Consider the following 102,566-nt stretch of genomic DNA (forward strand, 5'->3'; position numbering starts at 1 on the left):
CTGAACCAATTATAGAACAGTACATAAGGGTACTTTGGTATGGAGTATTAGAACACTGTTTAACTACGGCATTCTAAATATTTCATTTAAACCATATTTTAAATGATGGCCACTTTTTATCCCCCCTCCTGCACGCAGCTCAGCTCGCAGGCAAAACCTTTATAATATTTGCCATTTGACTAGTGTACGTCTGAAAATATTCTCCAAGTAAGCTTTATAAAGCCTTGCCAGTCTAGTTTCCGACCGTAATCCCGGTTCGTTTGCAATACTTTCCTTCAAGTTTTCCAACGTTGATATAAGGAAAATATTGAAAATATGAGATGTTGGATGCTAGGTATAAGGTTTGTATTTCCTTCGCTTACTGAATGTTAAAGCTTGTATTTAGATGTTTTTGCAGTAAGCGGTTTATTTGAAAATCTGATTGAGATTAGAATATCGATGCTCTTTATGGAAACTTTTAAGGAGCAAGCAAATAACATTGTATCCAGAATACCTTGACAAATTTAGTTTAATCCTTTTGACCAATTTAAAGAACGTATGTTGTAATAATCTAATCATGCCACATTACATCGTATCCTCCACATTTTGATTATCTACATACAACAAAACACGTAAAACAACAAGTAATATTTTCCAAACAATAGACTTTCCATAATTTACTTTTAATCATTCTATCAGACAGAAACACTAAAAGCAGATCACAAAAAACAACCAACACACTATCAGACAGCAGAAATCAAAACACTCATCTAACGGAGCGCAATGTTCAGCATGCAAGCAATTAACGAAATAATTGCAGACACAATTAAAACGTGGCTCTCGAGTACTCATACAATGGCTAGATTTCCCACACTGTGGCCGATAGTCGCCCCTTGTAGTCATAGAGACCGGTTAAGACTGGAAGCCTGGTTAGTTCTTAATTATGTCATATCTTGTTTGTATGTAGATAGGTATATCAGTATGTTTGTATGTAGATATGAACTAGATATACGTCATGTCTTGTTTGTGAGAGATGTGAAATATAATATTCTCTTTGGCTAGGGATGAAACTAGTGACCAGATTCCTATCTTCTGGAACCCTTTGTGTTCCTCATTTCTAAACAATCCTGTAGCCAAGGTATGTAATTTAAAGGCTGATATTACGTATTTTAACTGATACGAATTTTACAGTGCACTATAAAAGTTTTCACATCAGTTTGAGCTTACAAAGACTTTTTTATTGCTGTCATGTGAAAAGTGACTAAACTATAATTTTGAACATAAACTCAATTACAGAGGTAAAAATATTACAACTTTTGGTCTTCCTTCTTTATTTCTCTTATCATTGACAGATAAACTTCTTAGTCAAAACTAGAAGTAGCATAGGTACATCCACTTCAAACATTCCACAAAGTCTAGCAGTTTTAAGCTCTCGGTCTACAACTATTGTCTACTACCATCGTTATCTTGTATCGTGTCGGTGAACTTGCCACGAATTGCTGGGACGCTATCTGGGAAGAAAGTCGTAAAATAAAACATATTTTGAACGCTAGCAAATGTACGGAGTTTTCAAACAAAGTCGTTTTATGAGGGAAAGGCGAAATTGAAATTAATCACTTTGAAATAAGATTTTATACTACTAGTATTTTCTGCAGAGCTTTCTCCATGACTTTCATTATCTGTCTCGCCTTTTGATTTCAATTAGAAATTATTTTCAACGTTTATTTTCTTGAGATTTTTCTCGGGCCTTTAATAGCTTCAATAATTAGATATGCTGTAAGGCACAATTCTGTCTCACCCTTTAATTATAAAACATGTTAAAATTCAATTCAGTAGGTAATGATTAAGTTGACAAACGTTTAAAAAACTTTAAATATATTTTGTGTCATCCTTTATAGGCTTCATTTAAACTGTCTTTCAAAATTCAATAGAAATCTACTCTTTTACATATTTATGAATGAATCTTCAAATATAAATCTAGAACGACGACCTTGAACGTCACCCATCTTCGTGAATGAAGGGAGACCATTCGGAAGTATCGACCGCGACACTATTCGGGATGAACAATCGTGTCAGCGAAATGTCACATCACGCCTAGTAAAGGTCGATTCTATTCTTAATTCATTCCGTAGGTATGTTTGTTTCTAATATATAGTAGGTAAATATAAAGATAAAGTACTGTTATTTATTAAATAGGTCTTAGAATTATGTATCACTGTTATACTGAGCTGTACAGCTCACAGTAATCTGATTGAATGAAAATATTATTTTGGTCATTCCTGACTCTGTCGATTTCATACTATTGGTGGTCCAAATAGCAACTGAAACACTGGAGATTTTTTGTATTTGTACGTTTGTTTGAACGCGCTAAGCTCAATAACCACTGATTCAGGCTTTAGAATACGTGCTAATATCAAGAAATAAATATCAATATTAATTCAGGCTTTCGACTATCTGCCTATCTTTCATTTAAATTGGTTCAGTAGTTATCGCATACATAACAGTCTAAATAGCCCATGACCTGTACCTAAATCTTCATCTATTATCCTTTGGAAGTACACCACACTTTCGACTCCTCTTTCATCCCTACGGAGCTATCTGTCTTTAAGATTTAAACTTTCTTATGGGTTTGGGAATTAAAGCAGAGAGCACGGTGTATAAGTTGGTAAGTAAGGTGGGTAACTTAATATTATAGGAGTTTACATAGAAATGTAGGTACAGGTGTTGTATTTTGTGGGATCTGATAGGTATATGTTGGTTTCTTGAGTAGATAAAAAAGGTATTTTTTTTTACTAACAAGTAATCAATCAGAACAAGTAATAAAACACAAGAGTATGGAAGGAGAAACATGCTACGCTAACCCAAATAAAATTGCGGTAGGGCAGGAGGATGATGATGAAGAAGTAAACAGTAATCCTATAGGTGATTTCATGATTGACTGTGGTATTAAAAAATCTTTTTATTTATTTATTACTTAAAAGTATTCAGTACTCCTATTTCACGTAGATAATACAACAAGTCATTCATTTTTATTTTTCATACATTTAATAAAAGATACTGAATAAGATACATACTTAAATATAAAGTTACTGAAGATAACGTATGAATTTTAAACATTAGAGAGTAACTAACTGAAATGATCAGGCCGTGGGCCGGTCATCAATCTTCTGCAAAAAAGATGAATAACCTACGAAGGTTTGGACGTTGACTTTTTTGAAAACAAGCACGGGCTTATGTTAATATGTGTGGATAAAATTGAAATAATGAATATAAACAACAACCTTATTTGTAATTAAATACCTTGTTGTTTTAGTTAATAAAACTTTGAATAGATCAATATTTAGGAGCTTAGAGACGCACGGTATATATGTCGTTAGGTTATTGCGAGCTAAATTATTATAATTATAGGACCTGACAAACCTTATTAATAGGTACCTAGGTAGGCAATACCAAATTCATGAAGATTCTTCACGAGTATTTATTATTTATTCATTCAAATGTAAATCACATGAAAAACACATCACAAATCGTGTCAACGATAAAATAAAATAACATAAATAAAAAAAAAAAAAAATGTATCTCACGAACTTTATTAAATCAAAATGGAGTTTCAGTGTATTACGTTTGTAATATAATAATATCATACTTTTCACGGAGTTCTGGGAAACGATAATTCTGTTTTCAGACGACCTTCAATTCCATACAGTTGAGGATTACAGAGATATGAGCTTGAGGCGCCTGAAATCCGATCTTGGGATCGATTCCCGGAACTTTGTTTGTATTGTATTGTTAGACTTATGTACGAGAGAGAGATCGGAGCATCGGAGAGCACGTAAATGTCGGTCCTGCGCCTGATCTCTTTCCGGTCGTGTCGGATTGCCGTCCCATCGGGCGCAGAGAGTGAAGGAATAGGGAGTGCACCTGTGTCTGCGCAAATGCTTGTGCACTATAATATGTCCTGCGCAGTTGGCTAATCTCCTTACATGAGAACAGCCGCCGTAGCCGATAATCGGCTAGGAGGACATCGTGTATGAGAACATAGGTGTTTTAAGGAGCTTAATATTTAAAATGTATATGATGGTGAAATCATTATCTGCCTAGCCTATGTATCAACTATGTTGGGGTCAGCTTCCAGTGTAAAGAGATGCAGCTGAGCACCATTGTTTTTCTAGAGGCGACTGCCTATCTGAACTATTCTGCCCAGTTACTCAGACCCAATAACCATAGGTAAGACTAGTTGTCAGACTTACTGACTTCTGAATACCCGGAACTACTGGGAAAGATATTCAAATGGGATGGTGAAATGTAGGGAAATAAAGTCATCATTAAACTGTTTAGTACTACGGTTGCTCGTGGTTAATTCGTTATCTCACAGGAAAAAAAGAAATAACATGTACCTACAAACAAACAAACAAACAAAAAAAAATCCTCTTTAGTAATTAGTATAGATTACATGAAAGATATGTTAAAAACCTTGGAACCAAGATAAAACTTTTCCTTAAATTATTTTCCTTTACCATTACCTAGTGGTGTAATGAAAATAACTGAACTGTTCAACAAACTATTCTAAAATTTATTACTATTATTATATATATAACTTTTAACTATTGTTTTGTGGGTCGTCGTTTCCAGGAACTTATTTCCTATTCCTTTGAAAAAAAAATATGTTTTCATATTGAATATCATTTTGTGGGTACCAGCTAGCTTTTGTATATTTTTGCTGGTGTCACAAGTGGTTAGTTAGAATATGTAAGTACTTGAGAGACATTATGAACTTATCACTCAAAAAATAAGAAGCCAGCAACCAAGCTTGAATTTATTTCAAAAACTTTTAAAAAAGGCAACAAAAGAGTTCAGAAAACTATGCTAACTAACGAGAATGTTCTTCTACCTTTCCAAATTTTAATAAACTTCAGCGCTGACATACTTTTCGAATTCAAATTGAATAGAAACTACGTTCCAGCTAGAAACCAGAGACGATGAAAGTGCATTTATTTTCGCAAACGAATATTGGATGAAGTTTTTGAACGAATATTAGGTTCATAACTTTGGATTTTAGTTTCATGAAAATTATTTTGGAATGCTATTGTTTTACTGTTTATTGCTTGTAATATAGGTATTGATCTGACTAGCCTTTTCCAGATAATATTGGAGTCGGTTTTCACTCTGACTGATGCTGCTAGTGCCTATCTGATCTCCTAAACGTTTTTACCCGGGCCATTTGTTGGTTGGATTGATTGTCAGACTTTATGGCGTTAGACTACCCATGATGACTACCAAAGATATCCAAATGACAGCCAGGTCCCACCGATTTAAAGTGCCATCCAATGCAGGGAATATTTTTAGGTCACCGCTAAGTACCTACCACTGCCGCTTTGGGAATCCTAAAAGACTTCTTTTAAGTTTCAATATTTATTTGTCAAAATCAAAAATATCAGCCTCATAGGTAGGTACATATAGTTTTGGCCTCCATATGAACGTCATAACATTAGCATAATAATTAGTGAAATTAATTACAAAATCCATTAACGATATAGACACTTCGCAATCAGAACGTCGAGGCATCTTTAATAACTTAATGCGATGAAAAAAAAAAATAAATTAACTTTTTCATTCCATTAGAACGCGTTAATTTGTTGAATATCTAATTATGCGAAAGCTATTCAAAAGGTCAGTCTTTCGGATTAATTTATTCGAAATTTTTGGGCCTGAATTAATTGAAAATTGGATCAAATTGAGTTTGATGAGTTAATTAATTCAGTAGATAACAGATATAGCCACGGGTTGATCTAAAATGTATCTAGGATAAATGTTTAATTAATATTTGGTAGTATTTTTAGCCTAGTCTATAGCTAAGTTTGAAAATAAATAGAGCCTAACTGCCTGATTAACTATAAAAGTTATTTGCGCTGTGGTGGCGATATCTAAATCATCATCCTCCGAGCCTTTTCCCAATCATGTTGGGGTCGGCTTCTAAATATAGTACTTTATTATAATTCTTACTATCAATAAACATGTTTACTTTGGGCACGTAGATAAAATAAAGCTTATAACCATGTATAGGGCCCCTTTTACCCATAAAGTGGTTTCACTCCTGTCCCTTAGGAACTAATTCACGCATATAGATAAAACAAAGTCTAGGGCCTTCCTCGAAGGTTCTAACTCTAAAATCGGACCACCAATGTGCTGTCAAAAGAACTCTTCAGCTTTATAATATTGGTATATAATGTATCCTAAGCTTTCACTTACTGAGTCATTTATTCTAAGCAAAATATAGTAAAAATCAACTACAAAATATGTAAATAAAATTCACAACCTGTCATACTGGTTTCCTCTTTCATAAAGCTTGTTTTTATTGAAATAAGGCTCGATAATGAAACCGCCTGTAAACATTGGGTATGTAATAACGACTCACTGAACTGGCCTCACACCTCTGTTCCCATTCAGATGCACGACAGTGTAAATGGAAAGACATAATCAGTATGAATCGGCAAATATACGATACATTGATTTATGTTGTGGTACTTATACATGTGAAAAAGTGAATATTTTGGTGTAGCTTAATTAAGAACCTATGTAATTGGAGTGACATAAATGGAAAAGTTTGTAAGTACGCAACATGAACCCTTTAGGTTGTGCGACTGGGAAAAGCAGTCTGCTAAAATCTACTCAAAGTAAAGTTAGTTTAATTGTACCCCTTGTGCCGTTATGTCTGTTTTACTGTAATGTAAGTTCTTACTATTTTTTTTTTTATATATCTTATGTAATAAAAACTAACGGAAGAAAAATGCTATCTAAAATTTCCATTACTTATCCTCCATTAATCCCTTTGAAATGCTAATGAAAACGAACAGTGTCACACAATAGATAAAGTTTACACAAATAATGAGGTACAATTTAATTAATTAATTGGAAGAACAAACGCGAGTCGTAACAATAGATCGCAACAGTTTACAGCGAAAATATAGCCTGTAATCCCCGGCCTACGGGTTGACCATATGGCAGGGGAAAACAGTAAACCAACTGCGAATAACAAGTATTTCAAAACCATCATCAGCAATTCTACTATGGGATGTCCTCTAGACATAGACTTCCCGAGTTAATTTCCTAAAGACCTGTTGCAAGCGGTCTGCGTTTAGCATCTACTAGCTTTTATAGGAGCTTACAAAAGTAAGTACTAGTTTTGCGATCGCTTGAATAGTTTACATCTAAATGTACAAAATGGGGGCCTTTAACTTAAGAATGACTTTAACTTAACCTATATGACCACAAAATACCTAACTTTTCTTCGTAAAGTTGCATCTAATAGATACAATAATAATAGTGGCATCAGTGGTCGATTATCGGCCACAGCGCTTGTTCTCTCTTAGGAGATAAGCTAACAGCGCAGGACATATTACAGTATCTACACAAGTTCACTCACAGTTCACTCTCTATTACCTCACTCTCATACTTCCATGAAACTTCACGACCGATCCAACACGACCACTCTAGATCACTACAACCACCATCATAATAAGAGTAGTCCTTCTGTATCTCCCTGTTCTATGGTGCTCCCATAGTGGAAGCTTCAGTGGTTCGCTAACTCAGGGCCGCGGCGCGCGTGTTTCACTTGTTTCTGTCTATGTATGTGTCTGTGTTGTGTATCTTGGATTCAATTCAACCCTATATTAAAAAAGAGGTATGTATAAAATTCTTTTTTTTTATGTCGTAAAATATTTTTTTCTGAGGGATGGATGGTGTGAAGAAAATTGCAGATTTTATTTCGGAGGTAAATTGTACTTGATATTTCAATAGGGTAAAAAGTAGATACACAGATATTTATTACGATATATTTTTATCATGATGTTTAATGACAGTGATCAATGAAAAAAAAATTGACTGAAGAGTATTTGTATTTAGCCGTTCAATTGAAGAACATGAAATATTTTTTAAAATAAAATAGATCTAATATTGACTATTTTTTAAATATATGTATAATTAGAGTTAACATAGATTTTAATTATAGAACGGATACCCACGGTAAGAAGCTACATGATGACCCGTGAAATATTTGACCATTATTAGGACACTGCTCCTACTATTTCGACATACTTTTTTTCTACCAAAATTTTAATTTCATGTAGAAGTAAATAATAGATCAATTACTTAATTTACTTCTATGAATAAAACAAAACACTGTAGCTCAATTAAAAATAAAGTAAAAGAGACATTAAAAAACTGTCAAATATAGTAGACAGTTTTGATTATTTCCTACGATATATCAAAAATTTTATCAGAAAGACAATTAAGGTAGCTTTCATTAGAATCAGCGTTATTACAGCGATCAATAATATCAATTTGTCTAGGGAAACATGAAAATATTCCCTGCTGTGTCTCGGGAATTGGGGACACTCACAAAATCGCCTTTAGTTCGTTTTTATAGGCAAGGAGTATTGGGGCGTAGTCTGAAAGACTGGGAGTTTGAATTCAGTTGGTTGTATATATTTTTGACTTGCACTTCGCATTTTTAGTTGAATAATTACTAGGATATTATATTTTTGGAAGTCATGGGATTATTGTTATTTAAATGTCACTGGTTCTTAAGTTTACTAAAGACAAATTTTTAGTGGTACCAGGTTCTACTCTGGGCGTTACTGTTCCAATTTAAATAATTCTAAAGCAATTAGTGCTTGTTGAAATACGACTGGTGGTAGGACACTTACAAATATCAGTTACAAATCTATTCTTACTATATATTCTTACTTATAAATCTTCAACTGGTCTATGCACCTAAATCTAGATATTATTTTTTTATGACTGCACGCTTGATTTGATTTTTAGAAAAACACTTATCTTTATGAAAGAAGAAGAACGATGGCCCCACAGCGGTATTTAATGCCACAGAAAACTTTGTCAAATCTGGTAAATCACTTTCATAGCCGACTGTACCTACCTTGAATCTTCGAATTGAACATTTCAGCTACCTATTTTATTCGCCCGTGAGAAGATCTCTCAAGATGAAACTTCTAATTGATTAAACACAGATTGGCGTTTACATTAGCAGATAAGTCTAGTTCACAAGAGACCGTTTATTTTTACTAGACCATTCATTATATGGCATCCGATGGTATGACGTATGTTAACTAATGGGAGTTCACACGCACCAAGAAGGTCAGATTTACCATAATCATAGAGTAATTAAGATATAGTTTTATTATAGTTCAATGTTTTATATGGAGGTCTGTTTAGTAATATTGCTTTGTTTTTTCCTTAAAGGATAAAGCAGAGATTTAGCTATTGTATTGATATGTATCTAGGTATTGATTCAGATATAATTGGTAGGTACGTAATTATGTAGTTTGAACAGAATTGTTAAATAGAAATCTGCTTGTAGCAACCCGATATTGTTATAGCTGTGATTAGCCCTGGGATTCAGTATTAGGTTCTCATGTTAAATCGCGTTTTGTAAGATACCCGAAACTGTGTTTGACTAACTCATATATGATATCCGTGCATCGGAGAGCACGTAAATTTCGGTCCTGCGCCTGATCTCTCTCCGGTCGTGCCGGATTGCCGTCCCATCGGGGTATGAGAGTGAAGGAATAGGGAGTGCACCTATGTCTGCGCAAATGCTTGTGCACTATAATATGTATGTCCTGCGCAGTTGGCTAATCTCCTTACATGAGAACAGCCGCCGTAGTCGATAATCGGCTAGGAGGACATCATATGATATACGACATACAGCGATAATTTGGATAAAAAAATACAAAAACATTATTCGATTACCTAGGTATAATTTTAAGGTCGTGGAGGTAAAGATAAAAATGGATTAATAGTGACTGAGAATCATGGTTTTAAGATGTTAAATTAATAATTGGTCTTGAATAACACTAGGAATACCTTTCGGATTCAACCGGGAACCATTAATTCTCTGTTTCATTACTGTTGACGGTAACTTCCTCCACCACCCTGCAAGGAACGTGTGAGTGTCAACAACGATTTTTCCATGCTACAGTAATACATTTTTGAAAGCCTACATACCATATAGGTTCAATTTCCTTTACACCAAAGATACTTATATTTTCTTATCGATTCTAATCCCATTGCGGCTTGCGTGCACTTGAGTATAATATACCTGCTAGCTAGACTATTATGTACTGTTATATCTTTAGAGGATATACTGGTGCCAATCAAAGTCCCGAATGTTTCAAATATACATTTAATTAAAACACGAGATGTTACACGTACAATGTGTCAAGGGCAAGTGCCCGATGACATTTCATTTTGTATGAGAATAAACAAACGCCTACATAGAACATTGATGCTACGACCGAGCGCAACTAGCTGCTATTAACTTTCTTGAAGGCGTTCTGCGCCTGAACATACTCCCGGCCATTGAAAGCTTGCTTTCAATAACCCTTTAGTTCCTCCGCGGTGGGTAGCCTGCAGAGCCGTACTAGCGAGCGCCGCACGTTGCCCCTGTTGGTGAGAATGTCTGCTACTCGGGAAATTCCATCAGGGCCGGATATGAGTCGTGTAACTCGGCCGAGTCTCCAGGCAAGTGGCGATGCGTTGTCGTCAGCCAAGAGTACCATGTCTCCGATATCGAGCTTTGATGAGCTCGCCTTCCATTTAGTCCTCTGCTGCAATTCAGACAGATACTCCCGCTGCCATCTCTTCCAAAAATGACGGTGCGTCCTTTCCAGCCGTTCATAGCGTCGTAGCTGGCTTTCCTTGACATCCTCCAGTGTTGGTGTTGGCAGAGCAGTCAACGGTCTTCCAATAATGAAGTGCCCTGGCGAGAGAGGGAGGAGGTCATTAGGATTGGAAGAGAGAGGACACAAGGGGCGGCTGTTGAGAATAGCCTCCACTTGTGCAAACAAAGTTGAAATCTCTTCAAATGTGAAGTGACTGTCGCCTATAACGCGTCTTATAAAATACTTCGCCGATTTGACACCGGCTTCCCATATGCCACCGAAATGAGGAGTGTAAGCCGGGATGAATTTAAATTTAATTGACTGCTGACTTGCAAAATGATACAAAGGCTCCTGGATTTCCGCTAAGAATGATCCTATTTCTTTCGCGGCGGCCACAAAGTTGGCTCCGTTATCGCTGAATATTTCAGCTGGTTTGCCCCGACGACCAATAAACCGTCGAAGTGTCATTATGAATGCATCCTTTGACAAATCGCTGACAGCTTCCAGGTGAATACACTTGTACCGTAAACATACAAAAAGACACAAATAACATTTAATTACGCGACTACCGCGTCCCTTACGATTTACAATATAAAAAGGTCCAGCAAAGTCTAGGCCAACGGATAAAAAAGGATAATCAGGCGTGATGCGTTGAGATGGCAGATTACCCATCTTGGGTTGCAACGTTATGCCGCGTAGCCGCCTGCATCGTGCGCAATTGTTAACGGTGCGCCTTGCAAGGTTCCTACCATTAATAGGCCACACTGTTTCACGCACAACAGCCAACAATAACTGTGGTCCCGCATGCATGTGATTTAGGTGTTCCCTTTTAAAGTATAACTTAGTTAATCTATGAGATGCGTGAAGTAAAATGGGGTGCTTCTTTTCAAACGACTGCGCCGACGCATCGAGTCGACCACCAACCCGAATAAGTTTGCATTCATCTAAAAAAGGTGACAACGATAGTAACTTACTATTATTATTTAAAGGCTTGTCTTTCAATAACAAGTCGTACTCATTAGTAAATAACTGAACCTGAGCGATAACGCATAATGAATAGAATGACTCACGCAACTCTTTAACGGACAACACACCTAAGCGTTTCTTATCTTTATTTTTAAGATTAAATAAAAATCTACGTATATAAGCGAATACTCGCTGTAACTTTGTGAAACTTGAATATTTATCAAAATCAATTATTGATTCACTAATTATTGCCGAGTGTACCTTCAATTCCGGTAGAATGTCTGGCTCATTGGCGTTTAACTTAGGCCATTCGGACTCATTTAGGAATAGAAAGCTAGGCCCCGTCCACCACAGTGCCATTGATGTAAATGGTTTTGCGTCCACACCCCTTGAAATTAAGTCAGCCGGGTTAGACTGCGTTGGAACATATCGCCACGCTGAAGACGACGTTAACTCCCTTATTTCTGTGACGCGGTTAGCTACATACACCTTTAGCTTACTGGCGTCGCAGCGCATCCAGCACAATACCACAGATGAGTCACACCAGTGCACCAGTTTAGCGGGTTTACGCCGAAGTGAATCGAGTACTGCTCGTGTTAGTTTAGCGGCGAGTAAGGCTGCACAGAGTTCGAGGCGCGGTATTGTAGTGGGTTTTAATGGCGCCACTTTCGACTTTGCACACAGCAATCTGACGGTGACGTCACCGTTCATATTTATGCACCGCATATAAATGCATGCTCCGTACGCGAGTTTTGAAGCGTCGCTAAACGAATGTAGTTCAATACATTGTGGAGATTCACCCAAAACTAACCTAGGCACTTGTAAATTGGACAAATATTTTATGCTTTCGGAAAACTTATTCCAGTCGTTTTTTATCGCATCCGGGACCGGCTGATCCCAATCTAACTTTAGCTGCCAAAGTTTTTGCAGCATTATTTTAGGGTTTACTACGACCGGACTTAATATGCCTAATGGGTCAAATATTTTAAAAGCGTTTGACATGATTAGGCGTTTTGTTATAGTTTGACTATCATCACTTGAAAAACCCTTTATAGGAAAATGTAACACATCACTAGAAGGTGTCCAGCCCAACCCTAGGGTGCTTATGGATTCGCTAAAAAGTAACTTATCTTGTTCATTTACAATAACATTATTAAAGATAGAGGAATTATTTGTTTTAAATTTTCTTAAATGAAAACAAGCTGATTGTAAAGCTTGAGTTACAGACCTATGAATGTACACTAACTCCTGGGCGTCATCGGATCCAGTTATGAGGTCATCTACGTAGAAGTCCCGTTGGATGATGTCCTTTATACGCACATCGTCCTGCTGCTGACCAATCTGCCATAAACAGCGAGTACTCAAATAACTTGCACTGGCCGTTCCATAGGTTACGGTATTGAGCTCCAGAGTCTTGATGGGTTCAGATTCTGTTTCTCTCCATAAAATACGCTGCAGGTGTCTGTCATCCTCATGCAGCAGTACCTGGCGAAACATTTTTTCTACATCGCCCGTGAGTAGGTATTTATACTGTCTAGAACGTATCAGTATGGAAAATAGATTATCCTGCACGTTGGGACCTACCATCAATATGTCATTTAGTGAATAGCCGGAAGATGACGGTGCTGAACCATCGAATACCACCCGAAGCTTGGTGGTTTCGCTTTCTTGTTTCAGAACCGCGTGATGACAAAGATAATAACTCGAAGTTAATGCACAATTAACGTCTACCACTGATAAATGACCCAAATCCGCATATTCTTTTAAAAAATTAGCGTATTCTGATTTTAACGTGGGATTTCGTCCTAACCTCTTTTCCAAATTTAAAAAGCGTTTTTTAGCTAACTTGTATGTATCGCCCAAGCAGTCTGCGCTATCTTTAAGTGGCAACTTCACACAAAATCTGCCTGTATTAGTTCTCGTTGTGTGAGCGAGAAAATGTCTTTCACATTCGTTTTCATTTATTATTGGTTTGGCAGGTATTTCTTCCAGCTCCCAGAATTTTGTTAAAAGCTTGTCAACACTATCATTATCCTTATAAATTACACCATGATTACAGTGTACCCTTTTGTCAGGTGTCACTGCTTGAATGGGACCGGACACTATCCAACCTAATTGCGAACTTCTCAGCTTTGGATTATTGATTCCTAATGAGATTTGTTCGTTTCCTAAAATATCCCAAAATAAATCAGCACCTATCAATATATCTATACAGGCTGGCTTATAAAACATGGGGTCAGCTAACGAAATATTATCAGGTAGCTGCAATAAGCTGATGTCGATGGGAAACTTTGGTAATCGCCCCGTCAGCTCCTTTAGAACCAAACATGAACAAGAAATATTAAATGAACTATTGATTGACTGTAGTTTAATATTACAGCTTTCATTAACCTTGTTGTTTGGCGTGTTTCCTATGCCAATGACCTTTAGAGTGTCAATGGGAAAAGATTTTAATGCTAATCTGACCTTAAGGGATTCAGTAATAAATGATGATTGACTACCGCAGTCTAAAAGCGCACGAACCTTGATCTTTTGCCCATCAAGTGGATTCAATGCCTCGACTACGGCAGTTGATAATATAATTTGATTAGTATTTTTGTTACAATAAGCGGATACAACCTCCCCCTGCTCCTCGACGGAGACGAGCTGACCTACTAACGCTGGCGGCCGATGCAGCAAGCTGTTATGTTTCTCAGTGCAACCCGGTTCCTGGCAACTTCTTAAGCGACAGTCATTGACAGAGTGACCCTGTCTTAAACAATTCGTACATAGTTTGTACTTTAAGACATCGTTCATTCTTTCGTCAATACTTTTAGCCTTGAATGTTGGGCAGTCATAAATTCTATGACGCTGATCACAAATTATGCATGAAAATCCAGGCTGTGCCTTGTTTTTATTATGGCTAGTGGTTGCAAACGATTTAACTACGCTATTCGAATTATGTCTTTGATTATATTTTTGAAAATGATGAATTTGATTATTATTATTTTTAGTTGACCGCTGCGGATTGCTAGGCACTCTAGGAACACCAACGTTATCACTATGATTGTTATTACGACTTGTAGACTCAAGCACATTAGCACGGTCCGTAATAAATTTAAAAAACTGCTCTAAAGTCGGGGAGTCGTTCACCATAGTGCTACGATACTCCTCCCACTTGAGCAATGTTTGATTATCCAACTTACCCGAGACCATATATATAACTAAAACATCCCAATTATCAGTTGACTGTCCAAGACTGGCAAGAGCACGCAAATTTTTTGTAATATGATCAACCAAATATCTTAACGATTTTTCTGATTCACGTGGAAGCTGTTTTAAATGTACTAGTGAACTCAAATGGTGATTAATTAATATTCTATTGTTATTGTAGCGGCTACAGAGTAGTTTCCAAGCTTCACCATAATTTTTTGCCGAAACTTCAAAATTAGAAACGATTCTGGCTGCGTCACCTTGCAAATATGAATTTAGATAGTGAAATTTATTTATTTCAGGGATGCGCTCATTATTATGAATTAAACTTTCGAATGTATCTCTAAACTCTAACCAGCGGAAATATTCACCGTTAAATTTTGTGATTTGAATTTGAGGAAGCTTAAATTCTACATTGCGATGATGTTCGTCGTTACAACATGAAGCATTGTGAACGGAGCTACGCCTATTATCGCTTTCTTTTTTGCTCGAAAGTATGTCTAACAAGTTTTTAGCAGTGGCTATATTAATAACTATATCCTGCTCCATGCGATCACGTTCATCAATTTCCGCCGCAATATTCTCAGGATTTAAAACATCTATCTCACTCTGCAAGTCATCAACCCTAACAGACAAAGCCTCAAACTTGGCTAGCTTCAATCTTAATTCCGTTAATTGAATATCATTTAGTTCAGTTTCTTTGGAAATATTACTTAAATAATTTTTAAACTTTGTAATCTGTCCTTTGGCGGACGCTCGTTTAGTAACTAATTCTTTATAACGCTTGTTTTCAGACATTGTGAATCACCACTATGAAATTAACTTTAAACTTGGAAGTATTAAAACAATATAAATGAAAGAAAATGAATGGGCTCACGCTCCTCGTCTCGGTGTCACCTGCCGTACGGGAAGCCGGTCTGCGTCGCGCGCACAATCAGCTGATTGCTGCTCGCGCTGGTATGAACTCGCTCGACTAAGCCCCGAATGATCGGAGAATACTTGTCGCAAGCACGGCGTTATTTAACCTGAAATAGTCGGCAATACGCACTAAGACTGGGCTACAATACTATTGAATAGCTCCCACTAGGTGAAAAGAATAAAAACAAAACAAAACTACAACAAATGCACAAATAAATGAATAGATCTATCTTAGATAGATATTATCCGTAATATTGACCTTATTTGAATTGCTAATGAGCTAATAACTAATGTACAGTCTTTGTTCCAAGAAAAAAATAATTATTTTTTGTTGAGGGTGGATGAAAATAACTCAATTATATAGGTATACTATTTGAAACAATTACGGGAAAGTTCGGCAATATTATGCACGAAATAACTTTAATTTACACAAATGAAGCACTATTCTCAATGTTTAAATAGGTCTTTATGGAAATTTGGATAGTTGGATGGAATTTACGTTAAGGATAGGCACTTAACTTTTGGTTAACACGCTGACGCTCGCCTCGATGTGATGCTTTGGCTGCACCACTGCTCGAACCCTGGGCTCCTATGCTGTCCAGGAGGCAGTTCTTCTTACACGGGAACCCGTGGCTTTTGCTTGTCCACGTAGTTCTTCCGAAATTGTGAAGTCGTTGCCGCCGCGCGCCGTCGACTGTATAACGCCTTTGGAAACTTTTGTCGATTTTCCGTTCGCGATTATTATTTTAGTTCCCCTCATGGGCCACCATGTTATATCTTTAGAGGATATACTGGTGCCAATCAAAGTCCCGAATGTTTCAAATATACATTTAATTAAAACACGAGATGTTACACGTACAATGTGTCAAGGGCAAGTGCCCGATGACATTTCATTTTGTATGAGAATAAACAAACGCCTACATAGAACATTGATGCTACGACCGAGCGCAACTAGCTGCTATTAACTTTCTTGAAGGCGTTCTGCGCCTGAACATGTACTTTATAACTACGTTGGTACTAAAAGTCGTCTATATTGACCACTGGGGCTTAACAAGAACAGTTTTGCACTAGACCCTGGCAGAGAAAATTTCGATTAGACGGAGTAGTAAAGTGCCTTCTCTCCATATCCATTTGAACGTTCGTGACTTGATATCTTTACTAATATTATAAAGGCAAAATTAACTCTGTCTGACTGGATTTCACGACAAATCTACAGAAATGAACAGAAATCTAAACTAGTTTTAAAGGGCTAAAGAGCTTGTTTGTCTGCTCGTATGTATTATTGTTTATTTGCACGCACTAATGTCAGTAACTATTTTTGTGATATACCAACCCATGGCCATAGTGTGAGATACTCTTTATTCGAGTGCGTTTAGTAGCTTCCACTATAAAATAATGTACTAGTGCATTGCATGTAAGTACGTACGTAGGTATACATATATGGGAAAAAGCCATGTCATATACAACATGTAACATAATTAACGCACACCCTCAAACACCCTAATTAGAATATTATGTTATAATCATAATACATACACTGAATTTTTAATTTAACATGTATATGCATTGTTATTTACTAAATTAGCTATACCAATTCTTGGAGAACATTTTGGTCATACTACTACGCACGCAAATATCGCGCCGCGCGCCGCTCGACTCGACACAACATAACGAAACTACGGAAAAAGTCGACAATACACGAAGTCTTATTACTTTGAGTTACGGTCTATTTGAATTTGTTTTGACTGTACAGGGTTAATATGACAATAATTTCCGTAGTTTTAATTATTTTTGGGTAAAAAAATTACCTATATTAAAAATTATATAAATCGATTCAGTAAACGATTCTGAACAAACTAATTTATAAACAAAATAAGAACTATAAACTGAGAATGTTTACAGCTCCACAATAATTAGCCTAATGAATCAGTTAAACCGACTTTTCTTAACCACGCATACCGGCGCGCTATTTAATTAAATCTGGTTCAAAGTAATGGCTTTTCGGATAACATACGGTTCAATTTGCGTAGTTAATGTCGCACTGATGTGGTTTTATTATGGGTAAGAATGTTGATACGATCCTTGAGGTAAGAAAGACAGGATTTGAAACAGTCGATCTCTTAGAGAGATTCAGAACTTTTATGGAACTATCAAAAATGGTCTCTATGCAATTTGTATGAGAATGTTAAATACGACGTCACAGATTTTTCAAAACGATGAATAAAAGTGATTTTATTTTAATATGCTTTACCAAATGAATAAGGTAAATGATTTTATTTTCCGGTAAATTAGCTTTTTGAATACTTTGAATAAATAAATGTTTTTCAGTAAATCGGCTTAAAACTAAATTCCATATACATATATTAAATTCGAGAGGATTATTTCAACCGAAACAACATTCAAATTTATCAGAAGGTATTGAAATAAATAACGAAATATAAAAATGGCGGCTCCGATACCCGCCGTCCATTACCAGAAAATTGCTTTTTTCAATAAATATTCAATGTACGCAGCATAACTGCGTCGGATTGATTAAATTCTGTTTACTTGCAGAAACCTGGTCGTGGAGAGGAATAACAGGGCTTACAATGTATTTATTGTAACCATTTTTTTTCTCTATAAATATAGTACATAAGCATCTGCATGCGGTTTCATTCGCGTCCCTTAAGCAACTACTCTATTCATCTGTATGAAGTAACCTTTATCCTCTTTCAGGCCCTAGACTATGTGTGACCTAACATTCAGTTGTTTTAGCATGTAAGCCCGACAGACATACAGACATACAAAATTACTGATATAATAAATTAATTATATCAGTAAGGATACCTCAACCATAACAATTAACCTGCCCTGATTGGATTACCTACGTATTACCTATTTCAAATACACACATAATACCTATCATAGATGCTGTTTCCAAATATTCGTCGGTAAAATTAACACTAAAACGCCAATACAGACACTTGTTCTGGGGATCTGCAAATGGATTGGGATAAAGCCAGAACAATGACGACACGATGTAGCAATTTGTACAAAACCACGGGATATACGTACATAGCTAGAATTGCTATCGAATACATTGAATACATACGCTAATTTATTTCAAATAATTTTAGTATCATACTAGAAAACAGAAAGACTTTTAAATTAACTCTTAAATTATGATCATCATCATCATACCGTTTTCCAAAGTTCGGATCGTCTTCCAGTCTAACCCATCACAGCGATCGATGTGTTTGACATAGAATCTACCTACGGAACATCTATGGAACAGCCATTCTGACTTTCTCAACTTTACCCGGGCTGGATCTACTCCTTGGTAGGTCTTTTTTTCCTCCTCCCGCTGCTGTGGGTTAGAAGCTGTGAGGGAGTGTCAGACTTTTACTGATTAAAACCCATTGTGTTCCTTCGTAGGCCTTTTATGTACTAGAGCCGCGGTAACTCTTTTCAACAATCCCGCAGCCCCGGCAGTAAATACCTCACGTAAATGTCTAGACCGCATCTCTAGACTAAATTTTCCAACCTGCATACCATCTTCTGTTTTGTCTCAAGTTGATTTTCCTCAAAATGTTCTCGCTAACTGTAAACCTATCGACACAGCAATCAAGGAAACCTGGTATTCCATGTAATTCTGTATCGTAAACAATCGGTTGCGTATGTATTTTCCAATATACAGGGGGTATAAATAGCTTTACATACGGAATTAAGGCGGATAGTATGGTGAATTTCGCCTCATAGAAATGTGTGTAATCTAAACATAGGTGTGGTAATCAATTTTCGGAGTAATGTGTTGCTAAGTACTTGCGTAGTTTATTTTTGTTTTTTAAATAGTTTGATGGGGTGTTGAAAGTTCAAATATGTATGGCATATGGCATGTATATGCCTTACTATTTCTACTGTACAATTTATTTTCAATCACACAATTATTTCTACTTGATTTTCTTTTCAGAGCCTATCCCAAAATTCACTGTTTTTGCATGTTTCATAAACCACTGAGTTATTATTATATTATTTATGATTTACTAGGATAGTTTTTTTTGTGTCATAAATATCTATGTAAATAAAGAACTTTTTTAATAAACCAAACATATTTATTTGAATATAAAAATACTATGGACAAATAGATTAAAAGAAAATTGTCATCATCGCCAAAAAATATTATCCACTCCATTAATATTCATACATACTGTATGCAAAATATCATTGAATTAGTGTTTACTTATAGTTTAAAATAATACAAGGGTCTGTTTACTGTAGATCGCTGACATGTTTTACGAGGTGCGTGGGCGCATGCTCGCGTTAGACAACCACTTAGCAACTGTTTGTGCGCCATAGATATAATGTATGGCCGTTTAGACTTGGCGATTTACTAGTGGTGGATAAAAATAGGTAAGTGGTAGGTATGGGTTTCGGTTGCAAGGGTTCGTAGGTGAACTACAATTCAAAAAATGATTGACGACAAGTTTTTGTAAAACTAACAAACAATTTGTTTTTATCAATCTGACTTAAATAATACATCTAAAACCTTCTCTTAAGTCTGACAAATATTACAGTGAAAACCGCATGCAAATCCGTTCAGCCAATAGCGAGAAAATCGCACACAAAATAACATACCTACAGACACACATACAGGTCAACCTGGGCATTCTTTTTTTGAAGTCGTTTAGAAAACGGTAATGTTCTCGCCAAACTTATTGCTTTCCAACGAACTTTCAAGCACTGTAGGATACCTATGGACCCCTCGTGCACCTCACGGGACATATAATCTATGAACAATGCAATTTAGGAAATCTCTAAGTAAGAATAATAACCGTAAAGGTCACAGAAGACATGTTTACTTTTTGTGGACAATAATACCTAATAAGGGATGTTTTCATCCCTCATTAGGTTTGGTGGACATCTGGTATATTACTGGAGTGGGCGTTTATTAGGAAAATGTGACTTCGGAACAATATTAAATACAGAAGTTTCAATCTTTTGTTTTTCCATGTACTCTATAAAAACAAACATTTCCATGAAAATACGTTCAGTAATTATTGAGTGACTTGCGTAGGTACATACATACAGCCAGTTTTTATTTTTCAATTTGTTGATAGTTATGTCATAAGAAGAGTTATTGAGATTCAGGTTCGATTTAAAAAGTTTTCTGTTTGCTTTATGATTTGTGACGTTTCCGCTAATCATTTTGTTATTTTTACTAATTAGCCAACACACATTCCTTTATCTTCATACACTCAACCCAGATTTCAACATAACCAATGATAAATGTTTACCCATTCAACAGTACAATAAAACAACCAACATAGACGTCGACACTTAACAGAATACATTGGAACTGAATTATTTTAACAGCGTCAAATAAACAACAATTTCCAAGTCGTAAATAGTGAATAATCCTAAAGGTATATACAGACCAGCCGTGCTATGCGTAGTTAGTACACAGGAACGATACTTCAATTTCTAATGTTCGCGTTCAAAACGCGGGATTTCCTGCATCCGGGAAAAAAGTATCCTATGTCCTTTCTCAGACTCTAAACTATCAGACTTCAGACTGATGCACCTAAAGTTTTTTTTTTGTTTTTCAGTGCTATTTCAATTCGGTATGGTTTCTTTGTTAAAAGTATTTTTAAGAGTTCAGAATTTTGGAGTAAGTCTGCTCGAAGCTTGAAGTTACGCAGTCGTGTCGTTAAGAGTAAAATTCACAATTATTAATCAGTTTGTTTTACGTAAACAGATCATTCAAATTGCATTATGTTTTGCATAATAATATACACTTTGAGGCGATTATATATTATACTAATGGGTTCATTTGCTTATCATAATACATAGTAATATTGTTCGGTAGATGGTTTGTTGAGTACTTAGATAATTGATATTATGGTGGTTTTGATCTAATTTTATCATTTGTGGAAAATATCCAGTGTATAATTTAGATAATGTATGATTAGTCTAGTGTTTGCAAGAACGAAAGCTGAGCATACGACTATATATTTTAAAGCACCTGTGTTACTATCCATGTATAAACTTTCTCTCTTACAAAAGGTTTGCTATAAGAAAACCCAAGTCTGGGTTAAGCTCACCCTTGTGCATCATCTTCTCCAAAATATATGTACCGATTTATAAACCGTGTGTGCAATAACGGATAACAATTGAAAACAAAAATCTACGCCATGTCTCTAAGCGACAAACTCACAAACTACTACATTGATTTTCATTAGGTTTTCACCACTAGACACAGATTCATGATGAGACTAACTGCGTAGTAAGAACTGAAAGACACACACCCACCCATCATTCACCTCCTTTAAAGTTTCACAAAACTAAGATCCTTCTATATTTCCATTTTATAAAATAAAATATTTCAACGTCTTTTATACAATATTCTCGTTTTAAATAATACCTGTTCGTATTACGGGAGTCATTTTTGATCATTATACCGTCTCGTCGGGCGGAGCAATATATTATGAGCCCGAGTGTTTGCACTTTATATTGCTATTTTTCAACCTAATGCCTTTTTATAAAAGTAGGTTTCATATTTTATAAATAGTGGACTGTAACCCTGGATGTTTTCTTAATAATGTTAGTGACAGATCTGTATTTTGAAAAAGCAATTTATCCTTTTTAATACAGCAATTAGAGAAAGTCACCATCACTTTTGCAGCAAAGCAGGTCAGATACCCGAGTCAATAATTTGGCATAATTGTCAATAATTACAGTAAAAACAGCCCTTTCACACTAGCGGATTCTCCAATCGATTTTTCCGCACGGCAATGCTTGAGTATATGGGCGGTTTTGCGCGTATAAGAGCGACGACAAACTGATAGTGATGTCTAAGACATAATTTAAGAAATTGACGATGATTTGATCATCACGGTGATCTTTTAAAATACATATTTTTATACAGATGTCTAACATAACTACAAACAACTCGAACATTAAAGAATTCAATGTTATTTTACAATACATAAGCTTAAAAACAAAAGCTATCGTTAAAATGAAATTGTTACGTTAGTACGCGGTAACTATGCGAATGTTTTCTTTAGGAAAATAAATAAAAACTCAGTTTGTATGTCTGTATGTGTATGTGTGTGTGAATAGAAACATCGTGAATGTATTTAGGGTAGGAATTTGTTTATATAAAGCTGTGTTTAATAGGAATGGAAGATTTTAGTGGTGTTAGCTTCAGGTTTGAAACTTGTTAGGTATATATGACTTGAAAAGGTGCAGGTTAAATCGTTAAAAGTGATGTAGTAGATGACAAATGATGACTTTCAATGACAATTTGAAAGAAAGGTTATTGGTACTTGCTACTTTAAAATTTACATATTTTAAAAATCACAAAACAGACTTTATGGCTGAAAAGAATGTCATGCGACATGACAGCAGACAGAGAAGTAAGTAGGCAAGAGGAAGACCTGCTGAGCTGACCACAAATAAAGTTGGGAAAATAGCAGGAGGATGTTGATATATTCTTGTGGAAAATTCAAATCCAATATCTATCGTAAGAATCGTAAGATTCTAGTTAATTATTACAACATTGACATAAATGTTCTAACAAATCATACAATGTACCAAATTATATTCATCGCTCTTGATGTATTCAAAAGTGACATTTAAAATATGTATTCTACTACCGTCCCTTTGAAGATACACTATTAAAATAAAGCATTATAATCCCAAACTGTGACTTATTAAAATAGTTAACAAACTAAGAAGACAAGACCTGAATAATTTCAATGTAACAAGCACGAACTCCTTTGATATCGTCGGAACTGTTCCACTAATATTAGTTACGGAATTGGGAACAGTTCCTAAAGTACCGGTGAGATTCCTGTGCCATCTCTTAAGTACCGGTGTGATACCTGTACCAGTTAGGTACTAGAATACTGGTATCTGGAATTTCAGCTTTATTGAATGTACTCGTATGTATTTCGTGGATGACTGAGCTTAATATTAAGCTAGATTGCAAATTGCAAGGATGGGTGCCTTTGATATTAAATGCATATAATACAAGGTAACGCCTTTATGTAACTTCTAGCTACTAGCTAGCTTTTACCCATGACTATGCCAGTATTAAATACAATGGATAACAGCGTGTGTTTTGTACCACTGAAAGATAGTGACGGACTTTCAATGAATTAAACTATTTTGTAAATAAAATCTTAGGTTCCTCAAATTTGAAAAGTTCACCAATAGGAATGCGAAGACTTGATTCATGGAAAGTGTGTAGAAATCCGACTGCCTATCATTTCAAAATTAAAAGTTTAATTTAACAAATTACGATCGTCCGACCTCGGTAATATTATGAAATATCGTAGCGTCCTACAAAAACATATTAAAAATAGTTTCAACATTAAATAAAGTCTAAATATAAATTAACATTTCTGTATGAAAATAGAACGTTACAATTTATTAGTAGATATTAAAATAACGGCAGAAGACGACAGATGGTCGGATGCGGGTTTGTTTGTTAAAGAGATCTTCTACGAGTTGTAGAAACCCTGGAAAACTCTTTCATAGTTTGTTTTATTTTATTAAAAGGAAAATTTCTTGAGACTTGAGCGTATATTTCTCACTGGAGTCTAACTTTCCCGATACTAATTCAGTTTATTTGGTACAAGCGATGAATCGAATTAGTCATGCAGGTTTGAAGCATTATTGAACGCGTTATCTCAAGAACTGCTGCTACGATTTGGAAAAAAACTTTCAGATATTACTTTGATCGAAGAAGGCTACAGGGTACTTGGTCGCCAGTTGCCAGAGGAGGCAGGTGAATAAACCAAAAATAAACCAACAACAAAATGAAATAAATATTATATAATCAGATCTGAAACTTGAAATACTTATTGAAGAGAAATATAAATGGCGGCGTTTCCAAAAGAGCAATTTACATAATTTTCAGCTGAATCTAGAAACTTGGTAAGTGAGCGATCATTTTAGACATTTTACAGTGATGGCCTAAGTTGTAGAGATGAAATTTAATACAATGGTTATAGGGCTTTTGTAGGCCTTTGTGTTGACAAGATGTCGGTTTTATCAAAATTCATTTGAAACGAAAAATCATATCTTTTTTGTCATCAATCTAAAAATATAATAACTAACATAGCCAATCTTTATCATAGGTACGTAAATACGGATAAGATACTTATGTCGCATGACGTTTATTTGCAGAAAAAAAAACAATAAAACAGTGACACTTCCTACGTGTGTACACTTGTTGGCAAAAAAACTGGTCACCTCAAAACACCCACAATTATTCAATATCAATTCATATGCAACTCAATACATATTGTTACCTACATTTATTGCACAAAGTACGTACATACTTTATTGATGTTACCCACTATATCCTTACGTTTCCCCGTTCTATCATGTTCAACGTAAAGCCCTGTGCACATCTTTGTGAGATACCTACAATAGTTTGTTCAACAAACGGTGTACGATGAAAGGAATCGATAGAAAATATTTCTGTGTATCGTTCCTTTTGGGTTAGAATGCTCTGTTTATTTGAACTTTTACTAGGGAAAATGTAGGTTTTTTGATTTTATTTCAGTCTGTTATGTTACAGTTTTGAGTGATTAAATTAGAAGGTTATAATAAAATAACCGAGATTCGTGGTGAAAGAAGAGTCGTGGTGGCCTAGTGGGTAAAAGACCAACCTCAAGTACGAGGGCGCGGGTTCGATCCCAGGTCAGGCAAGTACCAATGCAACTTTTCTAAGTTTGTATGTACTTTCTAAGTATATCTTAGACACCATTGGCTGTGTTTCGGATGGCACGTTAAACTGTAGGTCCCGGCTTTCATTGAACATCCTTGGCAGTCGTTACGGGTAGTCAGAAGCCAGTAAGTCTGACACCAGTCTAACCAAGGGGTATCGGGTTGCCCGGGATACTGGGTTGAGGAGGTCAGATAGGCAGTCGCTTCTTGTAAAGCACTGGTACTCAGCTGAATCCGGTTAGACTGGAAGCCGACCCCAACATGATTGGGAAAAGGCTCGGAGGATGATGATGAATAAAATAACCGAGATTATAAAAAAAAAACGGCCAAGTGCGAGTCGGACTCGCTCACGAAGGGTTCCGTACCAGAACAAAAATTAGCAAAAAAAAAACAAAATATTTATTTTATTCTAGTTTTCACTTTCATTCTAGTATTTGTTGTTATAGCGGCAACCGAAATACATCATCTGTGAAAATTTCAGCTCTCTAACTATCACGGTTAATGAGATACAGCCTGGTGACAGACGGACGGACGGACGGACGGACAGAGGAGCGAAAACAATAGGGTCCCGTTTACCCTTTGGGTACGGAACCCTAAAAAAAACCTTTGGTAAGATGAGATTATAAGAAGGAATTGCACACAAAATAAGTTTTTTTTTTAAGCTATGAAGACGTACATAAGCAACACTGTTGGTCTTATACATAGTTGCAAAACAATTTCTTCCCACTATTTCCCAATCTCACAATCTAGAATAGTATGGAATAGTCCTAGAACGAGAATACCCGCATATACATACCCGTATCTACGCAAATTCTAAAACGATAACACCTATGTAAAACAGTAGGACATTTACATAATTACAATACTACAAAGTAAGGCTTATTAACGAGTTACTCGTGTGTATTAGTCGGGATTTACCTACTTAATTATAGTTGATAATTTTAATATTAATTGGGTTAGTTTTAATGGCTGTTAGGTAATACGATTAGTTTAGGAATATTAGCTTAGCTTTCGTTACGTTTCGAATTATAAGTAGTATTTATATGGTAATAGAAGTTTGTTAATTGGTAAATATTTACGTATAAGAATTTATATGATGGCTAGATCAGGTTATTTTTGGAAATAGCTATCACCACAAAGGTCTTAAAGGGGTGGTTCTTTCGAAAACTTTGCTTTTGTAAATAAGTAGATCCATTGCATCGGTCAGAAATTCTAAAAAGCTCGCCAAAAGGCTCTCTATTTCTATCACTTTTAATACTTTTTTGCTTGAAAGAAGTGGGACAGTAAACACGCTAGTTGTAGCATTTATCATTTGGTATATTTCCTAACTAGCTTCAAGACTAAACACCTTACATTTCCCTATGTAATTTTATACACGCGTGTACTATGAGAAAATAACACCATTAATCTATATTCCCTTAGCAATAAAAGCAAATGGTTTAAACAAAGATACAAGGGTTAGTAGAACACTGGTTTACCAACTATTTCTTTAAACAAACGTACACGCAATTTATATGTAGATCTGGAATACAGATGAGGTAAAATGGGTCGGCAAAAAATCTCAATCCTTCTCAGTTTCTTACTCTTTTCATAAGAGTAACGACCACCAAAGATGTTCAATGACAGCCCGAGCTGAAATTTTAATATGCCCTCCAAAATACAGTCATTGGTGTCCAAGATATACTTAGAAAGTATAGAAGGACTGATAAACAGATTTTTTATTCTGTGACATTTCATTTCAAATTACATTACAAAAAAATGATAGTGACCAAAAACTGCACGCAAGTGTAATTAAAAACAAACATATCTGATTAACTGGAGCACAAATGATGACTCACAAACCGACGAGCAACACCTGTCAAAGTATCATTGTGGCTAATGTACACTGCGTGCCAAAATGTTGACGCCAGTTGAGTATTGCTGTCAATACAAGCCATTATAAATGGGGGAAATCGGGGTGAGAATAGACTAGCCCCGTTTATTTGACGGTCATTGTAACTACATAAATATGTCGTTAAAAGTAATGGCTATCCAGGCGTGTTATGTATTTTTAACCGACTTCAAAAAAGAAGGTCAGGTTCTCAAGTTTGTCCTGTATGTATGTGTGTGTGTATGTACCTATTTTTTGAGTAAAGTATCAAACATTAAAGTCGTATCGACTTCTAAACTCTATATTTCAACAGATGGACGGGTCAATGTTGAACATGAATTCATAAGAAAAAATATGAGAGATTTAAGTTCAATCATATAGACTCGGGTTAAAACCTCGTTAGAACAAATAATAATAGGCTCCTTTTTATGTATTTTTCTTACTTTTAAATATTCCTCGTTTAGTTTGTTACCAACATACATACCTACACATAGTTTAGAGTTTTGTACGTACACAGTGCACAAGCCGACAGGCAACCGGATAGACAAACGTAAACATTTTTGTGTGAAGAGTTCCTGCACAGTGTTTCGTCAACGGACGCAGGTGGAAAAAAATATTTATTTTCAAATGATTTTGTTTATACGTACTGGCACTCTCACACGTTTTACGGGCTTTTTGTGTTCAGACGCAGATTTGAGAGGAAACTTTTTGTTTTAATTAAAGAAAGATAAATTGTTCGTTCAGCTAGAGAATTTCAAATATATCAAAGGAAGTTGGTTTTTTATTTGTGTGCATGGATTAAAATAGGTTGAGTGCATACTTCATGCATGCATAGTTGTTTGGACTCATAGTTGTCCTCCCATAAGAACGATCAGGTATTTGGCCAATGTTATACTGACTAAAAACTTTAATTAAATTCACGATTCTCTTTAAAAAAAAGCGACTATAGGGCCAACTATCGGCCGACTAGTCTGCAGTATGGTAGTCTTAGGAAATATTTTACTGGTGATAATGTGTTGCAGTGAATATAATCATATCATTGAACGGGGTTCTATCCCCTTATGTGTACTTCATGCTTGCAGTCTTTATTTCATATGCACATTTGAACATTGCAATATAACCCGTGGTGATACTAACATTTAAGTTTACCCTTGGGAAGTTAGGATGCGGTATAATCTTGCTGACTTAGTAATGGACTGGTATAAGTACTTAGTAGTAGCGGCTACAGACAAAGGGAAATAAACAAAGTATTAAGTTTTTTTTTTTGTTATTTAAATAGCTCGACAATATTTCACAAGAAGTATTAGTAAAGTTATGGGTATTGGGTTTCTCGGGTAAAGCACTGGTAATCAGCTACATCCGGTTAGACTGGAAGCCGACCCCAACATAGTTGGGAAAAAGGCTCGGATGATGCTTTATTTCACAAAAAGGCTTACTATTCAGTCAACTCCTCGGTAGAAAAATCTCCATATGCAAATAAATCCGGTAACATCGAATATTTTGTCCGGTGTTTAGGTTCGGTCCTCCGAGATGGACCCTCACCGAGTCGGTAATCACTCCATTGAGGGCTAAACCTTTTAGTGGTGATATTGCGATTAATTTTAAATTCCAAACAGGTTGGGTTCCGCACGATTAACACGTCAATTTTACTGTATTGAAGCGTGTCGTGTTTCGGGATAAGATTTAACTTGGAAACGGACATAAATATTAGATATTATTTAAAAGTATTTTTTTCGTTAGGTTAGTTTTTTATAATTTTTACAAGAATTTTGATGTCGATAAGAACTGTCCTGGCTGGGCCTGGGAAATTTAAAATTGATTGAAATAATGAATGACAATGACCTTCCACATCAATAGCTATCTACTGATGAAGATTGCATAAAATTACGTGCAGTAGTTCTTCGCGTTTTTTAATGAACAGAAAAAAAACCTGACGGAAGACTTCGTTTAAATGATTATGCGTAGGTGCATTAGATAATATAATTTTATACGATGCGAAATAATATTTTTTCTACAGCAGACATTTTTCCACCCTCCTAAATAAGAGTTAACAAATCCGCCGTCAAATGCAGAAAATTCCTCTTCCTTCAAACATATCTAATTCAGCATCATTCTGAATACCCGAAATATATTACGCGAGCTCCAAAAAAACGCCATATTATTATAACCTAAGTAAAATCCTTATCAAATACTGCTTAGAAAACGAATATCTTACGCGAATTCCTTCAGCGAGAAACGTGAAAAAAAATGGGATTTAACAAACCCAAAAGGCTGGCGTTTTGATAAATTTGATTAGTCGCCCAGTGAGACGATGTGGGACACTGCGTGGAAAAAATGGATCGCCTCGCAGTCTAAATTTGTTATTGGTAAATATTTTATAGCAGATCCCTCAATGTCGACAGAGTGTATTGGATCGATGAATATTTTTATGCATGCTGAAAATATTAAATTGACGCGACCCTAAAGTGGTTCGACCTCTTAGTAAATATTATTTTTCTGGTAAAAAGTGAATAACCCTTACTCTGAGGTATAAAAACTTTTGCGCTGTTTTTAAGTTAATATTAAATATCAAATATTTTGCTACGTTCAAAGGTCCAATTTTCATATTAAAAGAACCCCTGTCTGAACCTTAAAAACGCGTTAAAACGTGAAGTATATTTTGTCACGCCTCGCGAGTCAGCATTAACGTTAAAATTAACATTGTCTCGTTTTTGGTAGAAAAAGATGCGTAGACTTGTAGGCGATTTTCAAGCTGGAATAAGATTTAATCAAATGAACTCAGTTCGTAAATGGGACGAAATTATTATCAAGGTTACTAGGTTTTAAGGAATAGAGATGTTAGATAAAATACGTTCCGTATTATTTTTTCTAATTTTAATGTTGCAGATTGAAGTTTATGTTTGAGTTTTGACAGTTACTAAATCTCCTTGCATCACCAGCCTAAATTCAAAGTACCGGGACAAATTAGATAACAACTTTAAGATGCCATATTAATTAAAAACTTTACGATTTTGTTCCCATTTCAAATCATTTCATAAATCTCTCTAACGATGTAATAATATTTTATGACAACCAAGATATCATTGTCAGCCATTTTTATAGACAGCACCTTTTTATTTGTGCTCATTTTGTTTGATTTGATGTTCTGAATAAAATATCACAGAAAATTATATTTTCCCTTGTTTGAGAGTACATGAGGTGATTTTTTACAATTGGTTGACCTTAAAATGTTGTAAGAATTTTTAATTTTGTTATAATTATTATTTAACAGGTGATAGAATATGTTTGATGTAGCCTTATGCTATCTGCCCGCATTTAAACAGAACAGAAAATAATACGATAACATTCCTAGACTTCGCAAGAATTCGCGTGAAATGATAAAGACTAAATCCATTGTTTTTCTTTCATTCCAGCGTAGTAAATATTTCTTTCTTTCCTCGATAAAGGAGTCACTCGTGCGGAATGGACGATTATGGTACCTTTAGAGTACCCGCACATTGGAGACTAAACAGTCGGCCGATGGATCAATCGCTGGTTAGCAACAATATTTTTTTTCAAGAAAACCTTAATTCGAATCAAGTTTTTCAGTCGGGCTGATACCGGCAGAATACGTGATCGTTGTTACGTGTGTACTATACCATGTATCTTCATACTGATTTATAAACCCAAACACTATCGGCCGACTAAAAGTTTGTAGTGTACCGCACACTACAAACTTAGTCGGCCGATAAGTGTGCGCATACTCTTAGGTACGTACCTTGTATTTTCCTTATAGAAATGAAATATACTGGTTTCTAAATATTGTAATGTAAGATGATTATATACTTGTAATACAACAATTAAGATGCTGTTGTTTTGTCATTAATTCAGTTGTTAAATGACATTAATTGGCGAACATGCAATATGCAGTATTGAATAATTTATGAATTATTGTGACTTTGTTGTATGCATTATGATATACTTATGTAGGTGTTAAAAACATCATTAATGTTTTAGTACCTACTTAATTGCGGGTATTAGACAAAAGGCGCTATAGCACTAATAAGTACTCTAGATAGGTACTTTAGTGTCTCATCAGTGTACCACTAATAATAATAATGGCGTAAAAGGCTGATTTCGGCCACTGTGGCTGTTTTCATGTAAGGAGATCATCCAGCTACTCACGACATAATTATTATGCACGAATATTCGCCACTACCACTAAATACCACCACCACATCGTCTACATAAAATTCTAAAAAAATATTTTCGCTTTCTTTTTTCAATTGTAATGACATACGGAATCCCAAACACATCCTCACTTATTTACCGTACACAATACATACCTAACAGGTACTTACAAAAAAGCCACAGGCCCACAACGAGCATCCGATCAAAGCGCCACAGTGTAACAGATGTTCCGTACTGCACCTTGACCCAGTTTCTGACGGCTCGATCCCCTGAAGGTTGGGAGACAATGTCTGTTGTGAGTGGGGAGGGGGGGTGAATATGAAGTGGTTGAAGTTGATATTGATAGTAAAAGTGCATGAGGTGTGTTGTGTGAATACATAATTGAATCAAAAAAATGCTTTAGATATAATTTTTTTATGATACTTGCTGAAAAGGAAAAAAAATAAAAATATTATGTGCCTACTTACTTATTTAAAGGCTCGAACAAATACAATGGATTCAGTTTATGGTCATCTATGTTAGTCGGCTGAAAAATAGCTTAAACATATAATCACTTAATTATTGTCTGTATTTCCTCTCTGTTTGCATTTTCCTTTCGTTTTGATTACAAGATATGTTTTCCGTTTATGTTATTCCAAATTTATCTACTTATCTGAAATAGAACTTTCTTTGGCTGTAGTTGTCTCTTTAATTTCAAACTTCTTCCGATCTTCTGCAGTAGGTACACCACTAGTGCTGTATTTAAAGCATGATAGTAGGTACTTAGTTTTTTCACATTATAAGAACATCTGCGGACAAGCCATATGATAGTCATCGAATCAACAAGTCTTGAACTCACCAAAGTCATAATCATGTCAACATCCTGGTAATGGACTATCATGTGTCTAACAAAAATATCTGTACTGGATAACATGCACTACAACTGTGCTACAAGTGAGTATAATATACTTAGGTACAAAGATAATATCTGTACAGGGTTTTTATCCAACTTTCATTTTGCACCTTTCTCACGATTTTCTTCCATCCGTCCAGTATTCCGACAGTAACATAAACTAAGTTTTCACAGTAAACAGACGGAATATCAATAGTTGCTTGGTGTACAACTAAATCTAATTTGTCACGGACTCGCGGCTGGGACCCGTGTTACAATGTCAGATACTAGGCTGTTACTCTCTTCTATGGAGTCAGTGGTTTTATTGTGGAGAGCTATTCAGTGCCAATATTATTTTATGTTTTTTTTTTCTTAATATCTAGCTTAGTTTTAAACTAAAAAGAAATAGCGTCTTCACTTTGAACTATGAGACAATTTAAGTTCAAGCTTGCTAACTGACCATAGTGACAATTCAAAATTCTTCGACACCTCCTAAAGATTTCTCGCTGCGTGCAATAGTTAGCTAAATGGCTGCTTCATAAGAAAGTATTTAATACTTATAAGTATACAATTTACACAAATAAGAAATTGATTTTCTAGGCTGCCCGAGACTGGACTGGGATGCTTGTTGCTAATTGAGAAAGACCTACGTCCAGTAGTGGACGACAACAGTCTGATATGATAAAATATTTTCACGCGACATCCTCAGCATCAAACCTACACCCATATTTTTCTCATGAACATCATTCTTAACTAAAACAAAACAACATTAACAGGATTCCATTTCCTCGAGCATTCCATTGTGACGGACACGGCAGTAGTCTCTCAATTATCATGTACAAACACTGACTATTCTATGTACGAATGTACTTACTTAGTTACTGGTACATGGTCCTCCGGTTGAGAGTCTGGGAATTTTAGACTTTGTTTTGTGAGTTGAAAATAGTGTGGATGGAGCCTGTTTTTTTGCGGGAGATTGAATGTTATTAGTAGCTATTTTGTAAGTTAATTTTATTTAGTGGAAATAGATGATGAAATTAAATTAATACGAAATGAATTTATTATACAAATCGATTTAGTCATTTTTACTTTCTGATTTATTGTCCCTATTAAAATCAAATAATTATTTTCATTTTATTAAGCTTCAAAGATACCATGTACTTACTTACCATAATATAGAAAGAAAGAAAAGAAAGAAAACACGTTTATTCACGCGCGCATGTGACACAGCCTTACAAACAATAAACAAAAATAATAATAAAAAAATAACAGTCATTAGAAATAAGACAAGAAAAGACGAATTACAATTAAAAACAGTAATGGGAAATATGTGTCACACCCCACGTGAAACGGCCCTAGCTAAGCATAATGCTGAGACCCTGTACAGGACAAAAGCCTCAGCGCTGATTTTCAGCGAGAGTTACACCCCCTTGTTTGCGAAGTGAACTTACTAGCATTAATTTTGCCAAATTGGCTTACGTTATATAAATATAATCATATAAGCTTATCAACCCAATTAAAACTGAAATCTGCTTACAGTAAATTGTACGCTCGCAAACAATTAATAATCACATTACTACTACCGTCTATTCTTTGACTCATTCAATTACGGCCATTCCCTGTTCTTCCATCCATCTCTGGTTTTGCTAGAAATATGAATTTGACATTAGCCCCATAAAAGTATTTTCAAATTCCTGTCTCTAGTAAGCGAAAAAAGATAGATAGAATATTGGAAGCGGCCGTTAATGAATATTAACAAAAAATAAGCAAAGAAACCTCTTCTACTTTCAAAATGATGCTTAAATAGTTCTATTTGAGTCTATGAAAGCAAAATCCTCGAGTTTGACTCCCGGCCACATTTTCCCGCGTTACGTCAATCGTTTAAGTGTGTGTGCGAGGGAGATAGTAGTACAAAATGGTTCATGCCAGAGCGAGGCGGAGGGTCAAAGCCTTTTCAAAGAGTACTCACCGGTAGCGAGCATTTTGTAGGTAACAATTTTTTGCCTCTGAGAGGAAAAGTTACTTTAATTATTTTTTTTTTGTTTCAGATTGTGGATTGCTTATCAAGATTGACAATGTAAGTAATTAAAATAGAAACATGACAAATGAATTACTATCAGTTTACGTTTGATTAAGTGAACATTGTTATGTCAAGTAACAGTGAAGCAATAAATCGTTCATGGCGTACCTAGTTAAAAATGTTCATGCATTGTATTTTACACAGCAACAAATAAATCATATTTAGAAATAAATAAGAAAAACACATGAATTTATGAATGGAATCTTCCATCAACGTGTGAATAGTTTACTAGACACGTCGTTATTTAAACCGCACATCAACACCACAGCAATAAAATATTATTCTAAACAAATTATAACCCATTGATTTTATCGCTTCGATAATAAATCAAACAAATACACCACAAGTTACAAACAGGAAAAAAGTAAAACAAAGCAGATATAATAGACTAATTACTAAACATTTTACGGTTAATTAAGACTTGGGTGATTAACGACTCTAAGATTAGTCGTTAAAATAATTTTATAATCCATTGTTTTAGAGCAAAGCAAGAAGAAAATGGTGTAAGTAAGGAAATAATTTGTTTATATGAGTTTATTGACTTACACCAGTTTAGTCGTAAACGTCGTGTGAAATTATTTTAATTACTGCTCTGTGTCAGTTTATTGTTAAACCGAGTCGTTCAATGTGTCTTTATGCTTATGTAGTTAATGCATACAGGCCCACACGTGAACGTTATTCAAATTAACAAATGAATACTAGGAGGACAGCATCATACATGAAACTACACAAGGCATGCATTCTAATAAGCTACATTTACGTTTAGTAGGCATAATTGTCAAAATTAACATAATGTCGAGTCTGCGAGTCGCCCTATCATCTATGGTTATCAGTCTGTAGAGCCAGTCTGTGTCGACGCGCCTCCGAGGTCGCATTCAGTGGCTGAAAATCTGAAAACGCGCTGAAAATACGTTCAAAATATATTGTTCATTCTGTGAAATAGTGTGTGTAATCAATCTGGATATTTTTTTTCAGACGTAAGTTGAGCATACTTTGTTTTATTTCTTATTTTGTAGAGCATAGATTTCAGAATCGTGTTTCATATTTTTAAGTGAATAAGAACTGATGTTGGGAGCCTAAAGAAATACGAGCATTTTGTGGTTCCGATTGTCAATAAGATAAAATATTAATTAAATTTATTTTGTCTGTTTTTCTTTGTATTAATATTGAAACCAATCTCGTTTATTTATTTATATCTATTGCACGCGGGTTTTCATATAAAAATGGGGTTATTTTTCTTCAGTTTATGACGTCACGTGAATATAAAATGATCCTTTATTATTCAGGATCTATCCAGCTCGCGTATTGGTAGTAAAAAGACATGCTTCTATGTCATATTTTATGCGATTTTTCAAAGAAACTTTCGATATCCTGGTAGGTAATTTGTAACTTCTCCATTTTTTGTTGTGTGTTATTTATTTTACACCATGGTTGAGTTACAAACCATATTTTTCCAACCCAAACTCACTAAATCTATCTGCAGATTTTATTTTCAAGGCAAGCCAATAAACAATGTATCAATGTGATCTGATCATTAAATAACATAATTAGGTAAAAATTTTAATAACGGGTATAATCTTTGTAAAAACAAAACAAAAGGTAGTATTTTCCTTGATATCTAAGCCGTTGTTCTTGTTTGTATTAGTATCAATACAATTTTCATTACCCTAAAGCTATACTTGGAAATAGACCTAATTTGAGACAAATGAGACGCAGAAACATACCAGTGTTTAACACAGAGCGATGCCTATGTGACTTCCCTCAACTCAGTTACCTGTTCGACCTGGTACCCATTGATAACACTCGTCGTCGTAGACTTAGGACTACCCCGTAACGGCTGCAGGAGATCCACAAGTAACAGCTATCCACAATTTAACATGTCTTCCAAAACACGAAGGACTTCGTTAAGAAAATGATGGTCATCCATCCATTCCCATCCATCCCCCTAAGAGTTGCTCGACCCGTATGGCTGCTACTAGGCCACAAGCTAAGTTTTTCAACGTCATTATCATGATTAATTTATTATTTTATGAAACCAAGACTATTTCTCATTATTTTCAATTAGAAGCCATATATTTATAAACGTAATGCATATGGGAACAACTCAAGCTTTTATTATGGTCGTTTATTGTATTATTTTATATCTCTCACTAGCAGTTTCACGCCATCTGACGACAGCCCTCAGGGAAATCAAGGTTTTATAGCATTATGTTCTCCGTATTGCTTGTTATGACCTGGATTCTTCACAAAGAGGTATTTGTAAGCTCATTTTGGGACAATTAATATTTTCTTATTGCACTGTTTTGGAGCGTGGCTCCCGCTTGTCATTTGTACATCTTTGGTAGCCATAGTAGTATAACTGGATCGAAGAGTTCAGTTAGTAGCTATAGCTTTCAAAAGCAATGGGTTATGTATTTCATTATAATAAAAGCTGCTTGACTAAATAGTTTTTTGGTGTACCGAACCCTAACAAGATTGCCAAGATTGAAAGACTCAAGGATTATACTAACAAGATACCTTTAAAGACATTATGCTGACGATCAAAGTATTAATTCGGTTGTTGGACTTTCAAATTTTATTATAATGTTGCACTCATGACGTCAGAGGTTCCCGTATGTCTGATGTTTCTCACGGGGCAAGAACATTAAGATTTTATAGTGTTTGTTTTGATACCTATTTCTTGAATCCGGCTTTTTATTACAATCTTATCGAAGTATATTGTGGATATCCTGCGTAATCAGGTGTTGATTGGTTTAGAGTTTTGTCACGATATAAGAATCGATCGAAAATCCGAAAATGGCTCACTATCAGTTTGACTTTTTTTATGCTGTCGAAACATCAGATAGACGTGGATGATTTTCTTTGAGAACTGCCGCCTTGGATGACAATCGGTTTAGACATCATTGAAAGACTCAAGGATTTAATAAGAGTGGAACAAAAAGGGTTCCCAATTCCTGAATAAGAAAAACTTCACCTGTAAGGCCATAGCTAGTAATTTATAAGGCTTTTACGCAACGTTGAATACGTGGAGAAAATCTAAAGCTCCCTTTATACAAGGCAACCTTTCGGTAATAGATACCTTGGTAAGAAAATTCAATTTTCCTCGCTACTCGTGAATATTTTGATGAATCATCTTCAGGCTTTTGATAGAGTTATGATGATAGTTGGAATATAAGATATGAAGTAATATGATGAGGGGATCTATACAAGTGAGTAAAGAGATGAGATTTCACCGGTGAGCGGTATCCATCGCTAAAGCGAACAGTAAGAAATTGCCTGTGAGCATTTCTAAAATGTCTGCGAAAGTGCATCCTTTGTGCGCAAACACATACTAGCAGTGGACTCGCATAGATATTTTATATTCGAGATTTTTTTTTGGTGAAAACTTACCGTTAAAAAATCTTCCACTTAAAAACCAAATAAACAATTTACCTCCCCATACGCCATAGTAAAAGCTTCTACCACCATAATAAGGCCCTTCACATGATCAATATGTATTTTTCCATCAAGTTACACGAACACGAGTTCCGTACATTTGAATGATACTTTCGTTAAGTATTTGTGATCCTTTGACAAACAAACAGACCCGATCTGTGGCCCCTGTTGCTATGACAACCATTTTTTGCTTTATATATTTGTATACAAGTGTATACTTGCTTGCTTACGTATATGGCTTGTTGGTTTGCAAAGGGTAATTTTTGCAACTAGTCAACCGAGAAAATGTGTTTGTTGGTTTTGAGTAGGTATACAGTATTTTTTGATATTGGAAAAATAAATAGACACATGTGGGCGTTTGAGCTACTGTAAATGTAAAAAAATATTACTATAGTATAAAAGTATAGTCACTCAATTTTCTTTATTCGAATATTATATACGCGATTACAAAAATCTAGTGATGAGTGAAATATTTATACCTTAATCAGTATACATTACGTCCTACCTAGGTACAGTCGAATCTACAAGGAAGTATACAAAACAAAAACACCTAAACGAAGTTTTAAAATCCTACTTACATAGATATACAAAATCACGATAATCTCAGCTCAAGAAGGGTTGCCGCGCTCAAAACTTTGTCGTCTGTAGTTCCGTTCCAAACGTTCGCTGCTCCGGTTTCAAGTTTCAGATCGTTTTATTGGATAACAATAATAAAGTTTTTGAACAGATTTTCATTTGAAATTAACGCTGCATTTTCAGTATTTGATGTCATCGTCTGCCTAGCCTTAACTATGTTGCAGTCGGCTTTCTGTCTAACCCAATGCAGCTAACCACGAGTACGTTAGATTACCTATCTTACCTTCTCAACCCAGCCACAGGCTTCCCTTGGCAAGAATGGATGTCAGACTTTCTGGCTCCTGAGTTTAACAGAGGACCTTCAAAGTTGTTCAAATGACAGCTAGGAATTAAAGTCGCTTCAAAATATATGCATACACCATGCCACCAAGCAACGGTCTTAACAGATTGTGTCCATAGACCTAGGAAAATACACAGTTGTTCGTAGTATATTTACCGCGTTTACGACACGACAGCCCAACGCAAATGAAATCATTATGCAAATACGCGCCTTGTGTCGTCTTTACGAGAAGGTTTATCGTCGAAGCAGCGGTTAGTGGTAGGTAGATACTTAATGTCGAGGATGGAATGCATGGTTTTGCCATGGAGTTTTTGGGTTAATATAAAGAGCCTGCTTTTTGGGAGAAAATACTCCATATTGCAAATCTTAAACATTTTGGGCGAAACATAGGCTAGGCTCGATCTAAGATTCAACACAATACGTGCGCAATAATTACGTAAGACATACTAATATTTGACTCAATATGGCAAAATTATTTGAATAGTATGTTTGTAAGTAATGATTTTGTACATTTTGAACATTACGAAGTCACAACCCACTGGTGGCTAATTTCGGAGTAGCAAAGATATTTAATTAAAACTATACTCAAATTCATTTTCGATTTATCGGAATCTCTCAGCCATTCGCTTTACTTCGCCACAATTATTCAGTGGATGTCAAAAGCAATCCATCTGACGCCATTATCTCTGCTAAGAACTGATAAGTAGACTGTGAGCCATCCGAATATTCAATCCTCAAAATGTCTCTTTGACTTTGCCATTTCTATTCGTACCACGATCTGTGGTAAATGACAGGACTATAATTGTGTGTATTGAAATTGAATATATAATTCTAAACAAGTGACCGCTATGTACAGTGTATATTTTTTATCTTAGCAAATTACCTACATCATGCACAAAATCGGGAAAAAGAGCCGTTTAAGAGCTACGGTTGCACAGACAGACACGCAAGTAAATAAACAGATATTCGCACCAATACACATATTACTTTAAAAATGAACCATCTTTTACGAATAATCCAAAATCAATCAACTTAAAATATTTAATTAATTTATCGATATCGAAAATCGATGATAATATTTCTCCACACTGGAGCTGTCAAAATTGACGTCACTTAACCATTCAAGTGTCGCTGGCCAGTCCCTCACACCAATTGGCGCCAAATTTGACGTTTAATCAGGGACTTCTCAAGAGCCCACGCAAAAACGTAGACCAATCAACGTTTGAGCATTTTTTGTACTCATTTAGAGGTCTGGCTTTTCGGCACACTTTTATGGCATTTTTTTTTCAGTAAAGACTGTTTCATTATCTAGGTTTTTGTTAAGAATAGGGTTCTAGACTAATTGATTTTGTAATGGGTCTTTTTAATTATGTTTTTTAAGTTTTTCTTTTTCTCTTGCGAGTGCTCAAAAACAGAGAAACAGTCATGGCTAAATGATCTTGTGTCTTTTTCAATAACAAACTGTCTGTGAGCTATTAGGGATTCAAACTACTCCAGAAGCTTGCTTCATGTTTCCGAAGTATATGTCTATTTTTAGGTTTTTATAAGATGAAAAACAAACACAAATAAGAATGAGATATTAACATTAAACCTGTGAACATTATTGTATGCAGGACATGAGAACACTCGCGACACGAAAATCGGTGACTCGCAAAAAAAAACTTAATATAAACTAGCTTTTGCCCGCGGCTCCGCTCCCGTCAACTGACTTCTCCACTTTACCCTATTTTTTTTTTCATAAGATCCTTCTCCTAACAATAACAAACACAACAAAAAAAGAATTAGCCAAATTGGTCCAGGCGTTGTTGAGTTATGCGCTTACCAACACATTTTGCGATTCATTTTTATATTATAGATAACTGAACTAACCAAATGTATTTGCATCCCAACAAATCCAATAGTAAAACCAAATCTCATACCGCAATCAATACATGCAGTTTGCATAAAAAATCTCCGCCGCGTACACTGAAAACTATTTGAAAAATACACATTTGTTTTTTAATTCTTTTTCGTCCATTTTTATCAAAATAACTAACTTTTTTGGCATGGAAAACTCACTGTTTTGTGCTAACTGGGAATTTTATACGTCAGCGTGCCAGATAAATACAAAAAGCATATTTTTTTTCATTTTTGTTCCTCTTACTCGTATTTTGTTTTCCACGAAAAATAAAGCGAATAAGCGAAATAATTTTGCATTCGAATTGTTGCAATTAGGAGTTCAAAATGCTGGTGATATGCAAATATACAATTCACAAAAGCATTGTCCTTGTTTTTTGGTGACTGTACAGTTAAACGTAAATTCACGAAGTAGGTAAATAAAGAAGAGAGACTTTATATTTGTAGAAGCAATTTGCATTGAAGAATAAAAGGTTAAATATACTTACTTACAATATATTTACTTTAGTATTTTTATACTTCCATGCACAATATTGCTTCATATTTCGCAATCCAGACAATAATTTCAGCATATTTTTTCCCACATTCTAACAGTCAAAACATGAAGCTCGTGTTAGCCACGGCCTTGATAACATATTGACTGAATAAATCGTCAGTTTCATCAGTATTGTACACAGTAACTAACGCAATATTATAAACAGAACTATTGATTGAAACTTCACATGCTTGTTGCTAAGTTTAAAGAAAAAAACATAACATTTTAATACTTTATGAAAGAATGGGAACGACCAATCTAACTTGGCCTTTTAATATGACGCTGGGTGAGAACAGAACATGGAGACTAAAGTGAATAGCGGAGATGTCATAACGCTAAATCTCCTAAGAAAGTAGCACGCCAAAATGCAGGTGTTCGGGGGACGAGGAACGTTACTAGCTACTCCCTTACATGCCTTCTATAGAACCCACGTACGATTACAAAATAAAATCACCAATCAACCAAGACCTATCTTTGACAGATTGGTTTGATTAGACAAGGAACCTGAACGCCTCAATAGTTCTAGTAGCAGTTCAAGCCTACCGCACGTCACTTGACCTACAAGAAGGCACTTGATCTACCTTCCTTATGGCATCTCCGCTATCTTTCCTTCCTCCGTGAAATAGAACGAAAAAATCTATAGAATGTTCTACGTTTGACTTTAGTTGTATTTTTTCCCGGGGTTCAAGTAAAACTGGTTGAAAGAAATAGCTGTTACCTTGAAGCAATTCTCATGTAAATGGAAATTCGTCGGCTATCCGATTTCAATGGATGAAGTGAATTTATTAGCATTAAGATGCTGGTTTCATAAGAGATGCTAAATCTTTGGATTTTTCAAGGTTTGAATAGAGCACCTTTTCAATTCATTCTGTACGGTTTTAGTGGTCTCCCGGGAACTATTCCATGCATAATTGCAAAAATTAGGTAGAAGCCTTACTCGATAAGTTGAGTATCTAACACTTAAGTCATTTTCTAATCGGTTCATTTCCGAGATTAGCGCTCTGAAATAAACAAACTCTTCAGCAAATACCATATCAATATAGATGAGAATACTCATAAAAACATTCGTATTTTTAAACCATTTTAACGTTAATTTGACTGCTAAAAAACTCCCGCAAAATTTCCGAATTTTCGCCTTCAACAATGACCCTTTTGGCAACAAAAGGCCTTCATTCGTTTAAGCGTTTAATTCGGTTACATAACCCGAGTGCACATTAATAATGTCAACCACATTTCAGTATTAAAGTGTAATCTTTCTCCTTTGTACAATTTCGACGCCATATTGTTATTCCCATTTCAAAGGTACTGAACTCTTAGAGCATGGCAACCACTGGAGTCACCGTGGTCACAAATCTCTATGCTATCTCTAAGACGATAGGTGTTGAGGATTGAACAACGTAACAAATAATGATAGCTCACTCATACATTTTCGATCACATCGTTAAGCAAAATTCATAAAGGCGAGATTATTCTTTACGCACATGTACTTTTGGAGAGGACCCCATCCTCTTGTTGGTTACATGCTCTAAGTTTGAACTCAATTACAGGAAAACTCAACAAGGCATCAGGAAGGGCTCTTATGTGAGTCTGTTAAATGGAAATAAAACCTTAATATTAAGAGCATAAGGTTGGAAATTTCAGTATCTTACTTGTAAGACTTTGGACTTATTGTATTTGGGCCATGATCGACCTGAAAGGGATTTGTGTATTCAAATGAATTTGAACATTAATATTATAAAAATTAAAGCAGATTTTAGAAAAGCTAAAAATAGTTCAAACAAATTGATACTCAGGTTTTATTTGCTTGTATGAAAAATTGTACTTTAAAAAGTTAAGTTTCCCAATTTCTCCTATCACTCTTAGTGACTTTAATGAAGTAATTAATGTAAATATTAACGAATGTACTAAAACAAACGTTATTTGAACGATGCAAAGTGAATTTATTGGACAAATCAATTTGAATTAATTGTCAAATACGTGCTCGGATTAATTTTGGGATTGAAAGTCCACGTTAATTGCAATTTCAGCTGATTGCCAGCAGTTAGAATACTATTTACATTCACAAAATTAAGTTATATCATTTAAATTGTGTTAATATATCAGATTGAAAATATCAATTTTATACTAAATATAATTTAGATATTCAATATTCGTTTGGCATATAATAGATACCCGAACAATAAAATGGAAAACAAGTCACGGAACTTCGGTCGCGTATTCTCTTCAGAGTGAGTTTTAACTTGATATTTCTAATGCGTAGTGGTGTCACGAAAATGTTCAAAACCTACGCATTTTTATAACAAAATACATAAGTTCTCTTTTAGGGGCTTTTAAAAATACTCATCCGAGCTGAAACACAGAGATAAATACTTATCTGACATTCCATCCAAAATAAAATGCCTCGTCTTGAACCAACTCAGGCCCTAGCTGTATGTACTTACATAATTAAAGACGTACGTCCTTCTAAGGCTCGAATACACCGAAAACTTAAACATCAGTTTTTCACCCAGATGTTTCAAAGTTCACCATTATCACCCTCTTACCCGTATCCCAATTCCATTTGGAGTCAGATGTCGACTTTTACACTATCCAACCATCGTTTTTTTGGTCGTCCCCTTCTCTATTTCCATCCACATTCACACTCATCACCTTCCTCACAAAATGATCCTCATTCATTCATTTCAAAGTAAACACCAGTTTTAAGAAAAACGGACGCTTATGTTGTCGGTGAACTTGGTCCTCAGTCTATTTTGAGATGAAGCACAATGTATGAAGATGCTCTATTACCCGTCGCGTCGCAGCGATGTCGCCCTACAAAGATTACGAGAGGCGAGTTGTGTAGTGTACGTATGTTACAGTGAGTTTAATTAAGTTTAATTAAGGACTTGATATAAAAGGGATTTGGAGAGGTTAATAATACGAATGGTTAACATTATGTTAGGGTTTCTTTTACCATGTCGAACCGACAGTTTTTTTCCGAAACATAAAGGATCTCGTTATGACAGAGATGGTCATGCACCCATCCACAGATTCACCGCACACTTTTTACTTAACCTTTGAGAAATTAACAAAGTCGTGAGCTCTGTATTACAAGTCCACACTTCAAAGTCAAAGGATTTATTTGCACATGAATACAGTTACATGAAAGGTGTTACAAAATGGTTATTACTTCAGAAATGACATGCAAGATCCAATTACATTTCTCATGCTTATTATCCAACCGACTAAACAAAGCAAATATATACGAAAAGTAATCAGGTTTCCCCAAAGAAAATGTTATGGCAATACGGCTATGATTACCACAGTCTACGGTTATCGGGAATTACCGCGCCCTACATACCGTGTTACCGGGGAATTGGGGAGGCTTATTGATCCTTTTTGGACATTACCTATTTTGTTAATGGTTAATGAAGGTGTTTTTATGTAATGTGAAGTGTGAATGACTTTTTGTCATGGTAAACTGAACGGCGAGGTCAAGTTGCATTAGGTGTAGCGTATAAAATGTATAGGTATGTATATTATTTTAGTCACTATCCGTAAAGGTTTAGGAATCATTCAAAACTGAATGTAACTACTCAAACTAAACTATTATGTAACTCACCTTTCATAAAATATATGTGGCCTGTGTAAAACCAAAAGGAGCTTATTTCGCAAAAAATACAAGCCTTTTTTTACCTAAAACATTCTATGAATATGAAGGTAATATTCAACATTTATTCCCAGTGCTCCCAATATTTTTGAAAATTGCTGACAAAAGCATTATCGAATCGTTAACCCTTTGTAATGTTACAAAAGGCTAGCAAAAGTTATCGAAAACTTTTACTGTTCACGAAAAAAAGCGATATAAAAAGGTAGGGAAGGTTTTTTTTTAAAAAAAAATGAACATTGAAGGATATATTTAGAAAAAGGTGACTACCAAAGCAACGGTGAATGACTGGTGTCAAAGATGATATAGCTGGAAATAAGGCCACTTGTGAGATGATTTCAGACAGAAAATTATGGTAGAAAAAGATACTTTAAAAGAATTTTAAAATGGGAGAGTTTCGTTATTGTCTTGTCTATGGTCTATGCGCTAAGTAAGTACCTATATATTTTTTAGGGATAATAAATAAAAAGATAAAACAACAACCCAACAATCCTTATCCTTACTAATATTATAAATCGGAAAGTGAGTTTGTTTGTTTGTTTGTTTGTTTGTTCCGCTTTCACGCCGTAACTACTGAACCGATTGCTTTGAAATTTTGCAGACGTAAAGTTAGAAGTCCGGATTAAATAATAGGGTACTTTTTATCCCGAAAAAAATAGATATTCCCGAGGGAAAACAAAAATATTGTTTGCTTGATGGATGGATTGTAGATGGCGCTGTGTGTCGTTTAAAACAAGGTAATATATTGCAAACGAATATAAACATGTAAATTTAGAAGCTAAATGATACGATAATGAATCCTCGAAAATGAGGAATTCCCGAGGGATGACGTACGATTTGTTTTATCGTCTTAACTGTTTTTTTTACATCTACTTATCCTGAATTAACTATAATTCAACGAATTACTAATTGGTATAAGTATTAGTTAAGTTATTTCGTTCTTGAGGTATGCGATAGATGGCGCTGGGTGTTTTTAAAACGTGGTAACGATGTGTTTTTAAAATACATAAGAAGTGGAATGATAGCTTTTTAAAACGTGGTGACGTTGTTTTTTTTAAGATACGTAAGAAGTGCAATGATATCTCGCGCTTTAACCTGTAGCTCATTGTTCAATCGCGAGCTTCCCGATAGCTCGATAGATGGCGTTGTGCTTTTCTGTATCGTGGTGTTAAGGTTCGCCGCGAATTAGTCTGTTTTGAAATCAGTGGGGCCCAGTAGCGCCAGGGCCAGCCGCGGCTGCGGGTTGTTCGAAAGAGGTACCGCGGCCCTGGTATATAAAAGGCCTAGGACGGAACACGACGATTTTAGTCAGTAAGAGTCTGACACTCCCTCACCGCTGCTAACCCACAGCGGGAGGGGTGAACCGAATTCCACGCGGGCGAAGCCGCGGGCGGAAAGCTAGTAAAATATAAATAACAACCACTGTTAAAATAAACCGTATATTTCAAGAAACAACAGTACAGAACATTTTATGCTGTTTCACTAATGTACATTAGAAACATTACCAACGTAAGCTTCTACGTTTCATAATGCCCTGGTAGTCTAGCCGGGTTGCGTTGGGAGGAGTTAGAGTTTTGTACAAATAAACATAAAATAACTACGAATAAATTAGGTATTTTCGTTTTGATTTTAAGGGAAATTGCACTTTCATTTTATGTTATCGGGATTGATAACTATATTTTATTCCGTATCTAAAGCACCTGAGTTATTCAGACGCCACCGAAATCGGTTCAGTGATTCCACAATATGTTTGATTAATTACGGTAGCATTATTGACTCATCACCATCATAATCCGAGCCTTTTCCCAATCATGTTGGGGTCGGCTTCCAGTCTTTCCGGTTTCAGCTGAGTACCAGTGCTTTATTGACTAAAGCATATACAAATTATATTATAACTGATTTTTTTTTCGATTAAACACCCTAATTTCTATCTATAACAGGTCGAACTTGGAAATTAACCTATGGCATTTATCGAAGAAAACGAAAATCTAGGTACTCTTAATTCAGATCTGCGAAGTAGTTCTCACTTGATGTTAAGTTAGTTCCAGTTTACATATCTACCTACATCACCTTATGACAGAACCAGTCAAACCTAAAACTTTTTGAAATGGGATGACTTTGGTTGAAAGGGGATCAAATTAGTTAACACCAAATTGTTGAATAATCTGCTATTGACGTCTGTTTTGATAACATAAGTTACAATGGCCTTATTACAGATTTAAAAAAGGATTGTGTTAATTTTAAAATAATGTCGGGACACCTTTTTCACACACGGTCGGTTAGCCCCATGGTAAGTTATTAATTAACTTGTATTATGGGCGCTAACACAACTGATAAACTACATATAGCTACATGTATACATATTTATAAATACATATTGTAACACCCAGACCACGGCTAACAAGCATGCTCATCACACAAATGTCGACCGAGCCGGGAATCGAACCCGAGACCTCAGGTTCGGCAGCCCGGCATGGTGACCATTGCGCCATCGAGGTCGTCAATTTTAAAACCTCCTATAACGGGGTAACTCAATACTCATTGGTAAGACTGCCTGTCAAACTTTCTGGCTGCTGACTACCCCTAACGACTGTCAAAGGTATTCAAACGACAGCAGGGATCCACCAATTTAACGTTCCTTTCGAAACACGGAGGAATTCGTCATGACAGGGGATCATCCATCTATGGATCGACCGCATTGCTTAACTTTAAGATCAATTACCCCTGCAGCTGTTCCTTAACCACGAGCACCTTTGTATTTTTCCTTTTAAACTATGCAACCACCTTAAGCTTTTATAAGAAAGGATGATTTGTAATGAAAATCGTGACTAGCTTTCTACTAAAGTTTAAAAACGTGAAGAAACGTTGCATGAAATTGCTTTCATCAAGCTAGAAGTCTATTCTAGAAAATATTTATAATAAATACTGTGGTCCGTAAATTATATGAACAAAGAGGAAAATTAGTACCTAAACAAAAAACACTAGATAAGAGAATCGTAGAAAATATTATTTTGTGTAATCAAAAATAAACGAATGATGAACTTATTTAGTTCCACCCAAAAAGAATTTAGTTTTCAGTTTTCAGTTTTCGACGTAAAACGCCGTTACAGAAAAGACATTTTCATAAAACAATGACCAAATTAAACTACCAACCCCTTTTTGACAGTAGGATAAAAAGCTGAAGATCCCCCGAAAAGTCGTAAAAACTGAAATGATTTCAATAAATAGGTTGTTCAATTCAATTTTCCGAGTGAATCACTAGCATTATATTTTCAGGCGCCATTGACTGCAAGCAATCAACGTTCATTGTAGCGAAAAACTTCTCGAATTTTCCTCATAAATGTTCATATAAGTTATTAAGTTGAGACAATTGGCTTTATTATATTATTTTTGTTCGCGAAGTTTTTTCGTTCTCGAGGTAATGTGGGTTGACGACTTTGCAAAGTTATGTCGTCTACTGTTGTTCAGCGACCAAAAGGGTACTGAATGGTCTTAATTTTAAACTGTTTAAAAACTGTGCCATATTTATAGATTAGAAAATCAAAACCTTCGTTTTTGTAAGTCGATTAATAATCAAAAGTAAATGTTGATTACACTTTGAAGCATTTGTTTCAAATCCACACATGTTTTCAAAGTGTTATGCATTTTTTGTATTACATTTCCATCATAGAAAATGACCTTGTTAACGTGTGCTATGTATGCCTTTAAGGTTTTTTGCCTATTATCTACCGTGACCTTTACCGTAACACAATATTGTTTACTTCTCATAATATTACTCAGTGACGTGTTTATTGTAAGAAAACAAAGCATCTAAAAATAGATAAGGTAAAATACGTGAGATATCGGATCGACTTGAACATCATTTTGCGAAATATTTGATAAAAAGGTATTCTTAAAGTAAGCTATTTTTAAACGGGATATAGCCCTTAAAAAACGACTAGTCCAGACATATTTTTTTGATGATCAGAAATCCTTATATTTTTTCCCACTCACCTTTTTATATTTAAATAAAAGTTACGTACCTAGTAGCGCTCTATCCCAAAATAGAAGAAAAAGAATATCATTATTACAAATACGGCTGAGTCTAGAAAAGAAAGTCTCTTTGCAGAGATTTGGCTAATGGTTTTCATAAATCTTTCTGAATCCTTACTTACCTATATAAATGCGAAGTCCGCTCTATGTATTTAGTTATATTTAGAACTACATGATGATGAGATGGTCTCTTATATTACTTACTAGTGGAAGGGAATTATGAATCCACTTCCTAGAGAAATCTATCTTAAGCTATCTTACACTGAAATATTTTTTCAAATCGGTCATGAGATTAGAATTTTTCTCTTCATCTTCACACTCTTCAGCTTTATAATTTTAATAAAGACTAGCGACTCACGCTTCCGCGGTTTCACCCTCGTCCCGTGGGAATCGGGCCTGTGTTACTTGGGAAGAATTTAGCTTTCCAATAGTGAAATAATTTTTGAAAACGGTTCAGTAGTTTCGGAGCCTTTAAAAACAAACAAACAAAACAATTTTACCTTTGTATTATATAAGTTCCTACCACCATTGTACCATTCTACATAACCATTGTACATAAACTGTCTTTTTTTTTTTTTTTATTATGTATTCTTAAGTGTGCAATAAAGAATAGTAATTAGTAATTAGTTCCTATAGATAACTATGTATAGCAACATAACACTGCAATAAAGTACACACCTTCACACCTTGCCATCATAACTATGTGATTACTATGGATGGCGAGATGCATTCATGGCGATCGTTTTGTAACCACTTATCGGCTTGATAGTAATGGCATGGTATTATGAAACAATGACTGACGGAGTTTTGTGATCATTTGTATCTATTGCATTTGATGTTCACGGTTTGTTGAGCTTGACACAAAAATCGGTAAAAATAGGTGTGTGAAGTTACAAAAAAAAAAATTACATAATGTACCAAAACAAGGTGAATTATCACCCAATTGATAAATAAATTGTAGGTAACACAGAAAGAAAATATTTTTTTAATACACGGCCCTTGAAGACAGAAGTCTTCATTAAAAATATACTACATATACTAACTAAAACAAAATCAGAATACATCGAAGAATCTTCACACATCGTTTTCGAAGCCCATCACGGATTCCCCGACACAAATCTACCGTGTAGTCCAGTCTAAAAATAGCTGAAAACTACAAGTTTACATGACGGTCATGTTCAAAATTTATACGTTTGTAGTCTTCGAGCATTTAACCAACCGGAGTTGAAATAAGCACAAATCTCTACCAATCGGGCGCCATTATGTCCTGGGGGGACGAAGCAATGTAACAAATAGTGATAGTTCACTCATCAATTTTCCATCACATCGTTACATACGCTGAGATGCCATAAAGAAGGTAGGCCAAGTGCCTTCTTGTAGGTCAAGTAACGTACGGTGGGCGTGATCAAATACTATATTTGGGTTCCTTGTCAAATCTAAACCAATCTGTCAAGGATTGGTCTTGATTGATTCGTGACTTTTTTATACTGGACGTATTCCGTAGTATGTCTATAAGGGTGTACTGTTACTTGTTCCAGTAACGGTCTTCATCCTCTGAACACTAGCATTTTGGCGCGCTACTTTTTTAGGCGTTTTATATTATGACATCTCCGCTGGTCATTTTGTTCTACATGGCATAATGAACATTAACAAACACAAGCATAAACTTGATACACACCTTTCTACATATAGGTATGAGCGCCTTTGGTACAAAGGAAGGCACAGCAATTCCGACTCCAGTTGGTCACATTCTCCAAGTTTCTGAAGTACTGCTTCACTGAATTATTCATGAGCCGTGATATTTTTATGATGTGCCTGTTAATCGATGATAGAGAGCTCATTTTGGAGGTAAAATTATTTTTTGGGTCGGATCCAACTTTTTTTGGGTCGTTGACTGTCTTTTGTTTTTTGTGAATGAAGTGGTCTTCTATTGTTAAGAGGAACAATGTCTACAAAGATAGATATATTTCTTTAAAAAAATGTTGATAAAAAATTATATTTGAATACTCCTAGGAAAAATGTTATCATTGCCACATATTTATTACCATAATACGTTTTATGGAAAAAAATTACATAGGAAATTAAAATATGCTCTAGGTACTCGCGTGAGCAAAAATCTAAAAATAATCGAATTTCTAAAAGATACGTATACATACCACTTTCGAAATGACCTTCAAAACTTTAAGCAGATTGCCTGAAACTCCCGAAATATCCTTACACGGAAAACAGCTTAACGCCTGTAAATAATTCAGTAAGGTTTAAATTGAACTCGTGACCTTTCAGTAACCAGTCAACGTCTGTGTCAGGTATTTCTACTAGATTAATTTATGTATTACTGAAGCTTTGTAAACTGAAACTTATAATTACTTACAAAAGGCTACTTTTCTAGGAATTCTAGTATTTACTTACGGGGATTTTTGGTAAGATTTACAGTGTTTTGTCATGGTAAAGTTCATTGACTTAAATAACCTACTTCAAAGAGGAAAGTTCTCAGTTCGACCTGCACCTGTGTTTGACCCGATACGGTTTTCAGTATGTCATTTGTTAGGCTTAGGAGAAGGTTTAAGGTAGGTGTATTGTTGAAATTATTGAAGCGGTCTAGTGGTTGCAAGTACGATTGCTGTGCACGCAGTCTTAAGTTCGATAGTCGGGTCGAGCAAAAATTCCATTGTTGGCTTTTCCCTTCTTCTTCCTGCCTTTCCGCCCATCTATTTTGGTGACTCTCACTTACCTGCAATCAAAACACAGGATTAATTTTAATAATGCCATCAGTACCATGATATAAACAAAAGTAAGAAAAACAAGGAAATGAGCATCATCACACTACAAAGAAACTAATGAAATGTAAACATTAAAATGTAGAGCTTCACAGTTAATGTCTGGTAATATTCAAATGCTATCACATAATGATGGGCAACTTAATGGGGGAGTAACAAACTTTCCTTTACGTGAGGGTATATTTAGTCATCTCGTTAATTTCATGAATAATTTTCATGGGAGTAATTTCGGTCATTCGCTTATGACTTTTTGAAAACATACTTATGTTCTTTTGAATATTTTGTAAAAGAAATCAGATTTGCATGAAAAGCTGCATAAGTTCTATATTAGTTTCTCTAAAAATGAAAATGGAGAATAACTATTAATAAACATTTAAGGCTGAAACCATTTTTTTATTCAAGAATCAAATCTACTACTACTATCATTCATCTTCTAATCACTTTCAATCATATTTTATGTTGTTGCGCGTCATATATCTGTCTTTAAAAATATAAGAAGACCAAATACATCATGTTAAAATACATTCGTTTGAGGCAACAAACTGAATAACACAGTCTCATACATTATGTAAACAGGACAATCCGATTGTACTGCCATTTTACGAGATAAACAACACATTTCGCCAATCGGCCAAGATCGGGTATTTTCGTCAATTTTCGGGAATCCAAACAATATAACTTTTTTTTATTAAAAGAAGGTATTTTTTGATGGTTTTCCTGTTGTAGAGTGGTTACTTGGTAACGGTGATGTGGGTCAATCGATCAGGCAGGTTAAGTTGTGTTAATTACGGTTGAATGGGAGATGGGTGCGCTGGTATGTACCTATTAGGTAAATTACATTTTGTTTTCCCTGTGTTAGACCGCTTATTTCTTTCCTACTAATATATAAATGCGAAAGTAAGTCATTTAAATGATCTACATAGATGCATATAGGCATTGGATACTTTTTACGCTATTGCGAAAAGTGGTCCTCCCAAATTTATATTTCCAAAATGTTTGCATTGCTATTGTCACATTATTACACTAAATCAAGATTAATGACAAAAACAAGTAACGGTCATTAGGGAGACGTTAACTTATTAATTAGCACTCGCCGCAAACTATGCTGCTAACTTAACTCCGCTAAGTAATAGTTAAGTCTACTTATAAGTCAAAGTGTGAATATATGTAGCACATTCGAACTTAGGTAGTCGAAGAAGACATTATTTATTTTAAATCTATACTAATATTATAAAGCTGAAGAGTTTTTTTGTTTGTTTGTTTGAACGCGCTAATCTCAGGAACTACTGGTCCGATTTGAAAATTTCTTTCAGTGTTAGATAGCCCATTTATCGAGGAAGGCTATAGGCTACTTTTTATCCCGGTACGGGAAGTAGTTCCCACGGGATGCGGGTGAAACCGCTGGCAGAAGCTAGTCATAAATAAAATGTTTCACATGTAAAACTGGCTGTTTTACCATATTCTGAAGTAACTATTTTAAGTACCCGGATAAAATATAGCGCATGTTAATCAGATCATTATACAACACACAAATCTTTTCCCGTTAAATAATGTAGATTGACAATACGTAATGTTACCTATCTGACATCCATTAAAACATGTCTATTACACTATAAATGTATTAAAACAATAGAACGCCATAAAAAAAGCCATAACAAAAATAGCCGTGCCTACGTCAGTTGTTGACGTGTTATCGAGATTAGATATACACACAATTACTAGCTAACTTGAAAATAACATAAGGCTCTTTATACCTTTACCTACTGTTAAAAATAGTGAGTAACTTTCACTATTCTTTTCGCTTATATCTAAACTACATATAACATTATCAAGCTGAAAAGTTTAAAGACATTGGACCGGATTCATAAAAATATTACTAGAGGCTTATTTTTTTTTATCCGGGTGCACGGAGTACTCTTCATATTCAATAGTTCAGTGTTTTCACTCGAAAACTTTAATTTTCGGAACTAAATTAAGCCGATATCAACTTGACCAAAATAACGAAACAAACGAAAGTTTTTTTTTTAATAAGAACTCAAAGTGTCTTTTTGAAATCTTTCGAAATAAATGTACAATGTAGGTTCCTAGTTACCATGCTCAAAGTGAGAACAAAGCCTAACTACAACTCAAGTACTTACAGCACCATAAACAGAGCTATACATTTCTACATAAATATATAACATGGGCACCATAATTACGCAGATAAGTCTATCATAAATGTAGGAGATTAGATTCCGGGTAACATGTTGTTTGACGCAAATATTAAACTAGCTATTACGTGTGTTGGTCAAGAGATTTTTTATGCTAATCTTGTGTAGATTTTGTGACGTCATCACTTTTATTTTTAGCTGAAATTATCTTTAAATCTGAAATCTCTTTGGGGATTAACGGACTTTTGCGCAATTACACACTCATTAAACATAGTAAACGTAATTTGCAACTGAAATGAAATTGGAACTGTTAATGTTATAAAGTAATTTAAATCTGAAAATGATATTTCCATGCTTATTTATGACAGCTTAACATATATACATTATTCTTGAAATTGCTGTGCCAATTTTAAGTTGGCTACGAATCAGAAAATAATGCATAAACAAAACAATTTTTGACAGGAGTTGTAGGTACGTACAGAATACCAATTCACAAACAGAGCCAACCAAATAAAATAAAACAAAACATTTTTTCCAATTAAATCTGTAAAAATCTATTCCTATTCAATAAAACATAGGCTTCATATGCAAGTCATTTCGCCCTGCAGCGAGCACACAACAAATCCTAGTTTTGAAACAAAAGGGAGGCACAAAATGGCTGCCGACGCCATTTGCAAAACATGTCACTTTTGACGTGATCAAAGAGCTCGTGAAATAAAGAGCGCTCATAGGATAGGATGGGTTCCGTAAATGGTAATTTTAAGTTCTGCTTTTTATTATTTTTGAGTTTTGAAGTGTTGAGATAAAATGTGCTTTGTTATGCTGCTCCTGCCTATAATTTTGAGAACAGATTTGCATCATTTAAAAATACATATTTAAATTGCAATAAACTTTGCCATACCTTAACGTTTATAACGAAAATCTACAGAGATAAACAGTGCGTACAGCTGAATAAGGAATGAATACGAATATCAATCTAAAAGCCAGAACTGAATTTAATCCCTCTCATGCAATAATAACGGGCCAAAATCCCAATTTTCCAGTTTCAATATACAGCCACAAAGCTGTTTCAGTTTTCGCAATAGAGCGTAGAAAACCAGCATGCAATTGAATGCATGACGATATCGCATGCGTACCATTGACCATAGGATAACATATTAATGCCTTTATAACCGGACCCTTTTTTTTTTTTTTTTTTTTTTTTTTTTTTTGTTTCAGCTGAGGAAAATGCCTGACGCATACACACACCGCCCGGGGAGACGGTGAGGTTATGTGGGGCTTGCACCCACTAAAAACCTCAGCGTTTGTGCCGTCTTCTGCCTTTTAGAGAGGGGCCACGAGGACCAAAGACGACTTTCGTGACCTCTCGGCAGTGGCTGGTCGCCTCCATCTACTGGCGATCCATCTCAGCAGCAGCTCGTGCAATGCAGGTAGCAGGAGTTCCCCGGTCTGCTACCCACTGGCTGCTGCTAGGGCGGCATCTGGGCGGCGTAACGCGTCCGACGCCTGCCCACCCTCCGGCGACGAATTGGGTCCGCATGAGCGTCTGCCTCACGGACCCGCTCCGCCGCCTCCTTCTGCGATATTACTTGTTCGCAGAAGGTATCTATGGCTATCCAGCCGGCCTCGCTGCCGATCATCACCCTCACCAAATTCGGCAGCGAGAAGTCCTGTCCGGTATTTGCCGCCAACGCATTGCGCTGCTCGTCCCAGGCGGGACACAGCTCAATGGTGTGCTGCGCTGTATCTGGGCTACTACCGCACTGGTGGCACACGGGGGTAGGTTCCCGTCTAGCCACCTTATGCAGGTAGTAGCCGAAGCAACCATGGTTGGTCAAAATTTGGGTGATACGGAAGGACAGCACTCCGTGCCTTCTTCCCACCCACTCTTCGAGAATTGGCCCTATTGCCGCCGCAGTCCAATGACCAGCAGTAGGCGCCGCCAGTCTATCCTTCCACTGGGACAGGACATCCTCCTGCGCCTGCTCGCGCCATCTTCTCACAAGCTCGGGCGGAGGACGGTCGCCGCTCGAGCGAGCATTAGCTCTCCGGGAATAAATCTCCGCGAGCACTTGTGCCTCTAGATCCCACGGGGGGGTTCCAGCCAGGGCGCATGCGGCCTCCGCAGAAACGGTCTTATATCCACGGATGACCCTGTTCGCCGTGATCCTCTGTGGCTTACGCAGTAAAGCCCTATTTGAGGGGCTCCTCAAAGAATCTGCCCACACCGGTGCTCCATAGAGCGCCATCGACCTAACCACCCCCGTGTATAGCCGCCGACATATCGCGCTTGGTCCGCCCGAGTTCGGCAACAATCGACCAAGGGAGGACGCAGCATTGATTAGCTTTGGCTGAAGCTGCAAGAAGTGCTCGCGGAAGTTCCACAATCGATCTATTACCAGGCCCAAGTATTTCATCTTGGTTTGAACTCTTACCCTTGTAGTCCCAAGGGCAAGGTGGGCCCCGGCAGGTGGACGACGCCGGGGTCCATGAAATACTAGGGCCTCCGTCTTCTCCAGAGCAACGCGCAGTCCGAGCGCTTCAATACGGCTGATGACCAGGGACACGCACTGGATTGCCGATTGAGCTGCTTCGTCAAAAGTCTCACCCCGAGCGGTAACGAGGGTGTCATCTGCATAGCAAATTGCACCCTGCCCGGCGGTAAAGCCGCCACGCAGGGCCCAATCGTATCCGATGTTCCACAGGAGTGGTCCCAGGACTGACCCCTGCGGAACACCGCACGTAACAGAGCACCGTACCATGCGCCCGTCGCGTCTCTGGTAGCAGACGCTCCGTCCTCTCAGGTAGTCTGCCACTAGCTGCCTCAGGTATGTAGGCACTCCGTGGAATTGGAGCGCTTCACCTATGCAGCTGAATGGCAGACTGTTAAATGCATTGGCGATGTCCAGTGACACCGCCAACAGCACGTTCCCTCCGGCGACCGCTTCCCTCGCCTCTGCTTTCAGGTGCAATATGGCATCCACAGTCGATCGTTCGGCCCGAAAGCCATACTGGGCATCCGACAGGTTGGGGCCGGTCGTATTAAGGTGTCGAGTTATGCGGCTGGCCAGAATCCCCTCCAGCATCTTACCCGCTTCGTCTAACAGGACAATGGGTCTGTAAGCCGAAGGTGAATCTGGCGGCCGACCCGGCTTTTGCAGAAGCACTAAGCGTCCTTCCTTCCAAGGCTCAGGGAACTGTCTCGACGTTAAACACGCGTCGAACAGTTCCTTCAGCTGATCCTTCATCGCATCGCTTAGTGCCATGGCTAGTACCTTGGAGGGTACGCCATCCGGGCCGGGAGCTTTATTCTTGGAGCGCGCCTTCAAAATCACAGTATTCATCTCCGCCTCAGTGATTGGCAGGATCTCCTCTTCATCGTGCTGTTCCTCCTCAGGCGGAGCCATAACTGGAGGTACATGTTCTGCCCGATTGGGAAATAGGGCTTCCACTACTTGGCTAAGGAACTGAGGTTCGAGGGCCTCCGTAAGTGGGGGGCCCTGAGCACGAAGTTTGTTCCTTGCTGAGAGATACGGGCGTCCCCAGGGATCGCGGTTAAGGCCATCCAGCATCTCGCTTCTGCTTTGGTCTTTCGCCCGGATTATCGCCACCCGTAGAGTTTCTCGTGCAGCCTGATACGTCTCATAAAGCTCAGCCTCTAAGATGTTAAGGCTGTCGCTGCGCTGGCGTCGCCTGCGGACGCTAGAGTAGCACCTCCGCGCATGAATACAGGCCTGCCGGAGGCCCGCCATTTCCTGAGACCACCAGTAGACCTCCTTCTTAGAAGGTCGCCGGCGCACACGAGGCATGGCCGCATCACAGATCGCCGTCATGGCGCTCCGGAAACGATGGGCCCCGACGTTGACGTCGGCCGCTTCTGAGCGTGTTGGTGGCAATAGCCACGCCTGAACAATGGCGGCCTCTTCCAGTAATTCTCTATCAAGCTGCTTTTGTGCCCATCGTGGAAACTTTTGGGCATTCGAATGTCGAGCAGCAGCGTCATTGTATGAAGACACAGATACATCCAGACGAATGTATCTGTGGTCGGATAAGGTTTCAGTATCCTGCACAACCCGCCAATCTAGTACGCGCGCGGAAAGAGCCGGCGTAGCGAAAGTGAGATCCACTATTGAGCCCCCGTTCCACCGCACGCACGTGTTAACTGACCCCCTATTCAAAAGAACGAGTCCAGTTACCGCCGCCCATTCTTCAACAACACGTCCTCGTATGTCAGGTCGGGAGGAGCCCCATGCAGTAGACTTCGCATTGAAGTCCCCCATAATCAAAACCTGGCTTGGTGCCATCCGAAGAACAGAGGCCCCAAGTCTGTCAAGGAAGTCTTCAAACTCGGGAAGGGTCCTATTCGGAGAAAAGTATACGCCGAAGATGATGACCTCACCCCACTTAGCTGCAACGTATCCCGAGCCCCTTTCCTTGAGTATAGGAGGAGTGCAGTTGGGATCCGCTGAGCCGATTATAGCTACAGACGAGTCCACGTCACCCACCCAGTTAGGGCGAGGAGAGACAAAATATGGTTCTGCAGCTACGGCCACGCCTATCGACCACTCTGCCATGGTTTGCAGAAACAAGTCCTGTGCACCGGCACAGTGATTTAGGTTCGCCTGGAGTATTTTGTGATTACGGACTTGGTCCATTAGAGTCCTCGATAATCATTTCTATCTCCTGTTGCCTTTGGTCTGGCAATACTTCGCTATGGGGCCTGGTGGCCTGGATGTTAGCGGCCGTCTTCCCCCTCTTTGGCTTGGCTGGGGCCTTACAGCCCTTTCCTCCTACTGCGTGATTTGCGGGCAGCTTTGCTGCCTCGCAACCCAGGCAATGGGGATCGTCAGTGCAGGTATTTGCCTTATGACCTGGTTTTCCACAACGGTAACAAAGTCCGGCGTAGTCCACGGTAGAAGTGCATAGAGGAAAGGTATGTCCTAACCCCATGCACTTATAGCACCGTATAGGTCTTGTCTCCAGAACCTGAACCTTTGCGGAGCTCCAGCCAACGAGAAGTCGATTGGCTTCGCCTAACATCTTGGCAGAGGCTACGGGGCACCGAATTCTGGCAGAACCGGCTCCTCCAGGACCAACACGAATTGCGCTGACGCGCACCGCCTCCTGGGAGCAGCCCGTCCTGCGCGCAACCGCCTCACATATGTCATCTTCGGTGACAGAATCGTCAAGGCCGACAATGCGCAGTTCGGCACACTTTGTTGGCCTTGAGATCCGGATGCCCTCCGGAAAGATCTGGCGCAGCTGTTCAGCTACACGATCCGCTTCTGCAGCGCCATTGGCTCCCGTGAACTCAAAAAGTCGAGCCCCCGTTGCAGCTCGACGGTATCTGATGTCGGTGATACCGTTGTCTTCATGATTGGCCGCTTGTCTGGCCTTTGTCAGGACATCTTTGTAAGTAAGCCCCTTTTCTGCTGCCTCAGGTTGAAGCGTCAAAACGAGGGCAGCTGACTTCGGTTCGCGAAGCTTTCTGCGTCGATTCCGTGACTTTTTATTTTTCTTCCGTCCTTTGGCTTGTGACGACGAGGGCTTAGCACCGCCTAAGATGGTGGCAGCGGCCTCTTTCGACGTAACAGCTTTCTTTTTATTCTTCCTGTCTTTCTTCCTATTAGAGGCAGTTTGCCACTCCTGCTGTGGTTGCGCAGACGACGGTGCCTCTGAGACTGAGGCTTGAGTTGCCGCGATGACAGTTGCGGTTGCGGACGCCTGGCTTGTACCAGCCGCAGCACTCTGCCGCTGTTTCTGGGCTGCCGTCTTTCGATCGGCTGCTAATGGAGGGCGAAGATTCACCTGTGGTAGAAGGCGATCTTCAATCCCCGCCATACGAGCATCCAACATTTTGCCTACGCGGTCAATAACGCCACGCAGCAGCTCGTCGTCTACTGTGGACTTTTCCGGGGTGGAAGATATCGACGGCTGCGGTTGCTGACGTGGCAAGTTAACTGAGTGGAGACGCAACGAGAGCATCTCCTCTTTGAGAGCTTCAATCTCCTTGTCCTGGGATCCAACCTGCTGCCTCAGGCGCTGGATTTCCAGCTGGAGGCGGTTAGTCTCCTCTGTGGTACTCCTGGCAGCGAGCATCTCGACGCAGCAGCGCACCTGCTCCGCCGCTTCTCTCATGGTACGTTGACTCGTACCTTTAAGGTTCTTTGATTTCCGGATGGACTCCAGAAGAACCTCCACATTCTGGATGCCTGTCCGCTCCAGTCCTGCCACCGAGCTGTCGGTGCCCGTAGGTGGCAGTAAGGAGCATGCGGCTTCCACGTCCATCGCTTCAGAGACTCGTCTGATCCTTGGTTCAATCGAGGCCTGAGACGTGTCCGTATCGCTTTCGTCACTTAAGCGTGACGTACTTGGCCGCCAAAAGCGTCCCCTTCCATGACGGCCAGGCTTTTCCTTGGCCTTCGTCGGCACCTTGGGAGGCGGCAGCAACTTATCGTCACTGGACGCCGCCTCATACTGCCGCTTCTCAATTTTCCTCAGCCTGGAGGACCAAGGTTCCAGTGATGCGGATGTGCCGGGCATAGAACCCAGCGACTCTACATCACAAGGAGTATTTCCATCCTTCTTTTTACAAACATCATCCAATCGGTCAGTATCAATAATCGGTATCCGGTTTTCGCGCGTTTGGTCGTTGGTAGAATTGTGGCAAATGTTGTCCCCCCCAGAATACGCGGGACAGACAGAGCCGTTAGACGGGTCTGTGGAGGATTCTCCCATTTGGGTACCTCCCTGGGGTACGCTATCTGTTACATGTGCCATTTCCATAAGGTTCCTTTTAAGGGTGAGGTCCCTATCTCCCACATTCTTGTCTCAATATATACATACAGATATATACAGTAATATATTTATCATAATTATAATATTAATACTATATGTACACTATAAAATATAATATATACTCGTATAAATATAACCCTGACCCGCACCATCCGATGACCATAGCTATGGCCCACAAACGGTGCATTCCCTTCCAAAAATTCCAGCCTGCTTACAGGAGCAGGGCAGATCGTATGTATCACCAAAGGTGTAGGCTAAAACCCCTCAACATTCACAGCCTGATTAGATCAAGGAGCGAATCCCATACCACCTGAGCGGCCAACCAAGGCAGGAGAGACAGGATTGTACAACTTAGTGATTTTTTATAGAGGTTTTCTTCCTCGCGACCCTGTAAACAGAGCCCCCGTTCCGCTCAATGAGGCTTACGGGTTGTCCGACAGTAACCGAAGTCGACGTCTAGCCAGCAGAAGTAGCACTGACTGACCGAACCTGCCGCACGCGATCGCTTTCTCTACTGAGGAGCAATCCCATCACCTGGTTTTGGTCCGCGCCGAGTAAACCCGGTACCGCACATATCTGTGCGGTGTTCCCCTATCCGCCACCTGGGGACGCGCCCGGTTGGAGACCAGAAACTCCACCGGGTTTATAACCGGACCCTACCGGACCTATTCAAGATAATCTCTCCTTTTTTGGACGGATTTTCATACGGTTTTCATGAATACATAAAGTGACTATGTAAGTATATAATACCCGTGCAAAGGCTGGATAAATCACTAGTACACACGCACAGTCCTTTGCCGAATAAAAAGTAGCCTTCCTAGAAAAATGGGCTATCTAACCCCGAAAGAATTTTTCGAATCATACTGGTAGCTCCTGAGATTAGCGCGTACAAGCAAACACTATTCAGTCTTACGATACCGTGCAAGGCTCAGGCATGTCAAATAGTTTGTTTTAAAGAAATCAGCTGCATGCCATTAGAGCTAAACGGTTTGGTTGGTACAGATGTATTAGTATGCAAATATACAATGCATAAATCTTTGGTTGTATATATTTGTATGTTTTTGTAGTGTGAATTAATTCAATGGCATGGTGGATGACTCATTGAACTCTATCGGCCAAATACTGAAACGCTACTTTAACATAATCCTATCCGCGTTACACTACTAGGATTGGTCGTTCTAAAAACATATTTGCTTATTTTTACTTATTTTTCTAGCTGGTTCCGTCCCAATGCTGGGCAAAGGTCTCCTCATTTTCTATTTACTCCTCCCGAACCTTCGAATGATGCCACTAATCGTTTCTAGGCGTCCAGATTATCCCGCCATCTCCTCCGAAGCCTAACCCCGTCTACTGACCATGTGTACATATAATATAAACTACCTACTAAAAATAAATTTCAACCTAACCCATTTCAGAAAACAAGCACGATAGTTCGTCATAAACAAACCTTCAAATAACAAATTGTAGTAATTAGTTTTTGACTCCATTTGACTAGTATAAACAAACATTGGTTTATTTCAATTTAAAATTAATGAATCGAAGTTATTTCGAAACTAGATTATTCACCGCTAATGGGTTTTATCAATCCACAAAATGTGTTTATTTTGAACTCACAGTGGTAAAGCAATATTACAGTACAGATTTACAACAGGTTTTCAATTAAGTATGTTTTGTTTAATGTTTTGATAGGGCCAAATAATAATAAATAAGGCTCAAGCTTTACTAGGTATACATGTTATGGACCATGTGATTAATTCGGGCATTATTTATAATGCCCGAGCATTATGAATAATGTCTAGCTTCATCGGGCCAAGTGATTAATAACTATCTTAACTTCATTATTTATCACATTGCACGGGCATTATTATATTGCTACATGATAGTTGGGCAATTTGATAATAAAGCTATATTTTATGCGGTGCGAGGGTGGCAGTTGTTCTAATAAATAAATCCTGTGACTTGCTACATATTTTATGATTATTGTTTTAAATTATATGTTCTATTTTAATGGGAAATTATAAGTCTAGCCAAAAAAATATTAATTGGACAATTGTCATCTAATTTACTAACTCGGCCTCGTTTTTCTTGATCTCATTTTTATTGGCTCGTTTTTTTATGGTAGAATTTAATTTGGATTCAAAACATTGTATTAAAAACTGAACTTAGTGACGAAAACGAATCGCTGCAAAACCGACTCCACGTAGTCTTGTCTGCCCTACCCCTAGAGTGCAATTCAAAACCGCGTAGGCACGGAGGGGCGAGGCGGCCTGCGAGCTGAGGCGCAGGTAGTTGAAGCGCTCGCCGCCGCGGCTGAGGCTGGCCGGCCGAGCCGGCCAGCAAGCCGAAGCTGCGGTGGTGAGCGTGAAAACCATCTGCGACGATAAGCTCGCATGGGACCGCCGGGGACCCGCAGTGCCGGAGCCGTGACAGAAGCCATGCTTGCTGCATGTTGCATGCTTACTTTGCTATGCTCTGTCAATTGATATGGGATGTGTTATATTTAGTTTATTTTAAGTTAAATGTCAATAACAATAAAAAATATGAAATTAAATATGTTTGTATTACTTTGCCCAAAAGGTCACGGGCAATATGTATAGTGGCCGGTCAATTTGATTGTTTGAATAATTATTATCAAATTGCACTCTCATATTGGGCATTATTCATAATGACCGGGCATTATGTATACTGTCCAATTTATCACTTGGTCCATAACATACATATTTTTAAAGGATTTTACTAGGAATACTTATTGAATAGTGCCTATTTTATTTGGTAAAATAAGTATATAGAGATACCCATTTATAATTATTTTTTTCTTATTTTCAATCAAATAAATTGAACTTTTAAATACAATAATTTAAATTATCGCAGTAGTACATAACATTTTTAATAACTTTTACCGGTACTCCTGAATTTATATTTTGAACAATTTTACTACTACAGCACAAGATTTCTTTCACGGTCACCCAAGTCCTATTAACACTGAGGTAAAATATTGAAACAGCAAAGAAACACGTCTGCACACAATTAAAACATATGGCTGGCTTCCAGTGATCGATCAGTTTACGTAGATCAGCCGGGGAGCAGACTAAACTAATAAATTGCGCTAATGATGGATACCTAGCTGAATGGGTGCGAGGGGAATTAACTTGGGTGTATCTCTTTCAACATATAGATACATACTAATTTGCAAGAGTTGTATTGCTGTGACATCTTGGTATCAATTGTATAGTGACTTAACAAAATTCTTAAAGCATGAAGGGAGCCGTGAGCATGATTGTTTTATGGGATCGAACATAGCCCTTTATTTAGGGATATTATTCAGTTTTCTTGTGGATTTTTGTTATACCGACAACGGCTAGCTATATCATCATTAAAGACAATGTCAAATATTTAACTATCACGGTTCATAAGATACAGCCTGATAACCGACAGATGGACGAACGGATGGACGAAAATCTTTGTAGAGCTACCAGGGTCCCACGTATGTATAGGTACCATTCAGATCGGAATCCTTAAACCGTCGAATATACTGAACGAATAAAACCTAGATTTTATGCTCATTGTGCATTGGTAACATCTATGTTATACATATATCTAAGATATTTATAGTAAATACACAAACACAATAAATGAAAAACAAAACACAGTCGGTGAAATTGTTATAGTTACCCACCTAGAATTTCACTGGAAATATAATATTTCGAGGAAAGGGCTAATTAATTCAGTTACACAACATTCCGGGGCGAAGTCAGGAAATTAGATTTATGCTTAATTCCCAACCAAATTATGGTTTAACTCTAAATAATGGATTCGGAGAAAACTACACGAATTGTGAATACCAATTTGTAATTCAAAACGCGAACTTTGTTAACGACATTAATTGGTAAATTAATTATGTTACTTAGGTACTTTCATATTGTTTTAAAAGTTATCATATTTACTTCATAATATTGTAAATGCAAAAGTTTACTCTGTCTGTTTTAGTAGACTGATCTAAAGTCCGAGAAAGGATAAAGGCTACTTTTTATCCTGGTGCGGGAAGTGTTTACCTTGGGACGCGGGTGAAACCGCTCATAACAGCTACATTTCAATGATGACCTTAACGAAACCTGTATAACACTCAATTATAAACTCTATATATTGGCCGATAAGCCTTAAAAGCATTTCATGAACTGCGTCCCGTTTATTTGGTGTTGAAACAATTATAAAAGTTACGCCATCCCGCTCTTGTTGAGATAACTTAATTGCTAGTTCGCAGCCATTTTATATAGTTTTGGAAAAAATATGAGGATTTTTATTTATCTGTGAATTTTATATTTAATTGGGATTTGTCAGTGTGAAAAATTGGCAATTGGACTGTGTGATGAGTTTTTAAATGTTTGTCATTTAATTTTCCGCATGAAAACTCGATAGGAGATTATTTAATTTTGTTTACAATGTCCCCCAGAAATGGATTTAATCGAACAGGAAGCTGTAAGGTGTTACATAATAATATGGTTTTGGTACTATCCTTTCAATTAACTCTATACATGCATAGTATTTCAGGCGAGATTCGACCGGTATACGGCACTGTGACGCTACCTAGCAAAATAATCGCAAACCAAATACGCGTTACAGATCTTACACAAACAAAACAATACAGAAAATTCAAAATCTTCTAGAAAACACGAAGATATTCTGTCATACATGTTAAAATGCAATGGCTATTTACAACACAATACGCGAATGGAGGTAACTCGTTATCTGTCAGTTATCGACGAGTGAAGATCGCGTCAAATATTGTGTTAGTGAAACTGGTGTTGAATTGAATATGTTGTTTGTTGTGATGAAATGAAGGTATCTGCTATTTTTGTGTCGGGGATCTTGATGCCCACAAAATTAAGTATTAACATAACACTTACATAGTAACTATTATAGTAATCTGTGATACACTCCGTAAGCAGAGCATATTTTCATCATATCGCCAACTTTACCCGTCAAATATTATTACACAAACAATCACGTAAAATAAAACACAATTTGATCAAAATAGATAATGAAAATATGACTATAAGTAAAATTTGAATTGATAAAATTTGTCATTAAATATTCTTTTAAATCAGTCCATTAGTTACTTAGTTCAAGTAAACAAACTCTTCAGCTTTATGTGTAAGATAGGTTCAAACCACTATAAGATCAAAGACGATATTTTTATTTCTGAGTACTCAAACCCCCGGATAAGGCTGAGATCGGAATATTTATAAATATATAAAAGGTAACATTTCTCTCAGTTCCAAGAAGTTGGTGAAAGATGTTTTGGATGTCACTTTGTTCACAGATTAACAAGAATCGACTGCAAAATCAGATTGGAAAATTCAGTTGAAATTCCGCTTTCCTGCAGGTTTTTTCCATTGTATATGTCCCCATAAAGCCTTTTCTTTACATGTGAAAAACTCACGGAGAGATACCTTTCGGGAAATTTACATAACACCGTATAAATAGGAGGTGCTTATTTACACAGTGAATACAACCTTGGTTGCTGGTAAGAAAAGGCGTTGTGACATTAAAATTTGCTATACACACTTTTTATGGTAACAAATACCTTTCACACACTTATGTGCTTTAGAAATAGCTTTTAAAAGTTTCAGAATAAAGTTCTACAGCCTTACTTATAAACGTGAATTAAATATAAGTAATACTTAAGGGCTGTTTAAGAAAATTCTTTCTTATAAACGTTGCTTAAGCATGTCTTAACTAACATTTAATCACTACTTAAGACTTTAAGTAGTGATTAGTTAAAATGTTGCTTAAGGTGATTAGAGATTTTATAAGTAAGGGGGTTATTCTTTAGTCTTAAAACGCCTTGATTATAACATTCCGAATTAGTTTTTTTTTATCGGCCCAGTAAAAAAAAAACAACAAAAAATCTCTTTAGCTTTACAGCATATGTTTAATTTGTAATATTTCATCTATTGATGTCAGAAAAATATTTACATTAATTTTAAAAAGTTAGGTATGAATAATAATAACCCATACCTTTTCTATAATTACAGTATCATTTCAGGTCTAAAAGCGTGCTTAAATGATAACAACCGAGTGGAACTGACTGCTGTCAGTTCCCAGTACAATCGAATTGAATGGTTAACACCTAGTAATCTGTGAGCGAGTACGACCCGCTCTGTATCGATTTAACGCCACCCTGTACAATCGATACTCAAGTACTGGGGTAACTCGATTGTTTATCGTATCGATGATAATGTGAATTTGGTAAAATAAAAATAAATTATTATATTGTAAATTTTACGGTTATTTTACCATTTTATTGCCTGTTATGTTATATAATTCGTGTTTGTTTACTGAAAATGGTAAATTATGGAAAAACTTGATGCTGGTTTCTAACAATAAAATTCTTCATTGAATTTTAGTAGATACCTCGTCGAGGGAACATATAAAGTACCTATACAATATTATGTAATTAGGTTAGCGACTTAACTGACATTAACCCCATATTATTATTTCATATTCGAATTATTATTTTCATATCCGATATAATTAAATTGATCACTCGACTCTGATTGCTTAAAGCTACTTCAAAGTAATAAACATATTTCGATTTATCATTAAGTTAATCGAAACAACCTTAGTAAGGCCAGTAACTGGGGTGTGAAATACAACTGAATCGATAGCTTATTATTATAGGGCTGTTGGTAATCTTATCGATATAGGTTCAGCTGTACACGCTAGGCTGATTGACTCAATTCACGAGTTTGTTGTACTATAGTTCGGCCATTCAGAGAATGCGTTCCTGACACGTCGCGATTGAACTGACGACGTAACTTTGCAATGGCGTTGCAGTTACGATAAAAATATTTTTGCTGGTTGTTTACCGTTTTAACAATTGAGGAGCATTAAAACAACATTATTATATCAATAATCAATGAATGTAGTTACGTCGTCAGTTCAATCGCGACGTGTCAGGAACGCATTCTCTGAATGGCCGAACTATAAGATCATTTTGTTATTAGCTCTAATTCTATGGATGTAGAAGTGTTTGGTCTATTTTAATCGATGGTGGTTGAGGTTTTAATGATGGATTGTGAGAAAAGAGGATTTATTTGGGTTAATTTCTTCTTAGTTTACTAATGTTTATGTCTGGAATTATTAATTGTAGTAGCATAGGAACGAAAATATTGCAGGTTTACAACAATATGCGTCGTAAATGATTGTGTGTGTGAATATGTGTGATTGTAAACTGAATTGGTAAAAAATTCTCAGTGTGACGTTTTTTTTTTTCACCATGTACACTCATTTCATATATTCCATTATTTTAGGAGATATTTAAAACCAAATATCGATGTTTTTTTTTATTAAAATCAAAGTCAATACCAAAAATTATATCAAACCAACCTTGACATACGAAAACTTATCACTTCCCACGAAACCAACTGAAAACTTACACACACACACAAGTAGGCGTATTCTCATATAAACTAACTAACTAACCCAACTCCGCCCGTCTTGCATCTTTAAAATAGTTAGTGAACTGTAATGGCCAGCCATTATGGACGTCTATTTAATTCAATTAGGCCATTTATGAGCCCCTTTGGGACCCGTTGACAGAGCACCGTGAGCAAACAGTCGTAGGTATGCAAATACTGAGAGATTGGTGAATTAACTTAAAGGATTCTGTTAGTGAAACAGTGAAGCGTACCTGGGTATTTAATTAAAGGATTGAAATTCAATCATTCGCCTAGCCTTTTGTTAATTATATTGGAGGTTGCTTACAGCCTAATTTGATGGACCTGAGTGCCTAGCATAGTGTTTTGATGCAGCTGTGCTATTGTCCTGCATCGATCGACTGCCTATCTGAGCTCCTCAATCCAGCAAATTCGGTAAGACTGGCTGTCAGTCTTTCTGGATTCTTAGACTGCCTGTAACGTCTGCCAAAGATGTATTTAAAATGACTCGTCTTGACAAGATGGTTACCAGTCCCGCATCACTTAACCTTCCGATTGACTTATGCGGCTGTAACTTAGCCACGAGGCTCTTAATGCCTATCTATTGGGTACATTTTTTATCCTCAAAATTGGACTTAAAATTAGTTTTTTTTTCTACATTCCTATAGCAATATATAGGTATTGCAATAACATGCAATAACCACGTCATCACACCATTGTACAAACTATAACGACCACATAACACCTCTGTGGTTTTCACGCCATGGTCAAAGGCGTGACGTCACAGCCACACAACACAAACGAAGTAACAGCCACCGCAATCCGCTGATACCCATTGCTTAGAGCATTTAACCAACAAGAACCACTACGTACTTTCTATATAAAGAAGTCTGCCAGTTTATGCATGGGAGCGAGGCAGTCTAGTGTTTCCTGCGTCGCGTCGTCCAATCAACGCGAATGTGAAGCGAAGAGAAAGATGTGCGCTGCGCTGCGCCGTTTATAGGTACGTTACGTAGGCCACTTCAAAAGACATCATCTATTTGTTGTTTCCGCGATGTGCAACGTCGTTTCTCATTTATATCCAGGTTACTCACATAAGATGCACCATAAAGTTAGTACAGCTCACTCAGATATTTTCGGTCATATCATTACACACATAAAGTAAAATCAACGCTTGTATCTAGAGGACATACGAGTATGACCGGCGGTCTTGTCCTTCAGCAGGACAATGGCATCTCCAGTTGGTATCATGCTCAAAGCGTGGTAACCCTGGTACAATTTAGCAACCATGATAGGCGAGAAATTGAAAGCCGATTACATTATTCCGGTTATTTTACTGCATGTATTACGATGGTGGTTATCGTAATGTTTGCATAATAGGGTTTTTTCGCTAACGTTAGCAAAGAAAGTTTTGGGTTGTGGCAAAATCTAAAGAAAACTATTTATTTACGTGTTCAAATACATAAAGGTACTTATAATTCAGAAATATTATCTGAAGTTAGATAGCTTATACTTATACATTTCGAATCTGAAAGCTTCGATTTCGAATTCGAATTCGAAGATGTAATACAAAATATAAGAAGATAAGAAAATAAAAGGCCAACAACTATTTCCACTAAAAAACAAAATCTTCATCAATCGGGCTTCTAAAATTGAATCAAAAAAATAAAAACACCTAAGCCTAGATAACAATTCTAATTTCAAATTCAAACCAAAAAACAAAAACAATATGAAAGGAAAGCAGCCAGTATTTTAATTTAGTAAATTAACTTGGAAATAATGAAAATGTTTCAGTTCCATTGCGCCGGTCTCTAGGCGGGCTCGTGGTTTGGTATATCTTGATAGGATAGGATAGGAAGGCTGGTTTCTGCTGTCGACAACCCTAGCGCTTAATAACGTTGTGGTCAGTGCTAGATGGGGATTCGGACGTTTTGTCTTTGTGCTAGGGTTGTCACGGAGGTATATAAAAAGTGTGATTGATTATACAGAACTTGTTAATCTCACTTTACACAGATAAATTGAAGCTTTTAATTAAAATTGGCTATTATGTTAAAAATTTAAAACGTTCCACCACTTTGGTGTGCATGAGAGAATAACAAAGATCTACGCCTAAACACATCCAAAATTTACTTTTCATACTAGTGCGATATACTTAGCGTATTTTTGTGTTTTGTATAAAGCCTTAGGTATATTTACCCTCAAGACACATTTGAAAACAATCCAATTCATTTGAAGAATGAAACTAATGAATACTTCACAAATACGCTTAAATTCCATTTGACAAACCGCGGCCTATTGTGGAAATATTATAAATTGTTGTCTGAAGGATTATCCACCGTACAATAAACATAATCCGGCGAAAAGGGCCGTTTCAGTTCTGACACAAATATGCTATTAAGCGTTATTGATGATGCTAGCTTCAGTGCAAACGTCCTTCATATGGCTGTTGGGGAAAAAAGGGCGAATTTTAGGACATAGGTAGTTATTAGGTGACAAGGGCCATTGAAATTAGCCCAAAAAAATCTAGTTATTTTGGAAAATGGAATAAAACATTAATAAGTCAGCGAGCATGTACAAGCCGTTTTTCTATGCCTGATTTTTCTTGTGCACCATAATATATCTTGCGCAGCTGGCTTTTCCCCTTAGATCTCCCTAGAAGTTGCCCGCCCTGAGGTCTACATTATTATTATTTAAAAATACACGTACAATAAGTACAGCTAAGGCTATCTCAAATAGTTTTAGTACTAAGTAAAAGCTATTCTACCCCATTTTTTTCATGGTGAGACTTTTTTTGGGGTCAACCAGTATTTCGCCACCCAAAAACACTATGCCTGTAAATAAAACTACTTTTACGGATTTTATCACGTGTCAGAAATCAACACTATGCCTGATTGACATAAATAAGCCGCGTAAACACAGACCAACAAAGTTCAGTGTCAGTGTTATTTTAGTACCTAAAACTAGTTGAGTTAGAAACCTCTGTTGACAGTCCTCCGCGGAATTTACATAAAATAACAGCACGCGTGTTTTCCACTGAAAGTTAGGCACGTGTAACACCTATGTTTTCATTACCTACGCATTTTGTTAATTAATGTTTATGGTAACATATTAACTTAGGGCGATAAAAGTAACGGCCGCACGTGTCGATCGATCGTAAGGTAAAGCAACGATGGGCGCGGTTTGTCTGAGGATGGGTATCTTGTCATCGCGAGGGAAGCTTCAAGCGTCCATATTAAAAAAAAAAAACTTATAGGCTTACTCGATAAATGGATTATCTTATATTGTAAGATTTTTTCACACCGGAAAAGTGCTTCCCGATTTATAGCGTTCAAACAAAGCTTTAGCTGTACCATACTAATTAGTAGATACAGTTAAATTGCCACTTCAAGGACCATGTCTCACAAGTCCAATCATATCTCCTAAGCTCAGAAGCTCAGAATCCTCAGTAAGGAATCTAGTTTCAATTAACCGTGACCCAGCTAGACGAACAATATAGCTTATACAACAACATATAGATAAAAGATGGATACTACCTCTAGTATACAAGCCTGACTACCAGATCTTACCAGACATAAATATACACTAGTGTACAAGTCTGACTGGGATCTTACCAGACAAAATTTATGTCTGGTAATTATATATTTAATATATAATAGTGTACAAGCTTGACTGGAATCGTACCAGGATTAGGACTTGCGGTTCTCTGGTAACTACAGATGTCTGGAAATATGTACTTTGGTTGAAGATATGTTTTAGTAATAGGCTGGTGAGTGTTCAGTGTTTGTTTAGTGTCTTGCTTAAGGGATTTGTAGCTTAGGTGATCGTACATGTATTTAAGAGGACGAATTGGAAATTTTGGCGCCAAGGATCTCAATTTTTCTCAGTAAATACAAAACGGATCGAAGTACAACTGGGTTACCGGAAAGTTCATAATATAAACCTTATTTTGTTAGACTTCAACACATGATTAGGTAACTTTTATAACAGAGAAAAATAGATTAAATATACCTCTTTTTAAAAAGAGATTCACATATTATGGGCAATCGGGACCGATTTAAGCCTCTTAACTTTTTTAGTAGTTGAGTATATACATATTCTTTAAAATTGTGGAAGGAATTTTTATCAAATTTTCATTTCTAAATAATAAAATTACAAAACCATTTTGTCGCTTACGACTTTTAGTTATAAGCTAGCGCGAGTATTGTAATCCTCGCCCCGCTCAGACGCTCCGTCTCCTCTTGGTCCCTTAGATGCGCGTGCCGGTTATGGAATTATTGTTTACCAATTCGTCGCCTTAATAGAAATATGTAGAGATTTGTTAGGAAAAGCCGTATAATCTGTTGTACTGTTCCTAGAAAAGAGAATGGTGCTGGAAGCACTAAATACTCGTACATATAAGTGAGATGCCATGTATCATCACAAACTGAAATTTTCAGATACAACCAACTTTAGATTTAATGAAATAGGCAGAATAACTATCATTTTATTCAAAAATCATATTAAAGCTTCGCTCCTAATCATTGTGGTCTAACAGAATTATACAATTCCATAGCATACCGCATAGCGCCAACAATCTTAATCTCCACTCCTTAAACACAAAAACAATTTATTTTCACAAACGACGCCATTCTAAACCGTGACTTTTTCCCTTAAATCTTCGTAATTAAGACTTAACGAAGCAACGCTTCGTCGTCCCGAAGACGAAGCGAGTCGCCACTACTTCGTCTTAATCCGTTTAGACTCAAGCTTGACAAATTAGCAGGCGACGACGCGTTCAGTTACGTAGCTTCATTTATATTGTTGGAAGATCTAGTATGTTTTAGAACAGTTTATGTCTTGGGGTGCGTTTAGAGTTGTCCTCCGTGGTTTAGAGAAACGGAACATTCTTTAGTTTTGTCTCTAAAATAATTTGCACAAGGTGCAAGGTACCCTATTCACCTCGAAATAATTACAATCTACTTGGTTAATGAATGAAAACATAAATGTACGATTTCAGGACTTACAACCCTCAAGTCTAAACGTTTCTAACTAATCCAAAAACCAAACCAAAAAACATATAGACTTACGATACATTTTCTAGAACAACTTTAACATGTTATAACATCATTCAAAAACAAAAACACATTAGCATTACAAAAGCTCAGCGTTAAACTATATTTGACGCTATTTTGTCACGCCATCTTGATGACGTCACGCACGCAACTGACAGCCAAACGTTTGAATGACATTTAAGTGTTGTGTAATTGACTTCAATGCCTATGTGTCGTGTCTGATTGGGCGGAAAATTAACGACGTGAGCGCTGTCGTGTCTTGCTTTGTTTTATTGTTCTTTGGTCGCTTGAGATTTGCTTTTTTTAACGGTTGCGAAATGTATTTCGAACAATTTTGAAAATGTAACTAAATAGAATAGAAAACCAATACTGCTTCAAGCAACGACACAAGCTAGAATAAATCAATGCTAATAAAATAAACAGGAAACATTTTTTTGTTTCTTTATTTGTAACCCTAGCTAGAGGCTCCGGAACAACTGAACTGATTTGAAATATTCTTTCATTGCTGGAAAGCTACACTCTTCGCTATAGGTCTCACAGGACGAGAGTGAAAGCGCAGGAAAACGGTTTTTTAATAATAAAAATAGTGAAAAAAATAATTTCAAAAACTCAAAGCTCAAAATGCACGAAGTATTGTAAAACCATCTCCTAAATACCAAACGAGCCTTATATTCGAGTTCTAAATTCAAAATTTGACATAACATGAAAAATATGAACCTCGGTGCACCTTTTCATATAACGTTTATTCAAATCACGTCACAGCTTCTAAGAAATTCGAATACAAAATATGTACGAGTTCGAAATTCAAAACGCGGCTAAGATGGCGGAAATGTGGAAAAAATATATGTTTATGATGCCAATTTGACACTGCGCTTGCTACAGGAAATATTATTTGTAGAAAGATGGAAGAAAAGCGTACTTTTTGATCTATGTAATGGAAACTGCTTAGAAAAGGTTGTTTTGTAAAATGAGTTTAAATAGAAACGAGGTATCTTTTTTGCAAGCTAAGAAATTTGTTTTTTTTTTTAATGACGTCATTGTTTGTATTATACCTATGCATGCATTTATGCCTATGTTTCAAGGATAACTGATTAACATGTAAACAATAATTATATTATCAACCATTTTAAGGTAAAATTAACATAATAACATAATCGTTCGAATCTCGAAATATGAACCAGAAAATACCAAACATGAGTTCCGTCAGAATAAATATTCAACAGAATGTTGCTGTCATAAATTAATAATAATTTATACCACACGCTTTCTGCTACAATATTAATTTCTAAGCTGTTTTCGATATTATCTTAATAAATTCCTAAATTCGTACGTAAGCTACACGTAGGATGAAACCCAGAAAATAGATTGATTGATGGCTAACATGTGAAAATAATAGATATTATTTTTAGATTTCTGACCTGTCTTTTGTTCTAATAAAACGTCTGACGTCGATACCTGGAATGAACAATTGATGCGATGCGTAAATATTTTATGAATGTTTGCCCACTTTTAGATTACAGTATGAAAGCTGAAAAGAGTTGTTGTTGAAATGTGGAAATCGTTTGTTTTTCATTTGTTTTTTTTTTTAATGAAATTCTCATAAATATTTTGACAAAATGCGCTAGGAGTGTGACAAGATAGAATTCAGTAGCATTTGAGAAGAATAAGGATATCTATGTTGTATATTTGAATTCGGGCAAAATATTTCGACGACCTCGATGGCGCAATGGTCACCATGCCGGACAGCAGAACCTGAGGTCCCGTGTTCGATTCCCGGTTCGGTCGACATTTGTGTGATGAGCATGCTTGTTGGCCGTGGTCTGGGTGTTACAATATGTATTTATAAATATGTAGCTATATGTAGTTTATCAGTTGTGTTAGCACCCATAACACAAGTTAATTAATAATTTAACATGGGGCTAACCGACCGTGTGTGAAGGTGTCCCGACATTATTATTCACTACTACAATTTGTTTACGTCAATCATGAATTCCTGGAAAAAATTTAAAGCACACTTTAGAAACGATAGGTAGCGCTGTCATCAGAGGGTACAAAGTTCGCAGGTTCAACTGTATCGCTATTATATTTTTAAGCTATAGATCAAATATTCAAGTTAAAGCTTCTAAGGAGGTTAGGCAAACTAATTAAAGTTTGCGCCAAGCCATCGCCTGGGGCGTTATTTCTAAAATAAACTTTTAAAGTTTTTCATCCAATATTTCACATTCAAACTGAACTCTGAAGTTTGAGTGAACTTAAGAAACTAGCTTTGAAAATTGAATTTAGTTTTTAAATTTAAATTTTATTTTCATAAACGTATACCTATCTAGGTATTAACATGAACTGACAGGACAATTTTCTAAGAAAAATAAAGGTGCTAAAGCTGCTGAAAGATAAAGCTGCGAAAAAGTGCAATTTAGAAACTAATATTTAAATTGAATCGGTTGAAAAAGGTTGTAGGACTTGTATTTCAAGTAAAATAATGGTGATAATTTTGGGAAAAGGCTCGGAGGATGGCTTGGCTTTATGCTATTTTGTCAGTGAACGTATCAAACAGCGATTAGCGAGGCTTGACATGCAACTGTTTCATAAAATAGCTGATAGCTGAGATCGGCAACTCCATTTCACACATAAGTTTCACAAAAAATTGATTTGAAAAACCACATTCAGCGTTAACGTAACATTATATAGCGGATAAAAGCATTTAATAAATTAAATATAACGTGTAGGGTTCAGAAACAGGTACAATGGCTTCATATTCGCTTATTTGGATTAAGTAGTAAATGTTTTAACCCTTTATTTTATCGCAAAACTCTTTACAACGCCGAGTAAATATTATAGGGTCAAATTACCTCCAACGCACAAAGCAAATATCTACAAAAGAGGTTTATTTTAAGGCCTAAGTAGGTTGTTACAAAAAAGGTTTTCAGCAAATCTAATTATATCCCAATTTTCTTTCGCAGGTAACCACCGTTCGCGTTACGCTGATTAGATAAGATAAAAAGATGTGACAAGGACAGATAATATTCATAGCGATGTGGAAACAGAACGTCAACAGTGCAGTGAAAAATTGAAATTAAAGTGTCAAAAATGCTCTAAATTCAAAACAACCATTAAAACCATGATGACGTAACAATGGTGGCCAAATTCTAATTTCAAAATATGAGTGCGTAAGAATTATGTGCTGAATAAAAAAAAATAATGTGCGTTTAGTGTTTCCTAAAAATGGAATCGTGCAACCAAACTCTTTTTTGATAATGACAAGACAATAAAGCCAAAGTTTTTAGTGGGAAGTGTTAAATAAAATGGTGTATTAGTGACAGTGAAAAATGGGTTGTCAGTTGGGGAAATTAGCGGCTTCTGAGAGGCGGGGCAATAACGCTGGGCCAGCGATCAGTGATGGGCCTCCTCCGGCCACCGACCCTCGGCTACCGTTGACGGCGAAGCAGAAATACTCCATGCTCGCATCATGGAAGGGTATTTCCAGGGCTATGGAGAAGACTGGCATCTGTATGTTTATAAAGTAAGTAAGTCTAGAATACAATTTTCACCATTCTTTAGGACTAACATGTGTACTTATAGGTATCTTAAAGAAAAGGTGTTTCGGTTCACCTAGAAAAGTGCTATTGTTTCCCTAATTTTTACTTATTCTGTCTATTCCTATATATATTGTTTGTAGTTACTTAGAATTTCTATAAAAAGGTATTATCACTAAACCTGTTACAATTTTATTAGCTAATAGAGACAAGACAAGGTCTCAAATACAAATATCTATGTGTTTTAATCATAACATTTGAAGAAAAAATACTAGTAGGACCATTGATAGCCACGCCAAGCCAAATAGATAAGTCGGTTTAATTGCAGTGCTGTTATCGTTTTTGTTGGTTTATTTGTTTTAATGCAATTTTATCAATGCGAGATTACTTATTGTGTTTGATAATAAGTGGCGCGTGCCTTAATATGAATCGTAACCTGCACCATTCAACTGGCAATCAATATAATTGGTCTACCTAATTGGAAACAGCCGGATGACGCAGTAATATTCATTTTTGATATGACTTTATATGTGGATTATATTTCGATTTTCGAATAGGTAAAATCAGTTAGAGGCTATCATTCTGCAGCTAAGCAAGACCTAAGTGTAAAACAATATAGGTACGTAACAGGTACTTCAAAAGCCGCGATGTCACATACAAACCTATTCATAAACCACAAAGTTAATTCGTACCGACTTATTTACCACACCATACAAAATAAAATACATTAAACAGAAACCTCTCAATTACGAACAGAACAATATCCACGGAGCGTAAAAACCTCTTTACATTTAACTTTAGCTATCGGTTAAAAGATAAAAAGGGATTTAAAGCCAGCGCGGCGTAAACACTCACAACTGACGTTAAGCTTCTGCTGTTGACATGAGCTTTATGCTCCAAGCAGTAAGAGCATCTAACCAATTGGAGAAGTAATGAGCTTATGAAGGTTTGTGGGAAAAAGTCTACCTAATTATGTAGGGGGCCAAGATAATGCGACAAGGACCTCACTCGTGTATTTACGTCATATACCTAGTAACAACTAACAACGCTTTCACTCTAGTATGCTATCTACGATCCGAGCTGCAACTGCACTAGAGTGATCTCGGTTTGTATGGGCATTTCCGCGTTTACAGGCGACAATAATCAATTGAGCTTCCGATGAAACTATGACGTTTACGACGCCAAAATTGACAGTCACAAGCATAAACAAAAAAAGGCTCTACGTACGTTTAGTGGCCAATGGCGTCTCCGGTTGAGCTAATTATCTAAGTCGTAGAACATGTACACAAATATTGCTAGCTTGTTCCATTTTATAGAAATACTTTTAAAAACATTTTTGTAATAAGAATTTGTTTTGGTTAGACTTCAACAACGTTTTCAATTTAGCTGAATCTGGCTGTGCTTTCGTGAGAGTTGTTCATGTTATAGTCAAATGTGTTTTTGCAAATAGGTCGAGTCTTTTTATTTAATATTTGACTGTTCCATAGTCAATTCATCATCATCTCAGCCATAGGACGTCCACTGCGAAACATAGGCCTCCCCCTTAGATCAAAGTCAAAGTATTTATTTGCACATGAATACAGTAGGTTCTCCACAGATACCTGTTGGAAGCGACCTGCATCCAGCGTTAAAACTTCCATCCACATTGATTCAGTCATAACCATTTGTCGCCTTTAAATAGATATAAGATTCGTAATCATAGTAAAAAGTCTATATCAACACAAACTCAATTCAATCTCGAGCTCTTTCATTAAACTTTTCCATTTTCTTCAAACCCATCTGATTCTATAGACAAGATTTTATCAAAGAACATAAAAAAAACAAAGAAGCGTCACTTCGTTCCGAGTGAATTGAGATTACTTCTTTGTAATTGCTATTACTTCAGAAACTTTATTCAGGTGCATTTTCTTAGAAAAGAGAGGATTTGTTAGGCAAAGTTTTCTGAACAAATGTTTGTGTTTTTAAGTAGGAATAGGAAGATGAGTTGAATGTGTGAGTTTGAGATTGAAAATCAAGGAGGGGATTTTACATGATTCAGTGTTCTGCAGGTTTATTCAAACTCCATGCCGAACGTATACCTCCGTTTAATACTTACATAATTTAATATTTTGAAACGTACGTGTAGCCTTTGTTTTCATTATTTATTAAACAATATTTCACCTATTTTAATATTATTTAGTATGCCATAAACCAACTGAGGTTTAATAGCTAACATTGACCTTAACATTTTATCCCTAAACAAGTTACAAATATTAAAAAGAATCTGCCTACTCATGAATTTAATTAAAATAATTTCACAATTCAAAATTCAAATGTCGAATTTCGAAATAAACTTATTTCGGTCCAATGGGCATGACGGCCAATTTGAATAATTGTGCAATATTTGAAATTCGAACGGGATTCGTTAATGTTGCCAATTTAGACGGCTTAATTTAGTTACTAATTAGTGTATTGCGTTTCCGAATTCAGTGATGTCGGTATCGATTTAGTAGCGTGGCAACACTATTATTCACTCTAAAATTATGACTGAGGACTGGAACTAGCCTAATTGTTTTTATTTTTTTGTAAAGTCTCAGCTGTACGTGCGTGAAAAAAAAATAATATTTTGTAGCCTTGATGCACAGATGCCAAGCCAAACAGGTCATGCGATAAAACCACGGGATTTAATTAAACAACTTTGCAAATTAATTAAACAGATATACCAAACCAAAACCAATTATATACCAAATAAATATAACTAATAATATACTTTTAATATTTTGTAGTATGCAACTGTAAGTAAATACATAGAACCCTACAACACCAGAACTTTAATAACATTACCCTGTGGTTCACATAAAGTGCATGGCTAACCCCCAGAGAATCTATTTGGCTCGGGTAAGCCTTTGATGTACATTTTAGCTCGCCTAAGCGACTGTAATAATATCGAAGATCCCTTTATAACACCCTGGTATTGCGTTAAAGATCCTTAATAATATTATAAATGCGGAAGTAAGTCTGTCGATCCGTTTTCCGATTGGCTTTCAAGCCAATGATAATACAAATCAAGCCAAAAAAGTTGAACTTATTTAAATGAATCGAAATGAGGTACACTGGTGGCTTAAAGCTTGAGAAAGAGCATCTAGGCTATATTAGTCGATACAATTAAGCATACATTAGCTCATTTCGATAATTATATGTATACATAATAAATACTGTTTATTTTTAACAGCAAATAAAGTACTAATTGTATTTATAAAGACTATATTCAAGTTGATTCTGCATGACAGGTTTATTTACTAACTTAAACAATGTTTTCGCAAATTAGTACATTTAACATGACTCCTCTATTGATTAATATCTTACCCCATTATGTCATAATTTTGACCGTTTAAAAGATTTCAACGGACATACATAACCAACCCAAAATCACCAACCAGCAGTGAGCACGGGTGATGACTAACGCTCAATCCTTTTCTGTATGAAAGGAGGCCTGTGCCCAGCAGTGGGATGATAAAAAGGCTGATGATGATGAGACATAACAACCGACAAATGTACTACCGACAATACACTAAATAAAGAATCCAATCAATGAAAATTACTTAATACTGTCGTGCAACTAAACTAACCTAATAAAATTACACTGATCGCCATATAAAGTGCACAGAGTCCCTTGAGACGATATTTACCCTAGATTAGGCTATTAGGCCTCAGGGGGTGGCCTAAAGTAGGGGTAATTTGTACTGGACAGTACTAAAACGTCTGTCGTTTAAGTAATGAAGGACATAATAGAGTATGTTGAAGGTTTTAGCTTTTGTAATGGAATACATAAACGTGGACTATTAGGTATGAGGATGATGTCGCGTTTTGTTTATATTCTTTGAAGTGGGGAAAATTAAATGAGAACTAAGAAATTATTTTACCAAATTACTGAGTTTTTTTCAGGACGTAGATGATGATAATGAAAGATGAAGATATTTTGATTGCCGGGTATCCGAAAGTGACGTCGTAGATAGTGCGAAATGGAGAATATTAAATTAGGAAAGCTGGTCCCATCTCATGTGGGATACATAGCAGGAAGGGATAGACATAAATTTGTCACATACCTATTAGGTACATCGATATATATGTACTACGTACTAGATAGAACGTTCCGAACAAAAAGCTTACCACACTGAACTGCACTGCAGACTATGCAGTGCCCAAAATGGCAAATCAGAGCGATTTTGACACCTGCGTCAGATGGATGTCTATGAAACTACAATTATAAAATAGAAAATACATATCAAGGTATAAACTTACACATATAAACTATTCGAGAGTCAAGTTAGTAAAATTACACGCTGTTCATGCTATTACAACGCTTGTATATCATACTTTTCATTTACAATTCAATTTTACAAATATGCATTAATTTGTTCCCGCCCGCCATCTTGAATTATGGATTAAGAAAATCGTGCAGAAACAGATGTGCCATAAAACTAGCAGTAGGTAAAATATCAATGAAAACAGACTTCACTTTGTCATGGTATGTTCTTACTTTCAAGAAAAAATAATTAATTTCCCGAAAATTTGTGATAGCCCTCTTAAGAAAAAAAACATCGTAATTAATATTAAAAACCCTAAAAATAAGTTCCTGGTTTTAATATATTACATGATTTTGCATTCAATTAGATATAAATAAACTTTTTGATATATTACATGATTTTGAATTCACTTAGATATAAACTTTTTGAGTAATGAAAAATGTAGGCAAAATACGAGCGACACTTCTGCAATTAACATCAATGAGGATGACTACATGTCACAATACGTCAACGAAATGTTAACAGACGACATAGCGGGTAAATTATTTGTATGGATGTTCTTGTCTATCGCTAGAATATATGTCAATGATTAGGTATATATGTTTTAGCATTCCAGAGCTATTTAATTTACTGCGCTAAATAAATAAGTCTGGCATTTACTCAAGTATTCTAAGATCTTTCCAGGAGAACGAAGTATGATAAAAATATAAAAAAAATGTTATTCAGTCCCTAAAAATCAACAAAAAGAAGAACTATCTTACAAACAAATATATGTATACCCAGTTACATAGAACACTAACCTAGGTACAAACTCGTCAGCTCCGTGACCTACATCGTGTAGACTAACAATTTGCAAGACGCCCATCTAACGTACGTTTGTGTTTTCTTTTCGTTATCTTTTTTTGGCAAAAGATTTGCCAAGAAAAACTTGTCACATTCGTATCTATTGTATAATATTTTATGGATAGAACAAGAATATTTTGTTATGAAAGAAACAACTATGTATCTTTCATAATTGGCTTTACTAAGCAAGCTTATTGGGCAAGCTCCAAAGCAGAAAAATCTACGAGTTGACAACATTGTTTCGTAATGATTCCACGCATAGGAATAATACGATTTTATTTTAACATCAGTACGATTTCACCACGCCCTTTGAGGATAGATAGATAAAATAATAACAGGTTGTTCCATATAAATCTCATAATCATCCCCCTTCCCTTATCCAAATTTTATTTAAAATCGGCTCAGTCTGTTTTCCTTCTATACTCTTCTATCTACCTCCATCTTACAAAATATTCAGAAATAAATCTATTTGTCAACATCCATACTCTTACAATCAATAAACACAGAAAATATTACGGGCTAAATATTCTTTCCACCATCTGTGACCTGTAAACATCTCTGATATCTCACACCACTTACAATCATAAATCACTCGATTTATTCGAGACACGTTATATCAATACTTCACTATTCGATACCTAACATCGCAATAACTCACCAGTGACAGCTCTATTGGACACACCCGCTACAGTTAATTGATCGGCAAAACTTGGGTGGTAGCTGATGGTTACTTTAATATCTTTTGCCGTGGGAATAACTTAGTAGTTCATTTATTACTTGGAGCCGTATACACCACCATTGAAAGGTTCATCTTTCTATCAATTTTCTAACTATGTTGGGGTCGGCTTCCAGTCTAACCGCATGCAGATGAGTACCAGTGTTTTACAAGGAGCGACTGCCTGTCTGACCTCGTCAATCCAGTTTTACCCGGGCAATGGAAGAGTTGAACTACCAAAGAATGGCAATTTTAACCAGGTTTACAACACCTGGCTTACTTCGATGCCCTGAGACACATGTAACACCTTTTGTAGCTGAATTAATATCGAAATCTTAATAAAAACTCATGGTGCTGTAAGTCTTATACGCCTCTCAGAACATTATTACATAACTACATTATAATATACCGAATCAGGGATTAATACAGCCCATTTACTCCAGTAGGAAGAAAAAAAATCCTCAACAATAATTATAACGGGCATAAAATGGGAAATTGGGTCACCATCTTCCGCCTGAGCAAGACTAATAAGATGTCTCGGCTTTGCCCTTGTGACGTCATCAAAAGAAATGGCCAGCCCAGGAAAATGTGCCAACGAATCATAATTGAGATTTTAATGATACCGTCATTCAAGAGGATTTTGAGCCTCTTTAAGACCTTGAATTTTGAGCTTTGGTTCTTTCTTTTATTTTTTTTTCTTTGTGTTAATATTTCTAGGTCAGGTTTTGTTGTAAAGTTTAATGTCATGTCTTATCACGAAATTGTTAATTAAAACGTCAAATTTTATTTTTTTACGTGTCCATATGAGATGATGCAAAGTAACACCAAAATTATAGAATGATATGAAAGAGACGTGAAACCATTTTTTCTCTTTTGGGCTTTGTATGAAGCTTAACTTGATATAAGGTCCAATTATCGTTACATGCACAGGACCTTTATCGATCGCTATATGACGTAATCCTTATTTCAAAACAATACCTACACGCTCTTCACATAGCAGACAACGCACACAAAACATTTGCATAACTAATTAACAATATAAGTTTAGGGATGGCGATAAACTTGTTAATTAAGTAACGAACTCCGCACAAAGTTCGTTCGCACTAATGTGTAATACAAACTTCATAATCTTAACAATTATGAGAGCTGAGTGCTTTTGTAATCATGGAGTTTGTTAGAGATAGGAAATTCTAGTAGATGTAACCCACCCAAAACAAAAATGTGAAAGACTGCCAAGTTCGATAATATGGGAATGCTTCGCCTATAAAAGAAGTGAGATCTGAATAAGTACCAAGTTCCATACACATACCTCAGTTAAAAATAGTTACTTTTTAATGATGTTACTTGGCAAGTTTTCATACACCTTGTTATAAACCTACTAAACGCAATGAATCAAGTATTTAATTTTCTATTAAAACTTGCCAAGTAATCATCATTAAAAAGTAACTATTTTTAACTGAGGTATGTGTATGGAACTTGGTACTTATTCAGATCTCACTTCTTTTATAGGCGAAGCATTCCCATATTATCGAACTTGGCAGTCTTTCACATTTTTGTTTTGGGTGGGATTTCATTTATTTTTGTAAGGTTGTTTATTTTATTTTTTTCTTATGATGAAGTTAGTTAAAGAAATGTCTCATTTATACTATCTTTTAGATTTTTTAATATGCACTATGTTTCTTACAAAGAAATGAACTAGATTAACTATGTCTAGATTTACCAACTGACTGACAAGACATGTTATCATATATTATGTTCGTGGATCAAAGTTACACATTCGTTATTTTCGAAAGTGATTCACACTTGGCCGTTTTCAGATTTTTACTTTACTTTGACTAAATACAAACCTTTGTACCATTCGAAGATATATTATATAAATATAGATAAATTTAGTTCGTTTTAGTTCCTTAGGGGTATAAATTTACACCGGGTATAAAACACCTTCATTATTTTGAAACCGACTCACACTTGGCCATTTTCAGATTTTTCCCTTTACCTTGACATAAAGACCTACCTCCATGCCAAATTTCAAGTCAATACGACCATTGGAAGTGGTCTAGGTTTTTGATGAGTGAGTCAGTGAATAAGTGAATCAGTGTATAGTAAAAATAGCGATTTTCTGACGTCAATATCTCAAGACCTACAATAGGTATATTAATGAAATTTTGTATTTTAGATAAGTGAGGGGGTCTCAACAGATACTAGAAATTTGATATGCGTAAATAAAATAGATTTTGAGTTACAGGGGGGTCGAATTTGGCCCGAAATGGTTCGTGTAATATAACCCACGGCCGGTGTGTCGCCTTTTTTGCTCGAACTTGGCGGACACACTGCCGTGTGTCTAGATGTGAAAGTTTTGTTGGTATGTATGTAGCAGTTTCATGATTAAAATTGCTGAAGGAAAAGTCAAATTCGATTTCAAAGTCTACTGGAAGACGTATTTGTGAAATAGGACTCTTTCATAACAAAGGTTAAAGGTATGGTTTATTTTTAAATGGTTTAGTATAAGATGTTATTAAGTCATATACTGCTCTAAAAAGCATTTCTAACCCTTGAAATTCAAAACTCACATTTTTTTAGTGGTGCTCTTGGACTCAAAATATAATAACATAATTAATAATAAGATAAGATAAAAACATAATTTATTTATCTCAAATGAAGATATTAATGGCTGAAAATTAACTAGAAAGTAAATTAAAATATCTCATTAGCATTTTCTCTTAATGACTATTATAAACGTGCCTATCTTACAGTTAAAATTCTTTGTGGCTTGTATCTACTTAAATAACTTAATATTTAAGAATAAAGATTAAAAATTCAGGTCACAAAGAATTTTGTCTAAGTACAAATCACTCTTAATACAACAAAAAACTAAATACGCGGTCAAAGTATTCATACTTCTATATATCGCAAAAAATAACTAAATGGGCAGTCAAAGTATTCGTACGTTTATAGCCACGGCACACTGGAAACTTTTAATCGGCCGACAGTTTGACAGGACTCACGAAATTGTCTGTAAAAGAGTGGCAGTGCTCACATTACAACGATCAGGTATCCGACCAGTATAAGAAGGACTCAAAAGGATTAACTCAGCCGACAGTTTAGTTCTCTGTGTGCGGGGCTCTTAGGCTGGAGGGCATTCAAGAAACTTATGTAATGTTGGGTACCTGGATACACAAGAAAGGGATTCAAAAGTTTAGTAATTCAACTTATATTGTGTTCTATTTCCTTAATAAAAGTTTTATTCTATTGAGAAAAAGTTTTAAAGAGTTTCAATACACGTTTCTAGAGGTATAACTTTGATTAGTTTTGTACTTTAAGCTTACGTAAGATGAAATATTAAAAACTTATTTTAATAAATCCTCTTTTGTACTAAGTTCTTTTTGGGTAAGCGGGACTTATGCTTTATCTTTCACTTTTCTTTGATTATATAAAAAGTAGTTGAAAGTTTATAATATTTATGTAATAATATATTTTCGTTATTATGTTATATGAACATGTCGCGGTTAAAATACAATTTTCAAATAAGTATCAGCTCATTAGACTACTTTTCACCTTCAAAAGTAAACTTTCAGGCCCATAGGTCTTAAAATAAACCCACAATTTTCACAATACCTTCACAAGCACAGACACCCACACAAGTACAGACAACCAGATCTATTATTCCCGTGACCGAGTTGATCAGTAGTTGCATAGAGGCTACATGAAAGAGCTAGTCGTAACGCAGTACATTCTCCTATTGTGATGTTAACTAGCTAAGTGGAACGTACGACTCCTTTGTTTGTATGCTGCCCTGGTAGTTGCATCGGGTTGGAAGTTTTGTTCTGTTTGATTTTGATTAGAAAAGTATTTAAGCAGTATTAGGTGCACATCCTTTAAGCATAACACGGCCTCCTAGGCTGAACTTTTAGATGCCATACCGAAAAAAATACACATTTATCCCGACTTTTCCCAACTCAGCGTTCAGGATCTAGGTTGCCAATTATTTACTTGAACCAAAAAAATTGTTATTTAGATTGTTCCAATAGTTTCTCTAGCCTAACAATATAATTAAAGATTGTTTAAAATGTATAAAGTTTTTATCCAAACGTAGTTAATTCCAGAATCCAATCTTTTAAAACAAATTCAGAGTATACATCTTACAGATTTATTAATTTTCCTAATTCTATATTCAAATTCAACATTGCATTCGATCTGTCACCCCTAATGAAATATGCTCCATACAATTTAAAAAGATCATTCACATAGAAATCCTTACCTAAAGTAAAAAGTCTGATAAAATTGTCAGACGCGAGTTCATACCGATAACTGAATGGTATTGCCACTTCGTTCGGTGTGAACGAACGTTTATTGAAAATACTTCACTTTTTCAATCTTTGCCAATGGCAAGGGATCGCATTCAGAAGGATTCAATCAGCTTTTTTTAAGTCCTAGAAAAAAGTAAAGGTCAAATTCTCTTTGTAAGAATGATATATGAATGTATTAAAGAGTGAATAAAACTGAAAAGGGAAGGTCATACTTTAGTGGTTAATTTGGCCATTCTTTAAAGTATTAAAATTATATAAGTCACAATCAACAGAGCTTCGTAATCTAGAGATCAATTACTATGTCCTTAAGACAAACTGACTAAATTACTAGTCGATGAATTTTCTTTTACTCACCACGCATATTATTCGTTACCTTTTACGTAATAATTCATACAGTTTTTCTATAACCGACAACAAAGCTATATTTTAACCTCTAAAACCGAAAGCTATCGAAAAATAACCAATCTATGCTGTCTAAAATACCACGTCGTTTTTTAACCAACCAATGCAACCGAAGCTATAAACCATACAAAACTAAATTAAAAAATACCGAAACACAGACTCAAAGGCTTAGCTAATCTATTACCGGGAAAGTCCCGATGCCATGGAGTCCGAACGTGCCGATGTAATCTCGATATAAAACGCATTGGAACGTGAACGCTTCTTAGCAGGAAATTACGAGCTGTATCGCAAATGATATCGTAGGGTAGTAGGGTACTTTACAGATGTGATTGCATTAGCGACTAGAAGAGGCGTAATTCATTAAAAACAGCATTGGAGGATGCAATGCACTTAAAGATTTTTTTCGCCAGAATTCTATAAGGGTCACACTATTTGGAAATTCAAAATCTCTTGCATACATAGGAGTGTGGATACAAAGAAGTGGTCTACTTAATAAATATATTAAGTATCCACACTTCTATGTATGCAAGAGATTTTGAATTTCCAAATAGTGTGACCACCTAATTTCGATTTTACTTGCACATTATGCTGTATTCTTCTTTCTTACACCCGCAGTCTCACATGCGTCGCAAGGACCTGTTTTTTATTTGTATTGTTGTGATTGTTAACTTAGTTTTAATACTTTAATCGATAAGTTTTATTGTGTAACTATTTTTTGTCTCTTAATAAATAAATAAAAAGGAACTACTTTCCCTACTTACATAAAAAATGAGCATTTGTGGAAGTAATCAAAATCCGTTCAAAAGATTTTGCGTGAAAGATACCTGTCCTAACTTAACCTATATTTGTCCACGAAAAATCCACATCGTTTCCCATAAACACAGTCAAAGGCTTGTCAAACCATACTAACAAGTAAATTCCCTCGCTTGTCTGTTCATAAACCTTCATGATTGTGTCACAATCCCCTGCAGTAGGCATACATCGCTGGGTTCCCTACTAACCGTGTTAGGCTTAGCGCTGATTGTTTACACCTAAGCTTTGTGTTCTACAGACTTATGATGTGTATGTGTGTGTGCAGGTTTGTTAGATGTTCGTATGCGTTAATGTATGTAGGTCAGATTAAAAGGTAATTTGGCTACTTATTGACAAATGTGGTGGGTTTAATAATTGATTACTTATTTATATAATTTCCTATATCACAAAGCTGAATAAACCTTCATGATTGTGTCACAATCCCCTGCAGTAGGCATACATCGCCGAGTTCCCAGGCAGGCAGGAAGAGTCGAGATATCATGGTCATATTTGGCTGCTTGTTTTATAAATATGGCAGGTTTAATCATTTAATTTATACTTCGATCATAAAGCTGAAGAGTTGGTTAGATTGATCGCTTGATCGCAATAACCAAAATATTTCTGCTTCGCACACCCAAATCAAATGTCAGTTTTAGGGTGTCTCGATACAAGAAGGGCGTTCCTCTTATTTTGAAAATTAGACTTTTCCTGAAAGAAGAGTGTTCAATTAAAGAATCTATTCAGCTTCATAACATAAGCATAGATTAATAAATAAGGCAATAAATGCTGTAATCCCACACCTCTTCCAGATAAGTCATAATATCTACCATAATGAAACTTGATAACAAGTTTTTCTCATGAATGGAGTTGTGTAAGTTACCTGGTTTCCGTAATCGAATCCCATCTAGCTGCAGTGCAGCCGGACTCAATACTGTAACCTAATTGAAATGCAGACGGAGAGGAAATAATATCATCCATCATCATCCTCCGAGCCTTTTTCCCAAACTATGTTGGAGTCGGCTTCCAGTCTAACCGGATTCAGCTGAGTACCAGTGCTTTACAAGAAGCGACTGCCTATCTGACCTCCTCAACCCAGTTACCCGGGCAACCCGATACCCCTTGGTTAGACTGGTGTCAGACTTACTGGCTTCTGACTACCCGTAACGACTGCCAACGATGTTCAATGACAGCCGGGACCTACAGTTTAACGTGCCATCCGAAACACAGTCATTGGTGTCTAAGATATACTTAGAAAGTACATACAAACTTAGAAAAGTTGCATTGGTACTTGCCTGACCTGGAATCGAACCCGCGCCCTCATACTCGAGAGGTTGGTTCTTTGCCCACTAGGCCACCACGACTTTTTTAAATAGAGAAAATAATATAAGATGAAAGGAGAGGAAATAATATAAGATGGGTATATTGTTGGGGAATATTCTTGTGGACTACTTGTAAGAACGGTTGAATATTTTTTTCTAGTTATTTATCTTCAAATAATATCATATTAATGGTGGCTATCATTTAAGTTTAACATAATACTAGATTCTTTATCATATTTCACAATAAACAGGTTTCACCGACTGAGCACTATCCTAATAATTTTACATGAAATATTTATGAAAACTTGGTCAAAGTACAGAACAATATAAGAATTCCAAAATCTAATCATTCCTTTAATAAATGTACCCAGTAGAATCTAGACAGTAATATTGGCAACGCTACAACAAATCAAATTACTTAATAATAAAAACAACATTTCCAGCGGATTCAAGTGTTCGAGGTCAAACGTATAAATCAGTGTTTTTATGTGAACGGGGTCCAGATTAATAAATTAACATTTTAGTATTATTGCGCCCTTGTTTTATTGGGCCTCGGATTTTTTTGATACGCAAATGGAATTCTTATTTTCAGCCTCGTATTTGTTAGTTTAGAAATAAATAAGAGTTTTGTGTATAATCCCTTAATATATTCAACCTACTTTCTACGTCTCTGTTAAATAAAGTTTGAAAATAGTTTATTTACGAAGAAACTCTCAACGAAAACGTAGTCACGCTACGCCGTACTACGCCGTAGCACGATAAAAGCGCTACGAGCTACGAGAAGGGCACCTTTGTACTCATTTTAAAACCTAAAAGTTTAATAAACATACCCATACCTTTATACCGTTGTGGTAGCAGTTATTACATCTTCCTTAAAAAGGGTCGTAATCTGCGGCCCGGATAAGCACCAGAACCCCTCTACATACATATATAAACCAAAAAAAGGTTGACTACCCTGCCCTAAACGCTTCTACGGCCAGCAAAATGCTTTCAAAGATAGTATTTCCAAAATAGTCTAGCGTCCTTCAGAATTCTTTATCAGAGTAATCGAGGGTTGAGTACGTTGTTTTTGCGGACGGTATTTTTGTGAGGGACTCAATAATTTGCGGACGGTACGCCTATCGGGGGTGGAGTGGTCTTGACCCAGTTGCAGCCAGGTAAATAGCCACTACAAGCCAGGCAGCCAGCTTTAGAGCCCCTGAGCCCTGAAGCAAGGCTTCTTCTAGCTTTGATAACAGTCGCAATCTTTTTACGTTTTTTGTTTTCTTTGAGAGAAATGTCCGCGTTTTATTAGTTCTTGGAAATGTTATTGGGTATTTGTAAGGCTTTTGTAATATAAAAGTACAAGCAAAAAGTAACAAAGGTAAGATTGTGTTTGAATTTGTTTTCAAAGTGTATAAAAAGGTTGTTTCAAAACGTAATAATCTACTAACTATCATAACAAAGTACTAACTATCATATCGTAAAAATTAAGATAACTCTGAAGATTAGTTAACATTAATATTCCAAAGTTTGGGCACAAATATTTAAATTTTAAATCATAAAATTTTATCATTACATATTATTTTTATTTGTAGCATATTCATCTGTAAGTTTAACGCCTACTATATTTATCATAGCAACTCACTCACATTCGACTTGCTCAGTAAAAGTTCTTTTTTTTAATTCATGTAGGCCCATAGTAGCTCATTCAAAAAGTCAAGCTAGCTGCAAGGTTCAAAAGAGTGGGTCTCATGGAGAAAAACCGGCAAGAAACACCACAGCCACACTTAAAAAAAAATACAAACATACGAATTGAGAACCTCCTTATTTTTGGGAAGCCCGTTAAAAACTCAAAATGTTCTTCTAAAACTGAAGATATTCTTAGAAGCCCACTTACTTTAATAGAAGTTGTTATTATAACGCGGTTAGAAGCTGAGATTAACTTTTCGGTTCACCTCGTGTGTGCTCGGTTACAAAGGATTAACATGCATAATCCGACACAAAATTAATTCCTTCGCAAACTTCCTTACGTTACGTGAACCTACCAAATTCCGTTCTGATTAATTTCCTAATGAATTCTTCAGATGATCCTTGATTGTATTATGCTGTTAGCTACTTAATATTTGATTGAAATTGAAAAGATTGCTATTGATTTTAACAATGGTCTAATAAGATATTCTTACCTAAGGGTATCGTGTCTTCCAGGTAACTATGATAAATAGTCGCTTGATCTGCTAATAATAATACTCGGCTTCAAAAAAACTAGGCTGATAATGGTGAAATAAGCAACTAGAATCAAACCTATTTATAATTTTTGACGTTCATAAGTGCTTGTAAAGGCCTAAATGAAATAAACGATTTGATTTTGACTATGACAGAATGAACAGTTTCATTAACATTTATTTTATTATTTCTTTACACGCAGTGAACGGGATTGATGTAAAAAAAACGAAAAGATTTTAACCAATCATACCCCATAAAGTTCAAATATAACTCCCGTATAACACCTTTACTTTAACCCATAAAACTATATTCCAGTTACCTAACACATTTTCCTGAAACACAACACCTCAAGGTCACAGCCATAATTGATACGTTTTATGTTTCATAATAATGTTTCCATAAACTTTAAGTAAGTAGAACAAGTTCATATTACTCTGTTCTTACTCGCATTCTGTCCGGTACACTATAAAATTCTTTATGACCCACTAAACTGTAGCTTGACAAGCCAATTTAATCTCTAAGAGTATGAGAGTAAAGTTGAAGTTTATGTGACGTGTTATAGTTCGGCCATTCAGAGAATGCGTTCCTGACACGTCGCGATTGAACTGACGACGTAACTACATTCATTGATTATTGATATAATAATGTTGTTTTAATGCTCCTCAATTGTTAAAACGGTAAACAACCAGCAAAAATATTTTTATCGTAACTGCAACGCCATTGCAAAGTTACGTCGTCAGTTCAATCGCGACGTGTCAGGAACGCATTCTCTGAATGGCCGAACTATAAGGGTCTTCGTTTTAAAAGGGTTTCAAGGATGTTGTGTTCGAGTTTTTATTATAATTCTAATTTAAAGGTATCAAGTTCAAAGTGTATTAGAAATTGTGTGGAAATGAAAGGGTTTGTTTATAATCTCATAAAATGTGATTATTTCCTTAATTCAATTACATTAAGGACAAGATAGTTTCGAAAAGTAATCATAAAGCGCCTAGCAGAATTTGTAACAGTCGTGAACAAATGAATACGATATAGCATTGCTATAAATATAACTAAAGGCGCACACAATCTTACAAATGTTTCAATATCAGAAATCCAACCTTTCAATACAACATTATTTACTCAACCACTTGATTGAAAAAATATACACAGCGTAAAGGGGTAAATAACTTGATTACACAATGTGGGGTAATAGAATATACTTGTATACGTTACCCTATATTATACCCTTATTGGGTAAGGGTAGCTTGGACCTCTCGTGATGTGGGCACGTGACGAGAATGTAACACAAATCAGTTAGGGTGACTATACGTCGCCAACTTTGTGTGACAGTCTGTTCTATTTGATTTTATGTAGATATGTTAAGGAGGTATGAATGTATGATTTATTCATATGAAGTTTGATCGGTTAGATCTTTGAAACTAGTGAACTCAATCCGGTAAATTGGCCTCAAGATTAAGATGGCCAGTTGTATAAAATCACGTAATTGTCAGAAAGGGCAACCAATTCGGCAAAATTTTGACAACCAAAGACATGTATGACCCGCTTGGACTCTGGTTTTAACAGAACATGCCGAATTTCAACCTTATTGCATTTGATTGTTGCTTGCTGCAGGAAGATCATAACCTCCTTTCTTGCAGTGCAAGAAACAATCAAGTCTTTTAAATCAAATCATTGAATGATAGTAAAAAGTATTTGTTAAGAAAAGCTTTTTCTAAAGTCTTTCCTTTCCTTTGTAAAATTCCCTTAAAATTATAAGTAACAAATACTCACCCTACATAATATAGCCCTAATGCAATCAGCGCACGGGCGATCAGGTTATGGCACGTACGATTTTTATTTTTAGCAAATTACGTTAAAAGCTCGCCCGTTTAACTTGAGAGGATGAAGGCAATTTTAAAAGCGACCATGTATAACGTACTATGGTTTTTACGCTAATTGTATGATACTTGTGAAACTGTTTTTATGGAAAACTCATTAGCTTTCGTGTTTTCACCATCATGAATTAAATTTTGTAGCAATGTTTCGCGGTTGCCATACCATTATAAGATGAATTGCTCCTAATATACTTTCTTGAACTGGGTTAATTTCATCCGGGCCAGTTAACCCTGGTATGAAGTATCCAATAAAGTACTTTGCGTTAAAAGTTTATGAATCAAATTCATCTTATGTAAACTAGACAATCTGTCTCCTGTAAAAACGGCAAAAACTAAACTCATGTGATCGTTGAATGATATCTTCATACTCCTCAAAGATCCCAATAACCCTAATACTGATTAAATTATTAACTTTTATCCCCTCTTTCGCAGATTATTCGAAGAAAACCAAGATCTTCTAAATATGTTCGAGAAATTTCGCCAATGCCGGACGAAGGAGGAACAGATCAACTCCATGGAGCTTGCAGAACACGCCAACAATGTCATGAACACCCTGGATGAGGGGATCAAGGGTCTGGATGACTTGGACAACTTCTTCGGCTATATTCACCAAGTTGGAGCCAGCCATAGAAGAATACCTGGATTTAAAGTGGAATATTTTTGGGTGGGTATCTAGTTTTATTTGATAGACAAGTACACATATGTACACTCTTACTCACACGTCACCAACTTAGTATTGATTCATTTAATCAAGACTTTGTTCTTAAAATAAATAAAGTCGGGACGAAATTGGATACCCTTGAGGCTAAATTCTTGAGAAGAAAATGTAAGAAAAATAACTTGAATTTACTCAGAAAAATATTTCGTTTTCAAAATACTGACCAAATTCTTACGAACTTAGATTGGTTTCAGAGTAAAAGCTAGTCCGCAAAATAGTAGAGAAACCACAGGGAAAAGCTTGTCTCCAAATATATGATTAACTCAAAAGATGATCCATCATCAGCTGCAAATACTATAAATTGAAATTTCCAAGTAAAATGCTCAAATAATTTTAAACTTGATTGAATTTACATTCGACTGTAAGACTGGGTGAAATACTGACAACCCGAGTTTTGCATAGTTTTTGAACTAATTGGGTTGAACCTTTCATAAAAATACATATACCTACCTACTGCTATTTTGAAGCTGTAAATTTTATTAATTAGATTGAAAGTGCTAATCCCAGAAGTTTTTAACTGGACTGATTTGCAAAATTGTTTCAGTTTTTCGTTTGATAGCCGATATATCGAGAGACACTATACGTTACTTTTTATTAAAGTACGTGGAGTATTTTCTCACAGAATGTGAGTTAAGCCATTGGCAGAAGCAGTTATTGTAATAACTGTAAATATTAATAATAAATTCTGCTAAGGTTTACCCACGTTTTACCTTAATTTGTTTCACATTTTACAAAGAATTGGCTGTTCATCAAAGCATCAGCAAAGAGGTTTGAACCTTTTCAGAGTATTTTAATAATTTTTCGGTGTCACGACCTTTGGATCCAAGTATTTCGAATGTTTGGAATATTCATTGTAGACAGTTTTTGTTGCGTTGGGGTCAAGAATTGAGAATACTCTAAAAATAGGAATTGTGAGGGTCTTCTAAAAATTCTGCTACCCAAATATTATCACATCAAGAAAGAATATAGATTATATTGACAGATTTAGTCTCTATAAACTAATAAAAAGTTTGAAATGAGCGTGCGAATGGTTTACTGTATATAAACCAAATTTTTTTGTGAAGCAAATAAGTACCACTTACTTCAGCCAGCGGTTTCACCCGCGAACCAAGAAGAATAAAAATTTGCCTATCGCTTTAAAATCGAATGATTTTGCAAATACCAATATCCAAATAATTTTCAAGCCACTAACTAAGCTTATCGATCTCTACCACAACATACACAAACATGTCTACTTAAATACCTACACTTGAGCTTAAGCACTCAGTAGTTGGAGCTAGATTAATCTGCTAGATAGCTATTACATAACAACTGGAGCCTCGTATGTTGTAATCTACCACTCAGAGTTGATAGCTTAAGAATGTCACTTATGGTGAACGCATACTGAAAGCACACAAATATTTATTGTAATATTTTTACATGAAATCGTATGTGACCTCGCACTCTTAAACGAGGCAAATCGGTTGATTCACTCAATCTCCTTTACCTAAGACTTAATATACTTTTCTTTTTCTTTAACTTCTTGTACAAAATCATCAATAAACAACCGAAATAAATGCTCTGAAATGAGCGACAGGATAGCTCTGAAAGATCCATATCCATATTTACCATTAATGTTTAACTTTAAAGTTTATATACTTAACCCTTATCCAAGGTAATTATGATTTCAGGATTTATTTCTTAACATTGACTCTGTTTTCTTTTAACTTGTTAGGGTGCGTCCACATCTGGCGAATGTGCCGCGAATGTGCAGCTCGCGAGCCGTTTGCGACCTGCCCGCGAGCTGCGCGCGTGCAGTCACTGCAATAGCTTGGTGCGCCTCTTTAGCGCAACTCATGCAAGGCTCGTATAGAGCGCGCGAGCCACGCGCGATCTGCGCGCACTCAGTTCTCGCCCTTACAGTTCCGTTTATTATTTAATAAAGAGCGCGTCGCGCGCCGCCTGCGCGCTGATCGCGTACGGCGCTTAGGTCGCGAGCTGCACATTCGCGGCACATTCGCCAGATGTGGACGCACCCGAGTGAACTTTCTGTATTTTCCTATCTCCTGTTAGTCTGTCGTTATCATCTATTTGTGGGACCCGGGAAGTGGTCCGAGTCCCTCATTTCCTATTATGAGACCCCTTCAAGCACCCTTCAACCCTCAAACATATCCGCGTTTAAATGAACTATGAATATGATAAAGGAATACCAATGCTTGTGTCGTTTCCTTGTTTACTTAGTTAGGCTAAAGGGATTTTAATTATTTGTGTGTTTTTACTATGTCTATTTATAATTGTATCGAACAAATAAGAGACTAAAAGAACTGTAATCTAAAATTATACTCAAACCGTACAGATCTAGTTTTGTTATTTCCAGATTGTCTTGACCCTTATTTCAAAATAACTCATATGTTTTAAAACTGGTGTATGAATGTTATTAACCAACTTCTTATTCTTCTTCACAGAAAATTGAAACACCATTCCTAGCCGCTGTGGAGTCAACTTTGGGCGACCGCTACACGCCCAACGTGGAAAATATCTACAAAATCACCATCAAGTTCATCTTAGAAACGCTCATAGAAGGCTACGAGGCCGCCGGCAAGCCTACCACGTGAGCTCAACCATGTACAGAATCAAATAAAACATAATATAACACAAAACGCGAACAAAACCAAACAAAAAAGTTAGTCTTCTACATAATCAATCAACCGACAAGCAGCCGCCATAATGGAATCGAAATTTTAAAATGGAACCCTCATTCCAAATTCGAAATCGGAGTCGCTGCAAATAAATTAATGTCAATTTTAAAACGAGATTTTTAAAGTGAAGTGTACAGACGTTTATAAATGCATCGTGAATAAATTATTTGTGTATAATGTGAATAAAAATTCTATAATTGTGTATAGTTGTCACTGTTCTTTTTCGCTCGTCTGTATTTAGACTGGTTTAGCATAATGAGACTAACAGTGCAGTAAGGGAACATATAACTGAGTACTAGAGCGCTTTTTTGATTAGATACATAATTTTAATGATAGGAACAAAATGTAGATAAACATAGTAAAAAAATGTGTGTTAAATTAAGGAATTTTAAACCAAAATAACTTTTTTAAATGTCGCAAAACGCTTGTTAGTACTAATTTAATGATAATCATTATTTATTTCTAATGATATTCTTCTTAACGTCCTCGATGTTGGCTGGACCAACTGTTTTTGTTTAAATTTTATAAATTCGGCATAATTATTGTTAAATTGCGTCTTCCGTGTGTGAATGTTGTAAGATTTAGAATAAGTTTCAAATTATACAATTAATAAAATAAAAAAATATTGTCTATTATTGTTTAATCCATCATGTTATCAGCACGGAAGATTTTGTTTCAATTTATTAATTATCTATTTAATTAAACGCGCAAATTATACCATACATATTACGTTCTATATTAATTTTATAATAATATTTATTAAGGAATTTTCTGATTACCTCTTTGCACAAAAATGTAAGCAAACATATACAACTCCACTTTACATTATAAATAAATATTTTCTGAAACCACCTTATAAAAAAAAAAAAACTGAAGTACATTATATAAAGTACTTGGATTTTTCACGAAAGTTTCATACTTCAGATAAATTATTTTGTATAGCGCAGAAATGACTGCAAATTGTTTATTTCTAGGAACTTAAATGTTGAAATGTTAAAAGTCCTTTTTAACTCTGTTTGTAGTGAATAATGAGCTGAAACAGGCTTCATTGAAAGTTTTCCTCGCCACTCTGGTTGTCCTTTTATTTCAACTTGAAAATACCCCGGGAAACTATGAAGTCATTATTAGCCTTTTTATTGTCTCAGTACAAGCCTATTCTCAAACAAAGAAGGAATGAGCGTTAATCACCACGTTTGCTCAAGAAAGATTAGAGATTTCTTTAAAGTGTGGGTCTCCTCAAAAAAAATCGTTTACCTCTCAAGGCCTCTCAACTATCAATGTAATTTTTCTAAGGTCGATGTTCGCTGTAGTGGGATACTAAACAAGACGAAAATGAAAGTAAAATACTACGTTGACATTGGACCTAAAAGAGTATTGCTAGGTTTTCATAAAACATCAACCTATCTAGAAGTGGTTAAAACTACCAAAGAAAGAAATAATATATCATTATAGAGCTGAGTAAATTAACATCTTAGAAGGTGCGAGTGACAACATAGCAACAGCTTATAGAATAGTATAAATCAATTATATCAGTAGTAATGAGATTATTATTCAATTATATTTCGGCATACGTACCTATACAATATGATTTGGCAATATAGTATCAAATTGAAGCACCTCGTCAAATTAGGCGTTGATTTAATCCAATTTACAATTACGTTGATTGGTAATATGGTAAGATTCAGTCTTGAGCCTTGTTTGATTATTCAAATTGTGAAATACCTATGTTTTTACGCACTGAAAAACAATATTTCAGTAATGAACAGTATTTTTTCCATCTTCAGTTCATACATCAAATTAGTTTGTCATTAAAAATTGCTTGTCAAATGACGGAAATTAATGCAATAAATCACTTTTTAACCATTTAACTATTGTTAACATAACACACAAAATATTATAACAAACGTTCAAGCATACCATAAAAAACACTATTTTTATCCCAATGACGTCACTATAACCCATAAACTATACAAAAGAGCTCTCAAAAATCCCGGTAAATATATTTCATCAAAACATAAACTTCTGCCAACAAAAATATATGAAGTGAGCAAAGTGAGGAAAATATATGAGTTATAAGCGAGCGAATGAAAACCATATTATGAGAGGAATCATATAAGATTAATGAGAAATTCTATAAGCTCCTAGGTTGGAAAAGGTTGGTGTTTCAAAATGGGATTAAACTTTATCGGCTTACTGAAATATAAGCGATCAAGGTCTAAGGGTGAGTATAGATTACAACTTACAACATTTACTTGTAACAGAACAACGAGCCGCTCTATGAGATGTTCTAGTGTATCATCCTTTTACGAACAAAACATCGAGCACGCTTGCCTGTTTGTTACAAACCAACGAGCATATTGGTGTAACATTTCATCGAGCCAAGTGCGGGCGATGCGCGGTTGCGGGGTGATGCGGAAAGAGAGGGACGAAAGACTCGCTCGCTGTGAGCATTTACCCGTAACATAACGCCGAGCATTCGCACGAACGTTACATTACATGGAAATGCTTTGGAGACTGAGCTTTTGCCTGTATTGTACCATTCGCTAGAATGTTACATTACACAGAAATGGTCGAGAAAATGTTGTAGTCTATACTCACCTAACGAAATAACGATATCATAACGAAAGCATTAATTGTATCGTACATTAATTTATCAGTTTTACATTACATTATTATACAGTACATTAATATTTGCAAAATAAATATATCTTTATCTTATCTTATCTTATCTGATCAGTGAAAAGTGAAATTGATATAAAATACTTCACGACTTTTAGTAAAGAAACACGCTAACATCTCTGATTTTGCAGGCGGGCAACTTTTTGTTGGCTCCGCTGTCAACGTTCCAATGAAATAAAACATTTACCGTCTTACCACAAAAACTTTTTAACGTCAGTTTAAGACTTGTCTAAAAAAATGTCAAATTATGACGTTGACATATGGTTCATTTTGGAGCCACATTTTTTTTAGACAAGTGTAAAACAGTGGTTAAAGTTTTTGTAGTAAGGCCATTATAGGCTTGAAAGAAGTAGAAACGAATTCTGAACATCGTGTAGATTAATCAAGTTATCCTGAAATCAACTGTCACTGCATTTAAAGTCGTTCATTAGACTGTATTTGGATGACAGACAGAAAGAAAAGGCAGCAATTCAGTGGTGCGTCTAGACTAAAGTTGACAGTCAGTTGCGTTGCGATGCCCTCACGCAACGCTCAAGCCGCATTGCTGAGTTGACAATGTTTGCCGTCTGTGAAGACAACTTGACAGATGGGCAACATACTGCTACTTGCATTGTTTATTTAAAAGATGCCTGCAATGAAAACTGAAGACTATTAAAACTGAGCGCGAACAAACAGATTTTTTGAGACATGAATCTATAACTAAGAACCTCCTTTTTTGTCAGTTTAAAAGTTGCTTGATTGAAACTTTCAGTCAGATAAACGTTTTTAACATAATTTTAAAGAAAGTTAAAGTTTGCACCTTTCTCCTTTTGCATATTATTATGGTAATCCACGGAACCGTGCAACAGTTTTAGCTACAAAAAGTTGCCCAGGGTTGCTCTTAATATTCACATTCTTCTAAAGCATATTTTACCATCTCCCAATGTTATGGCTAGTATCATGTTTGAAGGCGAACGATTATTTTTTAAAAACAAAAGAAGATTTATAACATAAGCTCTTGTTTAATATTCCATGTGTAAACAAAATTAACTACATTTTATACGTAACTTAAAAAATATACAGTTGCTATAGGCTTCTAATACACAATGGAAATGAGTTCCAGAAAATTGGGAAATAATTTAGTTTTTGAAAATACACTTTCCATACCTTTTCTATTACAGGTTGCTATTCTGTCACTCGTATTCCGTATAAAAGGAAACTCCACGAACTATTGATTTCAACAGTTCAGAGAAAATCGGTTTCTCAATAATCTAGTCCCTAAAATCTATTGGAATTGATATCTTATCTACAAAACGTTGAAACAAAAGGACAAACAATTCTTCTAAGTTTAATAAGTGTTACAAAAACCATATTAAGTATTGTATGTACGATCGTTATTATTGTAATAAGTACTTACTTAAGTAAATAAGTTGTATTTATAAATGAATTGAATTAAGCAATGAATGTGTTGTATGTAATAAACTGTATAAGGTCGGTGTAATAAAATGTTAATTTGATTTGAAATAAATATTATTTGAAAATTCATCTCTATTTTATTATTTCCCTATACTTAAGTAAACTTAAAAGTACAAAAACACATATATGAAACATACTCTTCCATCCTCTACCCACCTACAAAAAAAAAATAACAACAAAATAAACTATATACTTAACAATGAATTCCAAAAACAAAGTTTGCGTGCAGTCTTTCAAAAAAAGCATAACGTACAAAGTAACGGCACAAACTAGGTTTCTGGGAGACTGGTATAAAACGGCAAATAGTAATAAAATTGCAAACGGTAATCTTACAGTTTTGAAGAGCAAAATTGGACAGTTTCAATTTTGGACGGTAAAGTTCATACACGGTTGAACTTAGTTCAATATGTATTGTAAATTTACAAATGCTGGTTGCAGAAATTACACATGGTTTGTTCTAAAGAAATGAAGTTCTAAGAAAAATAACGAAAATAATATTTTTTATTGAACTAGTAGTGACTACTTAATAGTTGGTAGCTTTTCAACGTAGATTTCCTCCTAATGTTTAAGTTGATAAGTCAATGTACCACTTAATCCTGTAACATTCATCATATTAATTACTTTAATGAGGGCATGAAATTGATTACATTTTAAAGGAAAATGACCCTTCTGTCTAATAAGATTTGAAGTTATAATAGCATAACTTTGCCGTGAAACATTACTAACCCATTGTGAATTCAGACTACCATACAAAAATATATAGTGCACCCAAAAGACAATGACTTATCGCTTGCATTCATCAGTAAAACAAAAGAAATACAAACCCACTACATAAAAATATCGTCACCATACCATTAAGAGATCATTCATGACAATTCAGTCTATAACACCAAAATACATGAGCCTTATCACAAAGGCATAAAGTCGATAATTCAACACCAATAGTGAGGCAAGAACAGTGACGTCCAGTTACCATAAATACGTTTATGGAAGTAACATTATCATACAATTGCAGAGACAAAATTGTATGGGTAACTCGTTTGAATAGTGATGGGCAATTATATTCGCGATATTTCACCGGTAACAGTTATTTTATGCGTTATTTATTCATAATAATTTTGACATGAATATATTTTTGATATTGGGTCCGGATATTGAGTATTCAAATGAATTGTCTATTCGATTGCCCAAATAATAAACGAATATTCATTAAAATTGAGTGGCAAACGAGGACGTACTCGATAAACCCTACAATAATTTGTTTCTTCAAATACGAAACAATTCACCACAAATTGAGTGACAAGCCGAGAAAATAATAAAACACATAATTATTGAAAAAACAAATATTTTCCGCTCAAATAATAATAATTATTCAAATCTTTTCAAGCATCAAATGATTGTAACGGACGGAAAATTTCCATGAATTTGTGTCCAGAAAATTGTGTTTTAATGCTCGATTTTTGAAGGCTCAGAAATAGGTTACACGTGTTCGATAAAAGTCGAAAAATAGGATCACAGTATGTCACATAGCGCTTACAATTTTGTACAACATAAAACAGTTTGCTCCGAGTAGATCAGTATATGTCACGTTGTCGATACTTCTATCTACAAATTGGATTTGAAGGGCCGACAGCGTCCGTAAC

At 36.1% G+C, this 102,566-nt stretch overlaps 2 protein-coding genes across 4 annotated transcripts; one reads left to right on the top strand and one right to left on the bottom strand.

Annotated features, from left to right (window-relative positions):
* Positions 1-7,539: 7,539 nt before the first annotated feature.
* LOC124636466 (neuroglobin-like) lies at positions 7,540-97,419 on the top strand. Of its 3 annotated transcripts, XM_047172562.1 has the most exons (5): positions 7,540-7,660; positions 34,411-34,439; positions 76,078-76,637; positions 93,826-94,057; positions 96,556-97,419. In XM_047172562.1, the coding sequence occupies exons 3-5, from the start codon at positions 76,444-76,446 to the stop codon at positions 96,703-96,705; spliced, it is 576 nt and encodes a 191-aa protein (XP_047028518.1). In that variant the 5' UTR covers positions 7,540-7,660; positions 34,411-34,439; positions 76,078-76,443; the 3' UTR covers positions 96,706-97,419. The 3 variants fall into 3 exon arrangements, with proteins under 3 accessions (XP_047028518.1, XP_047028520.1, XP_047028519.1); XM_047172564.1 differs by lacking the exon at positions 34,411-34,439 and having other exon boundaries at positions 7,561-7,660; XM_047172563.1 differs by lacking the exons at positions 7,540-7,660; positions 34,411-34,439 and adding an exon at positions 35,294-35,419.
* On the bottom strand, positions 10,165-11,879 carry LOC124636465. The gene has a single exon (XM_047172561.1). It carries the CDS (start codon positions 11,466-11,468, stop codon positions 10,371-10,373), a length of 1,098 nt encoding a protein of 365 aa, XP_047028517.1. The 5' UTR covers positions 11,469-11,879; the 3' UTR covers positions 10,165-10,370.
* Positions 97,420-102,566: the final 5,147 nt, after the last annotated feature.

The sequence above is a fragment of the Helicoverpa zea genome, chromosome 14 (assembly GCF_022581195.2).
Source record: "Helicoverpa zea isolate HzStark_Cry1AcR chromosome 14, ilHelZeax1.1, whole genome shotgun sequence".
In the NCBI taxonomy this organism is placed as follows: Eukaryota; Metazoa; Arthropoda; class Insecta; order Lepidoptera; family Noctuidae; genus Helicoverpa; species Helicoverpa zea.

Coding starts and splice junctions, on each gene's coding strand:
- LOC124636465 (XM_047172561.1), bottom strand. CDS start 11,468: ATGCATGCGGGACCACAGTTATTGTTGGCTGTTGTGCGTGAAACAGTG.
- LOC124636466 (XM_047172562.1), top strand. CDS start 76,444: ATGGGTTGTCAGTTGGGGAAATTAGCGGCTTCTGAGAGGCGGGGCAAT. Junction 76,638..93,825: donor GGCATCTGTATGTTTATAAA/GTAAGTAAGTCT, acceptor CCTCTTTCGCAG/ATTATTCGAAGAAAACCAAG. Junction 94,058..96,555: donor TTAAAGTGGAATATTTTTGG/GTGGGTATCTAG, acceptor TCTTCTTCACAG/AAAATTGAAACACCATTCCT.